The sequence below is a fragment of the Arvicola amphibius genome, chromosome 17, assembly GCF_903992535.2.
Source record: "Arvicola amphibius chromosome 17, mArvAmp1.2, whole genome shotgun sequence".
NCBI lineage: Eukaryota > Metazoa > Chordata > Mammalia > Rodentia > Cricetidae > Arvicola > Arvicola amphibius.
In genome coordinates, this window is record NC_052063.2 from 7,117,340 (window position 1) to 7,261,518 (window position 144,179).

At 43.7% G+C, this 144,179-nt stretch overlaps 4 protein-coding genes and 2 non-coding genes across 11 annotated transcripts in view; 2 read left to right on the top strand and 4 right to left on the bottom strand.

The window, feature by feature from the left end:
• Positions 1-4,716: 4,716 nt before the first annotated feature.
• Apaf1 (apoptotic peptidase activating factor 1) lies at positions 4,717-83,182 on the bottom strand. Its single transcript, XM_038314589.2, has 27 exons — positions 82,687-83,182; positions 80,700-80,878; positions 80,409-80,598; positions 79,053-79,250; positions 66,755-66,938; positions 64,693-64,805; positions 64,435-64,566; positions 62,455-62,693; positions 61,475-61,642; positions 60,063-60,194; positions 55,070-55,183; positions 53,609-53,793; positions 49,373-49,499; positions 47,905-48,030; positions 46,368-46,499; positions 43,851-43,976; positions 40,382-40,543; positions 35,408-35,536; positions 32,676-32,801; positions 30,861-30,980; positions 26,212-26,328; positions 23,133-23,258; positions 16,137-16,256; positions 14,843-14,968; positions 12,668-12,793; positions 10,752-10,898; positions 4,717-7,195 (listed from the first exon to the last, which is right to left on the bottom strand). Exons 2-27 carry the CDS (start codon positions 80,835-80,837, stop codon positions 7,049-7,051), a joined length of 3,750 nt encoding a protein of 1,249 aa, XP_038170517.1. The 5' UTR covers positions 80,838-80,878; positions 82,687-83,182; the 3' UTR covers positions 4,717-7,048.
• Positions 19,797-19,899, top strand: LOC119803753. Its single transcript, XR_005283713.1, has one exon. It is a non-coding gene; the product is annotated as a U6 spliceosomal RNA (small nuclear RNA).
• A 344-nt stretch (positions 83,183-83,526) lies between the features above and the next one.
• On the top strand, positions 83,527-105,626 carry LOC119803461 (IKBKB interacting protein). Of its 2 annotated transcripts, none has more exons than XM_038314804.1 (3): positions 83,527-83,827; positions 92,426-92,543; positions 95,075-96,184. In XM_038314804.1, the coding sequence occupies exons 1-3, from the start codon at positions 83,658-83,660 to the stop codon at positions 95,906-95,908; spliced, it is 1,122 nt and encodes a 373-aa protein (XP_038170732.1). In that variant the 5' UTR covers positions 83,527-83,657; the 3' UTR covers positions 95,909-96,184. The 2 variants fall into 2 exon arrangements, with proteins under 2 accessions (XP_038170732.1, XP_038170733.1); XM_038314805.1 differs by lacking the exon at positions 95,075-96,184 and adding an exon at positions 104,752-105,626 and having other exon boundaries at positions 83,536-83,827.
• An 8,073-nt stretch (positions 105,627-113,699) lies between these two features.
• Positions 113,700-121,234, bottom strand: Slc25a3 (solute carrier family 25 member 3). Of its 2 annotated transcripts, none has more exons than XM_038314991.2 (8): positions 121,080-121,234; positions 120,709-120,857; positions 119,053-119,174; positions 116,249-116,428; positions 115,418-115,599; positions 114,821-114,993; positions 114,123-114,233; positions 113,700-114,038 (listed from the first exon to the last, which is right to left on the bottom strand). In XM_038314991.2, the coding sequence occupies exons 2-8, from the start codon at positions 120,851-120,853 to the stop codon at positions 113,878-113,880; spliced, it is 1,074 nt and encodes a 357-aa protein (XP_038170919.1). In that variant the 5' UTR covers positions 120,854-120,857; positions 121,080-121,234; the 3' UTR covers positions 113,700-113,877. The 2 variants fall into 2 exon arrangements, with proteins under 2 accessions (XP_038170919.1, XP_038170918.1); XM_038314990.2 differs by having other exon boundaries at positions 121,084-121,233.
• On the bottom strand, positions 115,066-115,309 carry LOC119803768. Its single transcript, XR_005283722.1, has one exon. It is a non-coding gene; the product is annotated as a small nucleolar RNA SNORA53 (small nucleolar RNA).
• A 20,042-nt stretch (positions 121,235-141,276) lies between the features above and the next one.
• The window catches only part of Tmpo (thymopoietin), a 24,442-nt gene continuing 21,539 nt past the window's right edge, over positions 141,277-144,179 (bottom strand). For all 4 annotated transcript variants that reach the window (XM_038314497.1, XM_038314496.1, XM_038314495.1 and 1 more), the window contains one exon: positions 141,277-143,420. In XM_038314497.1, the coding sequence (XP_038170425.1) occupies positions 143,138-143,420 (283 nt within the window). In that variant the 3' untranslated portion in view covers positions 141,277-143,137. The remainder of the gene's footprint in view (positions 143,421-144,179) is intronic.

A 144,179-nucleotide genomic window follows, 5' to 3' on the forward strand; every position in this document is an offset into this window, starting at 1 on the left:
CTCTTAGAGGTGGATGGGAGTTAATACGGAGACAACTGGCCAACGCACAGAGAATGTGTGACTGTGGCATGCCCAGCCCCAAGTGGGACATCTACATCACACTCACTACCCACAAGACTCAGCTCCGGATCATCTCGGAGAGCGGGAGGAGGGACGGTAAGAACCGGAGGTGGAAAGAATTGCTGCAACACTGTCTTCCGGACGTGACAGGGCATCTGTGCACATGAATTCACAACAGCTGCAGTTGCATGCACAAGACTTGCACGAGATCAGGCCAGTCAAAATGCTAGCATGGCTAGAAGAGGGGCAATAAGAATGCCAAATTACAGACGTCATTTCCCTACAGTTCAGTGTTTGGTCTTCAAAATATTGAGATACTTAATAGTGAAATCATTATTTCTGGCAATTTCTTTTTTTTCTTTTTTTGGTTTTTTGAGACAGGGTTTCTCTGCAGCTTTTTTAGAGCCTGTCCTGGACCTAGCTCTTGTAGACCAGGCTGGCCTTGAACTCACAGAGATCCGCCTGCCTCTGCCTCCTGAGTGCTGGGATTAAAGGCGTGCACCACCACCGCCCGGCCTATTTCTGGCAATTTCATTATATGCATTTGAAATCTCAGAAATAATATGAAGATATCAAAGGAAAATTCATACAATAAGAAAAGGTCTTAATATCATTGTTTAAGGGGAAATTGAGCTAGAAGTATCCCCAAGGAGAGAGAATAATCAGCCAGAGTAAGAGTCAGAAGACAAGAGCTCATGATAGCAGAAAGACTAGCAGGGTCAAACACCACTGAAAAAGAGGGTAAGAAAGATAATGTCACAAAGAAAAAAAATGGAGAGAATTAAAAACAGTTTGCAAAATAAGGAATGGGTGTGTCTTAACTCGGTTTCTATTTCCATGAAGAGGCACCATGACCACTGCAACCCTTATAAGGAAAAGATTTAATTGGGGTGCTTGCTTACAGTTTCAGAGGTTCAGTCCATTATCATCATGGCGGGAGCACGGTAGCATGCAGGCAGATGTGGTGCTGGAGGAACTAAGAATCTTCATCTTGCAGGCAACAGGAAGTCAATTGACTCATCCTGAGCATAGGAAACCTCAAAGCCCACCCCCACAGTGACACACTTCCTCCAACAAGACCATACCCATTTTAACAGAGCCACATCTAATAGTGCCACTCCCTGAGATTATGGGGACCAATACATTCAAACTAACACAGGGTGTAAACTAAACTAAATCAATGGAAGGGAGATGAAAATATGTCAACAGATGGTCCCAATCACAAGACTTTTTAAAAAGACATGAATCTGAGACAGGTGTTTGTAGGAAGCAGGGTGCGAAAGGAGGAAGGGGGAAAAGGAAAGGTGGAAAGAACATTCAGAATGCATCTACATACATGTTTGAAGTTGTCAAAGTCAAACAACTGCATCTACATACATGTTTGAAGTTGTCAAAGAACAAACTTAGCAAAAAAAAAAAAAACTGGCTCAAAATAATACTGAAAATACGTATAAAGAAAACACAAAATGGGGCTAAAAAGGAAATCATCTCAATACATTCAGAAAAAGCATTTGATGAAAATCCAAAATCTCTCTTCATAATAAAAGCCCTGACAGAATAGGAGTAGAGGGACCAGATCTCAACACAATAAAACATGTTAATGAATGATAATGAATGGGAGAAACCCCAAAGTACATCTGATAGGACTGACAGGAACAACAGGGAGTCTACCTTCCTCCACTCTCCAAGTCTTAGCTGCAGAGTAAGACAAGAACAGGAAATAAAAGGGATGCGATGGGAAAAGAAGTCTAAATATTCATATTGGGAAATGAAATAATTTCTCCAGAAAATTCTATCTAATAAACCCCTTCAGCAAAGTGAAAGAAGACAAGATTAACACAAAGACCAGTAGCCTTCCTAAACACACAAATAACACTGAAAAGAAATCATGGACTAATCCCCATTCACAACTGCCTTGAAATAAAACAGTAAATAGGCTAATGGTCGGTTTTCAAAGAATGAAATATAAGTAGCCAATAAACATAAGAATATTCAATATGGCCTAAGAATAGAGTTATGTGAGAGTTCTGAGTGCTTGTGAGAAATCGCCAAGAAAACGAGTCAAGAGTCTTGTGACCTCAGGTTCCTCAAAAACACGGAATTGTTCTTGGAATGCCATTTCATGCCTCTCCCCCCAGGAGGAACATAGAGGAGCAGGTTTTATCAGATTATCCAGTACAACTGGCTATTGTTATTTATATGCCTCTGTGGAAAAACAATATTTGCCACATGCAGCTTGTCCTTGTGATAGAACACCTTACTCGTGTGACAATCTTAACTCTTGAGTATAAGTTGTCTGGTGCTCTAAATAAAGCTGGCTACTGCATGAGACTTTAGTCCGCCTCATTTACTGGCTCCAGTCTCCCAGGTCCCACGGCCTCACTAGCCAGCCGAGAAATAAGACTTTAAACTACAGTAAGATTCCATCATCGCAGTCAGAGCAGCAGTTACCTAGAAAGCAAACAACACACCAGGTGTGGCGGCGCACACCTTTAACTCCAGCATTTGGGAGGCAGAGGCAGGTGAACCACCGTGAGTTCAAGGTGAGCCTAGACTACACACCGAGTTCCAGGGCTATCTAGTGAGACCACAGCCTCCAACTAAACAAAACAAATCCTGCTGAGAATGTGGGCACAGGGGAACTTTATACGTGGATGGAGGGGATGTAAGCTAAACCAACCACTAAGGAAGTGTCTCAAAAAACTGAAATAGTAGATAAGCTGTGGACCCAACCTAGGTATCCAAAAACAGAGTGGATAAAGAAAATGAGGTTATGGATTCACAATGGAATTATTCTCAGCTCCAAAGAAGGAAATTATGTTCAGAAAAATCTATGTAATGGCATAATCATACTAAGTGAATTCAGTCAGTCTCGGAACACACTTATGTTTTCACTGTGGGACCTAGTTTTTGTTTTTTTTCGAGACAGGGTTTCTCTGTAGCTTTGGGGCCTGTCCTGCAACTAGTTCTTTTTTTGGGGGGAGGGGTATTCTTTTTTTAATCATTTTTTTATTAAAAATTTCCACCTCCTCCCATTTCCCTCCCCCTTCCCCAGCTCCCCTCTCCTCCTCCCACTCCCCCCTCTCCAGTCCAAAGAGCAGTCAGGGTTCCCTTCCCTGTGGGAAGTCAAGGTCCTCCCACCTCCATCCAGGTCTAGGAAGGTGAGCATCCAAGCAGACTAGGCTCCCACAAAGCCAGTACATGCAGTAGAATCAAAACCCAGTGCCATTGTCCTTGGCTTCTCAGTCAGCCCTCATTGTCAGCCACGTTTAGAGAGTCCGGTTTGATCACGTGTTCGTTCAGTGCCAGTCCAGCTGGCCTTGGTGAGCTCCCATTAGATCGGCCCCACCGTCACAGTGGGTGGGCACACTCCTCGCGGTCCTGACTTCCTTGCTCATGTTCTCCCTCCTCCTGCTCCTCATTTGGACCTTGGGAGCTCAGTCCAGTGCTCCAGTGTGGGTCTCTGTCTCTATCTCCATCCATCACCAAATGAAGACTCTTATGGTGATATTGCAACTAGTTGGATGGCCTCCAACTCACAGAGATCCATTTGCCTCTGCCTCCTGAGTGCTGGGATTAAAGGCATGCGCCACCACTGCATGGCTGACTTTTTTATAGACACATCAAATGTATCATGTATTTGTAAACGGCACGGACGTCTTAGAAGAGAAACTTCAAGGGATAAAGGGGACCACGCTGAGAGGACAGGGGTGGTAAGGGTGGGGGCAAGGGGCTGGAGGGAATGTGCTCAATATAAGCAGATTTATATCAAAATGTCCTTACATAACAGTATCGTGTGCAATGGATATACACAATAATAATAACAAATATGACACAATTTCTAAGAAATCTGGAATATGACCAAGAGACCAACCTAAGAATACACAGAGTAGAAGTTGAGATTAAAAGCAAACAAAATATTTCAGTAAGACATACATTTTACATATGGAAAATTCCCCGAATCCACGGAAAGAGATAACATTCGAGGACAAAAGGCATTCAGAACTCTAAATAAGCATGACCGCAGAACAACCTCTCCACACCACATTAGCGGGGCTAAAAGAAAGAAGAAACGATACAAATGCTGAGAGAGAAAGCGGCTCATACGGGGAACCAAAATCAGAATACGATCACCTCTCAACAAAACCCTGAAAAGCCAGCTAGCATGAAACAAAAATACCTCCACAACCGGAACTGCTGTATCCAGCAAAGCTGTCTTTTAAAACTGACAAACAGGGACATTTCAAGAAAAGCACAAACTAAAGCACTTCATAGCCACCAAACAGGAGGGTGTTCGTGCACGCGTGCGTGCTTGCGTGTGCATGTACACATGTATGTATTGTGGAGGCCTGAGGCCAATGTCAGGTGTTGTACTTGATCGCTTTCTACCTTATTTTTGGGAAGAGTTGTATCTCTGTCAACCTGGATTTCAAGTCAGCTACACTGGTTGACCAGCAAATCATCGGGATCCTCCTGTCTCTGCCTTCCTGGGGCTGAAATCACAGGAATTATAGACTTTTTTGGGTGGGTTTGGAGGACAAACTCCAGTCCTCATGTTTGCAATGACTTAGCCCACCTCCCCAGGTCACCCCAAAAGCTGTTTTATCAACCTCCTAGCAGTAGAAAAAAAGGCAAGCAACGAATTTGAAACCAAAATGTTTTTTCAAAAAATTCAGAAATTTTATTGTCTTTAAAATTTGTTTAAACAGTATTCCAAGGCAAAAAAATAACATGTAAATTATAAATACAAAAAGTCTTCAAAGCGCATAGAACACATGATACAAACCATCTTCACATATACAAAAGCCAATCTTCTGCTTTTTTTCCACATAGAAAGGACAGCCAAGAAAGGGCTCAAAGCGCTCATCCGCAGGCTGCAAGCCAAGCCTTGTTGCAAGCCCCAGAGCTGCGGTATAAGCCGTCTCCTTCCTTGTGTTATTTTGTCTTCCTCTCCACTTTAGGACAAAGATCAAGGCTTTTTAAAAACTGTGTTTACTATTTCACGTCCAGCTGCAGAACGGATGAACCACTAATGCTGTCTGAGAAGCAGCTGGCTCATTCTCACCAAGTTCTATGCAAGACAACTATTCAGATACTTATATTTATAAATATTTTCATCTTCACTTATCGCATCTGCTTAAATCACAGTAAGTATGTAAACCAGTTCCTCAACCTACCAACCAAAAAAGGTAAAAAAGAAATGTCCTTAACTCTGTCCAAGCTTCTGCCCACTCCAGTCCCAGCTCCTGAAATGCCACATGGAACCCACGGCGCTGCAGAGTGCTCGGCTAGCATGTTCAAGGCCCACGGCGCTGCAGAGTGCTCGGCTAGCGTGTTCAAGGCCCTGGTTTCAATTTTCGGCACCACAAAGAAACAGAAACTAAAATGCGTGAGTGGATTTTCCCTCTGCCCACACCACAGCTGGTGATGAGTACTGACAACAGAAGCAGCTTCGCTGACTACGATTAACACTAGTACTCACTAATTCCTACTGCAAAATAAGATATTTGGTTTTGTATTTTATATGAAAACTACATCTATTGCTGCTGGGCAGTGGTGGCGCACGCCTTTAATTCCAGCACTAGGGAGGCAGAGGCAGGTGGATCCCTGTGAGTTCAAGGCCAACCTGGTCTACAGAGCGAGTTCTAGGACAGCTAGGGCTGTTACATAGAGAAACCCTGTCTTGAAAAAAACAAACAAAAAAAAAATCCCACAAACCCAAAAACTACATCTATTACTAATTTATCTCTATTGTCCTTAATAATATTTCTGGGGAAAGTGATCAGATTTAAGCTTCAAGTAAAGATCCTAAAAGGAGGTTAAAAACAAAACTCTTAAGCTACTTAGGAGTGTGGTGCAGGAGGACCACAGGAGCCTGTGTAATACAATCACTGCGCAATACAATGAACCCTCATTTCCCAGGGAAATGGGTGTTGGGGTCAGGGGGATACAGGAAACAGGAAGCAGAAGGAGAAAGCCATCCTCTTCCAGCGTCTCAGGGAGTTCTGGGAGCTGCACAGAAAACATGAACTCTTGAAAGTCATAAAGAGAATAGCACTGATAATGACACTGGCCCAGAAGTAAACAGGTTAAAGGAGAAGGATGTTTTACTATTTCACATTTCATTGACTTACTGACAGCTAACTATGGAACAGAGGCTTAGGACAGATTAAGCAAAAAGTAAACAGAGATCAGACGTGGTGGCGCACACCTTTAGTCCCAGCACTTGAGAGACAGAGGCAGGCGGATCTTTGTGTGTCGAAGCCAGCCTGGTCTATGGAGTGAGTTCCAGGACAGCTGGGACTACACAGAAACCCCGTCTTTAAAAACAAACAAAACAGGGTGTGCAGGGTGGTGCCCAGTTCAGACAATGACAGCCGGAGTCCAGCTGCACAGAGGCTGTCACTGGCTAGAGAGCTCTCTAAGACTCTAGCTCACCTAAGACTGTTGAAGCACAGCCCTCATTGAGTTATCGAAGCAAGCGCGGCAGACCATGCACAACGACACAATATTTTAAAGCAAATTTAAAGAGTGCAAATAAGCAACATGATTGTATTTGGAAAGCCATACCCCCTGGGGGTAAGTGTGGCTCAGAAACCGACCACCATTACCTTGCAGCATAGCCTGCATAGTGAATGACAGCATCAACACACAATTCCTTCAAATGGTTCTCATTAATTATGCCAACCAAATTGAATGCATCAAGGAAGAAGTTTACCAATGGTGTGACAATGTACATATTTACATTTCATTTCCATGCTAAGAACAAACTGTTAATAACAATGATGATGATAAAAAAAAATCAGAGTAAAAGTGTGCTCGTTTGTGAACACGGCTAAATTGACATTACTCAGACAGCCATAGACACTTTCGTCGTGAGCACAATACCACAATACGATTCACAGCATTATAAAATGTTGGTGTACTGAGTATCAATTCTCTTCCAATTCAAAAGGAAGGAGCTGAACTGCACTAATGCCTGGGCATCTTACTCCAGAACCTGTAAAATGTATAAAATGCCAAGGTTATCAACAGTCACATATGTGCGGAAGTCAGGGGACACATGGATTTTCTTGAGGTTTGTTCCATTCGTGTAGAAGGTCTGTGAGGACTCCCCAGTGACAACATTCCACCACTGTTCAGAGAAAAAGAAAACCTTCATTAGATTGGTGACTCCACCACGTGGCGATGTGCAGCGCCAACCAGCTCCTTTACCCCACTCCTGAGCCACGCAGTGAGCAGGAGCGCACCTGAGGGTTACTGCTCAAGACTTCACCAGCCTTTGCTGACTGACCCCGGAGATGGCCTCTCAGCCGTGTCTGCACCACTGCCACTGCAAGGCCTTCAAGAAGAAGCAACAGCCACTAGAGAGCTAAGAAACAGAGTATGCAGGGAAGGGTTAGGGCTGTCTGCACGTCTTCTCCTTAGAATAGGAGCATGACTGCTTCCCTACACTAAGACACCCTTGTGGAGCCACGGACTGTACCCCAACAGATACACCCCGACTGCTTGCAGTACAGACGAGGAGGGAGAGCGGTCCTCCTAGAGAACCCTTTTCACCGGGGGTGATGCAGGCTACTATGTGACAACCTATGCCGAATACCAATCACCTCCAAAGTAGGTGCTCTAACCACATCCTCTCCTCTCCAGCACCAAATTCACCAAGAGTTTAAACACTATCCTTACCAAATGGTGTTCACAAACTTACAATCCTATTTCAGAGCTAAACTGAGGGCAGAAGACATGGCACGTGAACATGTTTTCAAAAGGCCTACAGTGCTTCGGGAGCCTGAGCGCCACACACACAACAATTTCTGGCCTATGTGCTCAGGACAGAGCCTAACCCTCAGTCTTGCCATGCGACAGGCTTGAGTATTTTCTTTACTCTTGGTAGTAGGTCCTGGTAAATATGTGTGTCACAGAGCTTGGTAAAGCTCACTAAAGCAGCACGCACTTCCGAAAACAGCACCGTGACCAAGAGCACAAGAGCACAGTCCAGTCCAAGAGGACGTGTTTCCAGTGACTAGGGCTCGGAGAGAAACCTGAGTTCCTGGGAGAATCAAGACTCAGAGGACAGTGGGAATAGACAGCAGAGGAGGAACAGTGTCTGACTTCCAAATGCAGTGTCCGTCCATACATCTGTCAGTCTCCCACATTATTAAAAAGGACTTTACAGTAGCCACTGGTTCAATATGGATTGGAAATACAAGATTTCATAGCAGCAAGCTCAGGATTTTCAGGGTAGTGTATTACTCAGTCTATAGTTGTAGACACAGGCCATCAGAGGTTTATCCAAACACACAAAATGTGAGACAGAAAGCCTGATCCTCACGTCAACAATGCACTTTAGGTGAGGATGCATCAGGTGTGACAATAAACATGCCGATCTGATGCTGATGGTGAACAAGCCTGAGCTTGGACCGCAGCAAAAGCTATATAATATCTGTATATGGCACACATGAACATTGCACCCATCTTACAGCAAAACAAAACCACCTTGTGAAAAGTCACACGGCTAGTGACGGGCAGAGCTGGGGTCTGCCCCAGGACCCACTCCCCAGTCATAACAGTACTCTTCTGGGTAGAATACACCTTCATTTATGACCCTGTGCTCCACATTTTACATCAGCCTTGGCCTTCAGGGTAGGAATTCATATGAACTTGTCATTCCAACAGTCTGTTTTCTGTGGCATCCACGACCTCAGTGGAAGCTAAGTGATATTATGTTTTAATTTATAATAATTTTGAGAGGTAAGAACATTTTAGCTACTAGACACCTAGTATCTTACTGGCACTCAATTTACATTGCTCAGATTTTAAAGTAAACAGACTCAAAATGCCTAATTTCTTGGCCACTCTAGCAGCTGTTTCTTCTTACTCCTAATTTGTTCTGTGCCTTTGGATGGTCTCATTAACATGCTGGGTAGATGCAGGCTGGGTTATAACATAATTAGTTTAACTATGCTAGTAATCAAACAGAAGGCAAAGCGCTGATTGTAGTCTATGTCAATACACAGACTACACAGACAGGCATAGCTTCTTCCGGCCTCGAGACATAACCTCTACAGTGCAGCAGCAGACCCGTCCTTCTACTTTGTGTCAAGGCTGCTCGCTGATCTTCGTAGTACCCTAAAAGCCAGACACGGTTATGCAGAGTCGCTCCAGGGAGCCCAGAGATTCTAGAAGCTTGGTGTCAAGGCTGGGCAGTTATGTTATCAGCAGCTCCCAGCTTCCAACACAGAGACAGCAACATCTCTCCTCTAAGCACCATCCTCTGAGCTCGGAGTTATTTACCTTTACACTAGAGGAGGACAAGCCGCATTAATAGCCCAGGAGCAACAGACGACTGAATGAAAGAATGCCCCCAAAGGTGCCCATTAACAAACACCACATTAGGAGGCCATTTCCAACACAAGCTGCAGAGGTACCTTGCATATATTGAAAAAAAAAATCCCCTCATTTATCTTTTATAAGCCAGATGTTTACGCTGAGTGATACTGCAATACTGTGGACCCTTTTAACAAAAGACTTCATCCAAACACATCTGAATATCTGTACTGTGAGGTTATGAGATCATCCTCACTTGGCTGTTTTCAGGAAGGATCAACCACCTCACAAAAATCTTTTTTTTTTTTTTTTTTTTTTTTTTTTTGGTTTTTCGAGACAGGATTTCTCTGTACCTTTAGAGCCTGTCCTGGAGCTAGCTCTTGTAGACCAGGCTGGTCTCGAACTCACAGAGATCCGCCTGCCTCTGCCTCCCGAGTGCTGGGATTAAAGGCGTGCGCCACCACCGCCCGGCTCACCTCACAAAATCTTGTGAGATCAGTTGTCAACGACAAAGCTTACAGAATGCCCAAGTGGTCAGCATAATGTGCAGCATCCTTCTCCAACCACCCTGTCCATCCCTCTCCTTTCTGCCTCCACTTACCCCCTGCAGACTTCTCTCAGGCCCCTCCTAGGCTTTAGAGACTTTATTTTCCATTTCCTACCTGTATGGAACATTAGCCAGTACTGGGAAAGGACAAGCCTTAAATGTGTGCCAAAACACACAGTAGGCACTAAACATAGTCTTACTGAATGGACACATGAGATAATAAATAACATCAGAACCCTATAATATGCCTAAGCCCTGACCCCAATAGTCACTACTGAGTATGTACAAGTCAACTTGTTAGAGACAGCGGAAGGGGCACTGGCCCTTGGAGCTACTAATCACCGAGTTTTGGAAAGATGATGAACTCCATGAGAATCAGTCTTGCTCATTCTATAACCCAAAGGGAGTAAAACTGGCCATCACAAACTGACGAGTGTGCTGGCAGAACCCAAAGTCTATAGATAACAAATGATATGCTGTTACAATTATTATCAAGAAAGACAATTTCACAAATACATTTTACAAATAATTCCAACCAAAATATTTACTGCTGTGTGCCACAGGAGATGAAGCTGGGTCATGCAGGCTCAGATGGGGAGGTGAGAGCCCCCACATTGCTACTACTGTCAGCAAAGATTTTGAGAGATGTGGAGAAAGCAGCCTTCCAGATGTCAGCCACCACTGCAAAGCTGTTGCCCCACAACAGCCTCCCCTACTCTGCTGGGTTACAGGAAACCCAGCTAAAGAACAGTGAGTGAAAACCACTTCAATACAACGCAGGCTGCTCTTTCCTCACACATCCTCAGGTAAGGCTTACCTTAAGATATCCTCCAGCAGAGACAAGCATTTTGCTGTCGGGAGAGAAGCAAAGGTCGGTCACCCAGCCTCCATGGGTAGCAGTTCCTTCCTCTACTGAAATCGGAGCACACAAATGAAGAAGCTGGCCACCTGAGACATTCCATATCTAGATAAACACGATACATGATTCATTAGCAGGGTGTCCCTAAAGGTTTACCAATTTCAAAGTATACATATAAATTATCTGTGATATATCTGCAAATCTTTCTTTAAAAGCAAAAAAAAAAAAAAGGAATAGCATTATGGATCAGAATGCTATCAATTTCCACTGAATGAGGAGAGAAAAGCAGGCAAAATGCACACATCTCTAATTCTAGCTGCTCAGGAGGCTGAAGTAGGAAAAATTTGAGTTCAAAGCCAGGGCAACATAATGAGACTTTGTATTCAAAAACTAAAAAATTAAAGGAGGTATTATCATTGAAATTCTAGACAATGTGTGGATCAGACAGATCAAAGCAGAGGAATCGTGACATTCCTGGAAGGCCTGGGAGACACTCTAGCCCTGCAAATCCAAACCCTCCGGATCCTCTGCATTATACTGAACCCTCCTGAGTGTTAATGCCTCTTCTTGAAAGCAAACAAAAGCAACAAAACCACAAGAAATAAAGACATTTTCCTCAAAATTACTGGTTCCAAGGCTGCAGAGATGGTTCAGCAAAAAGCATGGGCTACTCTTCCAGAGGACCCAGGTTCAATTCCCAGCACCCACATGGCAGCCCATAACCACCTGTAACTCTGGTGACGGGATCAGACAGCCTCTCTTGACCACCTCGGTCACCAGGTTGCATGTGATACATAGACAAACCCCCATCCACATAAGAAAATAAAAAGTAGTTGTCAAAGCAGCGTCCCCGGGGCTCAGGCTTCTCACTTCCCCACAATTCTCCTCACACCCAAGTAGTCTGGTTGCTTCCCCTGGTTTCCAACCTTCTATAGCACACCAGACTTTCAACACTAGCCTTTATTTCCACAGACACAAGCGCGTCCTAGTTCTCGGAACTGTTTTCTAGGTGGCGCTGGCCACCTAGAAGTACAGTTTACATGTGTACCTTCACAAGTTCAGGGTGATAAAAACTGGCTGCTCACTTGGACTCCGCAACAGAAATGTGAGCCCCAGGACGCCTGCATTAACAAAGACAGATGGCCCATCGAGGACCGCAACGATCCCAGAAAAATGCTGACTAATGGGTAGGAGTCTAAAAAGATCTCTACTTTGAACAATGAGAAGAGCAGTTTGAAATTCATGTATGAACCAATGATTTACAAAATTTGTTTCTCTAAATTCTGCCACAAAAAGAATCTTTAGCTAACACTAAAAATACAAATCTTTCACAAACAGCAGAGAACAACTACAAATATCTATTCACCTATATAGGAAACGTCTGTGTAACACTTACTTTTAGTTTTATTTTTTTTGAGACAGGGTCTTACTACATAGTCCTGGCTGGCCTAGAACTCATTTTATATAGATCAGGCTGGCTTCAAATTGAGATACACCCGTCTGTCTTCTGAGTGTTGGGATTAAAGGTGTGTAACCAACATGCCACCTGATTTATCTAACTCTGAAATGTTCTTTCCTGCTGTGAAGGTGCCTAGGAATATGGTGTCCACAGAAACGGAGCAAAGAATGCTCCATCTAACCAAAACCCCAGGGCCTGTGCATTCCTGTTCAGTGGGAAGCGGCTGGGATTCAGGACTCAGAAGGTTAAAACAGGAAGACCTGGAGTCAGGCCAGGCAAGGTTTAAACAGTTAATTCAGGTCAGTCTAAGATATACTACAAGATTCTCAAAAACACATCAAACAAACCACCTCAGCGTGGGAAGAATGCCAGCCCAAGCTAAAGGAGAGATGCTATCGCGGTCAGCACACCCTACCCTGATTTCTCCATTGTCATCTCCAGTTGCCAACAGGATGCCATCCAGAGAGAAGGCAGAGCAGCGGACACAGCCAGTGTGACCCTCCAACTCATGGAGAGGGGAAAGCAGTTCAAAACTCCAGATCTGGAAGGCAATTAGGAATGGTAAGCACACTCTTCCAACACCTACAAGGCCTGACCTAAGTACTACACAGCCAAAAAGTCAATCGCATGCAAGTTAGAACATTTGGTACTGCATAAACGTTCACAAGATGCCCGAATCCAACCTGCTACCTTGTCAAGTTCTTGGGACTCTTCCTTAATTAGCTGCTCGAGAACCTGAGCCACCTTTCTTATCTTTGTATTAATGCTCACACATAGAACAGAGAATCAGTTCTGAACAGTTTACAGGGTGAGGCAGACAGTGCACTCTCCTAAATTCTTGGGGCCTAAGGTAACCCACAGCTTCTCCAGCTTCAGTTTCTGCATTTGAAAAATGGGACAATGATTCGTATGGGACTGCATAGAACATAACACATAATCAAAGCTCTTTAAAGATTGTTGCCATACTACAATATTATTATTGGCCAAATGCTGGCTTTTGTTTTTGTTTTTGAGACAGGGGACCAGGCTGGCCTTGAACTCAGAGATCTCCTGTCCCTCAAGCAAGCCTCAGCTTGCCACCCTTTCCCCTCCAATGTTCTCTCTGTGATTCTGTTCTGACCACTGAGCCAGGACCCATTGAAAATTGCTATTGTCAGGCACTACCAACTAAGAACTGTGGTGTGAGACAAAGCAGATGCAGTCCCTTTCCCTGACGTTTATAGTTTATCAAGGAAGCTTCAAAAAAACCACAAAAACACCGTAATGGAAACTCTGAAGGGAGAGCAGCTAATGCTGCCTGAGAGCCAGAGAAGGTAGGTCTAAAATGATGTGTCACAACTCGTACACCAAGACGGAGGCGGAGACAGACACAGGGGAAATGGCTGGAAGGAAAGGTGGTGATGGTCACAGAGCTGCCTGGAAACCAGCACAGACAGGTGGGTCAGACCTTAGGTGGTGATGGTCACAGAGCTGCCTGGAAACCAGCACAGACAGGTGGGTCAGACCTTAGGTGGTAGCAGGAAGGATAAAGTGAAGGATCTGCCCAGGAAGTCGCCCACCAGTCAATAGGGAAGAAAGTACGGTCTTTGGAAACAAAGAAAAGCAGATGGAACTAAAACGCTGAGCAATGAACAACAGCACAAAGACAGCTAGATAGTGACGTCATTAACAAAGATGGGGGAAAGAGAAGGGAATGGAGTCCTGAGAGTCCCCAGCTGGAAGCACAACTCAGAGAATGTCAGAAGTTTCCACTCACACATAGTGAATACAACTGTCTGCTCACGCCCCTTCCAAATACTTTTACTAAACGTAACATACAGCAGTCTATTTGATTAGTTATAAATAAAAAAGTCATTTTTCTTTTTCTTAATACTTTAAGAATTAAGAAATTAAGAATTTGAGAAATTAGTAATCTTTTTCTTAATCTTACTCTCCATAAAGGAGAATCAGAACTATTAAATCATCTATCCAGTGCCAAATGAATGCTAATAGGCATTCTCCCAAAGCTGTGACCTCGATGCTTAGCTTTAGCTTCTATGTATGCAGAATTAACAACGGCTTATGACGTGAAGATTAAGTGAGATTACAGAAGCGCAATTCCTAGCACCGCATGCCCTAAATATGAGATGGGTGTCATCAGATGACTCAGCCAGGGCACTGACCTCACCAGCCCAACAACCCAACTTCAGGGAAAAAGCTGGATGCAGCAACCTGCATCTGTAGGTCCAGCATTCCTGTGGCAGGATGGAAGGTGGAAACTCTGGAAACTCCTGGCCCCAGAGTGCACAGCACAGCACAGCACAGCAGCAGAAATAATGGGAGACCCTGCCATTTCCTGCAAGGTGGCAGGAAAGAACCCACTCCCAACAGCTGTCCTTCGACCTACACACGTACATTATGACTCATGCAGGCTCCTTCTCTCCCTCTCTGCCACATGCACACACAAAATAACAAATGAATAAATGCTTAAAAATACATATGATACAGATACATGAACAGAAACTGTCACTCTCCTGCCTTATCCACTGGACTCATAATACACAAGCAACACTGCAAGTTTTCTATGCAGACGTTCAAGCGGCTGACCGACCTTCGCAGTCTTATCAGCAGAGGTAGATGAGAACTTGGCAGCGTCAGAGGAAACATCACAAGAAAGTACTGCACCCTGATGGCAAAGGAAGTCTTTTTCTGTTCTTCCAGTGATGATATTCCACACCTTGGGGGGAGAAAAGATTAGGTGACTTTTAAAGACACTTTTGTCATGCATGATGGAATTCAACTGTAACCCCCAAGGGAAGGGTGAGCAGAAGCAGAAGTTCTACAAGTTCAAGGCCAACTTGGGCGACAGGGTACTTTAAGAAAACGAAGGAGCTCAGGGGTAAAGTCTCACTTAGCCTGTGGGCAGTCTCCTGTTTGATTCCAGAACCCCAAAACAGGGAGAGAGAGGAGAAGGGAAGGAAGAACACCTTGAGATGTGAGGGGACAATGAGGTGGCTGGAGAGACAGCTCAGCAGTCAAGAGCATGGGCTGCTTTCCCAGAGGACCTGGGTTTGGTTTCCAGCACCCACAAGGTGGCTCACAACCATCTAACTCCAGGAGATCCAGTGCTTTTGGCCTCTGTGGGCACTGCATGCGCTCAGTGCACACACACACACACATGCAAGCACTCATACACATAAAAATTAAATTTTTTTAAAAAAGAACACAATCAGCTAAAAAACATACATGTAAAACAAGTTTTAGAGCAGTAAGCATTCTCGTCTAAGCTTCCCTTAGTGTGCACTCTTACAGACACATGGCGGACGCAGGGACTGCAGGGAAGGAAACCAGGCACAGCCCTCAACTGTCAACATTCATGGGCTTTAGAGCCGTCATAGTATAATTATTGCAACGTCAGAATGTCTTCTTTAAAAGGACAATCTGAGGCTGGGTATGGTGGTGCACATGCCTTTAGTCCCAGACACTCGGAAGGCAGGATCTCTGAGTTCATGGCCAGCCTGGTCTACAGAACGAGTTCGAGACCAACCAGGGCTATATAATGAGATCCTATTTCAAAATACATATATACATACATACGTACATGTATAACTTCCTTTGAAATCTGGCACTCAGTCTGGAAAGATGACCCAGTAGCTAAGATCCCTAACTGTTTTTCAGGAGGACCTGGGTTCAGTTCTCGGCACCCAGCTCACAGGCATCTACACGTGACTCCAGTTCTACAGAACCTGATGCCCTCTGCTGGCCTCCGTGGACACCAGCCACGCACATGGTGCACATACACTCAAGCCATACACACAGTGAAATGAAGTACATTTAAAGAATATTTTCAAAATAACTTAAAAAACAAAAATATATTTTTTTTAAAAATCTGGAATTCAAATTACCTTCACTGTTCCATCAAATGACCAAGAAAGCAATCTTGAATTTTTTAGGAGCCTGAAGTCCTTCACTGTTTCCTGATGGCCTTGCAAAAAGACATAGTCCTCTGACTGCCAATTCCATACCTGAATATCAAAGAAATAAGTTTGTTATAAATCTTCCCCAATTATATCCCACTGGAAAGAGATTTGTGTTCTCTCATCTAAAGTCTTTTATCTTCTCAGTATTTCAATCAGAGAAATAACAAAGAACATTGTCTCTATGTTTACAAAGAGAAAAAGTTGAAGCTAATTAGCTTGACAGGGGACAAAATAAAAATACTTTTTCTTCTAAATAAAATTTGTTTTCTTCAGTTGCTTAGAGAGTAATTAAAACAACAAGACAGAAAAAATATGTACACTATGTCAGTGAGCTCACCGCCTGATTACATTTTCCAGAGAAAATTATCCCAATTACATATCTGCCGATTTACAAGCCTGGACATGGAGGGAGCCTGCAGACTCCGGCCCTTGTGACGCTCGCCCTCCTGCCCAAAAGGTCCAGGGAGCCAGACAAGTGTAAGCACAGTTCTCAAGCTTCACAAGTCTCAGACAGCCCCAATGCAATTCTCGGAACAGAAGCAGCAGCAAAAGGCACTATGAGTTCACATGCAGCTTGGGGAGGAGGCTCTCGGCTACAGCAAGAAGGAAAAGCTGAAGCCGTGCCAGCCACTGGAACAAACCAAGCAAACAAGAGCATCTGAGGCACAGCAGTGAACAGAGACGTCTGCATTGTGTCAATACGCAGAACATCCGTGACTACAGCAGAGCAACAGTGTCCAGTGCCTTCTAAATTCCCGATGTCAATTAATCTAGCAAACATGTTTCCAAGTAAGGCCAATGCGACTCGAACAAGGATCTGCCATGAGCAAATCTACAAAATGAGACATAAAAAAGAAAAAAAAATCTTACACAAAGATATTAGCTACTGAAGCAAAAGTATTGTCAAATTCAAAACAACGATTCCTTCACAATGATTTGGCAGAGGCCAGCACTCAAAGCATGTAAGACGGGGTGGGGCTGCAAAGAAAGCCCTGCAGTTCCAGGTTTGGCTCCTGCAAAGGACTTAGACTCCACTCTCATCACACAGCCATCAGTAACTCCAGTTCCAGGAGATTCAACGCCCTCTTCTGGCTTCCAAAGGCACCAGTCACACACACAACACACATTCATAAATGCAAGGACTCACAAAATAAAACAAATGACTCTTTTTAAAAGTTTAAGTGGGGGTGGGGGTTCTGGAGAGATGGCTCAGCGGCTAACAGCAATGACTGCTTTCCAGAGGGCCTGGGTTCAATTCCCAGCACCCACATAGCAACTCACAACTGTCTGCAATTTCAGCTCCAGGAGACCCAACACCCTCACACAGATACACATGCAGGCAAAATATCAATACACATAAAATAAAAATAAATTTGAAAAAAAAGCAAAGAAGCCGGGCGGCGGTGGCGCACGCCTTTAATCCCAGCACTCGGGAGGCAGAGGCAGGCGGATCTCTGTGAGTTCGAGGCCAGCCTGGTCTACAAGAGCTAGTTCCAGGACAGGCTCCAAAGCTACAGAGAAACCCTGTCTCGAAAAACCAAAAAAAAAAAAAAAAAAAAAAAGAAAAAAAAGAAAAAAAAGCAAAGAAAGAATGATTCACAAACTGAGAACTTTTCAAAGGCAGTGAATGAATAATAATAATAAAGTTGGGAAAGTATTTGAAGACCCACAGAATCAGCTAAGCAGGACTCATGGGGCTCACAGAGCCTGCATGGATCTGGGCTAGGCCCTCTGCAAACATGCTGTGCTTGTTTAGCCTGGGGTGTTGTGGGACTCCTGACAATGGGGGGGGGGGGGGGGGGGTCTCTGACTCTTGCCTGTGCTCAGGACCCTCTTCTTCCTACTGGGTTGCCTCATCCAGCCATGACATGAGGGTTTGTGCCCAGTCTTATTTAATCTTGTTATGCCATGTTTGGTTGATATCCTGGGAGGCCTGCTCTTTTCTGAAGGGAAGTGAAGGAGTGGGTGGGGGGGGGGGGGGGTTAAGGGAGGGGAGGCTGTGGTTAGATGTATTGTATGAGAAGAAAAAAGAAAAAGGAAAAAATAGTGAAAGAAACAGTCTCACGTGTCAAAGTCCAGTGAATACAGGTAATGAGATGGCTTGCAAAAGAACATGGATCCGTGAAGCAGCCCCAGGTGACCCGACAGGTGTGTCACTACTGATATTCTGGCTCTGGTGTGAGCAACTGTCAAACAGGGGAGGGGTGACTTCAAGCCCTTTCCTAAAAGGTTTGAGCAAAGCTACAAAAGCAGTGCCAAACCTTAGGCTCTGCTACACATTGCAGCGATCTGCCCCCCGGGCCTTGGCTCTTGGATCTCTTCCTGTCTTCTAGCTGGGGACATTCATTCAAGGAAGCAGGATCACCAGGACTAGGATCTGCTGTGTGCCAACAAGTCACTGCAGAAGAGGTACTGGAAGCGACAGTGTTCTGAAGGCGCACGGGTGGCTCAGACGTCTGCTGGGGACTGTAGTAAGGGAGTAACATGGGCTTTCCTGGCTCCCCAAATCATACCAAAACATCAGGGCACCCCGTATGACAAGGCATACTCTAAGTCATTTCCACTAGGAATGTCCTGGCTCCCGCCTTGGGCATCAATGGCTGCTCTTTACACTCTTCCAGTCTTAACAGTCTGGGCCGTGTCTGGGTCAGAGCTCCTGGCTAGGCTCTCCTGCTGCTGTCTACCTCAGGAAACCAGAGAGCCTTCCTGCGCGTGTGCAACAAAGAGCCTCCGAAAGGCGACCAACAGCTGTCTCAAAGACACTTTCGGACAGGCCAATGACAGTAGGGCTTTTAGCTGAACCCATACCCAGTTAACTGGATCTTGGCATGAAAGATAAGGATCTACACTAGCACTCATCAACCGTGCTGAAGTTGAACTTGGAGATGCCTACCATCAGCAAGAATATTTGTGAGTACACACTACAGAATTTTTTCAACTGCTTAAGTTCAATTTTTTAAAAAAGCTGGCTGGGCATGCCTATAATTGAAACACTGGGAGAGGCTGAGGAAGAAGATCACAAGTGTGAAGCCAACCCACACTACACATCAAGACCCCAGCAGAGAAACACAAAAGCAGTAGTAAATAAACACTAGATTTCTTAAACCTGTAAGAACCAATACATTGCTATGCACCAGGGAAGCATAGCCAATACATTACACTTCATTTACCTCATGGTAAAGAATCAAAAGCTACTAAAACAGGGCTCAGCTCCCACAAGGTTCAGTGCTATAGTCAGGTGGGTTTATTCTTCTAATTCTGGCAATAACATCAACACGACAGAGATCCCCTAAACCTTTCTCAGGTTGGGGATATAAAGGGTTAAAACAAAACTCCATTCAGCCATTTACTAAAACAAAGCCAGGCATGGAAGCACACACCTATAATACCAGCACATAGGCAAAAGAGGCAGAAGGGTCGGGGTTCAAAGCCAGCCTTGGTTACTCGGTGAGTTCAAGACCAACCTGAGTTACATGAGATCCAGACTTAAAAAAAATAATCACAGCACAAAAAAACCTCAATTCATCATTTCTTAGAAATCTCGACCAAGAGTTTCATTATAGGACCTATTAAACCCTGTAAATGGCGCTTGCACTGGCAGCACACACACTAAATCTGGAACTGTACAGAGATTAGCATGGCCCTGTGCAAGGATGACATGCAAATTCATGAAGCTGTCCCTAGTTTTTTTGTTGTTGGGATTTTTTTTTCTTTTTGGTTTTGGGGTTTTTGTTTTGTTTTAAAGTGCTTGGTTTAAAATTGTGCACTACCACACCCAGCAGTATCCCATGTTTTTTAAGCCTCTCAGCCTGAGTTGCATCCCTGGAATTCACGTGATAGAAGAGAAAGATTTCCTGCACACTGCACTCTGACCACATGAGCTCACATGACTCCCTGAGGTTCATCTCTTAAAAGTCCTGTATATGTAAAAACCATTCTCAACCGTCCAGAAAGAGGAGATGAAGTACAACTTGTATTTTTAAAAATAGCTCTTATTCTAAAAATGACTTTTCCCTCTGGCTAAGAATATCTACAACAGGTCGTAAAACCTTATGAATTTAAGCCCAGCCCGAATACAAAGTCCCAACAGGATTTATCTGATGTAGTTAAACTTCCCCCACTTCAAAGACATCTGGAGAGAAAGAAATGCGATTATTATACGAGTTTCACAGCTAATAAAGCAGCATCATGGGAGCTTATAATAAAATTTCTATATTGGAGCCAAATTTCATTCCAATCCTACACCTTCATAAAGATACACTTAGCAAGATTGTTTTTTTAAGTAGTTTTTAAAGGCATAGTTAAATGTGGCCACCACAAGAAACATGTACTAAATAAAACTAGGTGTATACCCCAAAAGTAGAACACTGGCTAGGGTAGGGAGCAGAGATGTACACCTTTGACCCCAGTGCTCCAGAGGTGGAGGCAGGTGGATCTTTCTGAGGTCAAGGTAACAAGACTGAAGTGAGCCTGACTTGCCTAGTGAGCCCTATCTTAAAAAAAAAAAAAAAAAAAAAAAAAGATTTCTTGAGCATTAAAACAGTAAAAAAAAAAATAAAGAAAATAACCCCAGGAAATGGAGACAGACGAATCAGAAAGGTCATCCATAGCTACATGGTAAGTTCAAATCCAGTCTGGGCTATAAAAGACCCTGCCTCAAACAAGAAACCAAAACCGAGAACAAGAAGACTGGCCTGGGAACCAATATTTGAATAATGAGTTTTACAAAGAGAGAATCAGATTGGACCAGAAAAGGAAAAAGGGAAAGAAGAAATAATTCAAGCGTGTTTCCTTAAAAGAAACTGCCGAGATGAACAAAATAATGGAAGGCACACCATCATGAAATCCACAGAGAAGATTCTGAAATCTTCCAGAAAGATTTAAAACCTAGAATGATGGGGTTCACCTTTAATCCCAGCACTGGGAGGCAGAGGCGGGTGAATTCTGTGAATTCAAGGCCAGTCTGGTCTACACAGCAAGTTTTAGGCCAGGCAGAGCTGCATAGTGAGATCCTGTCTCAATAACACACACACACACAAATTACTTAAAATTTCTCAATATAAATTTTGGAACTTAAGGAAAAAATGAGGCAGTATCTTTAAGATAAAGTTTTAAGGTGAATAATGTCCAGCCACACAAAATCAAAGACTAAAATTTTTCTAAACTATAAAACGATAGGAGCTGCAACCATAAGGAGTGATGGTGCATGCATGTAATTCCGGCACTCAAGAAGTGGAGGCAAGAGGATTTCAAGACCAACAAGCCTATGCAATGTAGGGAGTTCCAGGACAACCTGGCTACATAGTAACACACACACACACACACACGAAGGAGTCGAGAGATGACTCTCAGAGGATAAGCACTGGCTGCTCTTCCAGAGGTCCCGAGTTCAATTTCTAGCAACCACACAGTGGCTCACAACCATCTATACTGAGATCTGGTGCCCTCTTCTGGCCTGCAGGCACACATGCAGGCAGAGCATTGTATATGTAATAAATATTAAAAGAAAAAGGACCTGCATTCATGACCCTTTAGTACACAGTCCGCGTGGTCACAACACAATTATGTCAAACTGTTGTGACAGAGGGTCTGATAAATGGGTCTGGGTGTAAATCTGCATGCACATGTGTTGAAGACAGGAAAGGAAGGAGGAGAGCAAACACTAAACCCTCACTATCGGGAAGTCAGCAACTCCCCGAGAGGAAAATTAAAAATAGCACTACATATGGAGGCATGAAGGTGAACATCAAAAGACAAGATCCCAAGGACCTAAAATACCTAAATATCCAAAAGCCACCAGTAGTAGTTCTGAAAAATAAGAAATGGGGAAAGTCTAACCTCCACAGAAAGCCCTGGAATCTCATAGCAGATTTAAAGTATGTATACTAGAACTTAATAAAAAGTGGATTTTAAAAGAATATAGAGTAAGCTCCAAGTCTCAATATATATAATTATGGCAAGCAATACTTGTTTTTGGCAAAAGTTTATTAGCACAATAAATATTCTTCTTAAAATCATGTGAATTGGAGCGGGGCATGGTGGCACGTGTCTGCAATCCCAGCACCCACGGAGCGGAGACAGGATGACAGCTAAAAGTTCAAAGACAGTCGGGGCTGCACAAAGCGAGGTCTAGGCCATTTGGTCTACACAGCAAGCCCCTGACTCAGGAAAAGAAGAAGGAACAAAAAAAACAAAAACAAAAAAAAAAAAGAAAAGCCATTACATAAATGTGGCAAAAATATATTTACAGACATAAATATGAATATCAAGATAGGAAGAATTCAAATGAATACTTAATTCAAAACAACCTTCTCAATGAACTGCCACCATGCCACACCCACAAAAAAATATGAAACATGAATGGACTCTTGACTTTCTTAGTCATCTGCCTTTTAAACTACGGTCATCATAGTCAGCAACTGCAAATCCACTGCTACCAGCAGCGGCCAGGCTGCAAGAGCCACAGTCTGAAGACATTCTGTTCCCTCAGGCACCGACTCTTTCAAAGCTACTAAGAGAACTTACCTAAATCGCTGTCCCACTAAAGAACTCATGACTCAGAGGCTGAGGTAGAACCCTGCTCTCCAGAGAGGCTGAATAACAAGCGACTCACCTAGCTCGCTTCCCCGTGTCTCCCAAGAAGTCCTCGTGCTTCTCCTCGCCCCTCGTTATAAACCCTTCTCCACCTGGTGCCTCCCTACCACGTCTGGTCAGCGAGTTGTTGACGCAACCTCCAGACCACAGGTGGATTGTATTTTACTCAAACACATCTTTGCATCATTAAACAAATATTCCAGAGCATAAACAAAAGTAACACACCTTCAAATGATATTCTACAACAGACCCTTTGAACCCCATGTATCTGGTCGGAATGCTGAAGTGACCAAGCTTAGCACAGTGTTCTTCTGTTCAGCCTCTCACCTGAATCACAGAGTCGTCCGAACTTGAAATAAGCGTCTTCCCGTCAGCTGTGAACTGGATGTGCCGCACAGCTTTCTTGTGCCCGAGCCTGGAGCTGAAAACTCTGTTGTTTGGAAGTTCTATAATCTTCAAAACAGAAAACCACAAAAAAAAAATCAACACAAAGAAATTAAGCGGTACTTAGGCACTACACTCCCACAGTGTATACACGCATGCGCCTTGCACACCTACCCCCCAGCCCCCATCAAGTGTGCTCTAGAACGGCCAATGGCAGTAGGAACCAACGGTTCTTCTGAGTGCTACCTGAGTCATCAAGTGACCATCTGGGTTCAACCTCCAAAACAAAAATGGCAATTTATGATGAATAAGAAAGAAGGGCAAAAATCCTGGGTGATACAAAGCAAACTCTTCATCAAAAACAAAAACTCCCATGTGATAAAGGATGCCAAGGGAGAAAGGGAATGGGGAGGCTGGGGAATAGTGCACCAGTAACAAGCCTTAAAAAGGCCAAATCCAGAGATTTAGAAATTAGTAAGGGGCTGGTGAGGTGGACCCGGGGGTAAAGTGCTTGCTGCACGAACATGAGACCTTTGTTTGACCCCTAGGACCACATGGTGGAAGGACGATGCCCCCAACAAAGCCTCTGATCTTCACACCATACTGTGGCCTTGACACACATATATAAAAATCTTCTTTAAGTTGTAACACAGACTCAAAACATGGTGACTGTACCAAAAATATTTTCAAAGGAACTCATATGCCCAAGTTAAAAATGATATATTAGATGACACTGTAACACAAGGTTCTAAAAATCTAACCCATATGTTGGGGAGAAAATGAGCCCTCAAAAAAGCAAAGAAGATATTATGACTGGGGTCTTCTCAAGAGAGTGGGACAGTCAGTGTTTCTATAGGGAAAGCAGGGTAGCACTGATTGCTGAGCAGTTCCTTCACAGACTTATGCTGGACTACAAGGCTCTGCCACTTAGGAAAGCTGCGGGAATTAGATCAGACATCTCTAAAACAAAAATCACAGTATCCAAGATGTTGGATGTCTGAGAGCATCTGGAACAGTAAACAGTACTGCTGGGCAGAGCCATTTGAAATTGCCTTTTTTAAAAATTTTTATTTATTTGTTGGTTGGTTTTTCAAGACAGCGTTTCTCCGTGTAACAGATTTGGCTGTCCTGGAACTCATTCTGTAGACCAGGCTGGCCTTGAACTCACAGCGATCCGCCTGCCTCTGCCTCCTGAGTGCTGGGATTGAAGGTGTGCGCCACCACTGCCCCGCTAAAATGGCCATTTTAAACATTAAAAATCAACTAAAATAGCCAGCTGTTGGTATTGTCACACGGTTCAGAATTCATATGATGTGAGGACTGGAGGAAGCTAAGAATGTTCAAAAAAATTTGTATGAATTCTTTAAACCCTTTAAAGGTCAGCTTTTATTCTACAAGTGTGAGTATTTGCCTGCATGCATGTAAGTGTACCACATGTATGTCTGGTGCCTGTGGAGGTCAGAAGACAGCCTTTCATCCCCTAGGAATGGAGTTCCAGGCAGTTGTTAGTCACCATGTGGTTACTGGGAATCAACCCAAGTCCTCTGGGAGAGTTAAGTGTTCTTAACCTCCGGACAATCTCTCCAGCCCCAAAGCTTGCATGTTTTATGATGTGTTTTTCTTCTTATTAATTAACTACTTGAAAGGCAGCTTCAAAGTACTAAAACGGTAAAAACAGAAAGAGAAAGATACTGAGTTGGCAACACAAGTAAAAAGGAAAGCATGGACCCATTCAAAATAAATGCTACACAGAAATACAAAACACGGGCTGAGAGGAAACTCAGGAAATCTGTGGTGATGCATCGATCCTGTGCTTAACAAACAGGTGTCAGACACTTACCACAACCTGAACTGATACACAATGCTGTAGGTGCTAAGGGAGACAGAGAAGCCTGACATCACCTCCTCCCCACTGTGTACAAGCCTTTAGGCTCCTCCTGTGGGGTTATGGGACCTGGAGGACATCTGGGTAACCTCTTATGAAAAACAATCCATGGTAAAATAAATGTGGCTAATGCCAAGGTCTCAGTAAATTAGGAAAGAATCCCAAAAACCTAAGTGAGGAGAAATGAGAAGGACCAATCAAGGTTCTCTAAAAGGTTTATAACTAGATAACAAGTGCTTTTGTGATGAGCTTTGCATGGGATAAGGTCAGAATGTTTTTTATACAAGAGGATTTTCATTATAATACCTTTTCTGTGTCAGTATCTGGTTCTTTTTATCTATTTGGTCTTGCTGGGTAAGTTCAGAATTTCAGGTGGTAAAAATGGACACACCTAACATTACAGAAATGGAGATGGGACAGTGGGCACAGCAGGCGCTGGACTGACATTCTCGTGAATCTGGAAATGATATCACATGGCTATTTCTTTTTTTTTTTTTTTTTGGTTTTTCGAGACAGGGTTTCTCTGTGGCTTTGGAGCCTGTCCTGGAACTAGCTCTTGTAGACCAGGCTGGTCTCGAACTCACAGAGATCCGCCTGCCTCTGCCTCCCGAGTGCTGGGATTAAAGGCGTGCGCCACCACCGCCCGGCTTCACATGGCTATTTCTAAGAGGGGAAATGTTTTTTGTGTAACTGGGTAAACCTGTTTAGTTTTTTTTTTTAATATTTATTTATTTTATTATGTATACAATGTTCTGTCTGTATGTATGCCTGCAGGCCAGAAGAGGGCACCGGACCCCATTACAGATGGTTGTGAGCCACCATGTGGTTGCTGGGAATTGAACTCAGGACCTTTGGAAGAGCAGGCAATGCTCTTAACCACTGAGCCATCTCTCCAGCCCCCCTGTTTAGTTTTTTAAAATATGTATAAAACAACTAAAAGAATAAGGAACACAGAAAGCTCGAGAAGCAGCAATAAAGGTCACGTGAGGAAACGCTAGCCAGGTTGAGATGGTCAGTCTACGGAATAATCGCTACAGGAGATCGGTTTGGTGTACAGGTGTGCAATGTAATGCCACGTAGATGATTAGTTCTAAGTAAACAGCACTAGCCACAGCTCTGAGGACAAGAACTGAATACCTTAATGGCTCCATCTTCATCTCCAAACGCAACATACTCAAGATGCGGACTTAGGCAACAGCAACTGACTTGAGCTTCAGGCAGGTAGTCAATCTGGCCTGTTTTCCCAGCAATGAGCTAATGAAGGAGAAGGCACAGTCAGTCATTAGCTTGTGTGTGCGTTTTCTGCTGCTATTCTTCAGAAGACAGACTTCAATTAAAAAATAAAAGAAAGCAAGGAAAATAACCAAGAGTTCTCAGGGAGACAACAAAGACTGATCGCAAACTCAGCAGCCGCATTTAGCATTTGGTGCTCTCCTTTTATTTCACTTCTGTGGCTCAGATACATTTTCATAAAATAAAAGAAGCTTTAGAAAGGTTTGCAAAGCAGCTGCTGTGCCCACCACCTGGGCCATCTGTCTGATACACCGTCTCACAGCTAGCCCCACATCCTCTCTTTTATTTCTTCACAAAGCCTGTTCCTAATAGGGTTATCATTTTGTTATAATCCACTTTTCTGAAATCTTCAAAGGGCTATGAAACAGAACTGAGACAGACATTACACATAATGATAAGTCAAAATTGAAATTTATATACTCTGAGTCACTCACAAATCAGGATAAATTAAGATTCTTTCCTTCTTTAGGGTGGGGAGGTAGATCTTCCAGAAGAAACTTGAAAGCATGATTCGTGACACTGGGCTTGCAATATTTAAACTAAGATTATCCAATTTTATAATTTTATAGCCTCCACCTAATGCTAAGAATTTTTTTAAATCCTAAGGGGAAAAAAAAGTATAGTTCCTTAGGAAGTTCCTTAGTACCTCAATTAAAAGATAAGACCTCAGGAAATACTTCTCAAGCTTCAATCAGTTACCAGATACCTTTCTAACTTAGTGTCATGATCTAAAATCTGAACTATTTCTCAGCATGGCACATGCAATAAAATTGTTTCAGCTATTCTGAATATAAGGTTAATTAAGAATATGCAGCTTTTTCCTTTATAACAACAGTTTGCTAAAGTTCTCTGCTCTGTTAGAGGTTTAAATCAAGACTAAATTCGGCAGGCGGCGGGGAAGAGTCACCAGCACTCTCGCTGGGGCGTTCTGTGCACAGCCCAGACCTGCTGAGTGAGGCTGCAACAATGACCTGGCTGCTGTGGGAGGTCCGGCCTCTTTCTGATTGGATGCCTGGCTGCTGTGGGGGGCCGGCCTCTTTCTGATTGGATGCCTGGCTGCTGTGGGGGGCTGGCCTCTTTCTGATTGGATGCCTGGCTGCTGTGGGGGGCTGGCCTCTTTCTGATTGGATGCCTGGCTGCTGTGGGAGGGCCGGCCTCTTTCTGATTGGATGCGTGGCTGGCTCCATAATGAGAACTCATATCTGGTACTGTAAACCTGGTGGTCAAAAGCCCATGGCTGCGGAGGTCGCACGTCCTAAGCAGGAAACCTGCTACTGTTATTTTGCTAAGCAGGTGTCGCCAAACTGCCTTCTGAGCAGTCTAAATATCTATTTTTATGCCCGTGGACTAACTCGTGCTGCTTCCAGTCCTGTCAAAGAGGTTTCTTTTGCAAGGGAAAGCAGTAATGCAGAGACCCACAGCGAGCACAGTGCTGAGAACTAAGTGACTATCGAGTGTCAGCCCCATGTAGGACATCTACATCCCCTCCAGGGCTCTGGAACATCACAGAAGAAGGGACTAAGAGACTGTAAAACCAGGAAATAGAGAAGTGTGCTGTAAACTGCCGTCTCCTAGATATGGCATGACCACTGCATGCATGAAGTTACAGTAACCATGGTTACCTCCATAATATCTGCATGAGATTAGGCCCTTTAACAAGTCTATTATTAATGGGCAAGGAGCTTAGGAGGTACCCCCCTCCATGAGGGTGACGGTTACCAGGGAGAGGAAGCCATCTTCTCCAGCTGTGTCACCACCTACGGACTGCCATGCTCCAGTAACTAACCCCGCTCCTGTTCATGAAAGTCATCTTAGCTCAGTAGGGGACACACACACACACACACAAAGTAGGTGAGCAACGTGTTGAAAAAGGGGGTTCAATAGGAGTGGGAAGGAGGTAAGAGAGGGTAATGGAGTATACATGATCCAAATGCACTATACACACGTATAAAACTATCAAACAATATTTTCTTAAAAAGCTGACCGCTGACACCTAAGTATTTTCCTCCACAAAGATCAAGTTCAATACTTTTCTAATTGGTAATTTAAAAACTCGGTATTTACTTTAATGGGACTACTATCTGCCGGTTAAACTGTCCTCTCAACTCCTGCGGACTATGACATACAGGAAGATAACATTTTATAGGCAAGCAACCTCGTCATCCTTTTTGGTTATGACAACTGCTACTGAAACGTTGCATAGATTTGATTTTTAAAAATACAAGCATGGGAGCAATGAACTTGGAAAGAACTACAATAGAGATACCCCAAGCAAAAGCTCAGCCTATTAAAAAACCAGGAAGTAAGGAACTCACATTCAAGTTCCTATCCACGTTCATCCCGTAAACAGAGAACACTGATCAACATATTGAGAAGATGGCCTGTGAACTTGTAAAATACAAATCAGGACAAATTTAAACATTTTTATAACTTGACTCTAAAACTCAAGGCAGTTGGAGACAAGTCACCACGTACCATAAACACTGGACTCCCAGATAGGGGTCTCCTAAAACCAGATTCTGCCTTACCCTGTAACCAGCTCCCAGGCTGCTGAGGATGAGAAGGGCTTTAACAGCGACCCAATGAGCTTCAGAGAAGTGGCAAAGCTCCCTCATCTCAGAGCCAGCTGGAACTAGTCTGCCGTGCACAGGGTTTCCTCTGCCGGCCCCACCCAAGCACTGTAGCTCCGCACTCTGCCCGCAGCCTGCTGGTCCCGTCCTCTCCTGCTCTACCTCACTTTCTCCGCGCTCTGGCTCTGCCCGCAGCCTGCTGGTCCCGTTCTCTCCTGCTCTACCTCACTTTCTCCGCGCTCTGCCCGCAGCCTGCTGGTCCCGTCCTCTCCTGCTCTACCTCACTTTCTCCGCGCTCTGCCCGCAGCCTGCTGGTCCCGTCCTCTCCTGCTCTACCTCACTTTCTCCGCGCTCTGCCCGCAGCCTGCTGGTCCCGTCCTCTCCTGCTCTACCTCACTTTCTCGTCCCATCCTGTCACACGTGCTCTTGTTCCCTAATGCTGGTAAAAATAAATATTCAAGAAAAATAAACCCCAGAGCTGGAGAGCTGGCTCAGTGGTTAAGAAGAGCACTTACTGCTCTGACAGAGGACAGGGTGCAGTTTCCAGCACCCACATGGTAACTCAAAATGGTGTGTAACTCCAGCTCCGTGAGATGCAATTCTGGCCTTCGTGGGCACTGCACACACATGGAATACATACAGATATATACTCAGGCAAACACTAAAATACATAAAATAAAAATAAAGTTTTTAAAAAGAAAAGGAAAGCCCAACAGATCAGATTATCAGTGCTAAAGCCTTTCCTAGAAACTATTAAGGCATCCGAAGGCTGGAGGTATAGTGCAGTGTTAGAGCACTGGGCTCCCAAGCTCAAGACCCTGGGTCTGATCCTTAGGACCCATCACAGGGAAAAACTGAGATTACTGCAGATTGTGTTTTTGATTTAAGAGCAAATGAGAGGCTCTAAAATAATACAAGAATCATTTAGAAGATGATTAATCCTCTGCTACGATAGGGTTTCTGCCTCTCCACGCCTATCTCTCAAGAGAATCTCAGGGCAAGAGGTAATCATTTGCTTGTTTATACAATAGCCACACTGATCTCAGTGACATGTTTTCTCTGGCCACTGCCCTTGCCATCCCTTTTAGCCACAATTCACTGTCACTCAGCTGCTCACAATGATATCTCCTAGGAAGGTCTACCAGCACTCACGATGCCACCCCCACTTCCAGGGCTTCTCTATCAGGGCGGTGCCACTGGCTCAGCAGCACTGACCTCCTGGATGGCAACATCCCTTAGGTCACCTGCTAGCTCTCTTACAAGTGCTAGGAGACTTTAAGTACCTTTCCTATGCCACGGGACCCCTGGGACTGGTCAGTCTGAGGGAAGCTGTTCGAATCTCCAGCAATGTAGCTATTCTAATATTATCAACACAATCCCTTCCTTCTCCAGGACTAGTGAGTATTCAAAAACAACTGGACAGATGTGTGAGTAAGCGAATTAGGAGCAGGAGTGCCTACGTATGGGAAGTCCAGCTCCTGCCACCTCAGCCCTGATGAGACTCCTCCACTTAAGATTCTTGTTCTTCCAAAGACCCTATTTTCCTTCCCCTAACTGAAAAAACATGCTTCAGTTAATATGTTCATCTCTTGTTTCCCTATCAGACACATCCAAATCCTATGGTGAACAAGCTCAAGTTTGTCTTTATGGGGTTCTCAAGACCCCAAGGGAAGTGATCACAGACAGCAAGAGAGAAACAAGGTTAATAAAGGAGGTTATTTCTTTTTAAATAGCATATAATTTAATTCTAAGTACTGGCATATCCGAACCTCAACTCAAGAGTCATATATTTGTTCAACTAAAGCCTAGCAGGCATCTGTTAGAACCAATTACGCCTAATCCTGTACCCAAAATACAAACAGAAAAAGAAAAGGAAGAGTCCAACCAAAACCGTCTTTCCAACATCATCTAAAGCATACTCACTTGTAGGCCTCGTATGTTGTCAACTGCAAGGACCATCATTTCATTCTCTTGAAACACGACATCTATTTCCTGCTTTAACACTATGGCAGAGTTCTTGCACACCTTCTTCGTCTCCCAGACCTGAGGAAGAGATAAAGAAACTAAAATAACAATATACTACCAGTCCTCCCTGATATACTGTAAGGACAGCTCTCAGTTTCAAAGCAAGATAACAAATTATGATTCGAAATTAAAATGCCTAGGGTAGAAAAAAATTCACCTGTTAGGCTATACAACAGCAATAAATATGTATTAACACGTCCTATAGTAAAAAATAGTCACTATTACATGAGTTGTGGGTTCTGCAATCAAAATGTTTCCAGGAGACATTAGAGAGGTCAGCCCAGTGCTACTTGAGGGTGAGGACTGGCTGACTCCCATCTACAATAGACACAGAGCTTACAGCAGAACGCAACGATGGGTGGGTAGACAAGCTGTGCTTTACCACAGCTCTTCCTCTTCCCAGAAAGAAGCACTGAGCTGATCTATCGTCTAGCTCAGGTCTAGGAAGAGGGCACAGTCACTAGCACAGGTCCTTCTGGGCCTTTCCTGGACCTAACACGTCATGCTCTCTTCCTATTATGAGGATCAGCAAATCAGTACATGTACAGACCTTTGCATGATGTCTAACAAAGAGTAGCATTACATAAACTTTAGTTATGATTTGTACAAAGCACTGCATCGGATTTTACCAGCACCAACTAGGATTCCTAGGCTCAAAACAGCTGGATGTAATTCTAAAATATGTAAATAAATCAGGGGGCAATGGGATACTAAAAATAAAGAGTAAAATCAAATCTATATTTTAAAACACCAATCCAACAGGCATCAATCCAAAGTGACACAGATTTACATAACCTTAAGAGAGGCAGATATTCCCCTAAACAAAGAGGGCTTGAACAGATCTTAGGATGGTAGAGAAAGGAAGGGCTCCAAGCTTATGAGGTGATATATGTAAGGAAAGGAACAGAAGCAAGGCATCTGGGAAACGCTATCTACAGGAATAAACTGAAGGACAGATGGAGAGCCAGCGAGATCACACTGTGGAGGAGCTGAGTGGTAGACTTAGAAGTAGCTATTTACTCTGATGAACAAGAGTCACTATTTGTATCTGAGCAAAAATGATGTAAGCAGAAATGTGGGTGTGTCTCAAAATAACAGTGAGACTGTACTGTACTTAATACAGTATCTTAGACACGTCATGTAGTCAAGTAAGAAAGAAAACACAGCAGAGCCTAGTACCAGAGAGGGAACAGATGATGAGGATCTGAATACAGACAGTAGGAATGGGAAAGTAGAGATAAATGACAACTAAATTAAAAGTTACAATATATGAGTGACGAAAATCACCATGTAATTAAACAGGAAAACTAAGAGGGAAAAGTCAGACATCTTCCCAGACCAGTTTACTCACTGGACTCTGCCCAGCACCTGGCCCCAGTAACAGTCAATGAACAAGATGAACAAGACTGATCTAATCCAGCTAACAAGCAGTCACTTTCCTAGGATAAATAAGTACCTAGTAGTTTCTTAATTTACCTCCCCTAATACTTCCCAGCATTTTATTTCTCTATAAATTTAGTTTAAATGTTTAAAATGAGCCAGGCAGTGGTGGCACATGCCATTAACCCCAGCACTCAGGAGATAGAGGCCAGCCTGGTCTGTAGAGTACATTCCAGAACATCTAGGGTGACAAAGAGAAACCCTGTCTCAAAAAAACAAAAAAAAAAAAAAAAACAAATAAATGTTTAAGATGAAAATCTCAATGTTTCTCACCCGTATTGTTTGGTCATCAGAAGCTGTCAAAAATGATGACCCATCAGGAGAAAACATCACGCCATGAACCCAACTTAAATGTCCTCTGCAATCAGCTACCTTTAAGCGTGAATCTATATTCCACAACTATAGGATAAACAAAGAACAAGGTTTAATATAACAGCAATACTATTTCTACAAATAAAGCCTCAAAACACATTATCAAAATTTAAAACTGGCTTATGCATAAGACTATGTATTATATAATTGCATTTTTAATAGTAAATAAACAAAGATAACAAAAATTGCCATGTGGGTATAGGTGAATTGGTACATCTCACATTTAGTGAACACAAGGCTCTGGGTTCACGCCACAACACACACACACACACACACACACACACACACACCCATTCACACAAAAGGCTATGAACATATACATAAGGAAAACACTTGAAAGCATCAGGGAAACTAAATGAATATACTATAATTAATCACACAATGGAATACTATGCAAAACGGAATAAGAAAAATACCATCCAATAACTTAAGCTCGAAGATGTACTGTTAACAGAAAAAAATGAAGAACATATATTACCTTTTATTTAGGAATTACATGTATGAAATGCTCAAAGAATAAATCAAAACTTTTTTTTTAAGAACTACAAAGTCTGGGAATGTGGTTTGGCTGGTGAAGTGTTTGCCTAGCATGCACAAAAGGGCTCCATCTCTCTAATACCACATAAAACCCAACAAGATGGCAGAGGATCAAAGTTCAGAATCATTCTTGGCTACATAGAGAATTTGAGGCCAGCCTGGGCTACATGAGACCGTCTTTAAAAAGAGAAGAAGAAGCATATATAGATGGCATAGACAAGCATGCGCATGCACACAGAAATCTATCTGCCTGATATAAAAGATGCTGCCTATGAGAAGGGAAGAGGTCGCGATGACCGTTGTAGGAGGCCACTTGTTTATTTCCGGCTGCTCAGCCCCAAAATAATGTCACAGAAACCATATTATTTCCAATACTATTTGGTCAATAGCTTAAGAGTATTTCTGGCTAACTCATATATTAAATTAACCCATCTCCATTCATCTGTGTATCGCCACGGTTTACCAGGTAAAGTCCCAGCATCTGTCTCTGGCGGAGCTACATGGCTTCTCTCTGACTCTGCCCTTCTTTCTCCCAGCATTCAGTTTAGTTTTCCACGCCAAGCTCTGTTCTATCCTATCAGGCCAAGCCGGTTTCTTTATTAACCAACAGTATTCACAGCATACAGAGGGGAATCCCACATCAGATGACAATGAGATTTCTCTGAAAATGACTTACTATAATGCTTGGAATCTGGAATCATGTACATGTTTTATCTTTTTTAATCAATCTAAAAATAACAGGATGAACATAAGCAGCTTCCATATAAGGATGATTTCTCTCTAATACTGTCATCCAACCTTCATCTGAACTGGCTGTGAAGCCCTACAATAAATGAGCACACTAATTGTAACGTTTCTCTTTTTATCCATGCTCATTACAAATTGTGGGAGTCGTCACCACCCTCGCTGCATTCTGTCCTGGGTTCTGCTGTCCTTTCCTCAGACATGTTCCAGTCTAATGAAGTACCACATGCGCCTGCGTGCGCCTCATTACACTTTGAATTTCAGGCCTACTTTATGACTGCAGAATTAGCATGGACAAAGTAAGTGCTCCATCACATGCCCAGTGGGTTTCACTTGCTGAGTTCCAGTTACAAAATGATAAGGAAAAGCCTGCCTTATCTCTGGAATCTAAACTGGAGAATGCAGCAGAAAGAGAGAGAAATTAAAGCGATCCGCAGGTGCACTCTCAAGAGTCCCCTCCTCTCTCTAACTGCACCTCTCACATTTGTCACCTGGAGCTTCCACGGCAGAGCCTCACACTCCATGAAGGAAGACAGTCATTCTTTCCTGGACCTTTCTAAGAATGACAGAGGCAAAGATCTTAGAAATGAGAGGGAAGGTTGACCATGAAATTCACCAGGAAGTGCCAAATTGTAAACAAGAACAAGGAATTTGTAAGAATCACTCTGTTTGTGCATGGCAATGACAGGGCTACCATCTCACCCTACTCAAAGGATCTAAGAATCTGAACTGATTTTAAAAAGAATAGCATCTGGGGCAGGGGAGATGGCTCAGTGGTGTAAGAGCACTTTCTGTGCAAGCTTGAGGACCCAGGTTCAAACACTCAAGCATGGCAGTTTGTGCCTGTCATCATGACATTTTGGAGTAACAACAGGTGACTCCCAAAGCTCTGTGGCCAGCCACCAGCCACCAGCCAGTGAGAGATCCTTTCTTAAAGAAATAAGAGAAAAGGGAGTAAGGCCTCTGCATGTGCTTGAGTGCTTGAGCAGGTGCACACACATGCGCACGCACACACGCACACACACACACACACACACACACACCACAGTAAAACTAAAAGAAATGCCCTATCTTAACCTAGAAAACCAATGATCATTCCATACGCTAGATATTCAATAAATGCTTGGTAAATGGTTCTCCCATTCCATCATTGTAAAATCATGTCTTCAACCACATTAAAATAATATATCTAGTCACATAATTAAACATCTCAAAGCTACATGTCACTAGGCTATGAAGAAACCACAACTGTACAAGAAAGCATCCTCAGCAGTGAGGGTTTAGGTAGCCCGTTCTTTGTCACGCTTGGCTCCCTAGAGACCACATTCCACTGAATAAGCTCAACTACTCACCTCCACACAGTACTGGGACAGGGCAACCACTGCCAGATGGTCATAGGGGGAGAAGTCACAGTACTGGATGGTGCAGTGATGGCCTGTATGGATCTCTGCCAATAGGTCACTAGTATGAATATCAAAGAGCTGTCAAAATAAAGAGATAGCTATAAAAACAAAACATCCTAAATTACACCCACGCTGAATCTAAATTTATTTTTAAAAGATGTTCCTCACATCTCAGATGTAAAATGTAAGTCCTGAAAACCTATAGTTACTGATGACTGGCATAAATGCTGATAGCTACATAGACATGAACTGCTATATATATCATTTTTAAGATATAGCGCATCTCGAAAGCTATCTTCTATAGAGGAAAGTTCACCACAGATAATCTCTCAAGCTGGCCTAGAGAGAAACAACCTTTGTGAATGCATAAACAGAAACAAAGAAGTCAAGTTAGCATAGAGCAATTCTCCCTGGCGCTTCTGATCCGAAAACATATACCCAGGAGCAAAGTCGGTCAAAATAATATAAAGCAAAGGCCTGCAAAAATAAAATATAAGCTCAACCAATTCTATTTCTCTCCAGAGCTATCAAATTATTCCATTACAATTAATCACTTTCCCATTTTTGAACCAAAAAGGCTATTTTTTAATCAATATAACCTTCATTTCAATTCTTGAAAGATTTTCAAATGCTGAATATATTCTTCCAAAGGTTTTGCCAAATAGTAAGACTATGTATACTTCATACACACATACAGTATATTGATAGAGCCTAGCTATTTAAGACTGAACCTAGACAGTCCTCAGGAACAAAACAAAAGCTTCCAGTGGGAGCCATGACGAGGTTTAGCGAATGCACAGCACAGGGATACATGCCGATGCCAAGAAGCACAGCAGGGAAGGCCAAAAACAAACAACGGGAATCATATTTAAATGTCTCCAGGGCAGGTTGTTCTTAAAAATCAGTGGCTAAGAATAACAGAAAAAAAAAATGGCAAATGTGAAACAGGAATTGTCCCAGCTGGGGATGACAGAGAGAAAGGGTCTGGCGACAAGAGCGGACTAACAATACTCGAATCTGAAAGAAGGGGAGGAAGAGGGGAGAACCAGAGTGAAAAACTGGGACCCACAGGCAAGGGCAATCCTCAGGCAATCATTTCAGCATGGTAAATAGGATCCAGTCAACAGATTGTAAAACAAGATGTTTTACACAAAACATATATTTGCCTTTCACACTAGATCAGATCTTCTGGTGTTTTAAAATGATCTTTCCCTGGGGTTGAGGATTGACCTCAGGGGTGGGGCTTGCCTAGCACAGGGTTCAAGTCCCATCATCAGCCAGGGACGGAGAGAGAAGCTTTTCTTCTTTAACATCACTGGTTATCTGGAAAATGTATATCAAAGGCTGGAGAGGTGGCTCAGAGGTGAAGAGCGTTGGCTGTTCTTCCAGAGGCATCAAGTTCAATTCCCAGCCACCCCACGGTGGCTCACAACCATCTGTAATGCCCTCTTCTGGCCAGCAGTGCAGGCATACACACACAGACAGAACACTGTATACATAAATACATAATAAATAAATAAATAGATAGATGCAAATCAAGCTGCCACCTCACACCTACTCAATGGCTCTAAATTTCTAAAGGAAAGGAGGTTAAGATTTTTAGTGGAATCCAGCAACAGGTGTTTCTGAGGACTGGAGAAGCTAACGCCGTTGTAAACTACTCGTAGGAAAGGAAACAATGCAGCCACTGTGGGAAAGTCCACCTCCTCCGAGATTACCAGAGTGATCTGGCAACTCCATTATGACTGGACAAAATTCTTATTAAAGTAGGGTCCCAAATAGATGCTTGTGTCCACGTCTACTACAGCATCATTCACGACACCTAAGAGGTGGAAGGAAGCAGGAGCCTGCACAGAAGGGTGAGCAGTGAGTATACACAGACAGAGAGAGACATATAGAGTTCTGACACATTCTACAACACAAATAAGCTTTTAAAACATTGTGCTCAAGGAAATGAGTCAAGCATAAATAAACCAAGCATTATATAATTCCACTTGCACAGTCTCCAGAAGACGAATTCACGTGTCATGTTGTTAGTCACCAGGGAATGGGGATAGAGAATGGAGGATTATTAGCTGATTAGTAGTTAATGGGTTTCTGTTTGAGTGATGAAAGCCTTCAGAAACATACAGTGGGAACTAGGCAGTGGTGGCATGTGCCTTTAATCCCAGCACTTGGGATGCAGAAGCAGGTGGATATCTTAGTTTGAGGCCAGCCTGGTCTACAGAGTGAGTTCCAGAACAGCCAGACCTGACCTGCAAAGAGAAATTCTGGGAAAAAAAAAAACAGAAAGAAACATACTGTGGTAATGGCTATACAACATTATGTATATAATTATAATGCCAATTATAACATTTAAAAATGGTTTGGAAAACTTTAATCCCAGCTACTGAGGAGGCTGAAGCAAGAGGTTTGCAAGTCTGGGGCAAGCCTAGGCTATACTAGTATGTTCAAGGCCAGCCTGTGCAATTTAGCAAGGTGCTATCTCAAAATAAAAATGAAAAAGCTGGGGTTGTAACTCAGTGAAGAAGTAAGTGCTTGTCTTTATCTTCAAGACTCTAACTTAATACCCTAGTTATTGGGGAGGGGGAAGAGTTTAAAATGGAAAATTTTACATTATATATTTATATCACAACAAAAATCAAATTTCTAATCTCTGCATTTTACAAATGCAATGATTATTTTTAAAGATTTTTAACACACAGTTAAGACAAAAAGGAAATATTTTTCTTCTTAGTTCCGTGCTAAAGGGATATAAATCCACAAGCAACCAAGGACCCAGGTCCACAATTACTGGATCAGTAAACAAGCACCCAGTCCCCCAGTGAGTTTATACATAAATATACGGTCCCTTGACTCATGTGTCTAAAATAGTAATACTTACCAGTCGTGTCTTCTAAGATTAGTGTTAGGACGACTATCCATGAGCCATAAATCAGATGTGGCCCTCCTCACAATCCAACTTTGGACAAACCACTGTGGCTGCTCAGAGCCCAGTTCCCCCATTGTTAGCACAGAGCTATGGCAATCTACACATCTCTTGGGTGTTTATATTTTATGTATGCTGACAAGTACTTAGAACACACTGCTAGCATGAGATCTGAGAAGAGGAAGGTATTTTCTCACCATTTACTCTTTTGTATGCCTTAACCTACTTTATGAAAATCTCCTTGTCTCATTTAGATCTTAAGGAGCACTTCTCTCATTAGAGCCATCAAAAACAAAACAAAACTCTAAGAGGCTGGAGCGACGGCTCAGCAGGGCACTCACTGCCATTCAAAATACACGTTTGGTTCCTTCAGGGGACCCAATGCCTCTGGCTTCAGCGGGCACCTCCACTCAGTCACATGTACACACCCACACACCCACACACCCACACAGACACACAACATACACACATAACAAAAAATAAATCTTTTTTAAGTACTTTGAAAATCATCAAAATCAATCTAATTTTTTTGTTTTTATTTGAATTAATTTATTTATTTTACATCCCAGCTGCAGTTTCCCCTCCCTCCTCTCCTCCCAGTCCCTGCCCCTAATCTCCCTCTGTTCCCACCCTTCAATCCACGCTCACTCCATTTCTGCTCAGGAAAGGGCAGGTCTCCCATGGATATCAACAAAACATAGCATATTAAACTGCATTAAGAATAAGTTACCGGACAGTGGTGGCGCACGCCTTTAATCCCAGCACTGGGGAGGCAGAGGCAGGCGGATCTCTGTGAGTTCAAGGCCAGTCTGGTCTATGGAGCAAGTTCCAAGACAGGCTCCAAAGCTACAGAGAAACCCTGTCTCAAAAAAAGAAAAAGCACTTCCCATGCATTAAAGTTGGGCAAGGAGACCCAGTACTGAGTGAGGAGTAGGGTCTCAAAAGTCAGTAAAGAGTTAGAACAGGGGCTGGAGAGATGGCTCAGTGGCTCTTCCAAAGGTCATGAGTTCAATTCCCAGCAACCACATGTTGGCTCACAACCATCTGTAATGGGGTCTGGTGCCCTCTTCTGGCCACACACACAGACAGAATATTGTATACATAAGAGAGAGAGAGAGAGAGAGAGAGAGAGAGAGAGAGAGAGAGAGAGAGAGAGAGAGAGAGAGAGAGAGAGAGAAATTTTTTTTAAAAAAGAGTTAGAACAGTCACTGTTCCCACTGCTGGGACACACAAGAGGACCAAGCTACGGAAAGGGCTCATACGGGAGGTCCTCGATCTCCCTGGGAAGGGGAAATAGAAGAGACTTCATGAGTGGACTGAGGGAGGGTGGGGACAGGAACATGAGCCATCCGATTGGTGGGGGGAGTATTTAAGAGACTACTAGAAGCAAGGGGGGCATTTTGGGGTGAGGTAAAAACTTAGCACAAGGGAATCTACAAGGATGACCGCAGTTAAGATGCCTAGCAATAGTGGATATTTTAATTATTTTAAGTGATGAATGAAGAAAGTACTCTGTTTCAAATAAACTGAAGTGGAGCTAGAAAAATGGCTCAGCAGTGAAAAGTAATGGCTACTCTTCCAAAGGACCTGGTTCAATTCCAAGCACCCTATGGCAGCTGACAATTATCTGTACCTACAGTTCCAGGGGATTCAGCGCCCTCTTCTGGCCTCAACAGGCACTGCACACACATGGTGCAAAAACACACATAGCCAAAGCACCCATGCACATAAAATAAAGAAGTAAAAAATACCACACTGGAGGAACGCTGACCTCACATTACGAACTGTTCTTGTAGTGTTTGGCTTTAAGCAGCTGTTTCACACTGTCTGTCTCGGGAAAATAAACAGTATCTCTGACCGCTTCTCACAGGGCCTTCTGTATCCCCAGAGCACAGGGCTCCAGAGAATCGTGAGCAGTTGGGAAGCCTGCTCCAACCACAGGGCCACACCAGGAAGCGAAGACTGTCCGTCAGAAGTAAGATGGCCTGACTTACGAGAATTTTGTTTCTGGCCGCCACGAAGATCTCAGAGCCGTCTGCAGACCAGGAACAGCATTGCACCATCACTTCCGCGTCCTCTTGAGGGTCCTCTGGACTCAGGAAGAACCGCTTCACGTTAATGCTTCTCTCCTCGTTTGCTGATCTCACATCCCAAAGCTGTTCTCAAAACAACACAATCGCTTTACTCCCAACCGACACCTCTGGAATTAAACTAGATTACATGTCACATAAACGTACTCTCCTAATGAAATTTTTTACAAATATCCGACTTTTGATGAGGCTTTTAAATTAGGAACTCCAGATTCCATTTCGCACCAAGGTTAGCTGAGCTGCACACAGTTTGGCACACCTGTAATGCTAGTACTTTGCGGCTGAGGCAGGAGGATCATGTGTTTGAAGCCAGCCTGGGCTACGTGAGATCTCATCTCAAAAGGTAGCTGGGCCTGGTACAGTGTGGAGTGAGCAGTGAGGAGCTTAGGGGAGCCCCACAGCTGGCGGCTGCTGCCCTCTGCTGGGCATGAGCTGAGCTTCGCGTCTACCACCAGCGCAGCTGAAAACTGTTCTGCCCAGGGCCTGATGGGCATCCAGAGGGAGGAACAGCTATCCTGAGAGGAAGCAAGGCTTCCGCTGTGCTTGGTGGGGCTGCGCAGTGCTGCAGAGCTAACCAGCTCCTGAGAAAGGGGCATGAGGTACACTAAGCCTTATTCTAGAGCAGTCAGACAAGTACGAAAAGCAAAGGCCTCTGAAAAGATAGCGGCTCACTCTGCTCTCTCAGACCGGGAGCAATGTCCTGGCTTCACAAGCGCTACCATGTCCCAGACCAAGGGCTGGCCACACACACACACACACACACACCACACACACACACACACACACACAAAGCTGTCCAACCCTAACACTTCACCCGGGGACAACTGTAGCTCCACTGTATGAAATAAAAAAGGAGACAGCAGGCACTGTGCATTAGCCTTCCTAACACACAGGAAAGAAGGCAGGCGAGATGGCTCAGTGGTGGCGAAAACACCGGCTGCCAAGGCTGCCAAGTCTACAACCTAAGTTCAAGCTCGAGGACCCTCAGGATGAAGGGAGAAGTGGCTCCCCCAAGTTGTTCTCTGAGCTCCAAACACTTCATGAACATAAACACACACACACACACACACACACACACACGAGTAATGAACATAAACACACATGAGTAAAGTAATTTTTGGACATATCATACAGAGTCGAGAAATCATACTGTAAATAGGACAAACAAGGCACCATTGCTTAGGTTTAGGAAAATAAATAAATAAATAAGCTGACATAACTGAATCTCACTACATCCACTTCTCCACCTAACTCAGTCCCTCGCCAGCAATGATAAAATCTCACACATGGGGGACTGGAGAGATGGCTCAGAGGTTAAGAGCATTGCCTGCTCTTCCAAAGGTCCTGAGTTCAATTCCCAGCAACCACATGGTGGCTCACAACCATCTGTAATGAGGTTTGGCGCCCTCTTGTGGCATGTGGGCATACACACAGACAGAATATTGTATACATAATAAATAAATAAATATTTTTAAAAATAAATCTCACACATCGGGAGAAGATCCAGACCACACCACTGCCTTCTGAGGAGGCCACCAACTGTACCCAGGATCCCTGTGCACCCTAAGCCCTTGTGTACTTTAATAATCTTTAAAAAGAACATTTAAAAATGTTTTCTCATTAAGGTCCAAAGAAGCACAAGCTTGTCAACATGATGCCATATCACAAGCTTAGGGAAAATCCCAGAGCCTTTGGGGCGTAAAATGCTTTTACAGCTCTTATTCCCTCAGATGAGAAAAGCTTCACCAGGCTTTGGCCTTGACACGCTGTTATCTAACATCGTTTTGCAGGACCTCTGCTTTCTGCACGTCACTGTGCAAAGCAGCCAATGACACGGACTTAACAGCACCGTGGGGAAGCCATCATCGACACAGGCAGCTCTCCCTAAGAGTGGAAGGATGCCTGACCCCTCTGCTGGTGACACTCACATGTGAATACGGAAACCAAACACCTGTCTCTGAGCAACATGACATACAAATTTCTCAGCTCAGGATTTTGCACTGACCATGCCGCTGGGATCTGCCTACGTGTCCATCAGCTGATGGCTGGTCACAGGAATGTAGTGCATGTTCCCGACGAATGGTGGTGGATGCAGACTCGTGACTGGCAAAGGGCTGAGAAGGAGGGACGAGGGAGTCCTAAACAAGACACTCGGACCATGCCCTCTAAGGCCCAGGGAACATAGCAGATAAGGGGGTGGAAAGAAAGCAACAGCCAGAAGACAGGGAGAAAGGCAGCAAAATGCCATCTTCTGGGCAAGACTGCAGCCAGCAATCACAACATCTGCTACAAAGGCCTGCACTGAATCTGCACAAGAATGGACCTGCAAGCCAATAAACCGGCTCAGCTGGAGAAGCGCAAACCTGACAGCCCGAGCTCATTCTCTGGAATCAGCTGTTTAAGAAGCAGAGAAACAACTCCTACAAGTTGTCCTCTAGCCGCATGCATGCGCGTCCTGGGGCCCACGTGCACACCCAAAAGCCTCGTATAGTGATCAGCACATAGTGCTTAGAGTGTAATATATGCCTAAAGTTAATAATTTAAACATTAGATTACAGACCATTCAAAAATAACAGTAGGTCAGAGAGTCTTAGAAGCTGAAGGAAAAGGCTCTTTTCTACAGGTAGATAATGAGGCTATGGTTTAGATCTAGAAACTGCAAAAAGCTTATGAGCTGCAGGTGTGGCTCCCCGTCTGTGGCACTGTATCAGGAGGTTTGGAACCTTAAGAACGGGGGGGGGGGGGGGGGGGCGGGCACTAGGGACTGGAGAGATGGCTCAGCAGTTAAGAGCACTGGCTGACCTTCCAGAGGTCATGAGTTCAGTTCCCAGATGGTGGCTTACAACCATCTGTAATGAGATCTGGCGCCCTCTTCTGGCATAAAGGTGAACCATGCAGAGAGCACTCACGCATAATAATCTTTTAAAAAAAGATTTAAAAGGAAAATAACTTTAAAAAAAAAAAAGGAGGGGCCTAGAGGAAACCAAATTAGAAGGTGACAGTGGGACCCCAGCTCCTTCCTGTCTCCCTGTTTGCTTCCACGACACCATTTAGGTAAGCAATTGCTCTCAGCACACACTCCCCACCACAGGCACAGAGACAACAGGGTCAGGATAAAACCTCTGAAACTGCAAGCAAAGACAGACATTCCCTCCTTCACTGGCTGCTAATCTCACTTCCCGCCACAGGCAGAGACAACAGGGTCAGGACAAAACCTCTGAAACTGCAAAGACAGACCTTCCCTCCTTCAGGCTGCTGATCTCAGGTATCGTGTCAGAGTTCCGGAACATTATGAACACCAACAGAAACTTGTATCTAAGCCAAATCCTAAGGACTCCTCTCACAGACCTCTCTACTGTGTGCACAAGCTTACCTTTAACGTCCCGTCAGCTGAGCAACTGGCCAACAGCTCGTCATTCGGGGAAAACCTGCAGTGGTTGACTGAATTTGTATGGCCAAACATAGTATTGCGGCATTCTTTTTGATTCAGGTCCCAGAGCTATTTGGAAAGGAAAAAAAAAAAAAGACAAGTAAAAACTAGCCAGTACTGGAGAGACTGGTGTGGTGAAGACACCTATAGTTCCAAGTATGCTGAAGGCTGAACCAGAAGGGTCACTGGAAGCTCCAAAGTTCTAGAACAGCCCAGGCATCTGGCCCCTTTAAGATTATAATAAGGTGGAAGGAGGAAGTGGAGCCTGGAAAAGGTGGTTCCAACGTTAGCGTTAGCGTGAGGGAGATCTGGGCCTGTATATGTGAATCACAACGTCAAAGGACATATCTTGAAATACACACTAACTGGGAACTAGAGAGCATTTGCTGCTCTCCCAGAAGACCCAAGTTCAGTTCCTAGAATACACATTGGTAGCTCACAACAGTCTGTAATGCCAGTGTCAGAGAATTCAGGGTCCTCTTCCCTGGCCTCCATTTGCATCCACACACACAAAAATTAAAATTAATTTAAAAAGAGAAAAAAATGAATCTAAGCTAAACGAGGAAAGCCAGTAACCGTACTAAGTTCTTCCTCTTCATCTGAGGTTTTTGGTTGTAGAATGATGTTCGGTTCATGGTGACACAAAGGTGTCACACACGAGATAAACTTGTGATTAATAACAGGGCAACTTCTGGATCAGCATCTCAATCCACTACAGGACTTAAGGCCTGGGGAGGCTTTTAGTCCAAACACTAAATTAACTGAACAATTGTTGTTTATTTTTAACATGGTGGTTTAGAATCATCATATTTAACTGGCTACAAGAATCAGTAAGCACTGTGTAAATTATATCCCTTCTTTCAAATGCTAGGTTATGAAAATGGTCTAAGCAAAGTTCACATGTTTCTAGGACTTCCCAAACCTTGAGATAACTAACTAGACTAAAAGCTATTAACAGTCCTAAAAACTTCAAAACCTATACCATAATATAGGAACTACAGGGGTTAGAAGATCAAGTCAAATAACGCTCCAGTAAGCCACTCAAGAAATCAGAGAGAGACGGTCCATGAGACAAGTAATTCTATTTGTCCAGGAAACCAGCAGTATGAAAAGGTAACGCAAGGAAAGGGAGTTCTCAACAGAGTGAAGTGGACAACCACCAAGTGTCGATTTTATTTGGATTCTGAGTCTAATCAACCTACGGTAGAAAGTATGAGACCACATATGAGAAAATTAACACAAGCCAGATATATAACAAAACTACAGTTCTCTACTGTTAAGTGTGGTCATGGCACGACACTCAATCTAAGAGTAAAGCTGAAATATTTTGGGTGAAAGGGCATATACAGGATTTGTTGCAAATTGCTCTAAACAAAAAGCCAAGTGTAGCATGCAGATAAAGCCTGCATGAAACAGGACGGGGAAAATCTTTTTCTTATTCTTTGCAGTGCTAAAGATTGAACCTGGGGCCAGGTAAATGCCAGGGTGGTACTCTATCATGAAGGCTTGCCTTATCCTTCTGAAAAGGTGTAAAATAGTAATTGTTTGAGACATGTTTGTACTCCGTAGCCCAGGCTACGGAACCCAGCCTCCTGTCTCACCCTCCCAGGAGCTGAGATTACTTACGGGGGGAGGGAGGGTCACCATACTCAGCAAGCAGCCTGAGTACTAAATTTCTAAAATGTCTCACCCACCCCTCCTAAAACTCTCACATCACACTGTAAAAATTCTGTGACATCATGGACCAAAAGTTTGAAGCAAAATTATTTTTTAAAAAATGCAAAAGGAGACAGCATCTTTCTAGAACCCCAGAATATTTCATCTCCCTATATTCATCCACTTAAAGAGAATACAAGATATAATCTTCCATAACCCAAGGACTTCACCCTAATGAACCTGAACTAAGTGGGGTGAAGTAGGACTTCCTACAGGGTCTAGGGCAAGCTTCTCTTGCTGTGTGATTAGGAACTCTGAGACAAAGGGAAACAAACCTAGAGCTGAGTTATTTCCTGTCACATGAAGACAGTACGACTGGACCACCAAAGACAGCAGAGACCAGAGACAGGGAGCGAGCACCTGCGAACACAGCTGATGTATCTGGAATCCATACTCACAGTAGACTTTTCCGTTATATAAGCTAGTGATGCCATTTTTTCATTATTTGTTTATGGATATGAAATTTAGAATATGGACATTTCTATCACAGCAACAATAACCTGGGAGGAGCTGGAGATGCAGCCAGTAAAAAAGCTCTTGGCTAACACAGTGTCCTGAGCCAATCCCTAACAGCAGGGTCAAAAATAAGGAACTGACATAAAAAATAAGGTGCAGTGGTGGCGCAGGCCTTTAATCCCAGCACTCAGGAGGCAGGGGCAGGCGGATCTGTGAGTTCGCGGCCAGCCTGGTCCACATGAGAAGATGTCACAAAGTCATCTGCGTCATTTTCATAGCCACACTCACTTTGAGGAAGAAGTCGCTCGAGCCGGTGGCCAAGAGGAGGTGACTGCTTTTGTTGGTGAAATGGCAGCAGTTGACTTGCTCTGAGTGCTCGTCATAGGTGTGCACCAGCTTCCCAGTCGCAGAGTCCCAAATCTGAAGAGGACAAAGGAAACAGAATGCATTCTTCCCAAAATAACACAGAAAGAAAGACAAACGGACATCACTGTGCTGGTGCTACCCCGTATGAGGACAGATGACCCACTGAGCATGACACTGTGAATCTCCTTCCTATTCTCTAAATACGCTGAAATTCTACCTTAGTTTAAAAAGTTAAGCACAAAGAGCCAGGCATGGGGGCACACACCTTTAATTAATCCCCGCACTCTGGAGGCAGAGGCAGGCAGAGCTCTATGAATCGCAGGCCAACCAGGTCTACAGTGAGTTCTGGGACAGCCAGGAGCCAGGGCTACAGAGTAAGACCCTGTCTCAAAAAAAAAATAAATAAATAAATAAATAATAATAATAAAAAAAAAACCAGCAACAAGATTTCCCATGTTTATGGAGGTGAGAACAGCGAAGTGGCACCCGGGGCTAGAGCAGACGTCAGTGTGCCATCGGTAACTCCAGGGACGCTTCCAGCATCTAGTTCCCTGTTGCTATCCTGTGCCACGTCCACCTTTGTCAGAGCACTTAAGAGAATTATGAGAATCCCCAAGAGATTCAAAGTTTGTATTTCTGAAGCTCTTTAGTGACTGTTTCTGCTTCCTGCTTTGTGTGTTCAGTCCTGAGAAACAGAAACTTGTGTAACTCTCTTTCACCCTGTATCGTTCTGACTTGGACCTGCCCAGCATGGCCAGTCTCAAATCACTCTCGGGCTGGAGAGATGGCTCAGCGGTTAAGAGCATTGCCTGCTCTTCCAAAGGTCCTGAGTTCAATTCCCAGCAACCACATGGTGGCTCACAACCATCTGTAATGAGGTCTGGTGCCCTCTTCTGGCCTGCAGGCATAGAAGCAGACAGAATACTATATACATAATCAATCAATAAATAAATATTTTTTTAAAAAAAGAATACTTCTAATCAAAGAATGCAAATCCACCATATAAACAAACTGGACAAAAACCAAACCACATAAACATATCTTGTTGAGTATTTTTACATCTATCTTTAGAGGGAAACTGATCTGTAGTTCTCTTTCTTCATTTGATCTTTCTGCAGTTTGGGTATCAGGGTAACTGTGGCCTTATAAAATAAATTTGGCAGTATTCCTGCTCCGAGATACATAGACACAAAGACACACACACAGACACACATGACTAAACAAAAATAAATCAAAAAAAGATGAACTGTTGCAACTTCCACTCAAGATGAAAATGTTTTTCTACCTTAATTTATTTTTATGTCTGTAAGTATTCTGCCTGTATGTGCACCGGGCAGGTACACGCAGTGTTTACAGGAGTCCCCGGGAACTGGAGTGACAGGGGTTATGAGAGGCCACGTGGGCGCTCGGCCAGAGCAGTGAGAGCTCTTAACCACAGAGCCCCAGCCCAGCATTGTACCTTGACTTTTTTATCCACTGAGCAGGTTGCTATGTAACTGTCATCTGAGGAGAATGCACAGCAAAGCACTTCGTCTTCGTGAGCTTTGACCTCAAGAAGTTTCTCTCCTGTCTCGGCTTTGAACACCTGCGCAACAACAGGGAGTCTTTTTCACCGAAAACCCCTCATCCACAGGGCATCACTTATGAAAACACATCTCTGAAAGTTCTTAATCACTGTTATTTTCAAAACAGAAATAAAAGTTAAGAAAATGACTCAAAATCAGAATTTGTCAAATTCCTAAGTGTAAGTATAAATGAAAGTATCCAGGAAACACAGCCTGCTACTACACAGACAGGACCAGGAGGTGAGTGACCACCCACCGGGCGGGGCACCCCTCTCTCCAGACCCTCCACACTGGGGCAAAACCCCGGGCCCCACCCCCACCTGCCTCAGCTTCTCTAGGCAGCCAGCAGGTAAGTTTCCTGCAGGTAGGCTGCTCCAACACCCCGACCCCATCCATGGGGCCTTGCAGAAACATCCATTGCTACGTGTTGTTAAACGTCACTAAAAAGAAATATCCATTGCTACGTGTTGTTAAACGTCACTAAAAAGAAATATCCATTGCTACGTGTTGTTAAACGTCACTAAAAAGAAACATCTATTGCTACGTGTTGTTAAACGTCACTAAAAAGAAATATCCATTGCTACGTGTTGTTAAACGTCACTAAAAAGATGGTGAGATGCAGCTTCAGGTCTCGGGATTAATTGACAGAGTCTAAACAATCAAAAATACTTTCTTTAGGGACAAAAAAAAAACCAAGGCTATAGATAGTTTAGTAATAGAGTACTTCCCCAATAGGCATAAGACCCTGGGTTCCAGCCCCCACACTATTGGAGGAATTTTTTTAAGGCCAAAATTAATATACTTAGTAACCAAGTACTACAGAAATGAGTAACAGCTATGACCATGAAAAGACTCAAGCTATTCTAAACATAAAAGCTGTACCAATCTAATTCTGTTTTCTTCAGCATGCAGGCAGAGAACAAATGCAGGGAAATGGACTCATCCGCTTGCTCATGTTTTCCACAAAGTGAGCAACAGAGCACCTCTGGAAGTCAATTAGTCTAATTCCCAGGGACAGCCCGAAGTCTGTCTCAGTCTTGGACATACTGTTCAGCCAAGGGTTTTCAGTGGAGTTCCAGCTGCTGATGGCATCGGCCTGCCTGCTAAGAACTGTTGTCTTCTCATTGCCCGTAACTGGCAAATGGACAGAGCCCAGGTAAAGAGTTCCTCGACATCCCTGGCAAGCTTGGGCTACGAAAAACAGCCACATCTTCAACATTCTGAAGAAGCTTCTACATTCAGAGTTTTACTTTTCTTTACTTCTAAATTGCCGTCTTCCTAAATCTTAGGATTTAAACATATTCTAAGCTGCACAATTGGGCCATACGCCTTTTCTGGTTTTTCCCAAGAGATGTGCCTTACCTGTAAGGTTCTATCGGCTCCACAGGAAGCTATCCTCTGACCATCCTGAGAGAAGCACGCGTGGTAAACGGCATCTGTGTGGGGGCGGACAACGAGGCGCGAGAGGTTCTTGATTGTTTTCTTGTTTCTAAACACAGTGAGGCATGAAGAGAAATTCGATGACTGAGGATAAAAGTCATGCTTTCTTTCAATACTAAGTGTCTTTTAACATGGCTGTATTTCTCCCACATGCACAATTCTTGGATTGCTAACTGCAAATGACAATACAAAACACCTAAAGGAGAAGGTGAGCCGATGGAAGTGACACTTCTAAGAGAAGTTCTATCTTACATCAAGTCACCAGGTGTGTGACAAATGTCACCACCGAGTTAAGAGAAATCTGCATGATCAAACACATGCCACTTTCTATTTTCCCTTTAAAAAAAAAGGATTTTACTTATATGTGGTTTGCCTGCATGCATATCTGAGCACCATGTATATACAGCGACCACAAAGGTCAGAAAAGGCATCATATCCCCTAGAACTGAAGCTACAGATGGTTGGGAGCTATCATGTGGGTGCCAGGAACTAAACCAGGTTCTCTGCAGCAAGTGTTCTTAGCCACCGACCCATCTCTCCAGTCCGTCTATTTTCTTTTGATATATTAAAGTAATATATGTAAGCATAGCTCTTTTAAGAAACACTTTTAAAATTAAAGAAACTTTGCAGAAGGAAACTCACACTACACATGACAATCACCCACCATTATGATGACAGACTTTTAAAACATTTTCCTCTAACTCCACTCAGAATGGGGCTGGGAAGTGGGAGGTGGGAACATGTTTCTGTCAGAGGTTTCTGTCCTGCCCAATCCCACAGCCATTCCATCCCAAAGAAACACACAGAGGTCTACATTAATATAAACTGGTTGGCCTATTAGCTCAGGCTTCTTATTAACTCTTGCATCCTATATTAACCCATAAATCTTGTCTGTGTCAGTCACATGGCTTGGTAACTTATCAGAGAGGCATTCTCATCTTGCTTCCTCTGTGTCTAGGTCACAACTGCAGATTGACTCTTTACTCTTCCCAGAATTCTCCTGTTCTCATCACCCCACCTCTACTTCCTGCCTGGTCGCCCTGTCTGTACACTTGCCTGACTACTGGCCAGTCAGCATTTTATTAAAACACAAGTAACAAATCTTTACAGGGTACAAGACCATTGTCCCACAGCAGGGACAGATAAAGCAATGTCATTTTCTACCTTAATTCTAGAGAATGCCATCTATGCCACTAGTACAGATATTCTATTATTGCCCACAAGCTCAGGGATGAAGAGTGTATGCACACTTATAATAGGACCGAGTATTAGAGAAAAGCTAGACTATGAATGACCCTGTGTAGAAAACAATTAGATTTCACCACAAGTGGTAAGTCAGTATAATATGAGAATTAAAACTGACAACCTGTAAGGACATTTAAGCTACTTGCAAAGTTAGGAGGGCTAATCTTGCCAGCTGACTGCAACAGCATACACTTGCAATCTCAGACACTTAGGAGCCTAAAGTAGAAGGCCCCAGGGCTCAGGTCCAGCCTGGACATCTAGACTCTGGTTTAAAACAGAATAAATAAACCCATCTCTCCTTTGATCATCTACTCAATTCCTCAAAGCTAAGACAGTGATCTTCACAGTGACAGACACAGAGTACAAAGATAACAAATGGATGCATGAACAAACTACTTCTTGGAAAACTTAAATTCAAATTTAAGCTATGCCAATGTAAACCCTTATACAACAGAAAAAGAACAGGTTTCTAGCACTGAAATAAAGCATTCTTTGAATACGGTCTGGTCCAATCTAGGTTAAGAAAACACAGCTACAGCGGACTAAGCATTCTATGATAGAGTGTCACAGCTGGAATGTAGCTGGTGCAACGGGGGAAAAAGCAGAAAAACACAGTAAAAATTAAATATCTCAAAAACTCCTAAGGAAGAAAGAACTGAATCTCTGTCCAAGTGTTCAGATCAAGTGTTAACAATCTGTTTAAGAGTTGGAGATATGGCTCAGTTGTTAAAGTGCTTAACACACAAGCACAGGACCACAGTCAGGTCCCCAGAACACACACACTGCCAGGTGTATGTGGCAGCCTGCCTGTAATTCCTGCACTCAGGAGGCAAGGTGGAAGGCAGGGGTTTTCTTAGAGCAAGCAGGCTGGCCAGATTAACCCTGGTGGTCAGCTCTGAGTTCAACTGAGAGACCTGTCTCAATAAGTAAGATGAAGAGAGGAAGGAAGACTTCAGATGTCAACCTCAGGCCTCCATACACACAGGCACATGCGTGCACACATGTGCGCAAGCACACACACACACACACACACACACACACACACACACACATGCGCGCACCATACACATCAAAACACAAATGTTATTATTATGTTATGGGAGTTACTCTTTTTTATGTTGCGTTTTTTTAACTCTGTGATACTATAACACCTGACCTCAGTCCCCGGGACCCACTTAGCGGAAGAGGGAATCAACTTCCACAAGCAGTTCTCTAACCTCCACAGGGGCACTGTGACACATTCGCCCACACCTAAACACACACACACAAACACACACACTCAAAGTAAACAAATAAATGTGGTCTAAAAACTGAGCCATCAGCCGGGCAGTGGTGGCGCGCACCTTTAATCCCAGCTCTCAGGAGGCAGAGGGAGGCGCATCTCTGTGAGTTCGAGGCCAGCCTGGTCTACAAAGCAAGTTCTAGTACAGTCAGAGCTGTTATACAGAGAAACCCTGTCTTGAAAAACAAACAAAAACTGGGTCACCTCTCCTCCCTGTAAACAGCCTTTTTTCAGATATGGAGAGGGTGGGACTACAGAGATGCTCAGCAGTAAAGAGAGTTGACCACTCTTGCTCTCGCAGACGACTCAGGTTTGGTGCAGTTAAGAGAGCTGACCACTCTTGCAGAGGACTCAGGTTTGGTTCCTAGTGCCCACATCAGATAGCCTACAATCACTCAGACATACTTTACATATAAACAAAAATAAATAACACATCTTTTTTTCTTTTTGTATTTTTGTTTGTTTGTTTGCTTTTCAAGACAGGGCTTCTCAGTGTTACAGATCTGGCTGTCCAGGAACTCACTTTGTAGAACAGACAGGCTTTGAACTCACAGAGATCCTCCGGCCTCTTCCTCTTGAGTGCTGGGATTAAAGGCATGTGCCACCAAGCCCAGCTAAATAACACATATTTTAAAAAATTTAAAAAAAAAAAAAAAAAAAAAAAAAAGACATGAAGAATCAGGCTGGGGAAATGCCTCAGCAAGCTGATGGGAGTTTGGATCCCAGAGTCCATCAAGATGCTAGGTGGGCGTGGCAGCTCACCTATGATTCCAGCCTCAGAAGGCAGAGACAACACAAGATTCTACAGAGCAAGCTGGCCAGCAAGATAGGCCCTCTTAGGGAGCCCTTGCTTTGAGTGAGAGATCCTGCCTCAAAGAATTAGAAGGAGAAGCCGGGCAGTGGTGATGCACAGCTTTAATCCCAGCACTTGGGAGACAGAGGCAGGTGGATCTCTGTGAGTTCGAGGCCAGCCTGGTCTACAGAGTGTGATCCAGGACAGGCTCCAAAGCTATCCTGGAAGATTCCTGGCCTTCCACATCCACAAGCCGACACATGCCATGCATGTGCACCACGCATACAAACATGTATACATTCATGGATGCATACCATAACACATATAATCATGAAAAGAAAAAAAGACTGGAAAATGCTTTTTTTAAAAAGATATGGAAGAATTAAATTAAATTCATTAAATAGAATCTCTACAGCAAAGAAAAGTTAAAGTGACTTTATAGGTATCGTCTCATCTAAATCTTCATTAAAGTAGTATTTACTTCAAAGGACTATTATCTCCATTTCACACATGAGAAAGCTCAGTGTGGTTCGTTCAAAGATCATGAATGACGTTTTAGTATGAGACGCAAACCTAGGCCTGTGGCTCCCAGACTATGGCCATCACCACCACACTAGATGACAGCAGCATTCGCCATTAATACTTACCATGACCTCTTCGCCCTTTTCTAGGAACTGTGATGACGGAATTATTTTCTCCTATGCTTACTTCTCTGGAACCTTCCACCACGCTAGAACACTTATCCAATTTTTAGAGTAGTTAAATCTCACGGGGTGTGTTTATTCACCACCAGGAAAAGAACGATTACTAACGGAGTCTGTTCTCTCCAGCAACTCACATCCACTCCAGGTAAAGCCCTCCACTGTCCACCTCCTGCTTGGCCTGCAGCTTTGCTTGTTGATAGACTTCGGAAGTTTCTGGCTCACAGAGGCCCAGTTGTACAATGTTAGGAAATGGCTGCCGTCCAAGAAGATGTCCATTTAAAGACAAAAACTCTTGAAAATTCTCACAGACTGCACAGTCCTAGGATAAACTGAAATCTGTTAGACACATAGCCAGAGCAAAACCTGACATCTTTTTCCTTCTATGATCTTGGTATTTTAAAATCTAAATGAAATATTCTCTGCATGAACTAAAATGTAACAGCCAACCAGCAGGCAATCAATGTAGTTACACAATGTACAAGTGTGCTCTCTCTCTCTCTCTCTCTCTCTCTCTCTCTCTCTCTCTCTCTCTCTCTCTCTCTCTCTCTCTCTCTGCCTCCTGGCTGTTGCTCACATGGAAGCTCATAGTCTCAACATGTAAGCTGACAGTCACAGCTTCAGCGGTGCCTGCCCGCGTGCCTGCATGTTTCTTGCCCTGATGGTCATGAACATGCCCTCTGAGACCGTATGCAAGCCCCAGTTAAATGCTTCGTTTTATAAATTGCCTTGGCGTCTCTTCACAGGAAGAGACAAGTACTTCAGACTGAAGTTGTTACCAGGGACTGGTATTGCAGGACAGGCTGCCCATACCGGATGTTGGAGAAGTACGGAAGACAATGGGACTCTGGGCTAGAAAAACAGCTGAATGCCATACGTGGGGTTAAACTGGCCATCCTTGTAGAAGCTTGGAAGACAGCAGTGCTGAGATCAATGTGGACTATGAAAGGCCAACTTCACAAGTCTCGGAGCAGAACAATATTAGCAACTGGGTTAGAGTCTATTTTTACATATTCTGGCAAAGAATGTAACTGTTTTCTTGTCTTGTCCTATAAATCTTCCTGAGAATAAACTGAAGAGTTTTGGACTAATTTCATTGAGAGATTTCAAGAGAAAGCAGGGAAAAAAGAAATATTGGATCTAAAAATAAATAAATATACAGTGGTCCTCTACTGAATGTTAAGACTCAAGAATAAAAAATCTCATTATCGGGGATGGAGAGATGGCTCAGTAGTTAAGAGCAATGACTGTTCTTCCAGAAGACATGGGTTCAGTTCCCAGCACCCACATGGCAGCTCACAACTGTCTGAAGATCCAGTTGCAGGGGATCTGACACTTTCACACCAATGCACATAAAATAAAGTTAAATAAACCATAAAAATCTTTTTTAAAAAATCTCATTATCACCAGGTGGTGGTGGCTCATGCCATTAATTCCAGCACTTGGGAAGTAGAGTCAGGCAGATCCCTGAGTTTGAGGCCAGCCTGGACTACAGTGTGAATTCCAGGGCAGTCAGGCCTACTCAGAGAAACCGTGTCTTGAAAAAACAAAAAACAAAAACAAAAAAATAAATACTAAGTTTTCACACTAATATGTACCTTTTCATCCAATATATGTCTGTATTCCACAAATTCATGAATCAGATGGGCAGGGCCAACAAGTTCCGTTTTTGCTTTAATCCAATCCAGGGAAAACATTAACGCACGAAGTTCCTTAAAAATAAAAAAAAAAAATTAGTAAGACGGGCACTGTTTAAAAAAAAAAAAGAAGAATTTCAACTAGAGCCTCATTATTCTAATACTACTGAGAAACACTTCGCAGATATCCAAAATTTAAGGTCAGAGGGAAGATGGTAAAATGATCACATAATTTCAAGGAAATATAAAATGGTCCCCACATCTTAAATCAAAAGAAACTTCAGTTGTACAAAGGATTTAAACATAAAACAGAATTTTTTTTTTTCCAAGACAAGGTTTCTCTGTAGCCCTGGTTGTCCTGGAACTAGCTCTTGTAGACCAGGCTGGCCTTGAACTCACAGAGATCCACCTGCCTCTGCCTCCCGAGTGCTGGGATTAAAGGCATGTGCCACCACCACCCAGCAAAACAGAACATTTTTAAAAAATACAAAAAATCAGGTAAATTATTTTTGTAACTCTGGGGCATAGGAAATCTTTGCAATTGTGACACAAAAACAAAACATAAACACATATACATGTGCAAATATACACACACAAACATACACAAACACAGGCACACATTTAACTAGATAAAAATTCAAATATTCTACAGTAAAAGCAATATATACATTAAAAATACATTAATAAACATTACGGCAACACATAGTAAGAGTAGGGCTTAATCTAATTCTTTATAGAAAACCATAATGAAACAATAAAAGATAAATGCCTGTAAAGGAAAAAAAAGAAAAACCAGGCAAACGGTGAGCGGCCTCAGATGTGGTGCCATACACCTAGATTCCTAGCACTCAAGGGGCGGAGGCAGGAGGACCACAAATATGAAGCTAGGCTGAGCTGCACAGAAAGACCTAGTAAGGTAAATGCAGAAAGAAAAGAATGAGAGCTAATTCACAAAATAAATGTATATATAACCAATAATCAAAATTTTACCAGTAATCGAAGTGAAGGATTTACCACTTCTATAATGTTGAACTGCTAAGACTGAAGGAATGGTAAGAATATTGGCTACAGCTGGGGGGGGGGGGGCGCCTTTGATCCCAGCACTCAGGAGGAAGAGGCAGGCGGATCTCTGAGCTGGAGGCCAACCTGGTCTACATAATGAGTTCCAAGACAGTCAAGACTATACAGAAAAACCTTGTCTTGAAGAACAAAACAACAAGCAAACAAAAAAGAATATTGGCTATGATGAAACAAATGAACACTCTCATCCGCTAGTGTAGTGACATAGTAGAGAACATTCTTCCAGAGTGCTTCGGCAATCTGGATTCAAATTTAAACTCTACACACTGTTAATCCAAAATTTCCACTTAGAAAAGTGTAGGTAAGGGGCTGGAGAGATGGCTCAGAGGTTAAGAGCATGGCCTGCTCTTCCAAAGGTCCTGAGTTCAATTCCCAGCAACCACATGGTGGCTCACAACCATCTGTAATGAGGTCTGGTGCCCTCTTCTGGCCTGTAGACATACACACAGACAGAATATTGTATACATAATAAATAAATAAATATTTAAAAAAAAAAAAAAGAAAAAAGAAAAGTGTAGGTAAGACAAGAATAAGCATATTAAACAGTCTGTTCCTCAACCCGTTTCCCAGTCTCAGCAGAGCTCTGCAGGGAGACAGTCTGGGAGCTGGGGGAGAGGACACGGTGGTAGAGCGTCCTGTGCAAACGTGAGGGCCTTGGTTTGATCCAGAGTGGGGGAGGGTGCTTGTGACCCTAGTGCTGGGAAAGCAGAAGCAGGCAGACCCCAGGACTTGTTGTCCATCCAACCTAACCTACTTGTTAAGTCTCGGCCCCATGAGAAACCCTACCTCAAATAAATAAACAATATAGGTGCCTCCTGAGAGGTAACACCCAAACAATATCCGGTCTCCACATGTACACATGTGCACAAGAATCTGAGCCCACACTTACAGGCACGCATGCATACACAAAAGCAGTATGCAGCTTTAAAAGCTGTATCACACCAGATAAATGTCATGAAAAGACAACTGCCAAATACCACTAAGTGGTAAAAAGCAATACACAATCTACTATTTCTATTATGATCCCTCTTTGTTTTTTTTTTTTTTTTCGTTTTTTTTGGTTTTTCGAGACAGGGTTTCTCTGCAGCTTTTTTAGAGCCTGGCCTGGAACTAGCTCTTGTAGACCAGGCTGGCCTCGAACTCACAGAGATCCGCCTGCCTCTGCCTCCCGAGTGCTGGGATTAAAGGCGTGCGCCACCACCACCCGGCTCCCTCTTTGTTTTTAAGAAACAAGTGTCTAAGCAGAAAATGATCTAGAAAACAGTATATAAAATCACTGGCAATTACTGTGGTCTTCGTTTTCTTTTTTTTTTTTTTAATATTTATTTATTCATTTATTATGTATACAATATTCTGTCTGTGTGTATGCCTGCACGCCAGAAGAGGGCACCAGACCCCATTATAGATGGTTGTGAGCCACCATGTGGTTGCTGGGAATCGAACTCAGTACCTTTGGAAGAGCAGGCAATGCTCTTAACCTCTGAGCCATCTCTCCAGCCCGGTCTTCGTTTTCTTATTTGTAGATGTCTTCTAAATTCTCCCAGAGAAAATAAATCTCTTTTCTTTACAATCAGAATAAAGGCTAAAGAAAAAAATTCTGTCACATCATACTTAACAAAAGCTTTAAGAAGCACTCAGGAGGCAGAGGCAGGCGGATCTCTGTGAGTTCGAGACCAGCCTGGTCTACAAGAGCTAGCTCCAGGACAGGCTCTAAAGCTGCAGAGAAACCCTGTCTTGAAAAACAAAAAACAAAAAAAAAAAGCTTTAAGAAAATGCACTGAGACAGGTGTGGTGGCGCACGCCTTTAATCCGAGCACTCAGGAGGCAGAGGCAGGCGGATCTCTTGAGTTATAAGTCAGCCTGGTCTATAGAAAGAGTTCCAGGACAGCCAGAGCTACACAGAAAAACCCTGTTTCAAAAAAAAAAAAAAAAAAAAAAAAACAAAAACAAAAGGAAAGAAAGGGAGAAGGAGAGGGAAGGAAGAGGAGAGGGAGAGAAGAAAGAAAGGAAGGTAGAAAAGTCAAAGTGGTTTTCCAAAATGTTATTTTTTAATAATATATATTATTTATTCTTTTAAAATTTTCCTACATCTAAACAATGCATCTTGATCATCTCTACTTCCACTCCCTTTAGGTGTTCATAAACACATTTCTTCCTAACTTCTATCCTCCTTTTTTTTAAAATAACACATTAAATCTAGTTAATGAATATTAAATCTACTGGGTGAGTATGGGCAACCTACCAGTGGCCATACCCGCTAAGCAAAGGGGCTCTTCCTTCCCTAGCCATCATCTACCAATAGCTCCTCAATCAGGGGTGGGACCTCACTAGCCCCTCCCCATTCTGAGCTGGAATTTTTAAATGGCTTGATCCATGCAGGTTTTAGGCAGGCAAAGGTCATGTTGTACCCAAAAGACAGCACTGCCTAGTGTAGCTGGTAGTCGACTTCAAAACCCATCTGTGTACTGATCCCAACTTTTATCCTTTGTCCATAATTCTCAGAATTCCACATCTATTTATCTAACAGCTTACTCAGTATCTTCAATCAGATGTCTTAGGAGGCAGGCGTATCAGGATTAAGATATTCAATGTCAATTCCCAACCATCTTTTCTTTTTGACTGTGTATTTGACGTCTTTCCAGTGTACATGCCTGTAGTCATCTTTGATGCTTCTCCTTCTGTTGTAACGCACATCACGTACACCAGAAAATCGTGGGTATTCCCTTATCATTCCTTCCTTCTATGATTTGCTCATTGTCTTACTGTAAATGTATTATTTCTCTTCCCCATTGTCTGCTGTGCCTATGGTTTAGACTCACAATGGAGGACAATGCCACTCTCTAACAAGAACTCAGGAAATGCCCGATGAAGGGGTGCATATCCTCTCTAACCTCCATTTGCACATAGAGCTCACAAACAAATCCACACTGCAGACAAAGGGGAGCCACAGCTAAGAAGAGAAACTGATTCACTTGCAGGCACTCAGATACCCTTTTGTTAATCACAAGAAAAAATGGGGAAAAAAATCCTACACAGACATATTTTCACTAATTAAAAAAAAAAGTCTGGGGCTGGCAAGATGGCTCAAAGGGTAAAGGTGCTTTCCCACCAAACCTGTCAACCTAATTCAATTCCTAGAACACATATCACAGAGAGAATCAACTCCCACAAGCTATTCTGACATCACCTGCACGCCATGCCATGCATACACCCACACACACAAACATACAAAATAAGGAAATGTAATAAATTTCATTTTTTAGATTCTAATAGGATAAAGCAAAACACCAAAGAAAAAATTTACATAACATTTAACTGTATAAAAAGTCAAATATCCAGTAAAATATAAAGTATTATCAATAAAATTTAAGAAATAACTCAAGGGAGACTTGGAGAGATGGCTAGTGGTTAACAGCACTTGCTGTTCTTGCAGAGAACCCAGGTTCTGTTCCCAGCATCCACATCAGGCAGCTCACAACCGTATGAAACACTGGTTCCAGGGGCCTGGCGCCCTCTTCTGGCATCCCTGGGTTCTACTGCACACACAAGGTGCACATATACGCAGACGTCAAAACAGACACAAACAAAATCATTAAGAAAAATAAATAAGGGCTGGAGAGATGGCTCAGAGGTTAAGAGCATTGCTTGCTCTTCTAAAGGTCCTGAGTTCAATTCCCAGCAACCACATGGTGGCTCACAACCATCTGTAATGAGGTCTGGTACCCTCTTCTGGCCTGCAAACATACACACAGACAGAATATTGTATACATAATAAATAAATAAATAAATATTTTTAAGAAAAATAAAAATAAAAAACACATTTACAATATATGAAAAAAGTAGAGTGAACTAATTTTCAACTGTGTCATCTTACTTTGTGCATATTGGCACTGGCCATGTGATAGGCTAGGAAATTGTACCAATACATGCAGCCCTCCTGATCTGGAGACAGAGCATGTGGCTGGTAATACCTCTGAAACTGAGTGACCATCTTCCTGTGTAGATCCTGAAAGACAGAGAAAGGATGTCTGAGGACACAAACAGTGTAACCTGGGCAGCACAGTGTCTCCCATTTCCAAAGCTGTAAAGAAGATCTCCCCACAAGCTAGTTACTAAAGGGAACGCTAGTGGTTTTACAGTGGAGAGATCCAGTAAATACCCCTTTAACCAGCATCTACAATAATCAACCATCAACATCTACTTTATTCATAAGACACATCAACCTCAATCCCTGATGGGGTGTGAAAGGCACAGTATCATTTCTGTGCAATTCTTTAAGAAGAAAAAAAAGAAATTGAGAGCCGCTTTAATCCCAGCACTCAAAGGCAGAGGCAGGAGGATATCTGTGAGTTTAAGGCCAGCCTGGTCTACAGAATGAGTTCCAGGACAGGCTCCAAAGCTACACAGAGAAACCCTGTCTTGGAAAAAAAAAAAGAAAAAAGAAAAAGAAAGGAAGGAAGGAAGGAAGGAAGGAAGGAAGGAAGGAAGGAAGGAAGGAAGGAAGGAAGGAAGGAAGGGAAAGGAAAGAAAAAGAAAAGAAACTGAGCAAAGAGGTGATACCACACACCTTTACTCCCACACTCAGGAGGCAGAGGCAGGCAGATCACTAAGAGTCCAAGGCCAGCCTGGTGTACAGAGAAACTCTGTCTAAAAAAATAAATAAATAAATAAAATAAAAAACCTGTGTGTGTGTGTGTGTGTATGTGTGTGTGTGTGTGTGTGTAGGTTTGTGCACATTGACTGTAGGAATCTTTAGAGGTCAGAAGAGGCTGTCAGATCCTCTGATACTGGAATTACAGGCAGTTGTGGGCTGCCTAACATGGGTGCTGGGAACAGAACTTGGGTTCTATCGCTTGTGTTATTGAAGTCAAATAGGTACACCCTCTCCCCACTCAGAAGACAGCAGACAACACCAAATGAGGGGACACTGTTAAAATTAACTGAGGAACCTTCACAAGTTTGAGGACATTAGGGAGACGACAAATAGGGGAAAGATGCTGCCATCATCAGATACTTCATGGGTCCTGAATAGGATCTGACCGTAGAAAGAAGATTGGTAGAGAAGGTGGTAAAATTTTAAAAACTTGTGCATTAGCTAATAATAGTGCATCAATGACAACTCTGGTGGGTTTGATAATTGTATTATAGTTGTGTAGTTGTTAGCAGTAAGAGAAACAAAGCAAAAGCTTACACATAGGAAGCGTGCAGTATATTTTGTCTATCTTTGTATATCAAGTCTAAACTGTTTTTAAATAAAAAGTAATAACATATATGAAGTTATGTTACCTGAAGCTGACTTCGATTCTTCTCTGTAAGAAAATCTATTTGAAGATCATGTAAATAATAACAAAATGACTTTCCATTCCGATCGCAGAATAAGAGAGACTTATTGACAAACTCCTGCAATATGTCTTCGACTTCTTCAGTTTCCAAGTCCCAGAGAACACACAACACCTAGGAACCATTTTAAACATTTCATATACCAAAGTACAGTGAGTAGAAAGTCCTATAGATAAAGTATTCTAACCAATACATATGACTTGAAAGCCCTGAATAAGAATGTCTCCACATCTAGGCAGAGCTGGGGAAATCCTGTAGAAGAGGGGAGGAAGGATAGTAGGGGCCAGAGGGGTCAAGGGCACCACAAAACCACAGCCCACAGAATCAACTAACCAGGGCTCATAACCAACAGTCAGGGAGCCTGTATGGGTCTGACCTAGGTCCTCTGCAAATGTACTGTGGCTGTGTAACTTGTAGGACTCCTAATGGTGGCAGTGGGAGGTATCTCTAACTCCTTTGCCTGCCCTAGGGACCCTTTTCCTCATCCAGCCTTGATAGGAGGGTATGTGCCTAGTCTTGCTGCAACGTGATATGCTGCGTTTGGTTGATATCCCTGGGAGACCTGGGAAACAGAGGAGGAGTGGATCTGAGGGAGAAGAGAGGTGGGGGTGGGAACTGGGAGGAGAGGAGGGAGGGGACACATCGGTCAGGATGTGATATATGAGAGAAGAAATTTTAAAAGTATATAAAAAAAGAATGTCTCCATGTCTTAAGTTCAGCTAGTTCTCAAGACAAAAAGAGGAACTGGATGTTTCTCTCAGGTCTCCAGAACCACTGGGAATTAAGGAACTCACAAGATCAACAGAGCCTTTTATGGAGACCAAGAGCAGAGGGACTTCGGCACCGTCACCTGTCACATCAGTACCATTATCAAAGTTCACATGCCATAAACAGTCAATGACAAGAAATGCTGGTCAGATCATTACCTTTGTAGGGACCTTGACATCCTTCTGCAGGATGGAAAGATCTGTGTAATAATCTTTGATATCTTCTCTAAGCATTTCAACACTTATAGACATGGCTTCATCCAGAGCCTCATAATCATAAGAGGAAGATTTCCTTATTCTCTTAAACTGCTTATTCTGAAGTTGTCTGAGGTAGTACGCCCAGCGATTGGGAAAATCACGTAAAAGTGCACCAATTAAAGACACCACAAGAGGAGAACCTGGAGGGAAAAGTGATTATGTTAATATCATCTTATTTTAAAATCACCACTATGCTGTGGGATGGTGCTCTTGTACACTGTAAAGATTTGTCACTCGTATTAGTTTAATAAAATGCTGACTAGCCAGTAGCCAGGCAGGAAGTACAGGTGGGACAACCAGACTTGGAAAATTCTGGGAAGAGGAAAGGCAGAGACATAGTCCCCAATCAGATGCAGAGGAAGCAAGGTGAAAATGCCTTACTGAGAAAAGGTACCACACCCCGAGGCTAACGGGTGGGGGTAGCACACACCTTTAATCCCAGCACTCGGGAGGCAGAGATGAGTAGATCTCTGTGAGTTTGAGGCCAACCTGGTCTACAAGAGCTAGTTCCAGAACAGGCTCCAAAGCTACAGAGAAACCCTGTCTCAAAAAAACAAAAAAAAAAAAAAAGAAAGAAAAAGAAAAAGAAAATTAAAGAGAGAGGGAATTATGTATTAATTTAAGTTTGCAAGAGTTAGTTAATAATAAGCCTGAGTATTGGCCAAACAATTTTTAATTAATATAAGCCTCTGTGTGTTTATTTGGAACTGAACAACTATGGGACCAGGAGGGAAGGAAACTTCCGTCTACATCACTAAACAATTTAAAAATTTTAATCTCCCCCCCAAAGTGTGTGTATGGAGGTAAATGTGGGTATGTGTGTGGGTGCAGGTGGGGCGTAGTGAGGGAGTAAGGACATGGGTGTGGGTAGGTGTGAGGATGAAATACAGGTGGCGAGACTTGGCAGCAGGCATCTCTACCAACCACACCATCTCACCAGCGCAAGAAACAACTGTCAGTGCAAGCTCTCCAAGGCCTTGCACCATTTCTAACTCCTGGTCACTTTCCTTCAAGGCCTGTCTTCTGAGGAAATCATTAGGATAAGTCAGGTCTCGCTGACAGATACTCATTACATCATTTGCTCAGTTCCTTTGCATTATCTTTTTGTTCAATCCCTCTGCTATGGGCTGTCCACACGTCAGTCACACCCATGCAATGAGTTCAGGGAAAACTGCAGAGGCTGAACACATGAAAGAGCCCTGAAAGACGCCACAGTGAAGGCAACGCTGGGAGCTCCACCCCTCCTCCCGAAACCATCAGCGCACCTCACACCTGTCTCTGCATCACCCTCTATGAGGCACTAAATGTAAGTCCCTGATTTCTGTGAGCTGCTCAAACAAGTTAGCCACACTTAAGGACGGGGTGGGAGCTGCTGAGTCAGAAGCACGGGTACAACAACCAAGAGCCTGTTAACTGGTATCTGAAGTTGGAAGTAGAAAGCGGCAGTCATAGGAATTGATCCTTCAACCTGTAGGATAGACACTTTTTCCATGGAAGTCATTTAAGAATTAAATAAAAGGACATGTGGTGTCAAAGTTTGGCACTTACTCGCCAAACTGAAACATTAATTTTATAAAATTCCAAACAAAATAATTTTTAAATAGTGTTCATAATATTTTTTCACAGACAGTAAAAATCTCAACTTCATTTTATCTTTCTCATGAGCATACTCTTTAACACATGGTGGGTACAAGTAACATTATTATATAGAATAAATACCAAGTATATTCACTTAAGGTTTGAGAGGTAACCTAAAATATTAAATGCCATGAAACAGATTTGGGTGCTCATGTGCTAAATTAGCATATTCACCAGCTTGCTTTATAAAGAGAGCATCAGGATTTGCACAGCCTCCCCTCACACACACGCCAGCAGCCGTACCTTTGCATTCTTTTATAATACTGTGAGCCTCCACTGGCAAATCTTCCTTCTTCATGCTAACGAAAAGCGATAAGATTTCAAGTCCCTTTTCTTTCCCTAGACCACTGTCCACAGAGACAACGTGCTTGGGACCTGCAGCAAAATTGTAACACAATGGAAGCAATGCGTTACATCACATGGGGACATGCACTGGGTGGAATAATGCCTTTTGATGCAATACCTTTACTATAGCGCTCACAAGGACATGAAAAGCCTTACCCATTACAGAGTCCGTAACACTCTTATCTCTGGTTGTAAGAAGAATATGACACTGGTTGTCGAAAGCTTTTAACACCCACGGATCCCAAACATCATCCAAGATCAGCAGACACCTAAGTTTAAAAAGTGAAATGAAATCATGTCGGGCGGTGGGTAATAAATCACTAATGACTCTTATTTTACACTCCCTTTAAAAAGAAATTCTAAGGCAAAGGTAAGATGGTAGACTAGAAGTTTCTTCCATGTGTCTCCATGAACAAGAAGAATCAGGATAGCAAAGGAGAAACTTCCAGAATAAAAAGAAAGGAAAAGCATGAGGAATTGTGGTAGTTTGAATAAAAGTGGCCCCCATAAGGCTCCATTTGCTTGCATGCTGAGTCCCCAGTTGATGAACTGTTTAGAAGGATTAGAGACGTGGCCTTGTTGGTGGAGGTGTGTCACTAGCAGTGGACTTTGGGGTGTGAAAAGCCCATGACAGGGCAAGTTTCTTGCTCTCTGACTGCTGCCTGGGGATCAGGATGTGAAGCTCCCACCGTGCCTGTCTGCTCCCGGCCATGATGGTACCAGACTAACCCTCTGAAACTGGAAGACAGCCTCCAATTAAAAGCTTCCTTTTGATAAGCGCTGCGTTGGCTATGTTGTCATGATGTCTCTCCACAGCAATAGAATGTAACAAGACAGAAGTCAAGGTTGGCAAGAGTACAGCAGAAATAAGTCAATAAAGTATGCATGCACATGCATGCACAAAATAAATTTAACTGAAAGAAAAAGGCTCTGCAGTTAAAAGAACTAGCCACTCTTATGGCGGAGCCAAGTTTGGCTCCCAGAACTCACTGGGCAGCTAACAATAGTCTGCAATTCCAGTTCCAGGGGATCCAATACCCCCTTCTAATGAGTGAGAGAAAGAAAGGGTGTGGATTTGTAAGTCCCAGTGTGCCTCTGTTTCCCATTTGTGACTCACCAGGTGAGTTCCTGACTGTTTCTGATGCCTTTACTCTGCCATCATGGATTCTAACTTTCTGAAACTATAAGCCCAAAGGAACCCCTTCCTTCTAGAAATAGCCTTGGTCCTGGTGTTTTTTCACAGTAACAGAAAGGTCACTAAGGCAAGAGGCTTGTGGGATTGTTCCACCAACTGAGATGCAGGAGAAGGGATCTGCTAGTCCAGCCAAACAGACCGCAAGCTGCAGGCTCTGTGAGGACCCAGCATCCTGGAGCTATGGAGGAAAACACCCATCACTGCCTGCGACCTCCTCAGGTGCACACACGGGCACATGTGCACACACACACAGCCCACGCACACTTCTCAGGCCAGTAGGATGACTCAGACGAGTTCATTTCCCATAATCCAGGACAGAAATTAAGAACGAACCCCTGAAAGCTGTCTTCTAACCTATACACACACACACAATGAATTTTAAAATAAAATAAATCCTTTCAGCTAGGAATATGGAGTAGTGGTAAAACACGCCTAACATGTTAGGATGAGAATTAGGTTCAATTCACACCCACACAAAAACAAGAAACCCTTCCTTCTTTCCATTCTCACTCTTTGACTTAGTTGTTTAGGTTTTCTTTATCTTGTTCTACATTTGTCCAGTAGAAACAATTTATTCAAACCAAGAAGTTTGTAGTTTCTAGCAAAGACTTCTCACCAACTACCAACTGCTTCTCAAAACTCTACAATGGCATGTAGGAGGCAGTAAGATGCAAAATGAGCAATTTAGACCAAGTGGTAGCTACTGTCATTTTAAAATTAGAAAAGAGAACAGCAGGAAAGCAATGCCTCTTGAAAAAGGGCATGGTGTTCTCAGGCGTCAGTAAGTCCCCTACAATGACCACATCTGACCGTCTGTACCTGGGGTGGGCATGGTGTTCCCAGGAATCAGCAAGTCCCCTACACTGACCTCATCTGATCATCTGTACCTGGGGTAGGCATGGTGTTCTCAGGCGTCAGCAAGTCCCCTACACTGACCTCATCTGATCATCTGTACCTGGGGTGGGCATGGTGTTCCCAGGAGTCAGTAAGTCCCCTACACTGACCACATCTGACCGTCTGTACCTGGGGTGTTTGCGTAGCATCAGAACACGGAGACGATCTTTAGCCTCCTCGATGTTAAGTGGAAGTCTCTGAGAAAAACTCTCCTCTTGACCCAGGCGTGTGCAAAGATTCTGCAGTTTCATCAGAAGCCCAGATTTGTCTTGTTTTCCAACTGAAACCCAATGCACACCCCCTGGGAAACAACCTAATAAGGAAGAAAGGATAAATGTTTAAGGGTAAGGCCCTCTGAACTGCTTTCCTGTCATGTACCTTCATGCTCATCTTCAATCTCATTTCTGCACCTTCTCTGGAGTCAGGCTACAAATTCTGATAGCAGTTTATTGCTGAATCTAAGAAAAACTGAAGATTTTAAGTTAGGAACGTATCTGAGGCTATCAGGGAAGTATTTTTGCTTTACCAAGCCAATTCCATAATCTTTGTTCCCAGAAATCATTGTCCGTGTCTCAGTGTCAGCGCCCTTGACATATGGGGCTGAGTTATTCTTTGTTGTGAGCGATTTTCCCACGTATACTAGAATGATTGACAACCTCCTGATCCCTACTCTGGGCTGCTAGGAGTCTCTCTCTCAGTACTGGCACCAAAAACATCTTTAAGCACTGTGAAACACCCCTATAAGGTTAAGAAATCATCCAGTTAAGAACGAAAGAAACCAGCCGGGCGGTGGTGGCGCACGCCTTTAATCCCAGCACTCGGGAGGCAGAGGCAGGTAGATCTCTGTGAGTTCGAGGCCAGCCTGGTCTACAAGAGCTAGTTCCAGGACAGGCTCTAAAGCTGCAGAGAAACCCTGTCTCGAAAAAAACAAACAAACAAACAAGAACGAAAGAAACCAAGGCTAAAGAGATGGCTTAGGGGGTAAGAGCTCCAGCTGCTCTTCCAGAGGATCCACTTACGGTTCCCAGTTCCCCATGGTGGCTTAGAACCTTCCGTCGCTCCCCTTCCAGGGGATCCAACTCCCTCTTTTGGCCTCTGGGGGGGCAGACATGTGGTGCATGCATATACATGTTTGCAAAACACATAAATACAAAGAAGTATTTTTTAAAAGGAACAAACATCTATGAGCACACGATGCATTCAGTAGGGTCCTCTGAGAGTTCTCGAGGATAGCTCCGCTGCTCACTAGCTGTGACTTCCAGCACATCCCTTCCCGTTATTCCCATTCCTTACAGTGAAATAGGATGACTCCACTTCCTGCAGAGCTGCTAAGAGAATTTCAACACAAATGGGATAGGCATGGTGGCGCACGCCATTATTCCCAGCACTCAGGAGGCAGAGGCTGAAAGATCTCTGTGAGTTCAAGATCAGCCTGGTCTACATAGTCGAGTTCCAGGCTAACCCCATCTAAATAATGAGATTTATTTCAAAAAATAAATAAACCAGGTGCAATGGAACATGCCTTTAATCCAGTACTCGGGAGGCAGAAGCAGGTAGATCTCTGTGAGTTCAAGGCCAGCCTACAAACCTGATCTACAAAGCGAGTTCCAGGACAGCCCAGGCTACACAGAGAAACCCTGTCTCAAAAAAACTAAATAAATGAATAAATAAATAAATATCAGGCAGGATTATCTGTGTTATGCTTCTGAAAGCACCTTAGAAATATTAAGCTTTAAACTAGTAATCACCAAGAAAAATGTCTATTATTATTATTGTTATGATTATTGCTAGTTAAACAATACATTTTCTGGTATGTATTTTTGTTTCTATATCCAGAAAAACAAAAAAAATATTAAATCTTTATAGAGTATATTTATATGACTACATCAATTTTTTTAAAATTTAAAACAAACAACTTTCCCCAAACACACGTAAAAAAGTAAGAAGTGGTGATTCATACTTATACGTTCAATACTAAGAAGGCTGAGGCAGGAAGATTACAGCTCGAAGCCGGCACAGACTGCACAGCAGGGTTCTATTTCTAAATAAACAAATAAATAAACAAAGCATAATCGGAACAGTGGCTCCCACCTATTCCAGAATCCCAGCACCTCCCAAACAACAAACACCAAGGGTGTGGAAGAGGCCAGGAGGTAAACTGGCGCTGCCACTGTGGAAACCAGTATGGAGTTCTGCACCATACGGCACAGCTATACCACACCTGGATACATACCTACAGGAGCCTAAGTTACCATACCACAGAGACGCTTCTACATCCATGCTTGTTGCTGTACTGTTCACAACAGTCAAGATGTAGAACCAGCCCAGAGATCCATTAACACACAAATGGGTAAATAAAATATGGTATGCATGCCAAAGGAATTATTACATTATTACTACATAAAAAAATGGAGACCAAGCCGGGCGGTGGTGGCGCACGCCTTTAATCCCAGCACTCGGGAGGCAGAGGCAGGCGGATCTCTGTGAGTTCGAGACCAGCCTGGTCTACAAGAGCTAGTTCCAGGACAGGCTCCAAAGCCACAGAGAAACCCTGTCTCGAAAAACCAAAAAAAAAAAAAAAAAAATGGAGACCAGAATGTAAAGCAAAATAAACCAAACTGAGAAAGAAAAATAAGACATTTTTCTGTCACGTACAAAAAGTAGATTTTTATGTATAAAGCTGAAGAAATGGCTCCGTGGTAAAGACACATGCATCAAATCTGAAGGCCTGAGTTCAATCCCTAGGTGCCACAAGGTAGAACAAGAATAAACTCCTGAAAGCTGTCCTCTGACCTCTACGTGAGCCATCACACACACACACACACACACACACACACACACACACACACAAAATAAATGAATCAATTTTTCAGTTCCTTCAATTTGTATGTGTGTGAGTGCATGCATGCGTGCATGTGTGTTGTGTATATGAAAAGTAGAAAGGGTTAGCGACTAAGAAAGGGGAAGAGGCCTGGGAGAGGGAAGAGGAAGAACAAGACAAGTAGCGGGACACATGTGGAGTGAAAGAAAAGAAGGGGTTTTCTGGGGAGGACAAGCAAAGGGACAGAGAGAACAAGGGCAAAGGAAGTGTGAGGACAAAAACAGAAGATCGGGACGTGTCCATATGAAAATATACAGTGAAGTTCATCGTTCTGAGCTGGCATGCTGGTGCAGCAGATACACACAATTGCCACACAGACCTGACAACCTGAGCTTGATCCCTGTAAGCCACAGAACAGTCTTCAGACCTTCATACGTGGACTGTGCCACGTGCACACCCACAGGCACACATGCACACACAGGGACAGAAAGACATACACACACTAATAATTTTATTTTTAAAGAAATTGTAGGGCATAGTGGGACATGCCTTTAATCCCAACACTCAGGAGGCAGAGGCAGATGATCTCTGAGTTTGAGGCCAGCCTGGTCTACAGGGTGAGTTCCAGGACAGCCAGGGCTACACAGAGAAACACTGTTTAAGAAAAAAAAAAACAAAAAAGAGGGGCCTGGAGACATGACTCAAAGGTTATGAGCAGTGACTGTTCTTCCAGAGGTCCTGGGTTTAATTCCCAGCAATCACATGGTGGCTCACAACCATCTGTAATAAGATCTGGTGCCCTCTTTGGCCTCCGCGGATACATACACGCAGAACACTGTATACATAATTAATAAATAAATCATTAAAAAGAAAAAACCAATAATAATAACAACAATAGTCTTTTTAAAAGAAGCTCGTTATTTTGTGCGCTGACTAAAAGACAGGTCAAGAAGAGACAAGGCTGGCAAGCCTGGTTTGATTAGTGCGCACCTTAGAAAGCAGACAAGAAGCCCTGTCACTTTAGGGCAGAAACTTCCCGGCGTTCTCGATTATGACGAAACAGTAGGCCCTATAGCCGTGCTCTTTGTATGTGTATTTGGAAACACACAGCAGATAGTCTCCAAAATTCACCCCAGGCTGTTAACAGAAATTTAGAACTTGGGAGACCGGCAAATGAAGAGAGCTTTCATGGATGTTCGCCGAGCCCTCCACCTGCTGAGCTAGTGCAGCCATCTTAGTGGGTGTCTCTGAGACAGCATCTCAGTCTGTAGACGCTATCAGCCTCAACCACCCAACTCTCCTGCCCCAGACTCCTGAATACACCTCCACCCGTAGCTTGGTTTTACTTCTTTTTAAATAAAAAAATTCTACTTTCGCCGGGCGGTGGTGGCGCACGCCTTTAATCCCAGCACTCGGGAGGCAGAGGCAGGCGGATCTCTGAGTTCGAGGCCAGCCTGGTCTACAAGAGCTAGATCCAGGACAGGCTCTAGAAACTACAGGGAAACCCTGTCTCAAAAAAAAAAAAAAAAAAAAAAAAAAATTCTACTTTCATAAGACTTAAACAAAATTTTAATCCTAAAAGAATGTGATTTTCACTTTATTTTTTAAAGATTATCCCAGAGGGCTGGAGAGATGGCTCAGTGGTTAAGAGCACTGATTGCTCTTCCAAAAGTCCTGAGTTCAATTCCCGACAACCACATGGTGGCTCACAACCATCTGTAATGAGGTCTGGTGCCCTCTTCTGGCCAGCAGGCAAACATGCAGACAGAATACTGTACACATAATAAATACATACATAAATAAATAAATAAATAAATGAATGAATGAATGAATGAATAAATAAATATTTAAATATTTAAAAATTGAAAAAAGTAAAATTGAAATTGAATTGAAATTGAAAAAGATTCTCCCAGAATTAAAAAAAAGTACAGTATCTCAGTGGGGCTACCTGATAAACGCCTGCACATTTAGGTCCGTCTTCCTAGGCTAACCCTTCCTATCTCGAATGGAAAACTACCTGATAAACTCCTCCACATTTAAGGCATTTTCCTAAGTTAAAGCCTTCCTATCCTAAATTTAAAACTACATTGGAAGCCGGGCGGTGGTGGCGCACGCCTTTAATCCCAGCACTCGGGAGGCAGAGGCAGGCGGATCTCTGTGAGTTCGAGGCCAGCCTGGTCTACAATAGCTAGGTCCAGGACAGGCTCTAAAAAAGCTGCAGAGAAATCCTGTCTTGAAAAACCAAAAAAAAAAAAAAGAAAAAAAGAAAAAAAACTACATTGGAGCATTATAAGCATATTCAAGTAAAAACAAAATAAATACTATTTATTTCAAAAAGAAAGGTAGACAAAAATATTAAGTGATCAACTAATCTACAAATCTGCAGTACAGCATTTAGTTAAACAATGAACTGCTGTTTCTACATTTTAGATGAATCTCAACATCTTAACTATGGGCACAAGAGGGAGCAATTTAGCCTTGAAAGAAGTTTGTACTTCTAATTTATTCAGAGAAATTTATTCAAAGAAAAACTGCCTTTATTCGGGGGGGGGGGGAGGTCCCATTCTGTTTTCATGTGAGGTTTTTCCTGGTAGCAAATAATAACCTAATAGCATCAAGGAAATCCTGGAATGGACAGAAACAAACAAGTAGGCAGCCTATAGAAAAAGTTCCCATGCTTTAAAGACACAGCATAGGGCTGGCAAGACTGCTCAGTGAATAAAAACCATCCTGACAACCTCAGTTCAACCCTGAAATCCACACGGTAGACGGAGAAGTGATAACCACGGCACACATACATCTGCATACGTGCACATAAACACACACACACACAGAGTGCTGTAATTGGTTTAAAGATATGTTGACAGTTCCTATATGTGTAAATGTTTGAGTGCATGTGCATGCGTGTTTGTGTATGAAACAGTCAAACTTTCCAAAGAAAATTGGTTTATTTAAAAATGCATAGACAGACAGTGAAAATCCCATTATTTGGATCTCACCAAAGTACAGGAGAAATAGAAATTAAGTTCACATGTATGAAAGACTTATTAGTGTTATCTGGAATTTTCCCAGAGTAAAGCAGTTAGGGACTGGGGAGATGGCTCTGTCTGTCAAGTGCTTACACAAGCATCAAGCAAGGGGACCTAAATTTAATTGCTAACACCAATGCAAAAAGCCAGATGTGGGAGGCTTGAACAGGGCATGCTTAAAATCTGTGAAGAAAGACAAATCTCTATGAGTGGCTGGCCAGCTAACCTATCTCAGTCACTAAGTTCTAGGTTCAGTGAGAAACCTGTCTTAAATATAGAGAACGATTGAGGAAGATACCGTATGTTGACCTCTGGCCTCCACGAGCACATGTGTATACACACACACACACACACACACACACACACACACACACAAACACACACAGCGTGGTTAAATTACACAGTGTTTCCTGAGCCATCAACTCTCTAAGTTTTTATTCACTTTTAGTCTCTAAAATTAAAAGTTCATCATAATATAAAGCAACTTAAATGAGATATATTTTATATTTATATATACACACATATATAATATGTATTTTTTAAAAAGTTCATCATGAAACTGAAATGAAACATTTTTTTATCCTAAAGGAACTGAAGCCCATTTAAAAAGTCCTGAATATCTTTAGTGACCAATTTTACAGTAGTTTGTTTAGGGTTTTGTTTCATTTTGTTTTAGATAGATTCTCACTGTACAAGGAACTCACTATGTAGATCAGGCTGGCCTTGATCGCAGAGATCTATGGACCTCTACCTCTCACGCGCTGCAATTAATGGCATGCATCACCACTTCCAGACAGCCGAAGAGGTTTTAAAAACTATTCTGAGGTTCTGGAGACTTTCAAAGAGCTAATAAGTCTCAAGAAACTTCTCTTATAACAGGAAAACAAACACACACACACACACACTAAGAGCTAAGGACTGGGCATCAAGTCAAAACTGCCATCAATAGTGCTAAGAAAGGCTAAGAAGTTGGAAACTAAATCCTCGCACACAAAGACGTGCCCTAGACTCTATCTTTCCGATCTCCACAGGTCTATTAAACTGTCTGATCGCTGACTAAGACTTGTAATTTAACATGCTCACTAGAAGTCAGAAACTTATCTGGATTCCCTACAAGTGATAAACAAACAGGACTCACTGAGAAATGAAGGTGCTAGGGAGACATGCAGGCATTTACAGCCAAAGCTGATAGTCTGAGTCTGGATCCCCAGAATCTACATGATGGAAAGAGAGACCCAACTCTCACTAACTGTCCGCTGTCCTTCACACAAGTATGCACACATAATAAATAAATATTCTCAGAATCATGAAAGAATGAAGGAAGCCAAACACTGGGGTAGATATACATTTATTCCTGATGAATGTCATGAGAAACCTGCCAGCAAATCTGAAACCCTCTGCTGCCCAGCGAGCCTTCCACCTCTCCACTAACCACTCGGTGCCCTTCTGACTTCCCTTCCATCCCTAGTCTGCCTAGCAAACTTTATTCCTTCTCTAAAATTCAACTAAATGCCTTCTCATTCAGGAAAACCACCCTACCCATCTGCTTCCTCTAGAAAGTGAGCGTTCCTTCCTTTTAACTTTGTACCCTGTATTAGGTAGGTTTTTTTTTTTTTTTTTTTTTTTTGAGACAAGGTTTCTCTGTAGCTTTGGTGCCTGCCCTGGAACTAGCTCTTGTAGACCAGGTTGGCCTCGAACTCACAAAGATTCGCCTGCCTCTGCCTCCCAGGTGCTGGGATTAAAGGCATGTGCCACCACCACCCAGCTGTATTAAGTTTTTTTGTTTTGGTTTGGTTTTGGTTTTTTGGTTTTTCAAGACAGAGTTTCTCTGTAGCTTTGGAGCCTGTCCTAGAACTAGTTCTTGAAGACCAGGCTGGCCTCAAACTCAGAGATCCACCTGCCTCTGCCTCCCAAGTGCTGGGATTAAAGGCATGCACTGCCACCACCCGGTCAATACCCTGTATTAATTAGGGCTCTCTAGAGGAATAGAACTAATAGAATTAATATATATGTATATACATATCATATGCACATATATAGCTGGGTCTATATAGTTACCTATAGGTGGGTGGGTATATATGTGTGTGGATGTGTGTGGGTGTATATAAGTGTGCGTGTGTGTGTGAGTGTGTGTGTGTGTGTGTGTGTGTGTGTATAGTTAATTCCAGGTGTAGTCAAGATGAAAACTAAGAACAGCCATACGCGTGCCCTGTACTTTCTTCTACCATTCAATTTTTCACACCCACAATAATTGTATAGTGTCTATTCCCCTACTGGACTATGAATGAGTCCCTCAAGTGCACAGCCTTCATTTGATTTCCCATGTCCAAAACTGTCCCTCACACAACAGACGCTCAGATATTTACTGTAGACATGAATACCTGAGGAAAGGGAAGTCAGTCACCAGACAATAAATGGAAATCTAAAGCCACTCCTAAAAACTCCTCTGGCTGCAGTCAATCCTCAGGTTTCCTTCCTGGGAATCTCACAAGGCAGATGAGCTCATTTTTATCTTGACTTATGATGCGTATACGAGAATGTCTGGACGTGGACTTGTGGGTGCGAATGCAGTGCCAAGGAAACGGGAGGGCCCCAGACCCCTGGAGCTGCAGCTACAGGCAGCTGCGAGTCACCTGACATGGGTGCTAGGAACTAAACTCAGGCTCTCCAGCAGACCAAGAGCCATCTCTCCAGCCTAGGATGTTTATTTTTAACAACAAACAGTAGGAGCTGGGGGATACAGCTCGGTCGGCAGAGTGTTTGGCGAGCAGGCATGACGCTCTGAGCTCAGTTCTCCCAACACCGTGTAAACTGCATGTGGTAACATGCACCTGTCATGTCAGCACTTGGAAGGAAGACTCACACAGGCATCAGAGTTTAAGATGCTCCTCAGCTACGTAGCAGATTCAAGACTAGCCTGGCTTACCTGAGATCTGTCTCTCCCTCTCTACCCCTCCGACCCCCAAAATTAAAAAAAAAAGATAAGCAACTAACAGAAATAATTATAGAAAAAAAGGGGGGCTGAGGAGATGGTTCAGTGGGTAAAAGCACTTGTTACAAGCCTGAGGATCTGAAGTAAGATCCCCAGCACCCATGGAAATACCAGGGGGTCGAAGTGGCTCACTTACAATCCCAGCACTCAAAGAGACAGAGAGACAGGATCCACAGAGCAAGGTGGCTCTTTATAGCCACTAAACCACTGAGCTCTGGAGTCAAGTCAGAGACCCTACCTCAACATATAAAGGGGAGAATAACCAAAGAAAACAACCGACATCAATCTCTAGCTTTCACATACATGTACACGCTCACATGTACATGCATCATGTATCCACACATACAAACATACATATATACATGCCACACAATATTTACATATGCTGGATAGTTTTATGTCAACTTGACACAAGCTAAAGTCATCTGAGAGGAGGAAACCTCAATTAAGAAAATGCCTCGAGCCAGGCGGTGGTGGCGCATGCCTTTAATCCCAGCACTCGGGAGGCAGAGGCAGGCAGATCTCTGTGAGTTCGAGACCAGCCTGGTCTATAAGAGCTAGTTCCAGGACAGGCTCCAAAGCTACAAAGAAACCCTGTCTCGAAAAACCAAAAAAAAAAAAAAAAAGCCTCGAGCTGGAGAGAAGGCTCAGTGGTTAAGAGCACTGGCTGCTCTTCCAGAGGTCCTGAGTTCAATTCCCAGCAACCACATGGTGGCTCACAACCATCTGTAATGAGATCTGGTGCCCTCTTCTGGTGTGCGGGCATACATGGAGGCAGAATGTTGTACACATAAAAAAATAAATAAATAGATCTTTTAAAAAAAAAAAAACAGCAAAAACTAAAAAGCATTAAGTAACAAAAAGAAAAAAGAAAATGCCTCCACAGAGACCTACATCAGAGCACTGGACTGAGCTCCCAAAGTCCAGTTGAAGAGTGGGAGGAATGAGAATATGAGCAAAGAGGTTAAGACCATGATGGGTTCACCCACTGAAACAGTCTACCTGAGCTAATGGGAGCTCACCAACTGCAGCCGGACAGGGAAGGAACCAGCATAGGACCAATCTAGTTTCTCTAAATGTGGGTGACAGTTGCATGGCTTGGACAGACTGAGGGGCCACTGGCAGTGGCACCAGGGTTTATCCCTCCTGCATGTACTGGCTTTTTGGGAACCTATTCTCTTTGGATGATACCTTGCTCAGCCTAAATATAGTAGGGAAGGCCTTGGACCTTCCCCAAAGCAATGTGCCTTACCCTCTCTGAGGAGTGGATTGGGGGGTGAGGGTATGTGGAGGAAATGAGAGGAGGAAAGGGAGTGGGAACTTGGATTTGGTATGCATAATGAAAAAAGATAGTTTGTTTTCTTTTTAGAAGAAGAAGAGGAGGAGGAGGAGGAGGAGAAGAAGGAGAAGGAGGAGGAGGAGGAAGAGGAGGAAGAGGAGGAAGAGGAAGAGGAGGAGGAGGAGGAGGAGGAGGAGGAGGAGAAGGAGAAGAAGAAGAAGAAGAAGAAGAAGAAGAAGAAGAAGAAGAAGAAGAAGAAGAAGAAGAAGAAGAAGAAGAAGAAGAAGAAGAAGAAGAAGCAGCAGAAGCAGCAGCCTTCATAAGATGGGGCTGTAGGCAAGTCTGTAGGGCATTTTCTTAATTAGTGGTAGATGGGAGAGGGCCCAGTCCATGGTGGGTGATACCATCCCTGCAGGTGTCCTGGGTTCTCTAAGAAAGCAGGCTGAGGAAGCCATGAAGAGCAAGCCAATAAGCAGCTAAGCAGCATCCTCCATGGCCTCTGCATCAGCTCCTGCCTCCAGGTTCCTGCCCTGTTTGAGTTCCTGTCCTGGCTTCCTTCAGTGATGAACAGTAAGTATACATAAACCAGATAACTCTTTCCTCCCCAAGCTGCTTTTGGTCATGATTTCATCACAGCAATAGAAACTCTAACTAGGACAGTGCATGAAAAGAAAAAGGAAAAAGAAATAATTACAGAAATGGAAGAAGTGAGCCGGGCGGTGGTGGTGCACACCTTTAATCCCAGCACTCGGGAGGTAGCAACAAGCAGATCTCTGTGAGTTCGAGGCCAGCCTGGTCTACAAGAGCTAGTTCCAGGACAGGCTCCAAAGCTACAGAGAAACCCTGTCTTGGAAAAAATAAAAAGAAATGGAAGAAGTGGTGAGAGAGATCAGAGGGAAAGGGGCTTGCTGCCAAACCTGAGAGCATGAGTTTGATCCTGGGAACCCACCCATGGTAGGAGGAGAGAACCAATTCCCACGCAGTATCCTCAGACTTCCAAGTACATGCTGTGGCACACACCCGTATGTTTTCACATACACAAATAAATAACATGATTTTTATTTTTTTTAAATAAGTAAATGGAAGTAACCGTTAAATTAATACCGGCTACCAAATCCATGGGAAGCAAATGACCAGGACGGTCACTGGTAGAAATGAGTTTCTGAGACACTCTCTCCCTACAGCACTGCATGCCAGAACAAAAGGTGCTAGCTGTATTCCCGCCTGAAAGGACAACCTTTCAACCCTTTCTCAAGCCTACAACCCCCAAGTCACTGCAATGCTAGACAGCTAGCTTCTCTCAAGGGGCACTGGGTGTCTGGCCCCTTTGGGAGACAAGCAAGCAGCATTGTGACAGACGGGTCAGAAAACAATCCTAGTTCACATGCCCATGGTGGGCCGAATCATGGTCTCCTAAAGATGGCCACAAAATGGTAAATATTTTACTGTAATGAATGGTAAAGACGTACTTCGTAATGTCCGATAATTAAAGATTTGGGGTGAGAGTCTCCAGGACTATACAGCAAACCCAGTGTGATCACAGGGCCCTCATAAAGAGGGAAGCAAGAAAGTCAGAAACCAATGTTCAAGGCCAGCCTGATGTAAAAAAAATAAGTTCCAGGACAGCCAGGGCACTATAGAAAGACCTTGTCCCAAAAACAAACAAAAAAAGCTGGGCTATAGTGGTGCCGGCCTTTAATCCCAGCATGTGAGAGGCAGAGGCAGGTGGATTTCTGTGAGTTCAAAGCCAGTCTGGTTTACAGAGTTCCAGGACAGCCAGGGCTACACTGTCTGGAAAGAAAGAAGAAATAAACATGAGGAAGAGGGACAAAGGTTGTAACTCTGGTAGAACGTCTGCCTAGCATGTGAGGGGCCCCGTGTGATCCCCAGCACCTATGATGACTGACCCTCAAAAACACCCAGAAAAGGAAACGGAGGACAGAAGCGAATCACTATGAAAGAGAGGCAGGCAAAAAGAGGAAGATGTGATGCCATGCACTGCTGGGTTTGAAGGTGGAGCTATGAGGTTAGGATATAGAGGCTTCCTCTGGGAGGTAAACAAATCAAGGACAGAAATTGTCCCAAGTGCTTCCAGATGAATTCAGTCTTAACACTTTGACTCCAACCTGGTTTAAAAAAAAAAAAAAGAACCTTAAGACAAGAAATGTATGTTATTTAAAGTCACTAAATTTGTGGTCGTTTATTACCAGCGGCCGCAGAAATGCCTAAGAGCCACAGTAAGTAAAGAACTTCAGCGCTCAAATGAACAAAATCTTGAGAAGCAGTGTTGCAGGGATGAAACTTACCTTCTAAGAGGGCGTGATCGCGAACCGCTTCGGCAGCCAGCACAGACTTCCCACAGCCCGCCATTCCGTAGATGGTGACCCACCCTGGCTCGCCATTGAGCTTCCAGAGCTTCTGCTGAATCGCTTTCACCAGCTTCTTTCTAGTCACGAAAACCACCGGCCTCTGTGGTACTCCACCTTCACAAAGCACGGTCCTCACTGAAAGCCCAAACAAGTACGGATGAACTAAACTTCAGAACTTGTGAGTAATCCTCCTGGGAAGCCAGGAGAAGCGAGGCTGATGCTCAGCCTCAAAATTTCCAAGACGAATATCAAATTTTATAAAAAAAAAAAAAAAATTAGGTATGAATTTCACCCTTCCAATGACTCATAACACAAAGAACAGAGGTAAGCATATATTTCAAGATCACGACACACAGTGGAAGTCTCCATCTATCCCTGCCTTATACACGGTTACTCCCTGACCCTCCGGCCTGTTTTGTCTGTGTCGAACAATGGGAAGGGCTAAGGGTATATAGTTCAGCAGCTGAGTTTGCAAGGTCAGGGTTGTGGGTTTGATTCCAAGTGCCACAATAAAGAAAGAAGGGTAAGGATGAGGGCAATAAAATGGTTCAATAGGCAAAGGCACTCGTTGCCAAGTCTGAGGAACTGAGTTCAACTCCCACAGGTTGTTCTCTGACTTCTTCTTGGGCACCATGGCTCGCACTATATATAAATGTGAAACAAACAAAAAACAAAAAACTTTTTGACGCTGGAAAGAATGTAAAGAGAACAATGGTTATGGAATTCCTTTCAAAAACATAGGCTTCTGGGCTGGAGAGATGGCTCAGTGGTTAAGAGCACTGGCTGTTCTTCTAGAGGACCCGGATTCTATTCCCAGCACCCGCATGGCTGCTCACAATGGCCTGTAACTCTAGTTCTAGAAGATCCAAGGCCCTCTTCTGGCCTCTGAGGACACCAGGCATACACGTGGTGCACAGGCATACATGCAGGTAAAACAGGCAACACATAAGATTAAATTTTTAAGAAAACAATGTAAATTTCTAAAAATTCTTTTCCTTTCCTATAAACTCTATATAACATGAAAATAAAGAAAATAATTGAGGCCCTACAAACGCTCTTATTAGCTATAGAATTCAGAGCGCATATGCTACTCCTCAGCAGTAAGTAGTTCACTGCATGAGAAAAACATGTATCAACATGGACACAAATAATTCCGATTTGAACCTCAACTATTTCTGCGCCTGGATCCTTCCAGGAACGGAAATACACTCTCCAGCAGTTCAACTGCAATCAAACCTGCAAACAACAGAGCCACGATGACGGCGCCGTGACACGAGGTATCAGGATACACACCAAATGACGTTAGCCCGCCGTCTGTGTCTTTGCCACTGGAAGAAGAGACGAGAGGAAGGCCACTGTGAAGAAGGGCAGCAAGGTCTTTATATCCCTCGTGCAGGAGAGCGTTGTAGAATGAAACGTAGGCACAATTGTCTTTATGAAGTATCATCGTGATCAGAGCAGCGGCTCGTTGATACTGAGTGGTCTGGGGAAAATGAGATAGCGTAAGGTTGCAGCCTTACATCAGCAGCACAAATTAGCGGAGACTGGGGCAAAAGACGTAAAGAACACCTCAGAGGGCTTTACCTGGCTCCTCACTTTTTCCTCCTCGACTACCGTTAAAACGTTGTCGCTGATCATGTGATCCATGATGTAGGATGTTTTGATGTCCTTTTCCAGAGCCTCTCTGTGTTGAAGCAGACAATTCCGGGCCTTTGCATCCATTGTCCCTCGGTCTGTGTTCTCGCTTCACTGCCAAGCATGAGCTATAGACAATGTATCAACACACTTGTCATGTCAAGAAACATGACGTGTAATCAAGAAATGCAAAGAAAACAAGATTTTTTTTTTTTTTTGGTTTTATGAGACAGGGTTTTTCTGTGTAGCCTTTGCTAGTCCTGAAACTAGCTCTGTAGACTAGGTTGGCCTCGAACTCAAGAGACCTCAGAGATCCACCTGCCTCTGCTTCTCAAGGACTAGGATTAATGGCATGTGCCACCTCTGCCTGACTTCTTATTTCTTAATTATGCTTCTATTTAAAATGGAACATTACATAGCCATTTAAAATCACACAGCACATATCTCTATGCATTATATGTACTGACAAGGAAAGATGTTTCTGGCACTGCTGATTTAAAAAAGAGAAATAAAACCCCAAATAGCACAAAATGTGTTCTAGCTCATCAATCTATAAGAAGATGCTTAAACATTTGTTCAGTGTTTGGGAGGCTAAGTGGCAAGATTTAGGCCTTCTTTTATAATTTTATAGTCATTCTTTTCAATAGACATTGCCACTTTTTACAGTAAAAATTCTTCCTTTTCTTAAGTTGAGGTTCTGTAAAAGTTACCATACCTAAAGGTTTAGAACTTGTTTCCTTTACCCAACTTACAACCAAGTGCCATTGCTGATCTGAGTTCTCAAAAGAGCTGTCAGCCCCAGACCTTCAGTGGAAAGCACATACTCACAGCCACAGGAAATACCCTCTGACGTCACTGCCTGGACTATGGTAACACAGGATGATATTCTCTACAGAAAGATATTTTCATTTCCTAACAAGTTCCCTAAAATAAAATGGAAATTATTCCATGGGTATAAAGCCCAATTCTGACTGTTTGCAAGTTCTCAAACATTAACAGAACTCCATCCTATGTATTAAAGTGTGAATGTCTTAAATAGGTTTAATCATTCCTTCAAGATATGGGGTGTGTGTGTGTGTGTGTTGCTAGGGATTGAACCAACCGCCTTAATCTGCAGGGTGTGCAAACAATCTAGCACCAGTGCTACATAATTTCAGCCCTCTTTCAACACATCCTGATACTCATATCCCTGAAAGAATTTACAGTCTAGCAGAACAAAAAGAGAAGCAATCAGAATGTGACTATCCTAATGCAAAACCAAAGATGGGCACGAAGTCATTCAGAGAGCTCGGAAGAGGGGTATCATTCAACTTCAAAAAAAAAAAAAAAAAAAAAAAAAAAAAAAAACACTTTTTTTGGAAAGTCATCAAATGTAGCACTTGCAAAAAATAAAAATTAAAAAATGCATCTGTTTCTGCTTGCCAAGGTCTGCAAAATGCCCAGGAGGGGAATGAAATTAACTGGAGAAAAGAAATCAGAAACAAGACCTTAACAGTTTTAGTCTCAAAATTGACAGTTGTGAAATTCATTCTGACAAAGGATATTTGGTTATGTCTAACAGTTAAGCAAAACCACACTTGTGCACTAATTTCCAGTGATCTCTAGCCTTATTAAACTTAGTAAACACTTTTTTCAAACTTTACACAAACTGAAATGCTATGGGCAAACTCCCGGTGCCACACCTCTGGAGGCCACATCAAAAGAGAAAGTCAAAACTGTTCGGAGACATAGAACACAAATTAAAGTCTGTCTGTCCAGGAAAACAGCGACAGTGGTCTACTTCCTCCTTACATAATTTCTCTTCCTGGCACGGGAGCAGAATGATCAAATATCCCGCGTTCCCTTATCTTCAGTCCCCGGGTTCTAAAACAGAACTCACCAAGAACCTGTCTGGAGGGGGTGGGGAGAGATAGAGCGAGAGGGGAGGTAAACTTACCCAAACCTTTGCACCGGGGTCGTGCTGGGAAGAGGAGCCCCGGGAGGGTCCGAAGCTGAGGCTCGATCGCCTTAGTGTACCCGGGGCTCCCAGCCGCTCTTCCAGCGACCCTGCGCCCCGGGCAGGTCCCGATACCTCAGGTGCCTCACCTGGGCATCTGCCGCTCGGGGCGCAGGGGGATGCCCGGGACTTGCGAGCGACGGCGAGGGACGGTTACCTCGGCGGGCTGACCCCACCGGTTGCCTCGGGCCGCACCCGAGAGACCTGGCTCGACCCAAACACAAAAGCACTGCCACTCCGGCCGCCGCTTCTCCCCTCCGGAGGGAGCTGCCCGGGCGGGAAGCGGACGCCGCTCCAAAGGCTGACCCGACGGTCTCCGATCGTTTCCGATCGTCTCCGATCGCCGACCGCACACACGTCCCGCCGCCGACCCCCGTCTCACACCCCTCGGAGCGCCGAGAGAGCCGCCTCGCCCACTCACAACCTCTGGGTCTCCGCCTCAGGCCCGCGGAGCGCTCAAACACCGCTGGGCCCCGCCCAGCCCAGCCCGGACAGCGCGCGCCCGCGCACGCAAATCCGCCGCCAGAGGGCCGGCCGCCCCGCGCGCGCCACCCAGCTACCGCCGCTACCCTCGGCGCGTGCCCGCAGGCCCTGGGATTGCATCATCGCGTGCGCGGAGGGGCGGGGCTAAGACGCGGGGGCGCGCCCAGCCCCGGACGTGGCACGCTGGGTCCGCCCCCCCCTCCTCGTCGCGTCCCGACAGCCGGCGCGTGCCCGCGAGTCTGAGTTTCCCCTTACTCGGTCTGGTAGCGGAACCCGGAGGCGGGAGGCGGGGCGAGCCGAGAGGCGGGTGGTCCTGTGGGCGGAGCCAAGGTTGGGAAGGGGCGGGGCTCCTGAAGCCGAGTTGCAGCCACGTCCCACGGTACCCCCGGTGAGGCCGCCCGGGCTTGGAGGTCTTCGGCGTTCCAGACATGTCCGAGGTGAAGAGCCGGAAGAAGCCGGGGCCCAAGGGGGCTGCCGGCGAGCCCGAGAAGCGGAGCGACGGCAGGAAGAACCCCGAGGCGCGGGGAGGCGGGGGTTGGGCGGACCCCCGCACCGGGCTCAGCCTGCTGTCGCTGGCGACGTGCTTGGGCCTGGCCTGGTAAGTGCTCGGTGCAGCAGGCCGCCTACCCACTCTTGCTTGAATGCGCTCACTTAACTGTTCTGCTAGCTAGCATGCTCCTGTCGCTGTCCCCGAAAGTCTGGGAACGAGTCACCCGAGATGCGGCGCACACTTCATTCCGCGCCTACTGTCCACACGTAACAAGTTTGCACATAGCTGAAAACCGCTACTTCCCGTCCACTCTGCAACTTTGCAGATGAGTTTGCCCCACCCCACCCCACCCCACCCCACCCCAAAAAACGCACAAAGGAAATGTCTGGAGCCTAAAAAAGAGTTCGTTTTTGCTGAAAAATAAATGCTAATGAGGCTTTCTTGTATTTAGAACAGTGTGCCTACATTAAAACTATAGTCCTTTAGAAACTACAGGGAAACCCTGTCTCGAAAAACCAAAAAAAAAAAACCTATAGTCCTTTTTTAAAAAGATTTTGTATGTGTATATGAGTATGTGTATGTGCACGTGTGTGAAGGCGTGTGTGCACGTGTGTGAAGGCGTGCAAGGAACCCAGAGAGGGTGTCAGATCCCAAGAGCTGAGGTTACAAATGGTTGTAAGCCACCAGGCATGCATGCTCTGAGCAGCTGAGCCATCTCTCCAACCCGGAGACAATAGCCTTATTCCTTAATTACAGGGTGAACGGTATGTAGCATTGTAAAGGATACTTGTTTTCACATAAGGCTAAACATCAGTAGTGTTTAAACCAAGCATATATTGGTGATGTATTCGTGCAATATGGAATAATCTTAAAGTAAGACTGACTTTGTTTTCTTTCCTATTTCTTACCTACTGCATCTTTGTAACAAAACTGATACATTAATACATTTTCATCATTGATAATCATTTAGTAAGAGAGCTAATAGATTCAGAAGCAACTCTGGATAGCCTTCAGTCTAGAATATTTTTAATGCTAGTACATTTCCATTTTAGTTTACTGGTGACACCCCAAGTCCTGGGGTTTTGGAGGGTGTATGGTTGAGTGGTTGGTTTGGTTTTTTGAGACAGGGTCTTAGGTAGCCTAGACTGGGCTAGAAGTCACTGTGTAGCTGAAGATGACATTGAACCCCTGAACCTCCCAAGTGCTAGATTACAGGTATTTGCCACCATACCCTACTTGTTTACTGGGTTTGTTTTCCAGTTAATAAAAATGTGTTAAAATGAAATGGGGATCATTGTTCTCTTTAAAAGGGACTTATTTAATGATGGTATTAGTGTTTGTGGAATATATTAATTTCGATCAGAAGAGAATAAATGTGTTGGATTTGCTGTTTTAAATAAACTACTCATGCCTTAAAATGTGTGCCCTTTTTTAGGTAAGGGGGGCATGCTACATTTTGGATTGGAAAAGAATATTACTGAGTTGGTTCACTCTAGGACAGCAGTTCTCAACCTGTGTGTTGCAACCCCTTGGAAGTCACATAACAGATATTTACGATTCATAACAGTAGCAAAATTACAGTAGCAATGAAAATAATTTTGTAGTTGGGGGTCACCACAACATAAGGAAATGTACTAAAAGGGCACAGTGTTAGGAAAGTTGGGGACCACTGCTCTGGAGCTTAATAAAAGTGGTTTTGGCTGCTAAATTTATTAATGCAGTTCCCATTAATTAGAGAAAACCTCATAATTCACGAAGTAAACTATATCACAAAACATTCAGCGTTTTCAGTGATTCTATGAGAGTTCAAAAAGGCCAGCAAGGTGGCTTATCTGAGCCGGGCGGTGGTGGCACACGCCTTTAATCCCAGCACTCGGGAAAGATAACCAACCTCCGCCTCTGACACACAGACACACGGACACACACACACACACACATTCACACCTCAAGCTTCAAAGGAAAACTAAGAATAAAACTTTAAAAGTCATGCTTCATCTCAGGAATTTGGTGTTAGGGAATAGAAAGGCAAAACATGTTACTCGTTAGAAAGATTTTTGTATACCCTGAGCTCTGTCTTTGCAAAGTGATTTTTAAAATGTCAAATCAAAATTATGAAGCTAGAGTGTAGCTCGGTGGTAAGGGACTTGCCTGGTGTACATGAGGCCTTTGGTTCTGTTCCCAGTTTTATCAAAAAAAAAAGGTTATGTGCATTCTTTAAATGGGTAGAGCCTATGACTGTTACTAAAACAGCTAATGGTTAATTGTTCTTGGGAAGTATTTTACCCCTAGACTGGAATATATGTGCTGTTTATAAGAAAATTTTTATGGTAAATTTAGGGACAAGCTTTAACCTAGCAGGCTATTTGCAAGTGTGTCTCAAATATTTCCCATCTCATAACATTGCTAATGGCACACTGGAATTTTTACAGCCGTTGATCTCATGACACAACACATAGGTAAGCCCCTAACACTTCAGGATCTAGAAATTGACCACCACATATTTATTAAATACTGTACTTAGTCTATTCTGGTTGTTAAAACAGAAAATAACTGTGTCAGCATAAACTGCTTTTCCATCTCATACTTTGTACACTTAAGCTAGAAACCATAAATGTTTGGAAGATTGGGAAGTACAAAGTACATGACAAATCTAAAGGTATATTGCTTTCACCTTTCCATTGAAGTTTAGATTTACTTTCTGTCTTAGTTACTTTTCTGTTGCCACAACAAAACACCATGACCAAGGCAACTTATAAAAACATTTAATTCAGGGCTTATGGTTCCAAAGGGTTGGTCCATGATTGGAGGGGAACATGGTGCCGAGCAGGCATATCACTGGAACAGTAGTGGAGTTCTTAAATCTGATCCCCAAGCAAGAAGCAGAGAGTATATACTAACGGAGAAATGGAAAGGGCTTTGAAACCTCAAGGCTCACCCAGTGACACACCTCTTCCAGCAAGGCTGCAATCGGACTTTTCTTTGGGTAGCCAGCTCACAAGTGATGACATGGAGATTTCTTCTTAATTATGAAGGCTCGGCCTTTAGCATAGGCTTGTTCCTAACTAGCTCTTATAACTTAAATTAACCCATTTCTATTCATCTATGTTCCATCACGGGGCATTACCTCTCATACCTTGCTCCTCCTGCTTTCTCTCTCTGTCTCCTGAGTCTCCTCCCTTCTTCCCAGAGTCCTCTCTGTCCCCAGATGTCCAGCCGAACCTCTTCCTGCCCAGCTATTGGTTATTTAGCTCTTCATTAAACCAGTCGGAAGGTGCCTTAGCAGAGACACGTCTTCACAGTGTAAACAAATATTCTGCAACACAAGGCCACACCTCCTAATCCTTCCCATACAGCTCCACCAATTAAGGACTAAGTATATTTACTAGAGTGGTATCGCTGAGTCTTAGGGTAGGTAGATTGTAACCCAGTCTAGCCTCAAACTCATGGCAATCCTGGTACTTCCTCCTCCAAGGACTGGTATTACAGGCATGAGCCACCAGTCCCAACCTTGCCCTGGTTTTAAATAATAGAATATAGGGGCTGGAGAGATGGCTCAGCACTTAAGAACACTGGCTGCTCTTCCAGAGGTCCTGAGTTCAATTCCTAGCAACCACATGGTGGCTCAAAATCATCTGTAATGAGATCTGGTGCCCTCTTCTGGCATGCAGGCATATGTGCAGACAGAACACTGTAAACATAATAAATATTTTTGAAAAATTAAGTAATAAAATATAGTCAGTGTTCCCTTAAATATTAGGTAGCCGAAGATGCTATGAAACAATGTCAGATGGTTATTGACTCTAATAGTGGCCCTTAATGAACCATAATAACTGCTTCCTGTGATTACTCTTTCTCATTAAGTTGAAAGAGGCAGAGAAATCCCTTAGTCATAAGTTCTCAGTCAGCTGTCTGCCACCATGTATGCTGTACACCATTCATTAACACGGGGTCCTCAATTTGTGCAAAGTCTTGACAGACTTCAATGGATGTGAAGGGGTGAGGAAGATTGCTTTTGGAAGGTCTACACTAAAAGCTGGTTTGCTTTCTGGGTCTCTTTCTCCTCCTACATCTAACACTTAAGGCCTTACCTCTCTGATAGTGAAGAAGGTCCAAAACAAAGTCCTGCTGCCATGGAGACTTACAGATGATCAATCCATTCCCTGCTTCATTTGTTACCAAACCAGCCCTCCCGTCCAGCTTAGTGTTCAGTGGTAGGCTTAAGGCTTCGACCAGAGCAAACAGAAGGGAGTCTCTCACGCCTGTAAACAGGCAGCGTTGGCATGGAGGACAGGTGGGAACATGCACAAAGGGAGCCAACAGAAAGGGCTAAGGAGCACTTGCCTGCCTAGCATCTGCGACACCCTGAGAGTCTCACCCTCTGCACTAGGGAAGACGCTAGGGCAGAACTAAACAGTGGATGCCGGGTCCTGAGTGATTTGTTACACTCTGAGCATTGCTCTTGTGTTCTGTGAATATGAACCTGTTTTATGTCTCCAAAATCCCTATGAGATATTATTGTCCCTACCTTCTAGGTGAGGAAACACTAGCAAACCAAACAATTAATTTGTCCAAGGTGGTTCGTTACACAACTAGTAAGTGCAGAGACAAAACAGCCTAGCCTTAGCCTCTGTGATATGTTTGCCTCCCTTCAGTATTGACCCAAAATAAGATCAAGTTTCCGAAGCTGGGCATAGTGGCCCACACCTCTAATCCCAGCCCTCGGGAACCAGAGACAGGCAGATCTCTGTGAATTGAAAGCCAACCTAGCCTACATAGTAAGTTCCAGGCTAGCCAGGAATACACTGTGGGATCCTGTCTTGAAAGTAAATGAGAATTCTGAGAATAGAGGAATGGAGAAGATCAATGGCTTAGTGGTTAAGAGTACTTGCTGTTCTTGCAGAGGATGCAGGTTCTGTTCCCAGCACTTACAACTGTCTACAGCTTCTGACCCCCACTTCTAGCCTCCTTGTGCACCAGTCACACATTTGGTACATATGCATACATACATATATACATGCATACATACATGTAGGTAAACACGCACACACATCAGTTCCGCATCAGTCCTTTCTTCTGCTAGAAGCTGTACCCTTTAGTAGACTCTAACTGCAGGTCTTTGACAACCTTGTCTAAAGAGAAAGACTGGGAACTGCTCCTGTCCAAAGATGCCTCTGGCTCATTAGCCAGGAATAAAACACCTTGGGCATAAACCTGATACCATTTGAAGAACATGATTCTTCGGGACCGAAGCAGCCCTCCTTGGGCATACTTTCTTGACTTCTAGAAAATAAACCATTTTCTTCCATAATTTCAAATGAGTCCATACTTATGAAATATATACATGTAATGACTCTATCTGTCCTGCCAGCCAAATAATGACACCAAGACTTATTGTTAATTATAAAAGCTCAACCTTAGCTTAGGCTCGTTCTTAGCTAGTTCTTATAACTTAAATTAACCCTGTCTTTTAATCTACATTCTTTTATGTGGCCCAGTACCTTTACTCTGTACTGCCCACTCTGCTTCCTCTGCACCTGGCTGGCGACTCTGCCTTTCTTCTTCCCTGAATGCTCTCTGCCCCAGAAGTTCCACCTAACCTCTTCCTGCCTAGCTATTGGCCATTCAGCTCTTGATTACGCCAGCAGCAATACACCTTCACACAGTGCACAGACATCCCACATCCACAGGTGGAGAATGCGTTGTAACTCAGCAGCACTGTGGGCATCTTTTTCTCCTCATCACTGGAACTAAGGCAGCAGCATGCTGCTTTTTGCTTGTTTGTGTTGTCTCCTTGTAACAAGGGGGACTCTTACTTTGGCAAGAGGCTAACCTAAAGGAGAAGGTGGAGATAGGTATCAGAGGTATTTGCACTAACCTGACACTATTCAAGCATTGCTTAAAGCTTAAATCTGAAGAGAAAGCCAACAGTAGATAGCATTAAAATATCTAATAAAATCAAAAGCCTCCAGCAAGGCATTAGTTCTTCATTCCTATAATCTCAGTACTTGGGAGGCTGGAGAGGCTAATCTGGGTTATACTGTTTAAGATGGGTTATACAGTGGTTTGAGGCCAGCCTGGGCTACATGAGACTCTGCCTCCAAAAACAAACATAACAAAAACAAAAAGGAAAAAAGGTGCTGGAAAAAAGGTGCTGTAACGCTTTATTTTTATTTTTAAATGTCTGCCCCCCCCCCCCTCTCTCTCTCTGTATGTGTGTGTTTGTGTGTCTGTGTCTGGGTGTGGGGGTCTTCTGGAATAACAGCAAGGGCTCTTAATCTTTGAGCCATCTTTTCCAGGCTCAGTAAGGCATTTTTTTAATGGATCAACTTTTACTCAACGCCTCCTGTAGTAATGTTTTTGTTCTGAGTAAACTTACTCCTGTGTGGGATAAGTGTGTGGAGTAACACATGCAATAACAGATAATAAAACTAGTCACTGAAATGAGCTCATTTACTGGGCGGTGAGTCTATACTACTAAAGAGGGAAAAACACTTAAAATTATAATATGACAAAAGCAATTATGGGATGTAACTCAGTTGTAGAGCACTCACCCAGGATGCCCCAGATTCTAGGTTTGTTCCCAGCATTAACAAAAATGAAAAAACAAAAAGATGGAAGGAAAAATTGTCTAATCATCATCCAACTTTAAAAATTAGGAAAATCATGCTTTTTACATGGGTTTTGCTTAAAAGTTTATATAAATACACAAAAGAGAAATTGATCTCTACTAATTCCTGGGTGGGGGGCGTTCTGAGACAGGGTTTCTCTGTAGCTTTGGAGCCTATTCGGGAACTGGCTCTGTAGACCAGGCTGGCGTCAAACTCGCAGAGATCCGCCTGTCTCTGCCTCCTGAGTGCTGTGCTAATTCTATAAACTGGGATTATATGATAGACATTAACCTGCATCATCAAAAGAAACTTATTTATTCCAACACTGTAAATATTTGTTTAGCAAAAGTGTCCATTTTAAATTTACACAGTCTTACGAGTAGTCAGTCCAGTGAGATCATTTTAAGTTCAAAACACGGGCGTCTGTTGGAGGATACACACAGATGCACTCCGAGAGCCGTCTGTTGGAGGATACACACAGATGCACTCCGAGAGCCCTCTCAACTCTGTGAAACGTTGGTGTCTCTTGTCTTTCACTAGAAAAGTATTATAAAGTATGATCAGTAAGTGATCCTCAGCTTGGCTGCACTGATTGCCTGGGAAGCTGTTAGACTATTCAATATCCAAGCCATATCCATGACTAGTTAATTAAGAATTTCTGTAAGTGGCAATCCAGTTATGGGTGTGTTAAAGCTGTCTGGTCATTGGTTCCAATATGGAGGGAAGATTTGCAACCACTAATCTAGATCCTGCACTTTGTTGTTGTTGTTGTTGTTGTTGTTGTTGTTGTTTTTCGAGACATTTATTGTTTCAGAGATTAGGATAAATTGTCTGGCTAACTCAGTAAAGCATCAGATTCTTAGAGATCAGAGTAGCTTTTTTAAATGTGTGTGAGTATTTTGCCTGTATGTATTGTGCATCACATGTGTGCCTGTTGGCAGTGCGGGTGAGAAGAGGGCACTGGATCCCCTGGATCTGGAGTTATAGACAGTGTGAGCTACCATGTGGGTGCTGGGGATAAAACCCATGTCCTCCAGAAGAGCAGCCCAGTGCTCTTAACCACTGAGCCTCTCTCCAGCCCAAGGATAGCTTCTTTTTTCTTTTTTGCTTCTACTCTACTATTTACCAGATGAAGAGACCACTCTAATTTTGTTTGCTTATGTGCTGGCTTCCAACCTGGGGTCTTTTACCTGTTAGATAAGCATCCTTCCTACCACTGCGTTCAGTCCTAATTGTGTGGGGGTGTGTGAGTGTGCCTGCGAGTACGTGTACACGTGTGTGGAGGTCAGAGGTCAACCTCTGTCCTCCCTCCTCAGAGGCAACAACCTTGTGTTTCAAGTAAGGGCCTCCCACTAAGATGGGGATTAGCTAATTTCACTGATTAGCTAAGGCTGGCAGATCCTTGCATATCTGCTTCCCTGGCTCTGGGATTACAAGGTCACCACCACGCCCAGCTTTCTAAATGGGTGCTAGGGATGGTGCTCAGGTCCTCATGCCTCCTGTAGAATGACAGCTACAGTATACCTATGAGCATATTGCTGAGGATAGTCAAACACAGAGTTTCTACAGCCTGCTTTGCGTGTTCTACTCTCACTCTGACAGTGGCTCTCTTCTGTATTTTTATTATTATAACCTTTTTTTAAACAGAGTCTCATGTAGCCCCCAGTTGACCTTTGAGCCTTCGACTCACTATGTAATGGAGGTTGACCTTGAACTTACGGTCCTCCTGCCTCTGCTTCCCTGGATGATACAATTACAGGTGAGGATAACATAGTCTGGATGAGAGTTTGAGGGACTTATAGTAGCTTGGTAGCGCTGCGCTTTGAGATCAAAGATTTTATTCCAAATGGTTCAACCCTAACTTCTTCCAAAATATTTTTTGTCCATCTATTAGAGATGCAGCTCAGCTTCACTCACTAAGCTGTGAACCCTGGAAAGAGGCAATGCTGACTCATCTTTGCATTGAGTTAACCCCGTCCCCTCCACACAGTAGGTGTCTGGATGGTGAAGTCAGCTGACAGACACTGCAGCAACCGTTCGAGAACGCACGTTGTTCTTATCAGAAGTGAGTGATAGTCATTATTTTCTTCTTCTCCAGGCTTGTATTTCAACAATCAGAAAAGTTTTCGAAGCTGGAAAACCAATACCAGTTGCTTCAAATAGAAAGCAGCGAGTTTCAAGGACTACAGACTAAAATCAGTTTAATGTCAGACAAGGTAATTCATTCATAACTTGCTTGAGGGGAGGTACTCCCGTCTTCTCTCTACTACCATGCTCGCACTTCAAGTCAAAGCTTCCTTACACCGTCACTGTTTTAACTCCTAAGTGGGCTTCCTACTTCCTGACATTCTCCCCAAAATCCAAGTTAGTTCCTGGAAAGCATTGAAAGTATGGTTTGCTTCAGCTGGGCATGATAGTACACACCTTTAATCCCAGCACTCTGTAGGCTGAGGCAGGCAAATCTCTGTGAGTTCAAGGCTGGCCTTTCTGCGTAGCAAGTTCCAGACATCCATGGCTAAGCAAACAAAGTATGGTTGATCTTTAGATATAAAATTATAACATGGGTAGCCAGGCGGTGGTGGTGCACACCTTTAATTCCAACACTTTGGAGGCAGAGGTAGGCGTATCTCTGTAAGTTTGAGGCCAGCCTGGTCTACAAGAGCTAGTTCCAAGACAGGCTCTAAAACTACAGCAAAACCTGTCTCGAAAAAAAAAAATTATAACATGGGACCAGCAAGATGGCTTAGTGAATAAAAGCTTTTGTTGCCAAGACTGATGCCCTCAATGCCATCCAGTCAACCAAACTTGAACTATTCCTAATTACAAGTGTTTTTCAGAGCAGGGTGGTGATCCCATCACTAAGAGGCAAGCAGATCTCTATGAGTTCAAAGCCAACGTGGTCTACAGAGTGCATTCCAGGGCAGTCAGGGCTATGGAGAGAAACCCTGTCTTGGTGTGGGAAGAAAATGTTTCTCAGAACTTGGGTTTAAATGAACTTCTTTGTTTTTCCTTTTTGTCTGTTTTTCTTTTTTGTTTGTCTGGGTTCTTGTTCGTTTGTTTGGTTTGGTTTTTGTTTCGTTTCTGTTTTTTGAGCCGGGGTTTCCCTGTGTAGGAACCCCGGCTATTCTGAAACTCTTTGTAGACCAGGCTGGCCTCGAATTATAGAGGTCCACCTGTCTCTGCCTCCTGAGTGCTAGGATTAAAGGCGTGCGCCACCACAACCGGCTAAATGAATTTCTAATTGCGGTGTGACTATACACATATTAAAGTGACTTAGACATTCCGTCTTCTTTTAGTAGCTAGCTCTGCTACACATGTGTCATCTATTTCCTGACTAGCACATTGTTTCATGCGGTACATTGGTCCTTTGTTCTGATGGCCATACTGAATTCCCTCAAGGGTTTCCTGCATCTCCATTATTTCAGATACTGACTTCAGCACATCATCTTCCATGTCCACCAAGATATAATCAGACGTGTCTCTCCCACATGCCAGTTCTCAAATAGCCACTCTGAGGCTGTTCCTCTAACACCTAGAACTAGAACTAGTTCACAGAGGATGTTCATAGCTCTTAGCAGGACCCTAGAATGTCTGATCAGAAGATCTAAAGCATTGTGCGCGCCGTCAAGTTTCTTGCACAAGGCCTGGCAAAAGATGAGCACTCAAGGCACAGTATGTGGCAACTAATAATGTAATAGGCACTGCAAAATGTTCTGACTAATAGGGCCAGGGCTGTGGGTGTGTCTTAGAAGTGTTAGGAATCATCCAAGCGTTTTTTAATGGTACCTCACAATGTTCTTAGCATTTTCAAATGCTTACTCTTGTAAGTAGTATGTAAAATGACTTAGAGAAGACAAGAATATTATATAGCACTGGTGGAATACTTTGCTTGGTCACTGAGTCTGGGTGAGGACTCCACCAGTGTTTTCCTATGACTCCCTTTGTTATAGTGCGTGCAGATTGCTCTGCTTTCTGGGTTAAGCTGCTGCAGGGCAGAGCTGTGTCCTGTTCAGTGTTCTGTCTCTGGACAGTGCTGCAGACATTCGATAGCTTAATAGTCACTTCTAGGTCTTTTCGTGATCTCTAAAGTTTTCATCCACGTGAGGCTGGAGACTAGTGAAGTCCGTGGCACGGCCTTTCCAAATACCCGAGCCCATTCTGAGAGGCCCTAGAGGCTTGTCCTGGTTTGCAAATAAACACTGCCGTTTGATGGAACTTGCCTCAACTACTTCTATAAAAATCCATTTTTGCCTCTTTACAATCCAGTTCTAGTTCTTTCTCTGTAAGAAGTTAGCAAAAATAGTAATAAAGTTTCAGCCAGAAACTTCCAAAATTGTAGGCTTTAGGAGAGGTAGCAAGTTTTAGACTGTTGCAGTTCCCTAAAAGCCAGTTAGCCATGAAAAGGACATCTATGTTACTTCCCATTGTCATGAAGAAAGAAACTCCAGTATACTTCAAAAACGTGAACATCATTTCTTTCAACTATGCCCTCATGAAAAAGGTGTGTTAGATAACTAGGATTATGAGTTCAAGAATATATTTTTCCAACATAGGGCTACTCTACTAAATTTGTTAAAAAAAACTATTAATGATGAATGTTTCTGTCCATGTGATTCTGGTGTACTTGGATATTTTAGGTATCTTCAGAATTTGAACCTTGTCTATGTCATACTCCTGATTGTTAAAATATGTTTCTCTAATATAAAAATGATTAAGTAGCTCGGGATTGTTTGTGTCGTAAATGCAGCTGGAGTCTACTGAAAGTATCCTGCAGGAAGCTGCATCATCCATGGCTTTGATGACCCAGTTTGAGCAAGAAGTGTCTGGCCTCCAAAGATCCATACATGACATTGAGAACAGTAAAGAGACGCTCACTCAAAAGATGCAGAGCCTTAGTGAGAAATTCCAGACCATTACAGATTTCTGGAAGAGAACCCTGGCAGAGATGAGCAATAATACAGCCATTTTCAAATCAGAAGCAAAGCATATACATTCTCAAGTTACCATGAAAATTAACTCAGCCGAGCAAGAAATGAAACTGCTCACTGAACGGCTAAAAGATTTGGAAGACAGCACACTACGAAACATCAGAACAGTAAACAGGCAAGAAGAGGAGGATCTTCTCCGAGTAGAGGCACAGCTCAGCTCCAATACAAAAGCCGTTGAGAAGCTAGAAGAAGAGCAGCACTCACTCCTAGCCAGAGATGAGGAGCTGACCAGTAAACTTGCCGACTATGAACCCAAAGTTGAAGAGTGCAAGGCCCATTTGCCAGCTATAGAAAATGCGATCCACTCTGTCCTCAGAGTCTCTCAGGACCTGATGGGGACAGAAAAGAAAATGGAAGACCTCACTGTGCAGATGTTTAACATGGAGGATGACATGCTAAGGGCGGTGTCTGAAATAATGGAGATGCAGAAGACCCTTGAGAGAATTCAGTATGACAATAGCATACTAAAGATGCAAAACGAACTGCTGGTTCTCAAAGGAAAAGTTCACGATTTCATAGCATATTCAAGTTCAGGAGAAAAGGGGACTTTGGGAAAATATAACCTAGAAAATAAGGGAGCCGATGATTATTAAGTTTACTGTGTACCTTTTGATGGACTGTATTATTAAATGGAGATCAGTCCATTCTACATTAAAGAAATGGCTCTGCCTCACTTTACCAGAGAATAAGTGGAGTATGGACCACATGATCACACTTTTATCTTTTTAAGCTGTAAAACTTACTTTAACCATTTCAAATAGAAATAATTCTGCTGGGGCTGGAGAGATGGCTCAGTGGTTAAGAGCCTGTTCTTCCAAATGTCCTGAGTTCAGTTCCCGGCAACCACATGGTGGCTCACAACCATCTGTAATGAGGTCTGGTGCCCTCTTCTGGCTTGCAGAAGACATACACACAGACAGAATGTTATATACATATATATATATATATATGTATATATATATTTTAAAAAATAAATATTTTTTAAAAAAAGAAATAATTCTGCTGGGAGGTAGTGGGGCATACCTTTAATCCCAGCACATAGAGGCAGCAGCAGGTGGATCTCTGAGTTCAAGGCCAGCCTGGTCTACAGAGGGAGTTCCAGGACAGCCAGGGCTACACAGAGAAACCTTATCTCAAAAAAGAGCCGGGTGGTGGTGGCACACGCCTTTAATCCCAGCAATCGTGAGGCAGCAGCAGGTGGATCTCTGAGTTCGAGGCCAGCCTGGTCTACAAGAGCTAGTTCCAGGACAGGCTCTAGAAACTACAGGGAAACCCTGTCTCGAAAAACCAAAAAAAAAAAAAAAAAAAGCAAAACAAAAAACAAAGAAAAAGAAAAACAAAATAGTTCTAAAATATATATTGCTCTACTTTTTAGGCAACATATTTAATATTTACATGTCTTCCCACTAACTAATAGACATTATTATGAATTGTATTTATTATACTAGAGATATGTGTGTGTATTTAGAGACATAGATATCTATATATAGATATCCATAGCAAATACTGAGACCATTTGCCATTTCTCTATGTGGCCCTAGTTTTCTGTTTTTCAAAGCTGTGTCTGTTTCTCATGCCTTTTCTGTCACCCGTTCTTGCAGTTGGTTGATAGCATGCCTGCCTCTGCAGCTTTTTTATATTCAGACAGCCAGGCTCATAGGGATTTTATGTAAAATGAAAGGTAATATGCCTTCAGGAGAGCCTGGGGCTCTCCTGTGAGGTGACGCTACCTTCTGAAAACAATGGCGCCTGGGAAGTAGTTTCCTTTTTGCAAAGGTTCTAAACTGTGTTACAGCTACTCATAAGAAATTTAAAATGTGAGTATATATGCTCTTACTCTGTCCTCATTAATATTTTCCATTAACCAGTTATGCTTTGAGGTATGAGCTTTTGGAGTCCTTTTTTGTACCTGGACTTTAATTTCTAAAGTTTGAACTGTGTGACACTAGAGTTTACTAACTATAACTAGTAGATACTTAAAGTAAAAGTATGCCAGTAAGCCTGTGCCTGTTTTAAAGATAAAACAACATAACAATAAACTGTGATCATTGTAATGTATTTATGTCATTATTTTAAAGATTCCCCAACTTATGAAACTAAGTTTGTTTTACATACTGATTTTATTTTTAAAACATTAGGGTTGGAGCTAGGCATGGTGGCATACACCTTTAATACTAGCATCAGGCTGAGCAGTGGTGGTGCACGCCTTTAATCCCAGCACTTGGGGGCAGAGGCAATGCAAGCAGAACTATGAGTTCAAATCCACCCTGTTCTACATAGTAAGACTATATCTCAAAACAACAACAATAATAATAATAATAAACAGTAACAGTAACGTAAGTTAGGGTCTTGCTGTGAAAGCTGGGGACTTTACCCAGCACTGACATGGGAAACTGGGTCTAGCAGTGCCTGCCTGTAATACCAGCACTGGAAGACAGAGGCAGAATGCAAATAGAAAACTATCGAAAGATCTGTCTGTGTATTCCTTTGCTAAGAAATTTGCCAAACTGGGCGTTGGTGGCACACACCTTTAATCCCAGCAGAGGCAGGTGGATCTCTATGAGTTCGAGGCCAGCTGGGTCTACAGAGCAAGTTCCAGGACAGCCAAAACTACACAAAGAAACCGGCTAGAAAAAGGAAAAAAAAAGAAAAAAGAAAAAGAAATTTGCCTTGGGGCTGAAGAGATGCTCGGTGGTTAAGAGCACTGGTTGTTCTTGCAGAACACCTGGCTTTGATTCCCAGCACCCGTATGATGGCTCACAACCATCTGTAAACTCAGCTTCTAGGGTAGCTGGCACACTCTTTTGACTTTTGCAGACAGCAGGCATGGCATGTATGTGGTACACACACACACACACACACACACATATGCAAAACATTCATATGCATAAAATAAATGTTTTTAATTTCATATTTATCAAAATTGTCATTGGAGAGACCTAGATACATTTAATGAATCTTCCTTTGCTCTTCTATATGTGTGTTGGAGCTTTTTGTTTTATTTCTGAGACAGGGTCTCAGTATGTAGCCCAGGTTAGTCTCAACTCACCATCTTCGTGCTTTTGCATCTCAAGTAACAGGGCCACAGGTATATGTAATGGCACAGGCTTCATTTTGTTGTGCTTTACCAATATTGTAATATACATTTTTGTATCTCTGTAACTGATCATAAATATTATACCAATTAGCTCACAGAGAGTACTGTCCATTTATTTAAAAATGCCAGCACAGATAAAAGCAGTTTTACAGCTAGGTGTGGCAGTGCATGTCTGTAACTCCAGGTTGAGGCAGGAAGAGTCCAAGTTCATGGCCAATTTGGCCTACACAGCAGGACACTAACAACAACAGTCTTGCAGAATGAGAGGCTGAAGAGATAGATAGCTTTGTGGTTAAGACTGCACGCTGCTCCTGCAGAGAACCCGAGTTCAGTTCCCAGGACCCACATAAAGCTGTTCACAGTCCCCTGGAACCTCAACTCCTTCCCACTGTAAAGGATCCACCTCTCTTTAGGCCTCCATGGGCACTGACTGCTCTTCCGGGGGACCTGGATTCTATTCCCAGCACCCACATGGCAGTTCACAACTGCAACTCCAGTTCCAGGGTATTCGGTGCTCTCTTCTGACCTCCACAAGCACCAGGCATGCGAGTGTGGCATAGACACATGTGCAGACAGAACACCCACATACATGATATCATAAAAGAATTTTGGTTTTGTTTTTGTTTTTTGAGACAGGATTTCTCTGTGTAGCTTTGGAGCCTGTACCAGAACTTGCTCTGAAGACCAGGCTGACCTCGAACTCACAGAGATCTGCCTCCCGAGTGCTGGGATTAAAATCATGCATCACCATTGCCCGAACAAAGAATTTTTTTTTTTTTTTTTTGGTTTTTCGAGACAGGGTTTCTCTGTAGCTTTGGAGCCTGTCCTGGAACTAGCTCTTGTAGACCAGGCTGGTCTCGAACTCACAGAGATCCGCCTGCCTCTGCCTCCCGAGTGCTGGGATTAAAGGCGTGCGCCACCGCCGCCCGGCCGAACAAAGAATTTTTAAAATTACAAGATGAGCTGGAGCTATGGCTCAGCTGACAGAGTGTCTGTCTAGCATTCTTGAAGCACTGGGTTCTGTCCCCAACACTGTATAAAACCAGGCCTGAACACTTGGAAGATGGAAGCAAGAAGATCATAAATTCAAGGTTATCCTCAACTACATAAAGAACTCAAGGTCAGTCTGGACTGCCTGTAACTCTGTCTCTACATACACATGTACATACATGCATGCATACATTCATATGTAGTGACATTTTGTTTGTGTTTTTAAAAGAAAAGCTTGCAGCCAGGCAGTGGTGGCACATGCCTTTAATCCCAGCACTCAGGAGGCAGAGGCAGGTGAATCTCTGTGAGTTTGAGGCCAGCCTTGTCTACAAGAACTAGTTCCACCCAGCACTCGGGAGGCAGAGGCAGGCGGATCTCTGAGTTTGAAGCCAGCCTGGTCTACAAGAGCTAATTCCAGGACAGGCTCTAGAAACTACAGGGAAACCCTGTCTCAAAAAAAAAAAAAAAAAAAAAAAAAAAAAAGAACTAGTTCCAGGACAGGCTCCAAAGCTACACAGAAACCGCTGTCTCAAAAAACAGTAAATAAATTAATTAATGATTGATTGAATGAATGAATAAATAAATAAATAAATAAATAAATAAATAAATAAATAAATAAATGAAACTTGCCTGAAGAGCAGAGTGCAGAGCTTGGCCACTAGAGGCAAGCAGTGAAGGCACACACCTTTACTCTCAGGACTCGGGGACAGATGGATCTCTGTTAGATCAAGGCCAACCTGGGCTACACGAAACTGATCCAGTCTAAAAGAAACAAAGCTCACTCAAAGGTGATCCTAGCACTTGGGATCACATGCCCTTAATCCCAGCACTAGGGAGGTGGAGACAGGAATGATATGGCCGGGCAGAAAGAGGAATATAAGGCAGGAGGAGACAGGAGCTCAGTGCAGTCTGAGGTTTCAGAGAGACAGATGCTGTCTGAGGAAGCAGTCTGAGGACAGGATGCCCATTTGGTCTGAGCATTGGCAGAGATTAAGAACTCTAGTGGCTGGCCACTCTGCTTCTCTGATCCTTCAGCTTTCAACTCCCTAATAACTGACTCAGAGTTTTTATTATTAAGACCAATTGGAATCCGTGCTACATACATACATACATGCATGCATGCATGCATACATACATACATACATGCAACAATTTAAAGGACTAGCTAATGATGTAGCTTAGAGAAAAGCACCTGCCTGTCATCTGCAAGGTCCTGAACTTGAACTTGATCACCAGCACTGAAAAGGAAGGATGGGAAGGAGAGAGCAGGAAGGAGATATAGCCAAATAAATAAATAAAAAGATTTGACCAGAGCCGGGCGGTGGTGGCGCACGCCTTTAATCCCAGCACTCGGGAGGCAGAGGCAGGTGGATCTCTGTGAGTTCGAGACCAGCCTGGTCTACAAGAGCTAGTTCCAGGACAGGCTCCAAAGCCACAGAGAAACCCTGTCTCGAAAAACCAAAAAAAAAAAAAAAAAAAAAGATTTGACCATTTCTAATCTGTTAGCACATCATATTGAGTTTCCATTTTAGAAGTTCATAATAAATCCTCTCCTGAGCCACCAAATGAATCAAAGCAGTGACCTGGCCACCTAAGAATGAGCTCTTTCTAAGACGTCTTAGTTAAGCCATACTATTAAACTATGCTTACTCCACAGAAGTAGATGCCTTAGCCAGTGACAGCCTAGTGATAAAATAGACAAGAGACCTGTGGGAGAGTCTTCTGTTTGAGTTGATTTCATTGGCTAATAAAGAAACTGCCTGGCCCATTTGATAGACCGCCCCTTAGGTGGGTGGAGTAGACAGAACAGGAAGAGGAAGTGAGGTAGAAGGATCAGTCAGATGCTACACCTCTTCTAAGTTAGACAGACTGCCGTGCCTCTGCTCAGAGAGAGATGCGATGAAGCTCCAGCCCAAGATGGACGCACGCTAGAATCTACCTGGTAAGGCACCACTTTGTGGTGCTACACAGATTATTAGATATGGGTTAGTCAAGATGTGAGTAAGAGCCTGAAAATAATGGGCCAGGCAGTGTTTAAAAGAATACAGTTTCTGTGTAATTATTTTGGGGCATAAGCTAGCCGGCGATCAGGAGCAGGGCGGCAGGAACGCAGCCCGTAGCCCCACACTACAGAGACCTTTCTGTCCCTCTCACCCACAGGAGGCTTTTCAGCAAATAAGTGTATTGCAAAACATGATCCCTAAAAATAAAATATTTTGCAATTGCTACTTGATTTCCTTCCTATTTGTAGCTACCCATTAATGTCATGCTCCAAATAACTTTATCACAAGCAGACTTCTCTACCAAAAACACATTCTGGGTCACCTACTTTACCAGTCATTGATGTAGCATAAAGAAGAATTGATGAGAAAAAAATCAAATATACAGTGAAACCAAACGTGATGGAGCAAACGAGGCCTTGCTACCTTCAGTTAACTGGTCTACCTCATTTCAGCGAATCACCTCCTGTTACAGCCACTGCTTTTTAAATCTGCATTCAAAATACTATTCTGGGAACTAGGGATCTAGATCAGTGGGCAAAGCTGAGAAAGTGAGTTTGGAGCCCCACCACCCACATACAGTTTGGGCGTAGGTGGGCGGAGATGGCTCAGTGGCTAAGAGTGCTTGCAGAGGACCCAGGTTTGGCTCCCGGAGCTCACATGGAGACCCACAGCTTCCTGTAGTTCCGTTTCCAAGGCATCTGAGGCCATCGTCTGGCCCACATGGGCTCCTGATCTATGTATATATGTATATGTCTAACACAAGTATACGCACGTGTTTAAAAAAATCTTTTTTAAAAAATAATTTAGTATAGAGTTTTAGAGAGATGGCTCAGTGGTTAATAGCACTGGCTGTTCTTCCACAGGTCCCGAGTTCAATTCCCAGCAACCACATGGTGGCTCACAACCATCTGTAATGAGATCTGATGCCCTCTTCTGGCATTCAGGCATGCATGCAGAAAGAACACTGTATACATACATACATACATACATACATACATACATACATACATACATAAATTTAAAAAAAAAACTTGGGTACAGAGTGCATGCCTATAATTCCAGCTCTTGATGAAGAAAGAATGAACCTAGGATCCCTCCCAGCCAGTCTAGCCAATCGGTGATCTCCATGTTCATAGAGAGACCTTGTCTCAGAAAACAAGGTAGTGCCATGTATGGTGGCATCAGCCTTTGATCTCAGCTCCCAGGAGGCAAAAGCATATGGATCTGGTCTACACAGGACATTTCTGGCCAAAGGTACATAGTGAGACCCTATCTCAAAAAAAAAAAAAGAAAAAGAAAAAGAAAAAGAAAAAACATGGAAAGCAATAGTAGAAAACACTTGAGACACACATTGATTTCCTACCACCCACACACACACAAGAAGGACTAATCTGAGCATATTACATTTTGTTCTTAGATAAACTACATATATGTTAGCCAAAACAATCTCCAAAAGGTAACTGAGAAAGCCAGTAGAATCTAAGAACGATGACCCATCAAAAGCATTGAAGAAATGTCTAGTTACTCTAGAAAACCCCTGATGCCCGCAGGTTACACCGCGGTTCTTATCTTATGAAAGATGCTTTCAGCCCTCGGGTCTTCTTTTTGTTCCATGCCTTTTTTTTTTTTTTCTGAGTTTTAAATAATCAGTTTCTTGACAATCTGCTTCCAAAACTCAATAGCAAACTCCCCGAAATGAGAGACTACCCTGATCCTACTGGCATGCCCTCTGCAGCTTGGAAAGTTGTTGGATCAGACTGCTTCACCATCAGTAGAAAGCTACAGTATGGAGCATCCGAGGACAGCGTTGGAGGGGTCTGTCCTCTTCTTCTGCCATGTGGGCCCCAGGGCTTGAACTCAGGTCATCAGCTTGGCAATGAGCACCTTTACTCAGGGCTTCTCAGGGGCCCTGCCAATTCAAAGATTTTCAAAAGTGCATGTGTGCCTGCTATGTCTATGCAGGTACCCAGGAAGGCTGGACCCTGGTACCCTGGAGCTGGGGCTACACGTTTGCAAGCCACCTAGCATGGGTGCTGAGAACCAAACTCAGGTCCTCTGGAAGAGCAGCGTGTACTCTCCAGCCCCCTAGTTATACCTTAATAAAGTATTTTTTTAAATGCCTGAAATAGCTTAATAGAACTTTTTTTAAGCAGAAGGATCAGGAGTTTCACACCAGTCTGGACTGCATAGCAAGACTCAAGACTGTGTCTTTAAATTTAAAAAAAAAAAAACAAAACTTCTATGTAGCTGTGTGGCAGACCTTATCTAACATGTCCAGGCTCTGGTTCTGCCTCAACAGCACCAAGAAAGAAAAGCCAGGACTGATGGTTATCTAGAAAGCTAAGACAAACATAAGATCATTTGAGTCCAGACGTTCAAGACTAACTTGGGTAACACAGCAAGACCTGTCTGAAAAATAAAAACAAGAAAGGCAGCCGGGTGGTGGTGGCGCACGCCTTTAATCCCAGCACTCAGGCAGAGGCAGGCAGATCTCTGAGTTCAAGGCCAGCTTGGCCTACAGAGCTAGTTCCAGGACAGGCTCCAAAACTACAGGGAAACCCTATCTCAAAAAAAAGAAAGAAAGAAAGAAAGGAAGAAAGAAAGAAAGAAAGAAAGAAAGAAAGAAAGAAAGAAAGAAAGAAAGAAAGAAAGAAAGAAGAAAAAGAAAGAAGAAAGAGGGCTGGAGAGATGGCTCAGAGGTTAAGAGCATTGCCTGCTCTTCCAAAGGTCCTGAGTTCAATTCCCAGCAACCACATGGTGGCTCACAACCATCTGTAATGAGGTCTGGTGCCCTCTTCTGGCCTGCAGTCATACACACACAGACAGAATATTGTATACATAATAAATAAATATTAAAAAAAAAAAGAAAGAAGAAAGAGGAAAAAGAGGATATGCGGTCCCCTCAGTCTGAAACGATACCTAGGCGCATCTGGAGAGTTCTTCCTTTCTTCCATAGCTATGAAGAAAACACACCCCTGTGTCTGTTAGCTCACTCTGTTACAATATAGAGGACCAATGTTATAGGAACATCATCAGAAGTCACCTCCAATAATGTTTTATGAAACGTCTGGGTGTTTTCCTTATTCATTAACAATATACTTGAATTACTTTAAATCCTCTTTTCTAATTCCTTTTGGAGTTTTCTTGTTTTTTGTCTTTTCAGTTCTAGAATTCAAAACCCAGAGCCCCCAACCCAAGTCAGCACTTGTCCTTCAAAGCTGTGTTTTACGCTTTGCTTTCCCAAAGAGCAGTAAAGTCAAGGGGAGAAAAAACATGAACTTTAAGTTGAATTTTAAGTATCAAATTCTGACCAATTTAATCACTGTGGTATTCTATTTCCTTACAGTATCAGAAATGTGAAACTCTCATGGAACAGCTAAAGGCTTTTCAGATAACGGCTCGTCTAAAGGTCCTGCAGGAAGAAATTCAGGAGATGAAAATTTGGTCCAGCAGGATAGCCGAGAAACATGGTACACTGAATGACACGTTAGCAAGCCTTTCTCAAGACGTCGCAAAAGTTGACCAAGGTACAACTTCCACGGCCAAGGATGTGGGTCTCAAGGTTACAGGTGTGAAGACGGATCTACGCCGCATTTCCGGTTTGGTAACTGAAGTCGCATCTTTAACGGACTCCGTGCAAGAACTGGAAAATAAAGTCGGAAAAGTAGAAACGGCGACGGTGGAAAATATAGGGGCCCTCCTCTCAAGTAGCATTGACCGAACAGCGGCGCTCCGAAAGACGGCGAGTGAAAACGCCAGAAGAATGGACTCGGTGGCGACGAGGCTGGCTGAGCTCCAGAGCGATTTCGACGAGCACGCCGATAGGTTTTTAAGCTTAGAGAGCGACAGAGCGAAAGTCCTGAAAGCAGTGGCTTTCGCAAATGACCTCAAACCGAAGGTCTACAATCTGAAGAAGGACTTTTCGCGTCTGGAGCCTCTAGTGAGTGACTTAGCCCTACGCATTGGGAGGCTAGGATCTGACTTAATTCAACGAGAGAAAGAAATCGCTTTCTTGAAGGAAAAAATATCTAATTTAACAATAGTCCAAGCTGAGATTAAGGATATTAAAGATGAAATAACGCGTATTTCAGATTAGTTTGGAATGATTTAGAGAGAGGTAACTTTTTAGAAATGATATTTGTTATGAAAAGACTGATAATAGAAATTCTGATATTTTGGAATAAATTCCTTTTTGGGTTTGATACTATTTTAACGCCATAATACTTTTGTTTTGTTTTCGGTTTTTGTATTTCGACACAGGGTTTCGCTGTGGCTTTGGAGCCTGTCCTGGAACTAGCTCTTGTAGACCAGGCTGGCCTCGAACTCACAGAGATCCGCCTGCCTCTGTCTCCCAAGTGCTGGGATTAAAGGCGTGCGCCACCACCGCCCAGCTACGCCATAATACTTTTAACTTATTCATATATGTGTGTGACCGTGTAGGGGTGCCTGTGCAGGCCAGAGAGTATATTGGATCCTCGGATCCCCTGGAGCTGGAGTTAGGGACAGTCGTGAGCTGTTTGACGTGGGTGCTGGGAGCCGAGGGTGGGTCCTCTGGAAGAGCAGCATGCACTCTTCTTGGTTGGGCTATCTCTCCAGCCTCCGGTAATAAACAGACAGAACATTTGAATATATCAAAGAATTATGGTGAACCTTGTAACTTCCCCCTGGCGGACACACCTCTGAGCCTATCTGTGAGGGCCTTTCCAGAGGGCCTTCGGGGAGGTGGGAAGGCGCCCTGAGTGTGAGCCACCCATGGGGTCCTACACTGAGAAAAAAGAACGGAGGGAGGGGACCCGCACTCATCTCTCTCCACTTCTGGGCCTCACGCTTCTGTCAGGTAGGCCTTTCCTGCCAGGATAGTCGGCACCCTCATATCCTAAGCCAGAATAAACCCTTTTGGTTAGGTGTTTTGTCACGGCAGTGGGAAGCTAGACGGGGCAAGCAAGCTCTGAACCTTGCCTCTCTGGCAGCCAGGAAGCGTGTGTGGTTGGGACCCTTGCTGACGAAAGTCCCCTCTGGGGTCACGACTGGAGCAGCATACCCAATCAGAGGGAAAGAAACTAGAAAGGTAGAAAGGTTACAGCCGGGAGAACAATCTGGTAACAGTGAGTCCTTCCTGGCTTAGGGTATAGGGTAGGCCATACAAGAAACGCCCAGAACCTGTGGATCGCAACCTGTCTGTTTGCGTGCCAGGTACTTACATGATGATTCATGACAGTAGCAAAATTACAGTTATGAAGTAGCAATGAAGCCCTTTGGTGGTGGTGGTGGGGTCATCACAGCAGAGGAAGGTTGAGAGCCGCTGAGCCAGTGAGATGGGGAAAAGGAACGATGCTGTCTCACTGTGAGCCTGCCGTGTAAGAAACACCAAGGGTCTGGAGAGATGGTTCCGTCCTAAGATCACTGACTGCCGCTCCCACATGTCAGCGCACAACTGCCTGTCCCTCCAGTCGCAGGGCATCTCAGTCTCCCGTGTAGCCTCTGCTGGCACCAGGCACTCACATGGTACACAGACATACATTCAGGGAAAAATACTCATACACATTTTAAAAAAAGTAATTTTTTAAGAAAATTTATTTTACTTATTGTGTATACAGTGTTCGGTCTGCATGTTGTGATTCTTTTTATTTGTTTGTTTGACTTTTTAAAATAGAGTATCCCTGGCTGTCTTGGAACTCACTCTATAGACCACGCTGGCCTTAAACTGGGAGATACACCTGCCTGTGTCTCCCAAGTGCTGGGATAAAAGCTTGTGCCAGGACTGGAGAGATGACTCTGCAATTAAGAACACTGGCTGCTCTTCTGAAGGACCTGGGTTCAATTCCCAGCACCCACATGGCATTTCGCTGCTTTGTGTAATTCCAGTTTCAGGGGATCCAACGCTTTCAAACAGACACACATGCAGGCAAAACACCAATGAACATAAAACAAAATTAAGTCATTATTAAAAAAAGAAAGAAAAGGCATGTGCCACTAAGTCAGGCTTTTGTTAACATTATTTTTCTGAAGTAAATATTTTAAACACTCCCAAAATTAAAATTAAAAAAGGATAAGAGTGATGAATAGAGAAGGGAGGTTAGAAGGGGAGGATCTTTGGGGGCCACAGGAGATGGGAAATGGGGGTGCAGGGAAGGCTGCCACAGATGTTCTGCTGTAAGGATAGAGATGAGACGGGGAATGGATCTGAAGAGAACAGAGGGAGAAAAGAGTATCTGCCAAATGAATAAATCTGGTCTCTCTCTCTCTCTCTCTCTCTCTCTCTCTCTTCCTTTTTTTTTAATATTTATTTTTATTATGTATACAATATTCTGTCTGCATGTATACCTGAAGGCCAGAAGAGGGCACCAGACCTCATTACAGATGGTTGTGAGCCACCATGTGGTTGCTGAATTGAACTCAGGACCTTTGGAAGAACAGGCAATGCTCTTAACCGCTGAGCCATCTCTCCAGCCCCCTCTCTTCCTTTTTTTTTTTTTTTAAAGACAAGGTTTTTCTGTGTAGCCCTGGCTATCCTAGAACTCACTTTATAGACCAGGCTGGCCCCAAACTCAGAGCTCTGCCTGCCTCTGCCTCCCTTGCCTCTGCTGGGATTAAAAGTGTGTGCCACCATCACCTAGCTTGAATAAATAAATCTAAAGAAATAGAAATAAGAATAAGAATAGAGGGGCTGGAGATATGGCTCAGTGGTTAAGAGCACTGACTACTCTTCCAGAGGACCCGGGTTCAATTCCCAGCACCCACATGGCAGCTCACAACTGTCTGAAGATCCAGATGCAGGGAATCTGACACATTCACACCAATGCACATAAAATAAAGTTAAATAAGCTAAAAAAAAAAAATAAGAATAGAGAAAAAAAGAAAATATTGGAATTTTACTACTCGTTTTTAAGCTTCTCCTTCTAATCTCGTTCCCCCTACTCATTGCTCTGTCCCAACCCCCAACTCAAGAAGACACCCTGTAACCTAAGGGCTGCTCCTCCCAGGGCAGGCAGATCCACACCTCTCCTGCTTCCCACTCCCACCCCTCAGTCTCATCCCCAGCTCTGTAGCAGAAAACCTGCTGTCTTCTCTTTCCTCTCTGAACTCAGTGGATGGCAAAGACCTTCTTCTTCAACCTTCCTTCCCCAACTCATCCCAGTAGCCCAGCTTCCAGGAACCCCATGAACACACCAACTGAGCAGACCAGGAAAACAAACAACACACAGCCACCAACACACTCCACAAATCCAGAGAGGAAACAGAAACCAAAAAAACGAAACACCTACCCAGCAAAGACAAATCCAGAAACCAGCATCTAGATCTATAATCATGCCAAGCCCAGATACCTAGACATCATCATAAAAACACAATAGATTCAAGATGGTAGCAGCCTCCAGTACTTTAAGATAACTTGTCTTCCCCTTTTCTTTAAAGAGTACCAGTCCCTCTGGGCAGACTGTTATCTTGTTTCAGGAAATGGTTGCAGAAACTATTGACAATCACTGGGGGGTAGGGGAGGAGGTGGGGGGGACAAGGTCTTGGCAGGACTCTCCACACTTCCAAGCAAGACACAGCCCCACGCAGTCCTCTCTTCCACTCTCATCCCTTATGACACCCTAGCCTTTTCAGATTCCAATAAAAACAGATGTGGTTTTCTTATTCAGCATCCTGGCTCCAAAGATGTTACATACATTATTCCTAACCCTGGTTCCGTTCAATTGGGTGAGCTAATGGCCTTTCTCAAAGTTCTCGTGGAGTGCCAGACTCAGCCCGTTAACATTGTTTCTGACGGTCAGTATGCTGTGCATGCAGTTCGTGTGCTGGCCCTCTCTCAAGTCAGAGGCTCGCTGATCCCCACTGCCAACACTGTGCTGCTCATCCAAGATGTCTTAAGTCAGAGGACTGAGCTCCAATACCTGTCACATATTAGATCTCACTCCAAATTATCGATAATATTGACTCAAGGAAATGAGGGCACAGACACCATATTAACAGCCAGTATTGATCTCCTATAGAAAGCCAGGGCTCTTCACCAGCAGTTCCATCTGTCTCCACAGAATTTGTATAGACTTCTTCCAAAATTACCAGTTTCCCAATGTAAATATTTGTCCCAGGTATGTGCCACTTCTGCCCCCCCCCCCCTTACCTCTCTAAGACTGCTTCAATGTGCAGGGGTTATCCCCCGGGGTTTGTTGCCTAACGCCATCTGGCAGATGGATGTTATACACTATGGCCCCTTTGACAATGTTAAAGATGTACATGTGATACTAGATACCTGGTCCTCCTTTGTTTATGTTCTTGCCTATCTGTAGAAAATTACTTTAATACTTACTGAGAGATCGTCTTTTTTTTCCACTTGTCTAATCTTTAAAAGTTTTATGGGGGGGGGGGTTGGAGAGATGGCTCAGAGGTTAAGAGCATTGCCTGCTCTTCCAGAGGTCCTGAGTTCAATTCCCAGCAACCACATGGTGGCTCACAGCCATCTCTAGTGAGGTCTGGTGCCCTCTTCTGGCCTGCAGTCATACACACAGACAGAATACTGTATACATAATAAATATTTTTTTAAAAGTTTTATTGGTATATGTTCACGACACATGTGAAAGGAACACAAAAGCGAGTCGTAGAGACATTCCACTCAGGTTTATCACGTACTCTGGCTGTACTTCCCAACACCCTCCTGCAATTAGTCTTGATGTGCTTTGCCTTTCTGTGGCATGTCCTTAAACATTTCAAATCAAGCCAGATGTGCAGTCAATAGAATCAGCAACAGTTCATCCAGGAGTGAGCGCTGGGCACAAGTGCCTGTTCACTTGTGAGAACTTGGGAAGCGTCTGGTACTGAGGTTTGGGTTCTGGAATGGTACTGCTTCTCATGTTGAGAATGCTCCATCTTCAAATCACTGCATCCCTCAAAGCAAGCCACCTGATTTCTACACCAAATCCTGTCCACAGGATTGGACAGAAACTATATTTTATACAGGAGACCCACCCAAACTGTCATTTAGTATATATATTCAAGCTTTACTGTGACTGCTGCATGCTTAGCGCTCAACAGTCTAGGCATACACCTTCAATGCCAGCACTGGGGAGGCAGAGGCAGGAAGATGATCTCTGTGAGGCCAGCCTGGTCTACAAAGCAAGTTCTAAGACAGCCAAGGCTGTTAAGCAGAGAAATCATCTCTCAGAGAGGGAGGGGAGAAGGAAAATGTTGACATTGCCGTACTGTGGAAACTTGCCGGGTCACACTTCAGTCTCTGGAGCATCTGTTCTCTACCCAACAAAAGGGGTCACCTAAGACCACATTACAACCCTTAACAGCATAGTTATGAAATAGCAACAAAAATAATCTTATGATTGGGAGTCACCACTGTATTAATCTAAGGAAAGCTAACTTATTTATACTTATTTATATCTCTAATATTTCAGGAAAGGCATAGCACTCAACTGTGAATTATAGATTCCTCTAAATGTTTTTTTCTTTTATTTTGTATACAATATTCTGTCTGTCTGTATGCCTCCAGGCCAGAAGAGGGCTCCAGACCCATTACACATGGTTGTGAGCCATCATGTGGTTGCTGGAAATTGAACTCGGGACCTTTGGAAGAGCAGGCAATGCTCTTAACCTCTGAGCCATCTCTCCAGCCCAGATTCCTCTAAATTTAAAATCAATTTGTTTCTTGTTAGGTATGATTGTGGAAGCTTTTGATCCCAGCATTTAGGAGGCAGAGGCAGGTGGGTCTCTGAGTTCAAGGCTAGCCTGTCTACACAGTGAGTTCCAGGATAGCCAGGGCTATTTAAAAACTTTGTTCCAAAAACAATGAAAGTTTTGTTTTGCTTTTTTCTTTTTGGTTTTTCTGTGTAGCTGGCTGTCTTGGCACCGTGCGGTACTTTAGGTTTTAAACAGATTTTTTTTTCCTTAATAATAAAAAAACTATGGAAACAACTATAGTTTCCTATGCAAAGGAAGCAACATGTAACTCCCAAGTTAACAGCAAGACTTCCTGACTCATCAGCACACTTTGGACCCTTCTCTAGTATCACAGAAATATTAATAAGCCCGGTTAAAATATAACCAAAACATTATACAAGCATTTATCAGTTTGATTTTGTTATACTCAGTGCAAACAATCTAGCAAAATCAGACTTTGAGATCTTAATTACTCATAAAGTAATTATCATCTTTGGAGCTTCTGGAAATTAGTATAGTCACCTGTCTTTCAGTTCCAACACAATTCAGCTGACCTGCCAATCTCAAGTACTCCTTTCTCAGAAATATTCTCTCTACAGAATGGACATTACACATGAGATTAAATGAAATGTTAAAAAAAAAAAAGAGGAAACACCCTCAACAACACATGTATTAAATTAGATTTGCATACTTATTAGTACACTTACTTATTAGTGCATCTGAAATCAAAGGTTCTAAGAAACCCAGACTAGCCTCAAGCTAGCAATCCTCCTGCCTCCATCTCACAAATGCTGAGGTCACAGACGTACCTATTGAATACATTTATAAGTGGACATTTTACTGGGATTTTGAGGAGCAAACACTTGTGTGGCAATCAGCAATAGTTTGAACTCTAACTGGAGAGAGCAGTTCTCTCAGCTTGGACACAGCATACTTCGCACTGACACCCACAAATGACGCCTGCTCGTGACTCCTCCATTCAGAAAGTGTGTGCCCTGAATAGTCTTAGGTCCTTGATTATTCTGGGTTGGCTGTACCAATCTATTTCTATTTCCAATCCCACTTATTCTTATCCTCCCAGCAAGATATTTGGTCTTGGGCAAGGTATGGTGGTATACACCTTCAATAAACAGTCCTCAGGAAAACAGGTCTGTCAATCCAAAACCAGTCAGAATATATGGAGGACCTGTTTAAAATATAAACAATAAATCAGTTTTCCTTTCTTTCCTTTTATCTGGGGTTTGTCAAATGGAGGAAGTTTTGCTAGTCAAGTCCTAAATGAGCATCATCTCTGCCTTTATTGGACCTTAAATGCCAAGCCCAGCTGCCCTGGAGCCACATTCTAGTCGGTCACTAATGAAGTATGCCGGAAGGGAACCTTTCCACCCAGATGAATGAAATGCTCAAGACTGAAAGACCCAATACTTCAAAATGAGTGAGACTTTGTGCCTAACTCAGGTGTTCTGTGACATAGCAGCAACGAAGGCATGCGGCTGACGAGTTCACAGTGACCGTCATGGCGGCAACGAAGGCATGCGGCTGATTTTCACAGTGACCATCTGGTAGACCCAGAAAATGCCCAAGTTCACCTGAAAGTTTCACACCCAATAACCCTTCCCTTCTCTGTTCAGTAAAGGTGATGGCAAAGGAATTAACAGGCAATTAACTAAATGCACGGCTCCTAAATTTAGTTCCATGTTCTTAGAAAGCAGAATTAAAAAGAGAGCACTTCTGACTATTGCAATCCTTGCAGAAGCAAACTGTGGTGGCTCTTATCTGTAATCCCAGAAAACTGTGTCCTGAGGGAGGATCACCTGACTGGCCTAACTGTGGTGAGTTCCAGACCAGCAGCCAGAGATATAAAAGTGAAACCCTTGCCCCCTTGCCTTAAAACAGAATTCCTGAGTTAATCCAGTCCCCGCCACACACACATACAGATACACCTTATAAAGAGTTTGTCAGCCCTCTCCAAATAACCAAGAACTTCAACGTAAAACTGTATAAAATTAGCTTGTCAAAATAAAACCACAGGGCTGGAGAGATGGCTCAGAGGGTAAGAGCACTGGCTGCTCTTCCAGAGGTCCCGAGTTCAATTCCCAGCAACCACATGGTGGCTCACAACCACCTGTAATGAGATCTGGTGCCTTCCTTGCCAGCAGTACATTGTATGCTTAATAAATAAATCAAAAAAATTTCAAAAAAAAAAAAAAACCACAAAAGAGTGCTTATGCATATTTAGTAAACCATGCTTTGAAAACTTCAATACAGGACCTCCCTGAGTGACGTATCATTTAGGAATAATACCAATGGTTAGTTTATCATTTAGGAATAATACCAATGGCTAGTTTATAACTTAGGAATAATACCAATGGTTGGTTTACATTGTTTTCCTCGAGGGATGTCTTAATTCTTCAAGCTACTTTATGACTACATTTTTTTCAATACTAATTTTTTTTTGTTAGTTTTGTTTCTTCAAGACAGTATTTCTCTGAGTAGCTTTGAGCTTCTCCTGGAACTCGCTCTGTAGACCAGGATGGCCTTGAACTCAGCGGCCTCTGCCTAAGTGCTGGGATTAAAGGCCTGCACCAGCTTAATACTAGCTTTTAAAATAACAAACTCATAGACATCTTGAGTGGATGGGTTTATTTAGCAGTAAGTTTGAAACTCTTGCTTTAAGCAAGGGTACTACAGTAATTATATCAGGAACAGACAATTTTCTACATTGTCAAATATATAAAAGTTCCTTTGCACTTTCTTCAACACTGATCAACAAGCAGATTCAGTCCATGTTTCTCTGATGTACTATCTACTCAGTTAACCCAAGCTTCTTCTTCAGAGACTCTGGCATCTCAGGTGGAGGAGGGCGAGGGAGCCTGAAGTAGACCTTCACGGAGTCGTAGATGAACCACTGCAGTGCAGTCAGAGTGCCAATCATGATGATTCGGGCGAAGAGGCCCTTCCACACACCTGGTTCAGAGAGGATATAAATGTGAACGGGTTGAAGAGCGCCCTCCCCAAGCAGAGCTCTTCCTTAGGGGGAAGCCATCTTACCTCTGAAGCCCAGTCTCTGTAAGACCTGGGAAGCCGTGCTCCCCTTCTCTTTATTCAGCACAGAGACCACAGAATCAGCAGGGTGAGAAACAATTGCACAGAAAACTCCAGCTGAGGGGCGGAGGGAGAGAAGGAGGGGGGAAAAAAAATCAAGATAAATTCACAGCTAGTCCTGCCTCAGCCTCCCAAGTGCTAGGATCATAGCTATGTGTCACTACATTGGTTTCTCTAATTGTATTATTTAAATCTTTTTTAATTTTAGATTTATTCATTTTTACACGCATGAGTATTTTCCCTGCATCTATATGTATACCACATTCATGCCTGGTATGCCCACAAATGGCAACCCCTCAGAGATCACAAAAAGGGCATGATATCCCCTGGAAATGGAGACAGACGGCTGTAAGACAGACAGATGCATTTTCAAGCATAATAGTGGTGTAACAATAATAATAGGAGCTATAAAACAAGACTTTTTGTCCTTAATTTCATGGACAAGTGTGTTCTAAATAATTCATACCAGCTGGGGTGTAGTGGTGCACACCTTTAATGCCAGCACTTTGGAGACAGGGACGGGATCTCTGTGAGTTCAAAGCCACCCTGGTCTACACAGTGAGTTCCAGGACAGCCAGGGATATATAGTGAGACCCTGCCTATAAATAACTAAGTAAATAAGTAAGTATGTAAGTAAGTCATACCTATGTAACCTGCCACAAATGTCACAACCAGCTGCTCTGCCTTTGTACATTCACTTCGGGGCTTAGGAACCACAAATTTGTACAATGCTTCAACAGTACGTTCAAAGCAGGCGAACTTCATCATGGTGTATGGGATCTGTCTCATCCACAGAGGAGCCACACCTTTGTAGAACCTAGGAGATCAGGACACTAATTTACACAGGCACCTAAATTATAACCTAGCAGAGATTTCCATCAGCCACACAAGTGTCCGCACACCAGTCGAGTCCTGATGGTAACACATGACAGCACAATGCAGTCATTTCCGTCAGAACCTACGACTACCATGCAGGTGTATTGATCTCACATGCCAATGACTCAAGCACCTTTGACTGTACAACCAACAAAGTTGCTGGATGTTTCTTGAACTGGAACTACAAGAAACAAGAAGTTTACAAGCAGAACTCAATTCAAGATCCATCCACAAAGGTGGATCTAAGGAAGCATGTTGGAATAGGGAACATGCAAATTAACTGTCACTAGACTAGCAACGTTCTAACAAGCCAATAGATCTTAGACAGGATCAACTCACTTCCGGACTGACAAACGGTGACTTACGCATTCAAGCCTTCTTCTTTATACATTTTGGGAACAGCCTCCCTTAATGTGTTGGCATAGCCAGGCTGGGTTTGGATCCGAACTTTAGCAGCTTCCATAGGAGCCAGGGCAATGTCAGCAAAGAATTCAGCGCTGGCAGAAGCAGCTAAATATAGTGATGTGCGCCACAGATAGGTGTTTTCCTGGGATCAGAAGACACAGCACATGTGAACCGCCGCTGCTCCGGCTACTTCAGTGCCCCTTCTACGACAGCACTCCAGACCCTGGAAATACTCCTCTCCCTTTGTCTTTAAGACAAATGTCATCAGTCTAACCCACTTTATCCTTCTTTGTTATATGAGACAGGCTGGCTTCTGTTCCTGCCTCCTGAGCGACAGGATGACAGGTACACATGACCCCCGCCTGACCGGTCTGAACTCTTCTTATTACAGAGTCTATAAACAACAGTATCAGAATAAATTTCTATTGTCTCTCAGGCTCATGACCAAATGTTTAACTACAAACATATACTATATACGATGTACATGTTCTGAATAGCTATGGGACACATACAGCTAATCTCATATTACATATAAGGAACCCTAGACTCTTTTCTTACACTAACACACACACACACACCAACCACACTTTTCTAGAAATTCAACAAAGTATACTAAGAGGAGCATAGAAATTTTATGAAATATACCTTTTCACCCTATCTCTATGATTTGAGACAGGCTGCTCACTATTTCTGAGCCATTTCTTGAGCTATGAAACAAGGTAAGGCAAACAAAAAGCACAAGATCCTGTCTGAGCCTAACACTGAGGACTGAGTCAGAGGAAACCACACACCTCACCAAGGATGTTGCTGTACAAGGCTTTGAAGACTTCATAAAACCCGAACTTGCAGAGCCCTTGCATGGAATAGCCAATAAAAGTCGGGGCCCATCCTTTCGCCAGACCACGAACACCATCTTCTTTCAGGGTGACAGAGAAGCCATTAAATATGCCCTTGTACTTCTGAGGGTCCACCTTTAAAAGAGAAACGTTAATAAAATGCAAAGAGCTATGTTAGCTATCTAGCTATGTGGGAGTTTTTATTTGCAAGTTCTTTACAATGAGTTTTATAAAAAGTAAAAATATCTAACACTTCACACCTTTTTCTACTATATTTTTCTTTTTGATTTTAAAATTTAATAACTACAAAAAAGGTATATGCCAGTTCTCATCTTAATAGAAGCTAAACACCTCTGCTTTCTAAAAATCTGTGTGGTATATTTCTGAGTCTATGCTTCTGTGTGCATGTACGTGGAGACCAGAGTTGATGGTGGAAACGTCTCCACCCTGGGATCTTCACTACTGTGCTTGTCTCGGGCTAGCTGGTCATCAAACTCGCGGAATCCTTCTGTATCCTCCCTGGCACTAGGATTAGACTCGCCCAACTTTTACACAGGTGCTCGGGATATCACTGAGCTCTTCACACTAACCTAACTTTACCGACCAGCCATCTTTCCAGCTAAACTGGTAAGATTTGGGTGGTTAAAACAGGGTCTCTATCCCAGGCTGGCTTACAGTCATAGCAATTCTGGTACCTCTGCCTCCCAAGTGCTGGATTATAAACAGGAGCCGCCACTTCCCAGGCTCACTTAAGATTGTTTTTATAAGTAGAAACAACTTCTACATCAAGATCTAGCTTCCTTTAAGTTATACTTAACCTGCAGTCAAAGTTATAAAATCCCAACAACAAGAAATAAAACTGTTCTTACTTCTTACTACCTTTTTCTTTTTTTGAGACAGGATCTCTCTCACTATACAGCCCAGACTGGCATCAAACTGCTGGGATTGAGCATGTGCCACCCACCACACCTAACACTACCTTTTTAAACAATTTAAAGCTAGTGCCTAAATATGTAAATAGATTATACACTATGAACCTTTGTAAACATTAGATGACCTAACTAAATACAATCTTTAGATGTACAGCATCTAAGAATCTCTTTCACTTCAGAAATTAAATTCACACCCAAAGACATGCATGTTTCAGAGAAGCTACACTTCCTACTTATCCAGGTAATAACCAATGGGTAAAGGAGCTTCTCACTATTTCTGCCAGTACTAGAAGGGTTGGTATACATCACCTTCCTCTCTCCCTCCTAATATTTCACCTTCCTTTCTCTTTTAGGTAAGGAGACTTCTAATCCTATTTGGGACAAATAAATTTTTAATGTTTGATTACTTTTGTTTTAATAGTTATAAGATATCTCAAACAATAAAAATAAACATAGAAGAGGCAAGTTTTTCCTATGAAGACAATAAGAGCTTCTTTGCTCACTCAACATGTTCTTTGCCTTGGTTATCAATATCAAGGTACAGGAAGCTACTTCACCTAACACATGAAGATTGATTACCCATTCTGATATATAAAATACTTATGCAATGACTACTTAGGGTTTTAAAACAAGTAGGCCTTGAAAAAGACCTCTGGCCAGAACTGAATACTAGCAATTATAACAAGGACAATTAATAAAGTACCCACACATGTGAGAGGCACATGCAAAGAGAACTAGAGACAGCTAGTCCATATTGCTATTGCTCTCCTGGCAGAGTTCAGTTCCCAGCACCCATGTGTGCAGCTCACAACCACTGCTAACTCCAGATGTGACACCTCTTCTGGCCTCCTTGGGCATTCACATACTTAAATAAAAGTTTAAAAAGCTTAAAAAAAGAAAATTAAAAGGAACTAGGAATTTGCTTCCTGAATTCAGTAGTTGTGATGCCTCTGGGTCTCGTTTGTGAAGCTCTTTAAACAGCTGGGACCGGAGCTGGAGAGACAGCTCAACAGCCACCTAAGGATCTGGGTTTGATTCTCAGCACCCATTCAGCAGCTCACAAGCATCTGTACCCCAGGTCCCAGGGAATCCAATGCTCTCTTCTGGCCTCCTTGGGCACCAGGCACACACGTAGTGCACAAGCATACATGTAGGCAAAGCACACAAACAAAGAAAGTAAAAACAAACCCTTTTTAATACTAAACAAAAGTCTGGAGATGTAGCTTGGTGGTTGAGGGTGCTCCTAGCACGCAAACTTAAGGCCTTGCTTCCATCTTCAGCACAATAGGTAACAACAGTAACAAATAGGGCCATCAATTTGAGAGGGAAGTGGAAGCGCGGAAGAGGTTGTTGGGACCAAAGGAAGAGGGAAGTGACATAATTACGTTTTAGTTTAAAACAATTATGGGGGGCGGGAGTTGAGACAGGGTTTGGTTTCTCTGTGTAGCCCTGGATGTCCTGGAACTCGCTCTGTAGACCAGGTTGGCCTCGAACTCACAGAGATCCGCCTGCCTCTGCTGGGATTAAACGCATGCGCCACCTCTGCCCGGCTTACTTTAAAACAATTTTTTTAATTAGTAAGATAAATCACACATACAAAACACCCAGGCCAGTTAAGTTGGCAGGCACTTGCCTACAAGCTTGACAACCCAGAACAATCCGATTCTAACTGGTGTAAGTGGAAACCAGCTCCCAAAGGCTATTTACCTCCATACACACCCACCCACATGCTAACATAATAAATATTATTTATGCAATAAAAATTATAATAAATAAAAACAAATATATCGAATAAATAGAAAGAAAACCACTCATGCCAATACAAACCTGCATGCGGCATTTTACTAAATCCAGGGGAACAACAGCAGTGTGTGTCAGCCCACAACTTAAGACCCCACCAAAGCCACACAGTGCATAATACTTCATGGAGCCAAATTCACAACTGTACTCTGTAATAAGACAAGACACACCGTGCATTTAATTTACACTCGCATTAGTGCTCGCCAGCTTACCTCCCGGGTGGTTAGGCTTCCATTCCTCTTGTTAGTAGCAGTCTAGATCTTACAACTTAGCAACCGTGTTTCAACAATGCTTTAGTCCAGCATGCAACACAAACCTGCATTCTGCATTTAACCAGATCTAAAGGAACCAATGCTGTATGTGTTGTGCCACAGCTAATTATTCCTCCAACTCCACAGAGTATAAAGAATCTGCCAGATCCATATTCACAGCTATACTGCTCTGTTTGATTGAAGAAAAAGAATCAATTATTTCTGCAGAGATTGAGAAATACAGGGGAAATAAAAAAAAAAATCTATTTTCTTTTGAAAAAGGACCGTAACTACTATGCAGCTTCAGCGCCAGCTACAATTAGCTGGAAAGATGAATTTTTATATAAGCAAACTACAAGAAAGTCGCTATCAAATCAGGTCACTTAAAATGATTAGTCAGTGTATCTGTGAGATATCAACTGCCTCTTAATCTGACGACTTTCTAAAACTTCCTGCGCTGGTAACTTCAACTACATGCAGTTGCTAAGAGGACCAGGAACAAATCAAACTCAAAAAGAGCATCTGACACGTGCAAAACCTGCTAACTTTAACGTTTACCCCACCTATTAACCAACATATGCTTAATTCCTGCAGTCAAAAACGTTAAACACACAAATATTTGCTTTGGCTTTTTAAAATCAGATAAAAATGGTAGGAAATAAAACGGAAAAGCGGAAGGGCTTTTCGGTTCAAGCTTAAGACAGCAGGCGCACATGAATGACTGGGGGGAGGGGCTTTCTGTTTTACAATTTCTATCGGTAACTTCTGACTCCTACACGTCAGTTTTCAGGTTTCCCTGCACCCATGCTCCCCAGGGATTTAAAAACCACAATTACGTTAAATGAACCACCTCGAATCCCAGAATATAACCTCAGAGGGACGCCACCTCTTATAATCTGCAAGTCACCTCCTTCCCCAGTGGCACCAAACCCAAGAGACCCCCCTCCCATCACCTCACACACAACCACATGAAAAGATGACTTCCTATCGGCTAACCAAAAAACTTGGAAAGTATAATCGCAAAGGGGTCCTTTTCCATAAAAGGAAAAAGAAAATCGAGGCAAATCACAGAGTTTACGGAGTTGCAACTGTGGCTGGCCAGTGGTCAGAAAGGAGACTTTACCCAGTCGACTTGGCTGACCAAGCGGGCTCACGGGGGAGATAAAGAAGTTGGTCACCGCCTCTGCCTCTACTCCCTCGGGGACATAGAGGTCACTGAGTGGCGCTGGGCCTGGGCCCTTCCACGCCCTTGAGGGAGGGCCAAGGATCCGACGGCGGCCTAGGGCTGACATCCCAGGGCAGGGCGAGTGACAGAGACCGATCCTCCTGTCCACGGCCGGCGAGTCCTCCCCCGACTTCCAGCCCGGGCCTGGGAGGCAAAGTGGGGGTCACCACGGGACCAGCGATCACCCAGGGCAGGATGTGACCTCACCTTCCACGGCGGCGGCGGCCAGGTGGCGGGAACGCCGGGTCGGGCCCTGGGGGCTGCGGGGACCCGAGAGGCCATCGTGCACCAGCTGCAGGTGCGGCGCATTGAAGGGGTTCGCCCGGGCCAGGTGCGCCACGGACGAGAACATCCTCCTGCAGCGGGGGAGGGAGAGAGGAAGGAGGTGAGAGACCCCGGCCCCGGGCAATGTCACCGGAGCCCCCCGCGAGCCGTGCCGGCTCCGCGCCCTTGAGGAGGTCACAGCTTCTTCCCCCAGGGACGCCGAGCCCTGCCGGGCTCCCCGCCAAGACGGCGGCCACCAGGGACCCAGGGCTCTGCGCCCCGCACCCTCCGCGGCCAGGCCCGGGCGCACGCACTTGCCTAAGATGGCGAACACTCAACCGCTCGCTCGGCAAGGCTGCGGCTCACAGAGGCCGAATGTCCTCCCCGCCCGAAGATCTGTGCCCTTCGCGCGCCGTCACCGTGACGCACGCGCGGCGTCACCGCGCCGCGCGCCGCTCATTAGCGGAGAGCAGCGCGGAGCCCGAGCGTCACCGCGTCCTCCTAGCAACCTTATCCCCGCCCCCGACCGCCCCCAGCCCTTCCGGCTCCGCGAGTGCGCAGGAGGATTCGTATTGCGCAGGCGCAATTTTCTTTCTTTTTTTTTTTTTTAAATAGTGTACTCTTGGCCTTGGCCTGGCAGGTGACCTACCCACTTTGTCCCTTCACCTTCAGGTGTGTCTCCTTGGCGCCAGGAATTTTTACAAGTCTTTAAGTGATTGCCGGCGTCAACTTGTAAAAGCAGGAATGCTTAAGTGATATGTTATATGGATCGAAGCTAGGCGTAGCTACGAGATCTTATCATGTCTCAATTCCTGTCATCCGTCGTACTTCTTGTAAAAAATTCCACTCGCTGACTTTAGAGATAGGCCTGTCTAAATTTTCCACCAGGTTCTGGGGGGGAAGGAATGGGCAGGAAAACTCATGCAATACCCCAAACAGCTTCTGCCTCTCAGTAATGTCCAGGTCGCATGGAAACAGTCAGTAGATGCTTCCTTCCTCGAGGCTCAGGGATGCGCTGGAGGGACGGTCAGGGTGTGCTTAAGACATTTAGAAGATCATCATCACCCTAACATAAACAAGGAATGGTCTAATTCCATGGAGGAGAGTTCTGCAGAGATTAAACCTGTTTGATACCTTGCTTTTAGCATTTTCCTGGGAAATTTACCTCATCTTTCCTAACCCCTTTCATTTAACTCAAGCCACCAACACAGCTGGCTCATGGGCTGACCGCTGGAGTTACACCAGGTCTGCCTCTGTGCTTCGTGCTCTGCTGTGTTATTTTAAAATTCTTAATATTGGGCTGGAGAGGTGGCTCAGAGGTTAAGAACATTGCCTGCTCTTCCAAAGGTCCTGAGTTCAATTCCCAGCAACCACATGGTGGCTCACAACCATCTATAATGGGGTCTGGTGCCCTCTTCTGGCCTGCAGTCATACACACAGACTATTGTATACATAATAAATAAGTAAATATTTAAAAATAAATAAATAAAATTCTTAATATTTACAAACAAGGGACCCCACGTTTTCCCTTCACTTTGTACTAGGTCCTTCAAATTATGTAGTTGGTCTTGGATAATAGAAATACTTCCAGAGTTTAGGAAACATTGACAAGATGTCAACAAGTTTGCAAACCAGGGCTAGAGACCTAGCTCCGGTTAAGAGTGCTTGCTGCGCTTTCAGAGCACTGAGGTTTGGTTCCCAGCACCCACCTTGGGCAGTGCACAACAGTCTGTGATTCCAGCTTCAGGATCTGACACATCTTCTGGCCTCCACAGGCACCTGCACTCATGTACACATACCCTTACACACACACACACACACACACACACACATACACCAAATAAATATTTGAAAAAGTAAAAATTTGCCAACTGGTGGTGGCATATGCCTTTAATCCCAGCACTTAGGCAGAGGCAGGCAAATCACTGAGTTTGAGGCCAACCTGGTCTACAAAGCAAGTTCAGGACAGCCAAGGCGACACAGGGAAACCTGTGTCTCGAAGAAGAAGGAGAAAGAGGAGGAGGAGGAGAAAAAGGAGGAGGAGGAGGAGAAGGAAGAAGAGGAGGAGGAGGGAGAGGAGGAAGAAGAGGAGGAGGAAGAAGAGGAGGAGGAGGGGAGGAGGAGGGGGGAGGAGGAGAAGGAAGAAGAAGAAGAAGAAGAAGAAGAAGAAGAAGAAGAAGAAGAAGAAGAAGAAGAAGAAGAAGAAGAAGAAATTACAAAACATTTTCCATAGAAACTTGGGAGGCTTACATTAGTGTTGTGGGATATTTGATCATACTGTGTGAAAGGTGTCTTCTGATCGGTTTGATAAAGAGCTGAATGGCCAATAGCTAGGCAGAAGGTATAGGTGGGACTTCTGGGGAGAGAGAGGACCTGGAGAAGAATCTAGGTGCAGGAGAGACGCCAGCAAGACGCGCAATAAATCGGATTTACAGAATGGAGGAGCAGCAAAAAGCCACATGGTAAAAAGTAGATTAATAGAAACAGGTTAATTTAAGTTATAAGAGCTAGTTGGGAACAAGCCTAAGCTAAAGGCCAAGCTTTCATAATTAGTAATTAGTCTCCATGCCATTTGAGGGCTGGTGGTCCCAAAAGATAGCTAACTACGCGTTAGTTACTTTTCTAATGATGCTATGATACAGCATCATGACCAAGGCAGCTTCTACAAGGGTTTATTTGGGCTTACACTTCCAGAGGGATAAAGAGTCTAAAAGTCCATCCATCATGGTGGGGAGGCGTAACAGCACACAGTGGGCCTGGCGGGGAGGCACGGCAAAACAGGAAGCAGAGAAAGGAAACTGGAAGTAGGCAGGGCCTTTTTGTCTCAAAACCTACCCCAAGGTCCATGATGCTTCAAGCAAGACTGGTCAGTCTGCCCCAAACAGTGTTATCAAGGCAAGAAGTGCCAGAGACCACGGAGGACATTTCTCAGTCAAACCATCCCAGGGCTGGAGCCACAGCCCAGTGTATGAGAAGCCGTGAGTTCCATCCCCAACACCAAGAAAGAAAAGAAGGTGGACATCCACATAGCTCGGAGAAAGGTGCCTGCTGTCAAGTCTGACACCCAGCATTGGGTTTCTCTGACCCACAGACTGGCAAAAGTTACCCTCTGATTTCTACATATGTGTCACGGCTCACGTGCACCCACTGCCCCCCTCCCCCAAAAATAAAAATGTAAAATGTGGTTTGTTTGCTTGCTTGTTTGTTTGTTTTTGTTTTTCGAGACAGGGTTTCTCTGTAACTTTGGAGCCTGTCCTGAAACTAGCTCTTGTAGACCAGGTTGGTCTCAAACTCACAGAGACTCGCCTGCCTCTGCCTCCCAAGTGCTGGGATTAAAGACGTGTGCCACCACCGCCCAATGTAAAATGTGTTTTAAAAATATTATCTAGGATGGGGCTGGAGAGATGGCTCAGTTGTTAAGAGCACCGCCTGCTCTTCCAAAGGTCCTGAGTTCAATTCCCAGCAACCGCATGGTGGCTCACAACCATCTGTAATGAGATCTGGCGCCCTCTTCTGGCATGGAGGCAGAATGTTGTATACATAATAAATAAATCTTTAAAAAAAATATTATCTAGGCAAGATATTGAAACTCCCATTTCTTAAAATTTTATGTATTTTTTTTGTGTGTGTGGTGTGTTTGTGCATGTGTGCTCGTGTGTACACATACAGGTTAAAGAACAACTTCTAGATGATCGTCTTCCTCTACCAAGTGGATCTTCACTTGCAAGTCTTGGCAAATACTTTCATTTGGTAAGCTTTCATTTTTGTCTCAACAACCTCCTAAATTCTGCTGCCACCTAAATATTACAGGTAGGTATATATTAAGGTAAAGTCGGCCCTTATAAGTAAGGCCCAATGCTGTATACAAAAATTACAAGAATGAGGGAGGTACACTTAAGAAGGCACGGATGAAATTTTCATTTACTTGTTAGCAAGGTCTCAAAGGAATATTGAAAGAACTTATTTTCCCAAGAGTAGTGGATTGCTTGTCAACCAAGCTCTATTCATTAAACAGATGTCTGATGTTAATCCCTCCGCAGATGTGACAGCAACCAGACCTACGTTCCGACACACAGGTAGGACTTAGACATTCAGGACGTGGATGGTGAGAGCCGGTGTTCCAGGAAGACTGAGTTAATTAACAGAGCAGCAGGTTTTATTGGCCAGAGAAAGGTCACAATGTCACTACTGTTTCCTAGCAACTTCGTCTGGCTGTGTCCTGCCCCATTACACTGCGTCTTCCCAATTGGCAGAAGTCTCGGGATGAATTCAGGAGTAGAGGGGATCTAGAAAGGGGGTAGTGACAGAGAAGGTGAAAGTGGCTGCTTGCCTTGGGCCCCCACTTTCCAGCCTCATCGACACAATTTGACCTCATAGAGACAGAGGACGTCTTGAAGGTTTATAAGGTGGCTTTTATTTTTAAAAAGTTCATAAAGTTTTTTTTTCTACTCCTGCCTCTACTCCCTTCTCCCAACACCAGATAATACTGCCATAGTTGGATAAAGCTGGCGCCCTTCACAGCAGAGCTATGTATGCACCTGGCCTGGAATCTGGTGCATGACGTCCAGGGCTTGCTGACAGAGCCCTGTGCTTATCTGTCCTGCTAACAAGGTGACCTTCAGATGGCAGCCGCTGCTGTTTCATTTCTGCTTTCTCAGTAGTGTACAAGTTTTCCTCATCGTCAACCCCAACTCAAAGCTATGTAGGGAAAGGAATTCTGGGAAATACAGCTGCAGCTTTACAAACCAGTAAAGAAGTCACAGTGCTGGTGAGATAGTTCAGCGGGTAAAGACACTTACTGAGCAAGCCTGACGACTTGAGTTCGATTCCCACAATACACAGAAAGACGGATGGAGAAAACCAGCTTTACAAAGTTGCCCCTGTGGCTCAGAGGTTAAGAGCACTGACTGTTCTTCCAGAGGTCCTGAGTTCAATTCCCAGCAACCACATGGTGGCTCACAACCATCTGTAATGAAATCTAGCGCCCTCTTCTGGCCAGCAAGCATACAGACAGAACGCTGTATACATAATAAATAAATAAATTTACAAAAAAAAAAGTTGTCCTGTGATCTCTCCATACATTTACACACACGCACACACACACACACACACACACACACACACACTCCCCGCACGTGCGCACGCGCACACACACACACATCACCACAGGGAAATAATCAAGGTCATGTGGAGCTGGAGAGTGGGGAAAGACAGTACGGTGTTTCTAAATGTCTTTACTTGTAGGAAGAAGAAAAGAAGCATCTGCCACCTCAATATCTACAAACCAGGACCCAAAGAATATTAACTTTACTAGAATAGGACCCAAAGAATAAGCCGCCTTATTAACTTTACTAGAATCCACAGGTTACACAGTACAGCTGAATAGGGACATGGTTGGAGTCATTATCCCTGTATCTTTGGTGTTTTGTTGTTTGCTTGCTTTTTGTTTTGAAACAGGGTCCTACTATGGAACTCACTCTGTAGACCAGGCTGGCCTCAGCAGAGATCCACCTGCCTCTGCCTCTAGAATGCTTGGATTGAAGGCGTGCACCATCATACCTGGTTATCTCTGCATCTTTCAAGTCCTTGATGTGGGTAGATGAGATGGCTCAGTGGTTAAAAATCACTTGCTGTTCTTACAGATGGCCTGAGTTCAGTACCCAGGGGCCACGTGGGGCCTTACAACCATCTGTAACTTCAGTTCCTGGGATCTAGTGCTCTCTTCTGGTCTTTGTGAGCACCAGACAGGTATGAAGTATACTTATAAGCAAACATGCAAAGCACTCATTTGTATAAAATATAAGTAAATCTTAAAGAATAAAGTCCTTAGCCAGGTGTGATGGCACACACCTTTAATCCCAACACTTGGGAGGCAGAGGCAGGAGGATCTCTGAGTTCATGGCCAGCCTGGTCTACAGAATGAGTTCCAGGACAGCCAGGGTTACACAGAGAAACTTCATCTCAAAAATAAATAAACAAAGAAAGAAATAATAAAGCCCTTGATTATGGAATTAATCTGTACTGATATTTTGTTTATGTTTTAAAAAAATACAGCTTTTTTTTTTTTGTTTTTCAAGACAGAGTTTCTCTGTGGCTTTTTGGAGCCGGTCCTGGAACTAGCTCTTGTAGACCAGGCTGGCCTCGAACTCACAGAGATCCGTCTGCCTCTGCCTCCCGAGTGCTGGGATTAAAGGCGTGCGCCACCACCGCCCGGCTAAAATACAGCTTTCTTGAAGATCAGAGTGCAGAGCTAAGCCACTAGAGGCCAGAGAGTGGAGACACACAACTTTAATTCCAGGACTCAGGAGACAGAGGCAGAGTTAGTTCAAGGCCACCCTGGACTACACAAGTTTGAATCTGTCCAAAAGAGAAAGAGAGCTCACACAAAGATGATCCTAGCACTTAGGATCCCATGCCTTTAATCCCAGCACTAGGGAGATGGAGGCATCGGTGCTATGGCTGGGCAGAGAGAGGAATATAAGGCAGAAGGAGACAGGAGCTCTGTGCAGTCTGAGGTTTGGTGTACACAGGTGGAGTCTGGAGATGCAGTCTGAGGACAGGATGGCCCCTTCAGTCTGAGCATTAGTGGAGGTAAAAGAACTCTAGCATCTGGTCTCTCTGCTATATAATCCCTACATCTGACGCTGGGTTTTTATTATTGTTTTTTAAATATTTATTTATTTATTTTGCATACAATACTCTATCTTGTGTGTATGACTGCAGGCCAGAAGAGGGAACCAGACCCCATTACAGATGGTTGTGAGCCACGATGTGGTTGCTGGAAATTGAACTCAGGACCTCCGGAAGAGCAGGCAATGCTCTTAACCTCTGAGCCATCTCTCCAGCTCCCTGGGTTTTTATTATTAAGACCAGCTAGAATTTGTGCTACATTAATGTCTGTGATCTCTGCAGGAATGTGTCAGTGCTTTGGTCTAGTGATAACTATGATGCTTTGGAATATCTAGTGATAACTGTCCTTACCCCACAGACCAAAGGCCCAGGATAGGGACTCTGCCAATGCTGAGTTCATACATCTTAAATGTGCATTTCAAAACCAGAGAAATATCATAAGGTCAATGGGTGAGACCCAGTGAGACAGATTTCATCCACCGGCTACTGATTTCTAGACTCCCAAGGTCCCTTTGTAGGCTGGTGACCTACGTGGCATTTGGGGTCTCTAAGAATTGATGTATCAGTTCAGTCATGGCATCTGATAATAAGTTTGGAGGTGTTTTCCTCATCTTCGTTGAATTGCCAGACTAGTAAATGGATACAAGAAATAGAGACCTGGGCCAGGTGTTGGTAGCCTATACCTTTAATCCCAGCACTCTGGAGGCAGAGGCCAGCCTGGTCTACAGAGCTAGTCCTAAGACAGTCAAAGCTCTACAAAGAAACCCTGTCTCCAAAAACAAGCAAACAAAACAACAGCCACAAAAGAGATGGAGACCTGTGGTGGTTTGAATCGGACTGGGACCCACAGGCTCATGGACTTGAATGCTTGGTCACTAGGGAAGGGCACTGTTTGAGAGGTTTTAGAAGGTATGGCCTTGTTGGAGTAAATGAGTCACTGGGGGTGGACTTTGGGGCTTCAGAAACCCAAGCCAGGCCCTGGGCCTCCCTCTCTTCCTGCTGCCCGGAGATTCGGGTGTAGAACTCTCAGCTACCTCTCCAGCACCACCATGTTTGTCTGCAGGTAGGTCATCAAGCTTCCTGCCATGCTGATAATGGACTGAACCTCTGAAACTGTAAGCCAGCCCCGATTTAACATTATCTTTTATAAGAGTTGCTGTGGTCATGGTGTCTCTTCACAGCTATAGAACACTGAGTAAGACAAGACCCTCGAGGTGATCATGTGGCAGTTGCTGTCTAAGGGATGGGCTTCCCTACCCAGATAATCCTCCCAGGAGACACCCTCCCAGACTCTGCTGATGGTGTGTTCAAAAGTTTCTTCTGGTCAAATTGAGAACCAAGAATTTACCATTACGAGGAAAAAATAATTCATAATAAAAGAAATTGATGGTATATATAGCAGGGTCTTCCTCTACTCAGAAGAGTGGGGCAGAGAAAGACAAGAGAAGCATACAACAGAGACAAATGATGGGCCGGCCTGAGCCCTTCCCCATCAGGGCTCCGAGGAAGACAAACGGACTGCGCAGGAAAAGCTGTAGCATCCCAGTGTGGAACAAGGCTTGGCCCTTGCACGTGACCCCTAAAGGGTCTCACGGCGCTTGTGAGCTTCTAAGCCTCTCAGTGTGTGGCCCCACTTCTGTTCTCAGGAGTATCTTTCTCTTTCGTCACCTCTGGTCTCTATCTCTGCCACTATCCTCGTGTCCCTGGGCCAATTCTTTATTCTAGGACAAGAACCTGTTGTTAGTCTCAGCAGGCGCCCTCTACCCGCGAATGCACGCCTATAACACGGAGGCCTCAGGGACAGATTCACTGCCTTATAAAAAGGGTTTGGGGCGGTAGCTTTGACCTGCTTGCCTTTCTCTCCCTTCTGCTTTGCCAGAAGATGCCATTTTGAAAGCTGAGGGGACACCCTGTACCAGGCACTAAATCTGCTGGCTTCTTAAGCTCTAGAATTCTGAGAAGTAATTTATTATTACCCAGTCTAAGACAGTTTCTAACAGTATCAGAGTACCTGTGGAAACAGGGAGCTGCTCTCAGGAATTCACAGTTTTCTTTTCTTTTTTTTTTTGTTTATTTATTATGTATACAACAGTCTGCCTCGATGTATGCCTGCACGCCAGAGGAGGGCGCCGGAGAGCGCCAGATCTCAGTACAGATGGTTGTGAGCAACCATGTGGTTGCTGGGAATTGAACTCAGGACCTCTGGAAGAACAGCCACTGCTCTTAACCTCTGAGCCATCTCTCCAGCCCAAATTCACAGTTTTCTAATGAAGACTACTGGATACATCAGTTCATAAGATTTACTTACATTTTTTTTGTTTGTGTTGTTGTTTTGCCTGCATGTATGTCTGGGTGTGGGTGAATTTTCTACTTTATTTATTTGTCTGTTTGTTTTTGAGACAGGATCTCACTGTGTAGTCATGGTTGTCCCAGAACTCTCTACTTAGACAAGGATGGCCTTGAATTCACAGAGATCCACTTGCTTCTACCTCCCCAGTACTAGAATTAAAGATGTGCACCACCATGCCTGGCCTTAAATGGTCTATTTTTAAGAAAAAGAAATGATTAGTTGGGCCTGATGGTGCATACCTGTAATCCTAGCTACTTGAGAGGCTGAGGCAGGGGGATTGCATTGCAAGCTTGAGGACAGCCTAGGTAAACTAGTTAGACCCAGTCCCAAAATAAAAGCATGGGGATGCATTTTAGTGGTAGAGTACTCACCTAGCAAGAACGGGATCCTGGGTTTGATCCCCACTACTGTAAATAAAATAAAATGGAAAACTACGTGTATCCAGCCAGTGGTGGTGCTTATCTTTTATCCCAGCACTCCGGAAGCAGAGGCAGGAGGATCTCTGTGAGTTCAAGGCCAACCTGGTGTGCAGAGTGAGTTCCAGGACAGGCAGGGGTAACACAGAGAAAAAGTGTGTGTGTGTGTGTGTGTGTGTGTGTGAGAGAGAGAGAGAGAGAGAGAGAGAGAGAGAGAGAGAGAGAGAGAGACTGAACATCCGAAGGGCATGTACATGAAGATGTAATTTATTCTTAGGATGGTCTAAGTTGCTATATAAGTTCCTTGTTTGTCCTAGTTACTTCTCCTGTTCCCGTCACGAACACTATGTTGTAGTTTAAATGGGAATGTCCCCCCTAGACTTCTGTATTTAAACCCTTGGTTCCCGACTGCTGGTGCTGTTTAGGAGGTCTAGGAGGTGCGGCCTTGCTAGGGGAAGTATGTCACCATGCTGCCCCATCATGATACTGATAAACTCTCAATCTTCTGGAACCATAGGACAAAACAAACCTGTTCTTCTGTAAGTTGCCTTGGTCATGGTGCTTTATCACAGCAATGGAAGAGTAATTAACAGCTTCGGTTTGGAAGGATTTATCTGGCTTGTGGGTTACATTCATCATCATGGGATCCAAGGCAGGAATTGAAGCAGAGACCATGGAGGACCCTGGCTTCCTGGCTCACTCTACTTGGGTTGGCTCAGGTTGTTTTCTTTGATCCAGGACTATTCGTCCGGGGGTGGACTGGTCCTCACACATCAATAGTTAATCGTGATAGTATCCCCCAGAGACATGCCCAAGGGCTTCTGTGATCTTCAGTTGTGGTCTCCTCTTCCAAGGTGTCTCTAGTCTGTGTCAAGTTGACAAAAACTAGTGTCACCCTGCTTGTGTAATCATGGAGTCCAAGATATCTTACACTGTACCTTGACATCTGTGGCCTTACTTGTGCCAGTTTTGTTACTGACTTTTTGTTTGTTTGGTTATTTATTTATTTATTTATTATGTATACAATATTCTGTCTGTGTGTATGCCTGAAGGTCAGAAGAGGGTGCCAGACCTCTTTACAGATGGTTGTGAGCCACCATGTGGTTGCTGGGAATTGAACTCAGGACCTTTGGAAGAGCAGGCAATGCTCTTAACCCCTGAGCCATCTCTCCAGCCCCTATTTTTTGTTTTTGAGACAGGGTTTCTCTGTGATCCCTCTGGCTGTCCTGGAACTCACTCTGTAGTCCAGGCTGGCCTCAGCCTCAGAAATCCATCTGCTTCTGCCTCCCAAGGACTGGGATTAAAGGTGTGAACCACCCCCATCTGGCTTGTTATGAACTTTTTCTGACTTTTGAACAAAGCCGTCTCTCGACAATTGTATTCAGCCTGTAACAGTCTTTACGCATGAGAGTTCTCATAACTCTATGACATAAGTATATTTCCTTCTAAACAAATGACTAAGCCCCCACCTTAACTATTATGATTTTTTAGGGGCTGGAGAGATGATTCCATGGTTAACAGCATTGGCTGCTCTTCCGGAGGACCCGGGCTTGAGTCCCATCACCCACACGGCAGCTCACAATGATGCTTAACTCCAAATCCAGGGTCTCTGATGCCCTCTTCTGGCCTCTGTGAGCACTGCACATGGCCACGATACCAGACATACAGAGGCAAAACACCCATACACATAAAATAAAATGAGGGAAAAAAAAACAGAAAATACATTTATAAAAATAATTTTTAAAAATCTGCTCGGAGTGATGACTTATGCTTTTAATCCCAGCACCTGAGAGGCAGAAGCAAGTAGGTGTCTGTGAATTGAAGGCCAGTCTGCTCCATATAGTTACCAGCTAGCAAGTTTACATAGTGAGACTCTTTAAAAAAAAACCACAAAACACAAGAAAGAAAGGATTTTTTAATATCTTATTTTGTTTTGCCCCTACCATTCACTCTAAGAAATATTGTGAAGGCAAAAAGATAAATCAGCTCAAGGTAAGGAAAAGTCACGTATCTAAAAGAGTATGACCCCAGCACAGTGGCCTGTACCTTTAATCCCAACGCTTGGGAGGCAGAGCTGCAGATCTTTGAGTTCAAGGCCAGTATGGACTACGCAGGAAAGTTCCAGGTCAGCCAGGGCTACACTGTGAGACCTTGTCACAAACAAGTGAACAAATAAGCCAAAGGAACGTGCTGGGTTGGGGCGTGGCTCAGTTGGTAGGCTGGTTGTCCAGCGCACTCGCGAAGGTTTGGGTCTGAGCCCTAGGGGTACCACACAAACGTGGTGCGGCGGCCCATACCCGCAGTCCCAGAGTTTAGGAGGTGGAGGTACAAGGATTAGAAGTTCAAGGTCATCCTCTGCTACCTGAAAGAGCTAGAGGCCAGTCTGGGGTACCTGAGACCTTGTCTTCTTTTTTTTTGTTTTTGGTGTTTTCAGACAGGGCTTTTTTTTTTTTTTTTGAAGACTTACTTTAAAAAAACAAAAAAAGAAAAGTACAGTATTCTGCCTCCATGCAGGCCAGAAGAGAGCACCAGAACATACTATAGATGGTTGCAAGCCACCATGTGGTTGCTGGGAATTGAACTCATTAGCCAATGCTCTTAACCTCTGAGCCATCTCTCCAACCACGGGGCAGGGCTTCTTTGTTTAGTCCTAGCTGTTCGGGAACTAGATCTGTAGACCAGGCTGGCCTTGAATTCGGAGATCTACCTACCTCTGCCTCTTGAGTACTTGGACTAAAGAATTGTGCTACTACACCTCCACCAAGAACTTGTCTTTGAAACAAACTAAAATACAAACAGAAACGTTTTTGTTGTTGCTGTTATACTTTATAGCAAAAATTAAAAAAGACAAAACAGAGCCGCGGAAGCTTTTTTTTTTCTCCCATCTACAAGCTACTCCGGGAACGCACACAGCACTTAGCCTTGTCTGCAGCCTGGAGCAGTTCCTTCTTCATTGCTTGCGGCCTTGGCATTTTTAAAAACACGGAAGCCCAGGGCACACTGTCCTGATCCTGGTGCATTCTGGTGTCTATGACATTTTCAAAGAAAGTGATTTAGATTACACTCGATGGCCCGATGACACAGAAGGGCAGAAGGGCAGGCCTGCGTGACTGGCATGAAGCACTGGAGGTTGCTTTTCTGCGTTACTGGTGAGGTGAACTTTGATGCCCAGGGCTCTCGACTTTCCGTCAGGCCTCTTCATTAGAATGTTTCCATTCCCTCTGTGATAGGTGGTTTGTGGGGAGAGACTTCTGAAACCATGAAATAGTTTGCTCATCAACCCTTCTCTCATTAATCTTCACGTCAATAGATGATTCTTGTTGCCTTGTTTGGAGACGAGAGTTCACTCTGTAGCCCAGGCTGGCTTCACACTTGTGATAATTCCTGCCTTAGTTTCTGGAGTGCTGGATTAAAAGCATGAGGCACCATGACTGAGTTCATACTCATGATTTTTTTTCTTCTGAGACAGGGTTTCTCTGTAGTTTTGGAACCTGTCCTGGAACTAGCTCTTGTAGACCAGACTGGCCTTGAACTCACAGAGATCCGCCTGCCTCTGCTTCCCGAGTGCTGGGATTAAAGGCGTGCGCCACCACCACCCAGCTGTTCTTTTGCTCTTTATTAGACCATTAGATGTTTTAGACAGGCAAAGAATCACAGCTTCATAGAGTTAAATAAATGCAGCACAAACAAAAGCAACACACCTGAAAACAATATTCTACAACGTTATTTAGTTGCTTTTATTTTTCCAGACAATTTTTGCGTGAATCCAGGGTAGCTTCATGCTCATTCATGGCAATTCTCGCCGCCTCCTGAGTGCTAGGATTACAGGTGTGTGTCACCATACCTGGCTAAGACTCAGGCTACTGAATCTACTCACTCCCACCATTCCAAATTACAGAATGCAATGAAAGCCATTTGCTTAAGCTGAGAAGTGATTTACTTCCTGCACACTTGAACGGATAGATAAATCCTACACTGGGGGCTGGGAGTGGGGAGTAGGGAGCTGGAGAGATGGCTCTGAGGTTGAGGGGGGGAGTAGGGAGCTGGAGAGACGGCTCTGAGGTTAAGCGTGCACTGCATCTACAGAGGACTCGAATTTGATTCCCAGCACCCACTTCAGTCGGTTCACAAGTGCCCTCAACTCCAGAGGCTCTCTAAATCCCACACAGAAGCACAAACACATAATTAAGATATAATTAGGATTATATCTGTCTATATATCTTCTACAAGAACTGGTTTTGCTTATCAGAGGATCCTCAGCATTACAGAAATTGCTCGACAAATGCTGAATGAATGATAACCAAACCCACCTTGGAGATATCTGAGCTATCATCCCAAGTCCAAAGAGCTCCACAGGGCGCAGTCACAGGCAAAGTCTTTTGTTGAAGTCACTTATCACATTACTGACAGCTCAAAATAGACTTCTCTGCCTGGCAGTTGACTAATATTGGACTAGAACCAGGCTAAAAGGTTATTCTTTAGTGTCCCTTTTTTATTTATAATTTATTGTCAATGCACAAGAACACACACCCACACACACCCACACACACATACACACACACACACACACACACACACACACGGCACAAGTGTGGAGGTCAGAAGAAAACTTGCAAGTTCTCTCCTTCCAGTGTGGGTTCTGGGATCAAACTCAGGTTCCCAGGCTTGTAGGGAGGCATCTTTACCCACTGAACCATCTCATGAGTCCCAGGGTTTCTTTCTCAAGGTGCTCTCTAGATGTCCTAAGTGGCTAGAAAGTGGTTTCCGTAACTGTGACTGCTTTTTTGTTTGTTTGTTTGTTTTAAAGGTTTATTTATTTTTTATGTATACAACATTCTGCCTCGATGTATGCCCGTACGCCAGAGGAGGGCGCCAGATCTCAGTACAGATGGTTGTGAGCCACCATGTGGTTGCTGGGAATTGAACTCAGGGACCTCTGGAAGAGCAGCCGGTGCTCTTAACCTCTGAGCCATCTCTCTAGCCCCCTGTGACTGCTTTTACCTGACAGAACCGACCTCTACAAAGTCTGAGGCTCCTCTCTTGCCCATGGTGAAGTTCCAGGAACCCAGCGTCTTCCCTTGGGCCTGGTAACCACTGTTTTCATTTACTGTCTCTGTGTGTAGCCTCTGACTTCTTAGTGCCAGTTCTCCAGTGTCTCTTTAACCAATTCCCATATGAAACATTTTGTTAAAATAGCTAGTATGATAAGCTTACTGCAAAGGAATTGGACAATTCAAAATGCAGAGTTAAGCAGAACGTTCTGTATGTTTTATTTGAAAAGAACCTGGGCTATAGCCAAAAGTAACCAAGCACATTCTTAACACTTGTCAGTGGGGAGCCTTTGGGCTGCGTTTTCCCAGTCTGTTTGCAAATTCCTAAACAGCATAAAACATGAGCCCTGGAAACGACTTGGCCATAAGGGATCCTGTGGCTGGCTCAGAGGGTAAGAGCACTTGCCGGAGTCTGAGTTTGGTATCTGGAACCCACACAAAGGAGAGAACCAAGTTAATAAAGATGCCCTCTGCCCCCCATCCCCACGTGCCACCTACACACATACAATAATACCTTTTAAAAATGGAGACTATTTCTGCATTCAGGCAGGGCGTAGTGACTTCACACACCATAGGGCACTGGTGGGCTGGCCATCTAACTGGGTAAATTTGATGATGAGAATTTTATTTCCTGTCCACGGTGATGTGGGACCAAAACTAAATGTGTCCCAGGTTTCCAAGTGATCACTAGGGAAGCTGTGGGCATTTAGGTCCTGGACCGGTGATCACACACTAGCCTTGCGTTTACCCTAAGCAGACCGTGCCTCTGTAGCTCAGGACAGCACCTTTCCCTCATCTCTTCTCAGTATCTATTCTTTGGGTTCTACCCTACCTCATTCCTCTCCAAGTCTAGCTGGATTGTAGTTTGTATTATTAGGAATGGAAACAAAACAGCAAAAGGTTACTTATCCTATTTCCTATTAACTGACTTTTCTACTAATCTACCTCTGCCCCAAGTTTTTTGAAATTACATAAACATAATAAAGTCTAATAATTTTGCCTTTTCTTGGGGAGGGGGTTGCTTTGGGTTTTGAAATGGAGTCCAGCTAGGTAGCCCAGAATGGTTGAGGGCTTGCTATGGAGCCTGGACCGATGATCCTTCTGCCTCAGTCTCGGAGCGCTGAGACTAAAAGCCTGATTTCTAACAGTACTTTTGACCTAGCATGTAATAAAAACAAAATTCACAGGAACTTAACTAAGGTTTGCCCTGCAGTAAACAGAATAACCCACCATGTTATTTATCTTGAGTTATACAGCAACACCAAATGTAGTGACATTTTATTTGTATTTTAATAAATAAAGCTTGCCTGAAGTTCAGAGAGTAAAACAGCCCCACTGGTCAGCCTTACAGACCAGGCAGTGGTGACACACACCTTTAATCCCAGTAGTCACGCTAGTTTGCCATAGAAACCGAGTGATAGGAGTGCACACCTTTAATCCCAGCACTAGAGAGGAATATAAGATGGGAGGAGACAGCTCTTAGACACAGTCTCATTCTGAGATTCCTGGTGGCAGGATCGCCATTTTCAGACTGAGGCAGAGGTAAAAGCTGTGACACAGAGAAACCCTGTCTCGAAAAACAAACAAAAATAATGTGGAACTATTATTTTCCGGCTTGGTCATTAATGCAACTGGAGAGGAGGCTGGCAGGAGCTGGCTGGCGGCCCAAGGGGATCTTTTGCACAAGCTCAAGTCAGTATTCACGATTCACCGGTATTCACGCCTGTTTCAGGACCAAACGGTACTGTCTTATGGAGACATGCAAAGCTACTGACAGACACTGAACTTCCCCTCCTGCAGACAGTGCTGCCTCAGATGCAGGTGGGCATCAACAGCTTCGTCTCGCTCATCCCCACGGCCTACAATGGGTACTTGTGCACCACAGCAGCCACAGGGGCCAGGACTGGGCTACGATACTTCCTCTTCACCCGGAAGACGGCAGCGGTACTGACGTCACAGGGCGTTGTCTCCCACGTGGTCTTCTGCGTTGCAGTAGAAAGCATCTTGGGACCTGAAAACACGACTCCTGCTCTAACCATCCTTTCTCCCTCCGGTCTCTTTGTACACACAACTCCCTACTGAACAAAGGTTTAGCTGAGCCCCTCAAGTAGTGGTTTTCTAATGAGATGAGATTGGCATTTCTCTTGGGAAGCTACCTGTGAGAAGTGTTCTCCGCCTCCATCCTGATCCTTGTCTAATCTAGGTAGCTTTCTAGTTAATGATTTGATTATCTGTATTTCTGCCTTTCTGTTTTTTTAAAATATTTATTTATTTATTTATTTATTTATTTATTTATTTATTTATTTATTTATTTATTATGTATACAATATTCTCTCTGCATGTATGCCTGAAGACCAGAAGAGGGCACCAGACCTCATTACAGATGGTTGTGAGCCACCATGTGGTTGCTGGGAATTGAACTCAGGACCTTTGGAAGTGCAGGCAATGCTCTTAACCGCTGAGCCATCTCTTCAGCCCCTGCCTTTCTGTTTTTGTCTATTTTTTCTGTTTAAAAAAAGAAGAAGCCTGAACTCACCCAACAATCCAACCAGGGCTGTTGGATAAGGATAACACAGGCCCATTGACCAGGAGTCAGATACTGTATCTACATAGATGTCCCATGCTTCAGACTACTGGCTCTAACTGCCCTGTGGCTCTAACTGCCCTGCCAATAACTATCAGTTATGCCTACCAGAACAGTTCTCCATAGCAAAGACCTCTTGGGCAAATGGATACCCCTGAACTGCACTGTTTTGCACACCCCTGCCATCTTGAGTCCCAAGAGGGGAGAGAACAGGAAGGGTCTGTGTGCCTACATGCACCCTTCCACTATTCCTGGGCTACAGGTCCACCAGCCATTGGCACATATGATACCTATCAGGCTATTACACAGACCTAGGACTGGCTATGTAGCTCGGGCCTGCCTTTTGTCCCGAGTGCTGATTAAAGGCGTGTGTCATTTCTGGCTTCATTCCATGCTATTTTTTTATTTTTATTATCCATACTGTGCAGTCAGATCTTTGCTCCACTCCCCTTAACTCTTTGGGAAATCTCAGCTTGGGTCCTATTAATTCCAGTCCCAGACTTGCCTAGAAACTGCTGTTGAATCCCAAGGCTTTTCATTCTCTTGACCCCCCCTTTTTTTGTCCTCAAAAACATGATCAAAAGGTCACTCACAAAGAAGTATCTATGCTTTTACTCATAAAGATCACGACAAAATCACGGCTGTGTGCCAAGCACTGGTTAGCGTTGAAGACAGGAAAGCAATGAGGACACCCCCTACCCTTGTGATTCCCCTGTCCCCCACCCCCAAAAAAAACCCCAAGTCCAATTGGTTTGCCCATATGCTTGCTCCCTAGAGCAAGGTCAAGCCAGTGGCCAGGCCCTTCAAGAATACTGAGTCCTTCCCCACCTGCACCCCTAACTAGAAGCCACTAATTGTGGAGAGCTACAATTCAGCATCTTTATCACAAGTTTCAAGAGTTCGCTTGGTTGTGCACACCTCTGATCCCAGCCCTCAGGAAGCAGAGGCAGCTAGATGTGAGTTCCAGACCACAGAGCTGGTTCTAGGACAGCCAGAGTTACACAGAGGAACCACGTCTCAAAAAACCAAGAGTTCTCTCCAATGGCTCTGTCTGTGCTGTTACTTTTTGGGGTGGTGGTAGGAGTAGGGGTTGTCACAGAAGTCTTCCCTTCTCAACTGTCTCAGGCATTGATACCTCTCTGCAATGGTAGCTTCCTTGCCCTTTACAGTCAGCAGTAACATGGGTCACAGCCTTCCACATGGCTTCTGGCGACAGCACGGACCATGGACATCCTGTGGGTAGCCTTTTAATGCTGTGGATACTCGTGTATTCCAGCATCCATTTAGAGACTCTCTGCATTGAGTTTCAGCATCCTCACAGCCACGACTGAAGTACTTGAGACTTATGCCAACCAACCACTGGACACGGCACTACTGAGCGGCATGCTTTCCAACACAGACAACGTGGTACAAGCCAGGACAATCAGGTCCAACTCTGTTGGGACACAGGCCGGGATGGGCGATTCAGCTGGGCCAGCCTCAGTCGGAGCCTTTGCTGCCCAGCTCTCTGGGTTGCCTATTTGCTGTGGTTGGTTATGGATATGCCAGTCGCCAGCTGTGTATGTACCGGTGGACACCAAGCACACAGTAGTTTGAAAAGCATTTCAAAATCAAAGTTCGCTTTCCCTCCAAATTTGGCTTTCCTGTCGAATCCCTGCCATGATTAGCAACACTTTCCAGAAGGCCAAGTTCAAGTCCTCTTGGTCAGTTTTCACTCAGTCCAGATTTAATCACATCTACCAACTACCTTAGTCAATCAGATCAGACATTTCCGACAACCATCTACAGCAGTGTTGGCCTTCTCTACCAATATCCCAAGCACTTGGGAGGCCAAGGAAAGAGGATTCTGAGTTTGAGACCACCCAAGAAAGATTTGTTCCAGGACAGGCATGGGGGTACATGCCTCTATGTCCAAAGATCAGGAACTCAAAAGGAGGGGAATGGCCTTGAATTTGGAGCTAGCCTGGGCTATATAGAGTCAGAACCAGACACCAAACCTTGGGCACTGTACATAGTAAGCACACACTATAACCACTGAGGCACACACCTGGCTTGTCCGTATGAAAAAGAAATTTAAGATATTGACACTGTGCAGCCCTGGCTGGCCATGAACTTATCAGGCCTATGTACTAAGATTACAGGCGTGTGCCGATAGGCTTATCTCAAAAGAATTTTATTCACTAAAGTGGTACTTTAGTTAAAGAAGCATCGCTTCCCACTTTTTCAAATCTACACAAGCGCGATGCCACCTCCCGATACAACCTTCCACCTCAGCACTGACCCACGAGCAGCAGGACATGGAAAAAGTGGAGGGCACACTACTTCTGAGACTGCGTTTACACAAAGGCCAACATGTTGCCATGGAAAGCAGCAAGTGCAATTTAAGAATCCAGACAGGCGTTAGAGCCTTTTCCTGCAGAGACTATTACTAATAAGTGAATGAGGAGGCACGTGACCGCAAAGGAAGAGCTGTTTGGAAGACAGGAAACAAAAACAGAAAAAGAGTTAGCAAAACCAAGAAGGCCTGCACTTAAATGTCCACAGAAGAAGATTAAAACAAATGTGATTAATCAAAAAAAAAAAAAAAAAAAAAAAAAGCTGGGCAGTAAGTAGTGCACAGCTTTAATTTCAACACTTGGGAGGCAAAGGATCTCCCAATGAGTCTGGCTGGGCCAGCCTGGTCTACAAGAGCTAGTTCCAGAACAGGCTCCGAAGCTACAGAGAAACCCTGTCTGGAAAAACCAGAAAGAATTGAGCTACTTAGCCCTCAAGGGTACACAAAGGGCTTGGAACTTGAGGTGCTAACTATCAAGGTTGAAGATAGAGCAGGGCAGAATTGATCTACAGCTGCACAGCATTTCTTTTTGAACGAGAAAGAAAAATACCTACCCATAGGACGACTGTGAAGCCCAAGTCCATATACACGAAGGGCAGAGTAGTCTCGGCACACAAGGAGGAATACAAAGACACTGAGATTCACAAACTTAAAGTCACCACAGAGGGACACACAAACATCAAAGGCAGACACAGCACCTCCATCTCACAAACACAGGCTATGATGAATTCCAGTCATACTGAGGTTTAGTCTCAAGCAAGACAATGATCCTGAGTGTTTCGTGTAAATACTTAGGACAGCAAACACAAGCCACGTGTGATTGTGTGCTCCTTTAATGGGTACTTAGGAGGCAGGTCTCAGAGTTTGAAGCCAGCCAGAGCTACATAGTAAGTCCCTGTCTTAAAAAAGATGGTGGTGGAGACAGTAACTTCAGACGTATGGTTGGGAAGGTCACAGGCTGCATCACAGAGGAAAGTGATGCTTTGGGAGACTCCAAATGCCATTCTCTAATGACAGCTCAGGACAATTTTGGGACAAATGGAGACCCAATCACTATAATAATTAGAAAGCAGGAACAGATTAAAACAAAAACTGAAGCTTAATCATCATCATTACGTGAGAAATGCTACACAGACATCTTAAAATTTATGCTTTTTGAAAATCATTTATTACAACAACGAAACTAGAGGTTAATTACTTTATTACTGAATTATTTTGCAAAGTCTACATCTAGGAATTAATAAATGCTTTGCATTTACATCAAGGACACATTTGCTCTAGTGGAATAAAACAGACACGGACAAAAGACCAAGTACACATTTTTTTTTTTTTTTTAAAAAGGCATGTTTTACCTGGTCCTACTTTTGCTATATTGGACCATAGTTTTCCTATTCCAGACTGACCTTACATATGTCAAGTCTGATTTATTTCCCCACATCTTAAAACAATATAAATGGGGTTTCTCACAATTTTTAATTATGAACAAAAGATTGAAAGCAATTTGAGAAGCAATGTCTGAAAACAAAGGAAGAAAGATGGCTATTCCCTTAGAGTAGAAAAGTTGAGTAAAACACGGCCCCCGTGGCTCATCTCAAGAGACACTGTTATTCGGAGAGGCAAGCACTTCAGGTCTCAGTCGGCTCCCCACGCCCTAAAAGGCCAGACCTATGGTCGCGATGGCAGAAGTTTATTTAAAAAGTCTACGAAATATCTAAAAGCTAAATACAATAATAGTTAATTCAGGATTGTGTGTTGGTCTAAATATTCATCTTCAGTTTCCTCCTTTTTAAAAATTAAAATTATCTTTACATTTTGGATATTAAAAATAATTTACATTTTTAGTGTGCTTTATGGTCAGTGCCTGTAAAACTGCAACTTAAATGACTAAGTTTAAAATTTTTATGCTCTCCTTGATTCTACTAAAATTTAAACTTAATGCAACGTTTTATCTACGCCATGAGGTAAATTTCAGCTAAAAAAATAAGACAGCCATAAGGATACTGTTAATCATTTCAAGAGTACATAAAATCATAATGCCCACCTTATTTGAATTACAGATTAAGCATTTGCTACTGCATATGTGATTTAAAAGCAAATGTTATACTTTTAAATCAAATTACAACAGGAATTATATGGTTAAGGCAAACAAAAGCCCCATAAACACCCTTCTTCCACCCAAAACAAAACAAAAACCCCCTTGCAAAAAAAATTTTTTTTGGTAATAGAAGATGTTGAAACAATGAATCCAAATGAAACAGAGGACCAGTGTTTCCTTTCTAACGTCTAAACAAACACCCCTGCACACTGATTGGACAGTAAGCTGGACTGACTGCTGGCTCTCAGCTCTTCCCGCAGGCACAGCCAGCTCACAGGAGCCGGAAACCGGCATCTAAGCTGCCCTACAAGATCCCTGTGGAAAACCAAGCGTACTGAAGTGGTTTTAATGAAGCAGAGTTTTCATGATATGTAAAGTATTTCGGGAGTATGACAGGACTACAACAGCAATGCCACCACTCACGGAAGTCACGGGAGAGCTTATTGCTGCACCTCCACGAGGAAACCACTGTGCTACAGGAAAACAGCTGCGTGGCCCTCTCCGACTGAACTCCATTCACAGTTGCGAGATTTTCACTCAGTAGAGAATAAGTCATAAATCTTTTCTGTAGGAATTCCAAGTATTTAATGTGTAGCTTCACATCACACCACGTTTTGCCTTATCTCCAAATACACAAACAGCATTTTCCCCAAAGTGAAATAAGACATCCACATTAAAAAAATAAAGCCTACAAAAAGTTCCGAAGCTAAAAAAATTCTTCATATGGCACAATGTGATCTCCGAAGTCCACAGCGGTGAAATGAGGTCCATGGATGGATGCGCCATATTTGTTCTGCAATGCAGCACTGAGGTGAAATCACAAATCAGCTCTTCAGTCAACAGTGGACACAAATGTTTCTCTACAGTTATGAAAAACAGGAGACCAAGTTGAATGTGCCGAAGTGACTTCTTCAGTTGGATGTTTTAGACTCTTGAAGAAAACGAGAGAAGGGATTTCCCTGGTTGGTTTCCATAGCTTGATAGACCAAAAACAGAAAAACTGCCACCACGACAAACAGCAACACTTTTATCCACATGGGAATGGAGCGTCCCTTCTTCGTCTTTTCCGACTTGACGTCTGCCACGGGAACATACTTGGGGACATATTTGGATGTGAACGATTCTTCCATCCGGAAGTCACTGAGCTCCAGCGGCCGGCCTGCAGCTCCTTTGATTGGTCTGCGGCAGCTAGCACTGTTCAAGGGGAAAGAGAATTTCAGATTATCCTCAGACCAACAACAAATGTTAGCACACACACTAATTCTAAGCACACTGTATACAGCAGCAGCAGAAAACTGACACATAAAATCAGGGAGCTTAATTGTTACATGTTTTTCTGTATTTTCTTTTTTTCTGTGGTGGTGTGGGAGGTGAGCCAGGGCTTTGCACGCTATGTGGGCATTTATTATAGAGCTAAAGCCACAACCACATTTGAATCTTTAAAATTTAATCTTAGAAAGGCTGGGCTCACAACCAAAAAGCTAAGAGTTCAGGTCTCAGCACTCACAGCCATTTCTTCAGCCACCTTTAGCCAGGAGTGGTGGCAAAAATCAGGTCAGTTTGGTCTTTAGAGCAAATTTCAGGTCAGCCAGGGAGGGCTACACAGAGAGACCCTGTTTCAAAAAACCCTCTAAAAAAGTTAACTGCACCATTTATTATAAGATAATACTTAAATAATGGATAAACTCTCTAAGTACATCTTAAAGGCTTTTCAAAGGTTATTTAGGAGGAAAAGAAGAAAGATACTAGGTTGCTTTGGCTGTAAATCTTTCAGCTATGAAAAATTAAGTTGTGTATGGTCCTGCATGTCTACGAGCCCGCACATGGGAGGTATGTCAGGAGCTGATCAGCCTAGTTACTTGAAACCCTGGCTCAAAAAAACCAAACAGGCTCCAAAGCTAGAGAAACCCTGTCTCGAAAAACCAAAAACAAAAAAAAAAAAAAAAAAAAAAG

Coding starts and splice junctions, on each gene's coding strand:
- Apaf1 (XM_038314589.2), bottom strand. CDS start 80,837: ATGGATGCAAAGGCCCGGAATTGTCTGCTTCAACACAGAGAGGCTCTG. Junction 35,537..40,381: donor CGGCCAGAAACAAAATTCTC/GTAAGTCAGGCC, acceptor TTATTTTGACAG/CTCTTTGATATTCATACTAG. Junction 32,802..35,407: donor TGTCCCAGTACTGTGTGGAG/GTGAGTAGTTGA, acceptor TTTATCCTATAG/TTGTGGAATATAGATTCACG.
- LOC119803461 (XM_038314804.1), top strand. CDS start 83,658: ATGTCCGAGGTGAAGAGCCGGAAGAAGCCGGGGCCCAAGGGGGCTGCC. Junction 83,828..92,425: donor ACGTGCTTGGGCCTGGCCTG/GTAAGTGCTCGG, acceptor CTTCTTCTCCAG/GCTTGTATTTCAACAATCAG. Junction 92,544..95,074: donor TCAGTTTAATGTCAGACAAG/GTAATTCATTCA, acceptor TCGTAAATGCAG/CTGGAGTCTACTGAAAGTAT.
- Slc25a3 (XM_038314991.2), bottom strand. CDS start 120,853: ATGTTCTCGTCCGTGGCGCACCTGGCCCGGGCGAACCCCTTCAATGCG. Junction 114,994..115,417: donor AAAGAAGAAGGCTTGAATGC/GTAAGTCACCGT, acceptor CTGATCTCCTAG/GTTCTACAAAGGTGTGGCTC. Junction 114,039..114,122: donor ACAGAGACTGGGCTTCAGAG/GTAAGATGGCTT, acceptor TCTCTGAACCAG/GTGTGTGGAAGGGCCTCTTC.